This window comes from Sorex fumeus, unplaced genomic scaffold (assembly GCF_029834395.1).
Source record: "Sorex fumeus unplaced genomic scaffold, SorFum_2.1 ptg000010l, whole genome shotgun sequence".
NCBI classification, from domain to species: domain Eukaryota; kingdom Metazoa; phylum Chordata; class Mammalia; order Eulipotyphla; family Soricidae; genus Sorex; species Sorex fumeus.
Genome location: NW_026606067.1, coordinates 16,020,614 through 16,164,792, shown reverse-complemented (window position 1 = coordinate 16,164,792; position 144,179 = coordinate 16,020,614).

Sequence of the window (144,179 nt, the reverse complement as noted above, 5' to 3'; positions counted from 1 at the left end):
CTACTAATTTTAAAGGTTTGGAATAAGCCTGGTCATGAAATGTTAGGTTTCCAGTTTTGTCAATGTAGGATTTAGTACTATACTTAATATTTAGTACTATACTTAATATTTTGTTATACAGGATTTAGTACTATACTTAATATTTTGTTTATCCATTTTCAGTTTAGAATAAGTTTGTAAATATCCAGAAAACGATATGCTAGGACTTTGAAAGTGATTGCTTAGAAACCTAGAAAAAACTGACCTCTTGATAATGTTGCATCTTTTTTTTATCCATGAACATGGGCTATCTCTTCATTTATTTAGCTTTTAATTTTTTATCAGAATTGAAATTTTTTTCTCATAGAGATTTCATACATATTTTATTAATTCTTTGTTCACATATTTCATGGGGAGGGATAAGTTAATGTAAATGTTTTATAGTTTTTATGTAAAATTCACTTATTCATTATTGATACTAATAAATACCAATAATGACATACACGTGTTTTTAATGCTAACATAAAAATACAAACTCATTGATTATGACAAATGTATCGTATTAACATAAGATGTTAATAAATAAGTATGGGTACAAGATATCTAGAAACTGTACTACTGTAGCAATGATTCTGTAAAATTAAATTTGTGATAAAATTCAACATCTTTTTAAGTATCGCTCTTAAGTTATATAATATTTTAAAAAAATGTGGGTATTTTTACCTAAAATTTGCCATCAAAACAGCAGCCATTGTAATCTCCTTAATATAAGTGGACATGGGCTAGAAGTTTTAAATCTTCACAATTTTTTTGTTCATATATGCCTACATTTTTTTCTCTCTCAAGTCTATGTGACTATGTGAAAGAAATTTATTTCTCATACTTCACTAATTTTACATGTTAAGAGATTTTATTCAATTATTTTAAAACATTAAAATTATAGAAAAATATTAAAATTTTCTCTCTAGAGAAAAGAAAGCCCCCATCTTTTCAGTTATCTGTTATGGAATCAGTTCTGATATCATGTTTACACAACAAACAATAGGGCAAAATACTTATGATTCTTTTCTGAGTGGTCTTAGCCAAGTAGAAATTCAATCCATATGTTTTTCACAAATGGTTCATCAATTATTGATTAGGCTTAATGAATATGCTAATGGAAAGAACACAAGTGGCTCCTTTAGCCCTTCTGTGCTTTCCAGGTCCTCATCAATTTTTCAAATGGTAGCTACTGGAAATAGATTATGGATTGGTGCCATGAAGCCATAATACAGACCACATATGGTGCTCAAGGGCTGGTGTTTGTCCTTCAATTTTGTGTCAGAAATGTACTTTGTGTGACACTTGTTCTTAGCATAATCTATAAAGTATCTTCTTGCTACATATCTCTATTGATTCATAGTCACATGAGATGTTAAAATATAGATTTTTTCCCTAATTTTACAGGTTACATTTTAAGGGATCAAATTCAAGTACTATTGTTCTTATAGATATAGTAGCAGAGGCCTACCTGCCAAAATTTTGAGATGTACTTTACTCTGAGAAATTTTGTTATAATCGATGTCCTGAAAATCATTTCCTGAACCTGACACATTTACTCCCACTTTCTAAATGACATTTCATTTGCTAAGCTATCCTTTTTAGCATATAAATGCATTTTGATTATTATTTAATCAGAAAGAGAGAGTTAAAGTGTAATTGCTTTTTTGAACTAGTAAAGAGCAACACAGAATATGTGAGAGCATAATTTTAAAGTATAATTTTTGTTGAGACAATAAGCTACAAAATCATATTTACATATAACCAACCTTGAACAACATGATCTAGAAATAACATGAATGAAAAGGTATTAAGATTGTTTATTAGAAATAATTAGTTGAACTTTGCTTCAGATGTTTCAAATTAGCATCCTACTTCCAAGTTCTCTCTGAATGGGTATTATATGGGTAATTTATTGAAATTATTGCAAATACATAAAAAATTCTCACTCATCATTTAGAAGTATTATAATGTATTATAATTCCCTCTGTGTTTCAAAAAATGCTGAACTCTTCTTTATTACTGCAATTCTTTCTTAGGATTATTGCTCAAGAATGGCTCATGAGCAAAAAGCAATGCACAATGACATCTAACTGCAATGGTATTGTTTTCCAGAATATTAAACTCTTTAGTTATTCAGAGAAGGCATCATTACATGTATATCAGTCTGGAAATACCCTTAACAGCATACTTAAAGAATTTAATAACATTAAATCGATGCTATGGGGTACTGAAATAAATACGTCTGTTTTGTTGCTTCGCATTTTTTAAAGATTGTGATCTTTAATATTTCTTGTTTATTATACACCAAAATACTAATTTCTTTCAGATAATTTGGTATGAGAAATGTCTTTTTATTTTCATTTTGAAGTCTAAGAACTATTAAAAATTCTAACGATTTATTGAATCATGCTTCTAAATTTTTATTATTATTAATATGAGAATCACTATGAAAAAACAAAAACTTTAAGAAAAAAATATAGAGACACTCAAATGTTAGTAATGACCCAAGAACTATCCATTAGAATGATGAGTATAAAGTGGGTTAATTACTCAAATATTTCATAATAGAGGAATAAAAATAACGTATACAAACCACTGAAAGAAAGCACTTATCCAGGAATTTGTTCTCTTTGCCTATGCAGCTTAAACTATATAGGCTTTATTAAATTGTCTACTGATGTTATTTCTTTCATAGTATACTTTTGTTGAAAAAAATTAAAGAAGCTCCAAACTAATATTCTAACTCTTAAAAAATTATACCTACTAGGAAGCTACACTTCCTTGAATTGTTTTTTCTTTCTCATTAGTTCTCGAATTTAAATGTTTATTTAATATTAGGATAAGGGACCCCAGAAGAAATTTCTAGTGACATAAATAAAATTGTGACTGAAAGCTAGTAATCTCTTTAACTTCCAACAATCCTTGTGGTGCTATGACATTCTCTCCAGGTTGATTAACTTCTAGAAATTATCAATTTTAGTTTAAAGATCTTTTGCTTTAAAAAGCATTAATTCCTAGACCCTAAGAAAACTTGACTGAACACCATAAAAAATCATAGAAATAAATAGCAGGATCTTAATTTACATTTAACCTTTGTTTTAAATGATTAATGGATGCTATTTATGTAAACTATTTCTACAATGCAGCATGAAATGAAATTTAAATTGCAGATTTTACAGTGGTGTATTCTAACTACTGACCCTATCCCCAAGAAGAAAAATAAAAGAAAACCAATTACATTTGTAATAAAGATGCTAATGTATTTCTAGTTTTAAAGTTATTTAAGTTGTGATTGTGTAAGAAACTTTTATTTCTAATGAACTGGGGAGAGATGCTCCACTTTGTGGTACTTTAAATGAGGAAGATGACCTGATGTTTATTTCACTGTCAGCTGTAACAGATTCCCTCTGTGTACCAGCTGTTGCAGGGTTAGATGGGAATTGGTGCAGGCTACCTCCTGTCTTAGGAAGAGGTATGGGCTTTGGTATGTAGTCAGTGAGGAAGTTACACAGAATCTGTCTGCTCTGGTGTAGGGAGGATACCATAGGTAGCTCTGGGGAGGACTCAGTTAACAGAGAGCTATAGACCTTGCTGACAAAAGGTTGCATCAACCCTTTGAGTTATTTGATCGCTCACATCCCAGGCATACAAAGAAGAACTAAATAGATAGGCTATTTTCTGCTTACAAGTTATACAGAATAGGGGACACTACCTATTTCTGGTGATGTAATTAATAGGAGACTGAAAACTGGTCATCTGTTTCAAAGTAGATGCACAATAAGAAGTACTTTTCCTAGTATTAGTCAAAGGACACAACTTAATCTGCACTCACACATTCATCTAAGCATTATCCACAGTAAAGTATGAAAACAAACTAAGTGTGTCCATCAGTGAATGTATGTATGCATACATATATGCATACACAGATGTGCACACATACGCCATAAAATACTACTAGTTCTAAAAAATAAATAAGATGATGTGATTTGTGACATATATATATATATATATGTCTTGAGAGGATTATGCTAAGTGAACTAAGATTGGAAAAGACAAGTAATGTGTGGTTTTGTTCACATATTAAACAAAGGACAAAGGCACTTAGGTTCTGATAACAGAATGTTGTTACCAGAGAACAGTGGTTTCAGGAGGATAAAACAGGCAAAGTGAGTGAATTTTTGGTGAGAATAGAAACTAGACTTTCACTATTAATCATAGGGAAGGAAGGATGAAAGTTGGTAAATTGATTAATTGTACTGTGGTGTATAGAACCTAGAATTTTGGAAGAAATCATACTAAAGCATATATAGATACTGACATACAAAGCTATACACATGAAATCTATTACAGTAACTGTAGCACTGTAGCACTGTCCTCCCATTGTTCATCAATTTGCTCCAGTGGACCCAGTAACATCTCCATTGTGAGACTTGTTGTTACGTGTTTGGCATATCGAATACGTCATGGGGAGCTTGCCAGGCTTTGCCATGCAGGCAAGATACTCTCAGCAGCTTGCTGGGCTCTCCGAGAGGGGTGGAGGAATCGAACTCGGGTCGGCCATGTTGACTGCGTGCAAGGCAAACGCCCTACCCGCTCTGCTATCACTCCAGCCCATATACATATATATCACTGTGAAATAGAACCATACAAAGCTGTTCATGATTAGATTTAGTCATATAGAATTACAATACCCATCCCTCCACCAGTGTACATTTGCCAGTACCAGTGTCCCCAGATTTCTCCCGTCACCTCCCCACTACCCCCTACCTGCCTCTATGGAAGGAGTTTTTATTCTCTCTCTCTCTCTCTCTGTCTGTCTCTCTCTCTCCTCCTTCCTCTTTTGGGCATTGGGCATTGGTATTTGCAATATTGATACTGAAGAATACCCCTTTACCTACTTTTAATACTCAGATCTTGTCCAGCGTGATCCTTCACTTCTCTGTCTTACCTACCCCCAGTCCCACACATACTTGTGGTTAGTTCCAGCTATTGACCTGTCTTTCCCTGGTCATGGGTACTTGTCTTCTACGATATATATTTTTATATACCACAAGTGAATGCAGTGATTCTATATCTGTCCTCCTTTTGACTCATTTCACTCAGCATGATATTCTCCATGTCCATCCATTTATAGGCAAATTTCATGACTTCATTTTTAACAGCTGCATAGTATTCCATTGTGTAGATAGATGTGCCAAAGTTTCTTTATCCATTTGTCTGTTCTTGGGCACTCAGGATGTTTTCAGATTCTGGGTATGGTGAACAGTGCTGCAATGAACACAGGAGTGCAGATGTTGTTTCTGTTCTGTGTTTTTGGGCACCCAGAGTATATTTCCAGGAGTGATATTGCTGGCTAAAATGGGATGGATCTAAATTTTTTTAGAAACATCTACATGGTTTTCCAAAAGGGTTGAACCAGTTGATATTCCCACCAACAATGAAAAAGAGTCCCTTTCTCTCCCACATCCACACCAGCACTTGCTTTTGTTCTTTTGAACATGTGCCAGTCTCTGTGGTATGAAATGATATGTCATTGTTGTTTTGATCTGTATCTCCCTGATGAGTAGTGATGAAGAGCATATTTCACGTGCCCTTTGGCCATTCGAATTACTTCTTTGGGAAAATTTCTTCTTTGTTCATTTCAGCTCCCCATTTTCTGATGGGATTGGATTTTTTGTTGTTGTTGTTGGTAGAGTTCAACCAATGCTCTTTGTATATCTTTAATACTAATCTCTTATCAGAAGGGTAGCATTTTAGCACTGTCCTCCTGTTGTTCATTGGTTTGCTTGAGTGGGCCCAGTAATGTCTCCATTGTGAGACTTATTGTTACTGTGTTTGGTATATCTAATACGTCACAGGTAGCTTGCCAGGCATTACCATGCAGGCGAGATACTCTTGGTAGCTTGCTGAGCTCTCTGAGAGGGGTGAAGGAATCGAACCCGGGTTGGCCCAGTTGGCCGCATGCAAGACAAATGCCCTACCTGCTGTGTGATCTCTCCAGCCCCATCTGAAGGGTATTTGATGAATATTCTTTCCCATTCCTTGGGCTGCCTTTGTATCCTGATCACTGTTTCTTTTGAGGTGCATAAGCTTCTTAGTTTAAGATGGTCCCATTTGTTTATTTTTGGTCAGTGGCATTTATCTTTGAAGATACCTTTAGTTTCAATATCATGGAGGATTTTGCCAACCTTTTCTTCAATGTACTTTATGGATTCTGATCTGATGTTGAGGTCTTTAGTCCATTTTGATCTGACTTTTGTGCATAGTGTTAGGTAGAGGTCTGAGACCATTTCTTTCTTTCATTGTTCTTTTTTTTACATCTATCTGTCCAGTTTTTCCAACACCACTGGAAAAAAGAGGCTTTTCTTGCTCCACTTCATATTTCTTGCTACCTTAGCACTGATAGCACTGTCCTCCCGCTGTTCATTGTTGTTCATTGATTTGCTCGAGCAGGCCCAGTAATGTCTCCATTGTGAGACTTGTTGTCACTGTGTTTGGCATATTGAATACATCACGAGGAGCTTGCCAGGCTTTGCTTGCTGGGCTCTCCGAGAGGGGCAGAGGAATTGAACCCAGCTTGGCCCGGCCGGCTGCGAGCAAGGCAAACGCCCTACCACTGTGATAATTGCTCCAGCCCCTTATCAAAATTAAATAATTATATATTTGAGGGTGTGTGGAAGGATATTCAACCCTATTCCATTGGCCTGTGGATCTGTTTTTATTTATCTACGCTGCTTTAATTATTATCACTCTGTAGTACACTTTGAGGTTGGGGAAAGTGATGCCTCCCATCTTTTTCTCCCCAAGAATTGCTTTAGCTCTTTGTTCATATGAGGTGCATAAGCTTCTTAGTTTAAGAGTTAGTTAGTTAGTTAGTTAGTTTCTTCTTAGTTTTAGGAGTGCTTGATCAATTTCTTTGAAGAATGTAATGGGTAGCAAATTAAATGACTTTCTTTAAACTAAAATTTGTAACTTTTAGAAATTATTTGATCTGGAGAGAGTATCATAATATCACAAGCAGCATTTGAAGTTAAATGTTCAGTTAGTCATAAAAGCTATCAGTCATAATTAAAAAATAATTAAAAGCTACAGTAATAATTAAAAAATTATCTATTGATGATTTAATCAAGATTTAATCAAGAATCTATTCCAGGATCCTGCATCCCAATATTAAAATTGTATTAAAATTCTGTTAAAATGTTATCTTTCTGGTCAGTATAATTTTTGTAGAGTTAGAATGTTAGTTTGAAGATCTTTTAGGGTTTTTTTTTCTCAGCAAAAGGAATTTGTAAGAGGAATGTGCCTCAGTATAATTTCATAAAGTCTATATAGTTTAAACTGCCTGGGCAAAAAGACCCTTTTCATGGGTAACATTCACTGGTTCAGGAGTTTTGAAAAATATTTAAAATCTTTTAGAAGCTGAAGAGAAAGCAGGAGAGTTAACATGCTTGCTTTGACAATCAGAGATGCTGGTTCAAACTTCATGCTGCTTATGATCCCCTGAGCCCTGATGGGAGTGACTCTACAGCACAATGCCCGGAAGAAACACTGAGTACAGCCATGCATGATACATGCCCTCCCAGATTACGACTAAAATAAAGTCACTGTCACTGTCCTCCCGTTGTTCATCAATTTGCTCAAGAGGGCACCAGTAACATTTCACAACAAATTGTGAGACTTGTTGGTACTGTTTTTGGCATATTGGATATGTCATAGGTGGCTTCCTAGGCTTTGCTGTGTGGGTGATATACACTTGGTAGTTTGCTGGGCTCTTTAAGAGGGGCAGAGAAATCGAACCAGGATCGGTCTCATGCAAGGCAGACGCCTTACCCACTGTAATATTGCTCCAGCCCCAAATAAACTATAAAATTGTATTCATAGTTTGAAATTGAAGTCATATTCCTTTCATAAAAATTTATTATATATGTTTATATGCTATATGAGTTCACCAAAGCTGGCATTAACACACTCAATTAAACACCACATATAGTCTCCCATGCCTGCCAGGAGTGAGTCCTGAGCCGAGAGTCAGGAGTAAGCCTTGAGCACAGCTAGGTGTGGCCTCCAAACAAAGTATGCTAAATTAGATAAATTGTTTCTCTGAAAACTATCCTATATATCCATCCTTCAGGAGTTCTCTTCCCTAAATTAAGAGTTAAATAAATCCTGACTGTGCAACTTCCTGACTAGCATGCCTTGATAGAGTCCCCTTGATAAGTGAGATCATCCCCATTTTGGTTTCTTCAGACATTTTTATTACACAAGTCACTAAAACTGTTTTCTGGCTCTCCTATTTATGATTATCAAAGAAGGATATGACACAAAATAAAAATTTTTCAATTAATGTAAGTTGAATGCACGACTATTCCATAGAAGACTCTTTTCATTGTCTGGACTCAGTGATCGATCCATCTTACTATCAACATAATTAAAAAATACTCTTAGTGTCTTATTCACTGATTTTTAAATTTAAATATTCCTAGAGATAGTGTTCAAAGCATTCATTCAGTTTGACAGCCCAAGTAGTGACAGCAGTCTCTGCTACTCTCCTATTATTCGGGGATGCCAGAGCCTGAACTTCTTTCCATCCTATCATTGTTTCTGTGTTCAGAGGAAAAGCTGCTTAGTGACAAAGATTTATTTTAAATGAAAAAAGGGTTTTCTTTCATTTTCTCTTTTGGTTTGTTTTTATGTTGTCTTCCCTTCTGTTTACAGAGCTTTTTTCAAGTGGGAAAGTGCAGTTGTTTACAGAGTCTGAAAGCTGCACTGATTAGATGTGACTCAACTGAAGGAAAGACTTGTACAGATCTACAGAGCGGTTGTAGATAAAATTTCAGTAGACTGTGAGAAGGGTATCTTTCCTACTGCAAGGAATAAGCCTGTTCATTATAAGCATCATAAATTCCCTGGTGACAAACAACAAACAAACAAGCTTTCTCAACCCATGAACTCGGATGGGAGAATAAAGTTAGAAAATTGGACTTTCCTGTTCACCAAACCCAGGATCCGATTTTATGTAAAGAAACTGGACATAAACTTTAATAAAGAATGAAACTGGTGATAGATCAGAATTGGGACTTTTCTGAGCAGATAAAGAATTTGAAGAAACAGAATCCATTTTAACTTGCTTTTCAAATTACAGTTAAATTACATATAACATGAGCCTTGGGTTGAGAAATATACTATAACATAAAGAAGGCAATGATTCTTAGGTATTATAACATCCTATGGGAAAGAGAAGCTATGAAAGTACACTTTTAAATAAATAAACACAATAAAATTAGTTACCTAATTTTATTAGGTAACTGTGGGTGATCTTTTAATGTCACAGTGTATGTGCTGTCAATATTTGGCTTACTTTTAACCCATTGTTTTGTATTTTTTCTTCCTTTCATTAACTTTGGGGTCTCTTCTTATGAATGAATTCCCTTTCATCCACACAAATATTTAGACATGTATTCTATTTTACTTTGGTTAAGCACATTCTTCTCTCCCCAAATAAATCAGTACCTATTTTAGTAATGCCATTAACACATAAGTCACTAAAATGATTATAAGCAAATACTTTAGGTTTAATTTTACTTCTCACTTGAGCAATGGGCTATCATTTTACGTGTATGACTTAAAACTTCTGAAAGTAGATTCCAGGAGACTCAAGAAAATTTTCAATCCATACTTAAGATCATACCAGTAAATATATTAATTTGCTATTTGATATGTCTATTAATCTTTGTTTTAAATACTGGACATCCTTCTTTTCTCTTTGTGTTACAATATGTGATATTTTCGGACTCATTCTTTACTAATTCATATGACAGGCAAGATCATGTAGTGTTTATGATTTTCTAACAAGAGAGTTCCATGTCCAGTTAAAATATGTGAACAATTATACCTTAAATTAATTCTAAGTACTTTTTCTAAGATTTTGTAATACAGCAGATTTGTATCCAGAAATTCTTATGAATTGGGACTTGTGTTTTACTGTTGTAATGTCCTCAAACTATAAAATCATAAGCCTTTAACATTTTATGAAAGGGTATGTTCGTATTCAAGCCACTTAACCAAATATCAGCAAAATGCCCTAAAATTTCACATTGACTTTATTTTTAGAGGAACATAAAATGGAATATGCAAGGCAGTATGATGCGGCACTTTAAAGTGAACATAGACTACTTCTGCAAATTGTTTTTCCATTACAAGTTTGAAAGATTTTTAAAGAAATTCACTCCATTGCTTTAGTATAGCACTTGCTGACACAATTATGCACACATTGACTTAACTGAGTAGTTGGCATGATGGTTAAAATCTATTTCATATGCAGGTGCAATTTTACGATTCAAAGATTTAAATAAAGACTCTAAAAGTATTGTTCACAGAACAGAACTTAGTTTTACAATCTTCGCACACAGAATTTGTTAGTATAATCAATCATAGTATTGTATGTGAACGGATGAAGTTTGATGAACAGGATAACACTGATAAAATTTTTAAGTTAATATAATGATTTTTAGAAGGCATAGGTTGTTAAACTCATAGCACTCATTTTCTCTATCTCTTTACAATATGTTTGCAGTCTATATAAATTCATCTGGACCTTTGCAATATGCTTTCAGTTCGACACATTATTGGGTGGTGGGGGAGTCAAACCTGGTAATGCTTGGAGGACTGTGAGGTGTTGGGGATCGAACCTGGGACTTCACATGCAGAGCATGAGCTCCTGCCTATTAAACTATCTTCATGGCCAGCTAGATACACTTTTAATTTCTTTAGATTAGTGTATTCTATATTTATAATGTGATATCTATTTAGAAGATCAAGAAGTCAACGTTTTTGAGAAGACACATTTATGAGCAGATAATTCTCATACATATATATGCACTGTAGCACTGTAGCACTGTTCTCCCGTTGTTCATTGATTTACTTGAGTGGGCCCAGTAATGTTTCCATTTGATAGCACAGCGGGTAGGGCGTTTGCCTTGCACGTGGCCCACACGGCCAACCCGAGTTCAATTCCTCCGCCCCTCTTGGAGAGCCCAGCAAGCTACCAAGAGTATCTTGCCAACACGGCAAAGCCTGGCAAGCTACTCGTGACCTATTCGATATGCCAAACACAGTAACAACAAGTCTCAGGATGGAGACATTACTGGGTCCGCTCGAACAAATTATGAACAATGGAAGGACAGTCCTACATATAGATGCATATAAGAAAAGTAAAATTCTTTGATAAAAGGGAATCACATAAATCTTTGATAGCTTCTCTTTAACAAATATAGATTATTGGAACAACAAAAACTTGATTTAAAAACTTACTTAAAAGTCTATAGTGTCATATCATCATGTCATTTTCAAAATTCACACAAAGAGGCATAGTGATATAGACACAGAAATTCCACCTAATCTTTCAATAAGCTGCACTTGCATCTTTACATTGTCATTTGACTTGTATTCCATTTTATGAATCAAGTTTCTTTTTAAATTTATAAGGTGAGTATGAATCCTTATATGAGACATATGGGTAAATCATGCCTATTTAATCATACTTGTAATATTTGTTATATACATTTATACAACAGGTGAAATGCATATTCTATTTTTGTTTTATTTTGCCTTTGTTTTGTTTTTTTCTATAAAAATATTTTAATTACAGACAAGAAAGCAACTGAGTTCACCTTGAATAAATTGCCATGTTCTGGGTTGAAGTATGGTTTTATTTATAATCAGTTTTGTTATTTCCATGTGGCCAGATTACAACAGTGTTAAAGTTTATGGTATTGATGTGCAAACACTGTACCCACCCTCACCCCTATCCTCTGCCATTATCATTATGACACTTCTGGTCCAGTGTTCTTTGAGGAAAGAACACTTTTGAAATAGATATATCAGACATTAAAAAGAACTGGAAGTGAGCAAATTGGAAGTATAAGAGAGAATACTCGGAGATGATCAGACCTGAAATTTAAACCTTTAGAGCAGGAATAATTTGGGGTGGTAGTATAATCCAGAACATAGATTGAGGAAGAAGGAGAAAAATTTGGATTAAAATCTAGGAGCTACATTATTGCCTTAAAAATAGACAGAGATATAACTCGTACTAAGTGGTGGTTGAAGAAGTGGACTAGAGGCTAAATTATTATTTTATAATTGCAAATCTTTCACCAAATGTTTGCTGTGTAATAGTGATGTGAGGGAAAGAAAATCAATGCACACAACACTCAAAAAGGAATGTATTGCTTTGTTTTGTTAATGAATGAATATTTGGAGATATTTACAAAGAATTCTCTGGGATATTTAGTTTAGAATATTTTCCGACTAATATGCCTTGTTACAGATATTATTAACTAAAATATCCATGAACTGTAGTCTTTGTTTTAATGCTGGTGACAGCCAGAGACAAAGCATATGTCTGAAATTTAAATGTCATAAAGTAAACTATGAACACTGTAAGAGCTCTTTGGGTGCTTTTTCTGTCTGGAAGTCAAAGAAAATAGGTTGCGCTCTGGAAGCATGACTGGGACAGAGGTCTGTTGGGACACCCAGAAGCAAATGGGTTAGGACACCAACAGTTAGACAGAGAAGTTTCCTCTCTTTTTGGACCCCCACTTCACTTGTCCAACTTCACTACCTTCTCAGTGCCTTGAAAATTGCAGAGGAAATGAATGGGCAGGAGGGAGCACTATAATCTGGAGGTCATCTGCCAAGGCTTCCACTTTGAAAAATTTAGAGCAATGCATTCTCTTTTCTTTCTCTTTCTTTCTTTCTTTCTTTCTTTCTTTCTTTCTTTCTTTCTTTCTTTCTTTCTTTCTTTCTTTCTTTCTTTCTTTCTTTCTTTTTGTGTCACACTTGGTGGTGCCAGTGTTACTCCTGGCTCTAGAGTCAGGAGTTACTCCTGGCGGTGCTCAGGGGACCATATGGGATGCTGGGAATCAAACCTGGGTAGGATACATGCAAGGGAAACACCCTACCTGCTCTACTATTGCTCTAGATCCAGTACATTTTCAAAGGAAAAACAAAAGTCTTATTTCTTTCTGGCTTCCTACAATCCTCTTAATTTCAGTCTTCTCTCCTGGTGGTGGGAGATAGAGGGAGGGACAGAAGGGACAGTTCAGATCAAAACTTCTCTTTCATTAGGTCCCTACATGGTCACTGTCACTGTCCTCCTGTTGTTCATCGATTTTCTCTAGTGGGCCCAGTAACGTCTCCACTGTGAGACTTTGTTGTTACTGTGTTTGGCATATCGAATACGTCACGGGTAGCTTGCCAGCCTTTGGCTTTGCTGTGCAGACGAGATACTCTCGGTAGCTTACCAGGCTCTCCAAGAGGGGCGGAGAAATCGAACTCGGGTCGGCCATGTTGGCTGTGTGCAAGGCAAACGCCCTACACGCTGTGTTATTGCTCCAGCTCTCCCTACATGGTATCCATTCCTAAACATTCAAAAATCATATTTATGACAAAATAGAGACCTTGACTAGGAAAGCCAATTGCTCTATAGCCAGGACATAATTTTCCATAAAGATCACATAGAAAATAAAAACTCACAGCAATCTCTAAAACGATAACAAAGAGAACAGAATGAAGAAAGAAATTCACTCCCTAAGCTTGTTCTGCTATAATAGCTAAATGGGAAAAGATGATGAAGAAAGTCTGATGAGTTTCACAACATACTAGTGACTCAGCAATGTTAAATTCAGAGATCTTGTCTTTTTATATGTGACTATAAATGTGAGAAATAGTCTAGTCATGTGAATTTCCATAAAATTTAGAAATCTTCAACTAGCTGACAGATAAAGAACAGGCATGCTTCATTAATTAAAAATGACTCCAATAAAGTAAAACCAATTAAATTCAATATACAAATATTTGGATTAGGCTAATTTGTAAGAATATCAATGTAATAATTTTCATATCACAGCTCAAAAATTTTGCTTTTCAGAAACATCTTCATATGAGAGACTGAAGTAATGCTAAAGGGAAAGTGTACAATATCTAAGGATAAGACTTAATATCTTTGTTCACCTTGTCAATTTTTAGAAAGACAAGTTAAAAACTGTTTTAAGAAAGCATACTTTTAACCACCTGCAGTAATAAAACTTTTAGAGGTAGACTTATTACTACATTTCTCTATTTTTAAATCTTTGGGCTTACAACTACTAAAAATGCTTTTGTGTTGGGGCGGTGTAGGAACCTCTCACAATGCTTATCGACCTATTCCTGGCTCTGCTCTCAGGTATTGCTCCTGGCAGGGCTGGGGAGACCATCTGGGGTGCCAGGAAATGCATCAGGTTGGTTGCTTGCAAAGCAAGTGCCCTTTCTATTGTGCTATCAGGCCAGCACCCTAAGAGACAAAATTAGAAAGCATAGAACTATAGTTAATTAAAAAAAACAGGAATAAAAAGAGTAACACAAATAATTGGTGGAATTGGATCAACTTAGCTGTCTAAACTGTCTTAGCTATTGAGCATAAGCTAAGATAACACCTTGCTTGGATAACATTCTCTGCCTCCATGGTAGAGAATTTCCCCCATACTCTCTCTCTAGTTTTGGGCATTATGATATGCAATACAGATACTTAGAGGTTAACATGTTTGGTCCTTTATCTACTTTCAGCACACATCTCCCATCCCGACTGATTCCTCCAACCATCGTTGTCTTAGTGATCCATTCTTTATTCCAGCTGCCTTTTCCCCCAGTACATGAGGCAGGTTTCCAACTATGGGGCAATATTCCTGGCCTTGTGTCTACTGTCCTTGGGTGTCAGTTTCATATTGTTATTTTATATTCCACAAATGAATGCAGTCCTTCTATGCCTGAACCTCCCTTTCTGACTTATTTCTTTCAGCATGGTACTCTCTATGTCCATCCACTTATAAGCAAATTTTATGACTTCATCTCTCCTAACAGCTGCATAGTATTCCATTGTGTAGATGTACCAAAGTTTCTTTAACCAGTCATCTATTCTTGGGCATTCAGGTTGTTTTCAGATTCTGGTTATTGTGAACAATGCTGCAATGAATATATAGGTGCAGATGTCATTTCTGCTGTGCTTTTTTCACCCTCAAGATATTTTCCCAGAAGTGGTATTGCAGGGTCATATGGAAACTCAATTTATAGTTTTTGAAGGACTGTCCATATTGCTTTCCAGAAAGGCTGAACCAGAGGGTATTCTCACTGACAGTGAAAGAGCATCCTTTTCCCTTCATATTCATGTCAGCACTGGTTGCTTTTGTTCTTTTGAATGTGGGCCAGTCTCTGTGGTATGAGATGATATCTCATTGTTGTTTTGTTTTGCATCTCCCTGATTATTAGCGATGGCCTCACAGAATTCGAATGGTTCCCAGGAACTGGCAGTGATGTTACTCCTGGTTGTTCAGGTGAAGGGGGCATGGTAAGGGAGGTGCTCTAAAACTCAGAGAAAACCAGTGAGATCTTATTTCTTTGCCAGTAGACCCAACTGAGTCAGTATGCAGTTAATTTCAAGAACCCAGCAACATGTACAAAATTTCCAGTTACCTTAAAAATTCTTTTGTTCAAAGAAAAGATAAAAAGCATATGATCATATCAATAGATGCAGAGAAAGCATTTGATAAGATCCAGCACCCCTTTATGATGAAAACCCTAGCCAAAATGGGTATAGAGGGGACCTTCCTCAACATAATTAAAGCCATCTACCACAAGCCTACAGCAAGCATCATCCTCAATGGGGAAAAACTGAGAGCCTTCCCTCTAAGATCAGGGACCATACAGGGATGCCCACTCTCTCCACTGCTGTTCAATATAGTACTGGAAGTACTTGCAATAGCGATTAGGCAGGAAAAAGATATTAAGGGCATTCAGGTAGGAAAGGAAGAAATCAAGCTCTCACTATTCGCAGATGATATGATACTCTACTTAGAGAACCCAATAACTTCCACCAAAAAACTCTTAGAAACAATAGACTCGTATAGTAAAGTTGCAGGTTATAAAATCAATACCCAAAAGTCCATGGCTTTCCTATACGCAAACAGTGAGAGAGAAGAAAGCAACATGAAAAAAACAATCCCATTCACAATTGTGCCCCAGAAAATCAAGTACCTAGGAATCAGCTTAACTAAGGAAGTAAAGGACCTGTACAAAGAAAACTACAAAACGCTACTTCAGGAAATAAAAGAGGACATGAGGAAATGGAAAGATATCCCCTGCTCATGGGTCGGGAGACTTAACATTGTCAAAATGGCAATACTACCGAAAACATTGTATAAATTCAATGCAATCCCTATAAGGATACCCATGATATTCTTCAAAGAAATGGAGCAAACACTCTTGAAATTTATATGGAACAATAAGCCCCCACGAATAGCTAAAGCAATTCTTGGGAAAAAGAAAATGGGAGGAATCAACCTCCCGAACTTCAAACTGTACTACAAAGCAGTAATAATTAAAACAGCATGGTACTGGAACAAAGGCAGAACTGCAGACCAATGGAACAGGGTTGAATACACTGACATCTCTCCTCAATCATATGCTCATCTAATCTTTGATAAAGGTGCAAATAATGTGAAGTGGAGTAAGGAAAGCCTCTTTAATAAATTGTGTTGGCATCACTGGACGGCTACATGCAAAAAAATAGGCTCAGAACTCTGCCTAACACCATGTACAAAAGTAAGATCAAAATGGATTAAAGACCTCAACATCAGACCCGAAACCATAAGGTACATTGAAGATAAAGTTGGCAAAACCCTCCATGACATTGAAGCTAATGGTATCTTCAAAGATGCCACGCCACTGGCCGAGCAAGTGAAAACAGAGATAGATAAATGGGACTATCTTAAACTAAGAAGCTTCTGCACCTCCAAAGAAACAGTGACCAAAGTACAAAGACAGTCTACAGAATGGGAAAGGATATTCACCGAATACACATCTGACAAGGGGTTGATATCCAGGATATACAAAATACTGGTTAAACTCCACAAGAAGAAAACATCCAACCCCATCCAAAAATGGGGCAATGAAATGAACAGAAACTTTCTCAAAGAAGAAATCCGAATGGCAAAAAAGCACATGAGAAAATGCTCTACATCATTAATCATCAGAGAGATGCAGATCAAAACCACAATGAGATACCATCTCACACCTCAGAGACTGGCCCACATTCAAAAGAACAAAAGCAACCGATGCTGGCGTGGATGTGGCGAGAAAGGGACACTCCTTCACTGTTGGTGGGAATGTCCACTGGTTTAGCCCTTCTGGAAAACAGTATGGACGATTCTCAAAAAATTAGAAATTGAGCTCCCATTTGACCCAGCAATACCACTCCTGGGAATATATCCCAGAGAGGCAAAAATGTATAGTCGAAGTGACATCTGCACTTGTTTGTTCATTGCAGCCCTCTTTACAATAGCCAGAAACTGGAAGAAACCTGAATGCCCAAGAACAGATGACTGGTTAAAGAAACTTTGGTACATCTACACAATGGAGTACTATGTAGCTCTTAGAAAAGATGAAGTCATGAAATTTACATACAAGTGGTACAATATGGAAAGTATCATGCTAAGCGAAATGAGTCAGAAAGAGAGGGATAGACATAGAAGGATTGCATTCATCTGGGGGATATAAAGTAACAAAGTATGAGATTAATACCCAAGAATAGCTGAGATCAGCACCAGGAGGATTACTCCATAACTTAGAGGCCAGCCGGGTATCCTAGAGGAAAGGGCTATTCAGATAGAGAAGGGAGCACCAAATAAAGGATGTTTGGAGGATCCTCCCAGGAGGGGAGATGCGTGTCGAAAGTAGACTATGGACTGAACATGTTTGCCACTCAATGCCTCTTTTGCAGACCACAACACCCAAAAGGAGAGAGAGAACACAGGGGATTGCCCTGCCACAGAGACGGGGGGATGGGGGGATGGGGGTGGGAAGGATATTATCCATGGTGGTGGAAAATGGGCACTGGTGGAGGGATGGGTATCTGATCATTGTATAATTGAAACCAAAGCACAAAAAATTGTAAATCTACAACTTTAAAAAAAATAAAATAAAATAAAGGGGGAAAAAAAAATTCTTTTGTTCACATTGGGTGACATTAGAAAACTATCAGACATATTAGGAATATCACAACTAAAGGAAACAATAAGTGAATAAGCAAAAGCAGTGTTGTAAAAATAACTTTATTCTATAGAAGAAAGCAGTGTATTTTTTCCTCCCCTTTGGTAGGTCTGTCTTTTTATTTTGTGGTTGAATTCTTTTGCCATTAGAAACATCCTGGTTTCATGTAGTCCTTCAGAACACCTTTCAAACTGTCACGTGAGAAATCTACCTATTTTTCTAAACTGTTGCAGAAAATGGAAAACAATGGAACAAAACCCCTTGAACTGCTGAGCAGCAGATTTTTCTGTTTCTAACAACCTTTTTAATTTCTTAGTTATGGTGACCAATTCGAAGGGAACCAAGTGAATGATGGGGAAGCAATTACTGACTGGACACCAAGTGTGGTAGGCAGACTGGCCAGAACTGAACAATGAGGCTTTTGAGACTAAAGTTTGCTATGATGCTCAGCTGTAGTGGTATTTTTTAATATGATAATAATATAAAAATGAATTGTGTATTTAATTAAAATAATATAATTATATTGGAAAAGCAAAAGAGATGTTGAGATCAAACTCCTTTACAGTTATAAGAACTCAGTACCTAGAAACTAAAGAGTTAAAATATACTGTAGCGATTATTTATAAATATAGAAGAAACAATTAAAACAACAAGAAATAGTTCAAATAGCTTTGTATGATTAATTTTGAGGATAAAGATTGTGGGAAAGAGGAGAGGTATTGGTTAGGAAATGTTTTGGTCTTTATAGTAAACTTTTTTGTATTATTTAAAATTCTATAAGTATACTATCTTGGCAGTGGAAAATTTTAATTTTGGGGGTATCTTTACAAGGCCTTTGCTCATCTTTTTAAAAGATTTACAAGGTCCAAACAGTCAAACCTTCACCCAACTATCCTTTTAATTAAAGATGCAAATTAAATGTTTACATAGTAAGTTTAATGTTAATTGCTACTATACATTAGCTTCAGGAAAAGTAATACTGAAAGGTTTTTCTCTACATACCTTCAAGATTTTGTTACTGGTATCCTTGTGCATGTGTATATATTCATTAAGGATCATTTCAGAGAAGTGATATATTGTTTAAAAATTTTAAATACACATAATTATTTACAAAATCATATACATGATAGCATATAATATTTTTTCTGTGTTACTGTGTAATACTTGTAACTCTTTTCTACTCCTCTTTCTACTATGACCCCTCCCCTACCCCGCCAAACTGTGAGCCCTCTTACTTATTCCTCCCACACTCAGGCTTTGGAAATCACACAAAATCTCTTGAATATCTGGGAACTTGTTATTTTGTTATCCTCTAATATACTAGACATATAAGAGAAATAAGGGGGCAACTCTAATTTATTCTATTTAGCAAATGTTCTTGAGGTCCATTCATATTGTTGCAAATAGTGTTTCATCATTTTTATGACTAAATAGTATTTCTATGTGTGTATATAGCTAAATCATAATTTTCATATCCACTTATTCATTTATGGGCACTGAGGATGTTTTCATAGCTTGCCTATTTGTAGATAACATTGCAATGCAAATAAGTGTGGAGCATGCACATTTTTTGAGTTAGTGTTTTCATTTTCTTTGGACAAACCCCAAAAAGTGAAGTTGTAAAGAATAGAATTTATCCTAAGATGATTAATGTTTCAAAGAGAATAGAGAACTACTTAACAAGAACAAGCATGCTTCGGAATGTTTTCTTTCAAAAGAAAGTGGGAGTTAAAGGTTAGGTTCTGATTTTGTTGGAGGCATGGTCTCTGAAGTATTGCTCAGGGGGGACTCAGGGTTAATTTTTCTGGCTGGCAATTCAGTGTGAGAACCTAAGGATGTGGTCAAACCATGACCACATGTGGTCAATCCCGTGATAATGGGATTGCCTAGGACAACCTGGAAGTGCGAGGGTGCCTGCAGAGCTGCACCCAGTGATGCCTGGGGTACCGATGATTGAATGGGGGGTGGCCAGAAGCAAGGCATGTGTCTTAGTCCCTGTATTATCTCTTAAGTTACTTCTTATAAATTACATTCTGTTTGCTAGTATTTTGTTGAGGATTTTTGCATTTGTGTTAATAAGGGATATTGGTCTATATTTTTATTTTTTTTGTGGTGTCTCTGTCTGCTTTGGGAAGCACTGTAGCACTGTCTTCCTGTTGTTCATTGATTTGCTCAACTGGGCACCAGTAACATCTCCATTATGAGACTTGTTACTGTTTTTGGCATATCGAATATGTACAGGTAGCCTGCCAGGCTTTGCCCTGCAGGCACGATACTCTCAGTAGTTTGCTGGGCTCTCTGAGAGGGGCGGAGGAATCGAACCCAGTTTGGCCGCATGCAAGGCAAACATTCTACCCGCTGTGCTATCGCTACATTTACTTTATAGAAAGTGTTTAGGAGTGTTTTTGTTTCTTCAGTTTCCTGGATTAGTTTGAAAAGGATTGGCAGTGGGTTCACATAAAGGTTTGAAAGAATTAACTAGTGAATCCATGTGGGCTGGGGCTTTGTTTAAAAAGAACTTTTGATTACCATTTAATTTCCTCAGTAGTGATAGGTCTCTTCGGGTATTTCAAATATTCTTTATTCAGCTTTAGTTGGTTATAGAAATCCAGGAATTTATCCATTTCTTCAAGGTTCTTGTGTTTTGTGCCAAAAAGATTTACAAAGTAGTCTTTGATAATTATTCTATGAATTTCTATAGTTTCTGTTGTAATATCTCCCTTCGTATTTCTGATTTGGATTATGAGACTTCTTTCCTCTGTGAGTATTGCTAGTGTTTATTGATGTGTTTATTTTCTCAGAGAACCAACTCTTGGTTTTGTTGAACTTTTGAACTGTTTTCTTTGAATTCCAGCTCATTGATTTCTGCTCTAAGTTTTATTATTTCCTTCCTTCTGCCTTGTTTGGACTCCTTTTGTTATTTGTTTCCCAAGAGTTTAAGCTGTGCAATTAAGTTATTTATGTGGACCCTTTCTTCCTTCTTGATGAATGCTTGCAGAGCTATAAACTTTCCTCTTAACACTGCTTTTGCTGTATCCCGCAAGTTCTGGTAGCTCATGTCCTCATTCTCATTTGTTTCTGGGAATATTTCTATTTCCTCTTTGATTTCCTCTCTAATCCACTGGTTTTTCAGTAGTGATTTGCTTAATTTTCAGGTGCTTGATTTGATTATCCATTTTCATTTGTGATTAACTTCTATTTTTTAGTGAATCATAGTCTGAAAGAATAGTTGATAAAATTTCTATGTTCTCGATTTTATTGAGGATGTTTTGTGTTCCAGCATATAGTCTATGTTGGAGAATGTTTCATGTGCACTGGAGAAGAATGTGCATTCAGTTTTCTGGGGATTAAAAGTCCTGTATATATCTATTAATCCCCTCCCTTCCACTTTTTCCCTCAAATAAAGTGAATAAAGTGTTTCATTGCTGAGCTTTAGTCTGCTTGATCTATAGAGAGGTGACAAAGTGGTATTAAAATCTCCAACTACTATTGTGTTGCTATTAATGTCTTTCTTCAAGTCTATTAGCAGTTGTTTTAGGTATTTTGCTTATCCCTCATTAGGTGCATATATATTAAAAGTGTGAATTCTTCCTGATATACTGCTCCCTTGATCATTAAGAAGTTATCTTCACTGCCAATTAACTGTCATTTAACTCCACTGTTATTGTACTATACTATAACCTTCTTCAGCCTGAAGTCTATGTGGTCTGATACTAGTATGGCCACCCCAGTCTTTCAAAGAGGGTTAATTGATTGCAGAATTGTTTTCAAGCCTTTTACTTAGAGCCTGTGTTTGCTGTTTAGATATTTTTCTTGCAGGTAGCAGAATGTGTTGGGTTCAATTTTCTAAGTCAACCTATTACTCTGCACCTCAATTGGTGCATTTAGTTCATTGACATTGAGAGAAATTATTGTGATGGGGATTTGTGCCACATTTATGTAGTTTAGTGTACTTGTGGGGATTGTCTTGTCTTAAAGTATTCTTGATGAAGTGTTCATTTCATTGAATTTGTTCTGTATATCCTATCACTGTCTTACAGCCCAGAGAGTTTCATCTAATGAGTCTGCTGTGAATTTTAGGGATGTTCCTTTATAAGCAATTTCCTTCTTCAATCTTACTGCTTTCAGTATTATATCCCTATGTATGTTTTTTTGTCATTCTGGTTAGAATGTATTTTGAGGTATTTTTATTTTAATTTTTTTTAGTTGGTACCTTTTAGGCCTCCTAAATTTGGTTGCATGCACTCTACAGCTCAAGGAACTTCTCAACAATGATAGCTTTGATGATTGCTTCTTCATCAGGGTTTTCTTATGATCCTCTATATTCACCAAGAATACTTTGCCCAGCCAGACTCTTATTCATATTTGAAGGAACAATACACAACTTCATAGTTAAAGAATAACTCAGGAACTTCATAGACTCAAGACCATTGTTACAAGAACAAAGTGGACTACTCTAAGACATGACAAGACAAACCCCACAAATACACCAAACTCCTAAATAAAAATGGCACAAATACCTATCACAATAATCTCTCTCAATGTTAATGTACTAAATTAACAAAACTGAGGCACAGAGTGGTAAGATGGATTAGAAAACTGAACCCTATATTCTGCTGCCTGTAAGAAAAACATCTGAACAATCAAAGCAAACACAGGCTCAGAGTCAAAGACTGGAAAACAGTTCTCCAATGATTCTTATGTTATTCCTCTTGGCTTAATCCCGATTTTCTCTTGTCATCTGTTGGTTTATTTTGAGGATTTTTTCCCTTCCTCTGCTGTAGTCTGGAGCAGAAGTACCTCATTTTGGAGTTCATTGATTCTGTCCTCAGCAGCTGTTCTTTGCTGCTGTGACCTTCTAGTGAGTTTTTCATTTCACCGACCAGGTTTTTCAAATCAATCATCTCTGCTTGTATTTTTGTATGCATCTGCCTCATTTCTGCTCTTATATCCTCTTGTATTTTATTTTCAGTGTGTTCCATTGTTTTATTGAACTCCTTATGCATCCTTAATAGTTTTATTCTAAATTCACTATCAGAGAAGTTATGTAGTTCTATATTGCTCGTTGGGTCATGTGGGCTAACTTCTTCATTCACTAAGACTGGTGGGTTTCTGAGTTGTTTTACCATTGTCAATTTTGCAGTTTGGATTCTTCTGCTCACAGTTGCTTTGGTGTTTTAGAAGGAACATAGATTGGTGTAGGGGTTAGTGGACTATTGGCCTAATATTGTTGGGTGGTTCAGCTGCCCTAATGGTTTCTGAAGCAGAGGTTAATCTGTGGTTCTAATGGAATAGTATGGGGGAAACTAGCTTATACAGGAGACCAAGCACCCCAGACTTCTAACCTGGGAAGTCTGGGAGTCACAGCCCCCTCAAATTTCTTTTAACCCAAGTTTCCAGAAATCACTTTTCAGTGAGGACTCATCACACAGAAATATCAGAGTCTTTTTTTCCAAACTTCTCTTTCAGTCAATGGAACTGCTATTCCAATTGCTCAGCATTGATATTTATCACACTTCACATTCAGTTATCAAATCCAGTTGGCGGATCTTCTATTAGAACAGATTTTAAAAATGGTGGGGGCCCTCCCAAGTGATGCTCAGGAGTCCTGGGCTCCCCTCTGACAATTCTTGGCCACCCCAGCCAGCGATTTAAAGCAAGAGACTGAGAATGTGGCACTGTGGGAGTTCTTCAAGTTCTGGAAATTCCCCAGTACACCCCAGCAATGCCAGGGGACCTCAGAGCGACACCTGGTGATGCTCAGGGAACCTTGAGGTATCAGGAATGGAACTTCAGTAGGGCTCAGGGTTAATGTACTGGACTACCTCTTGCCCCTTTAGTCGTTTTGTTGATGGGGATTGGACTGAGGGCCTCATACAAGCAAGGCAGAGGTTTTCCCACTGAGTCACATTCCTGGTAATACTTTGGATTCCTTACAACGAGTTCTGGTCTTGCCAAGGAAGATTTGCCTTTATAAGGCTAAAAATTAGCATTTTACCTGTTGCTCACATGGAAAATCCCTTTAAGCCTTTGTGGGAGAAATTAATGTGAAGGAGCCTTTCACATGGCTGAGAACTTGCAATTCTCCCAAGGTATCATTTCCCCTTTTCTATTTGTGGGTACATCTGTGAGGAGGGTTTTAAGGCAAGTTAACCTTTGAGAGGTTTCTACATGACCTTTTTTTCTGTTGATCTTACATTGGAACAATATTTTTCAAACTTCATATGATTTCAAAAGGAAGAATCCAGAAGTAGTGTCCTCTGGTCCCTCAGTCTTTGTAATGATAACGGGATGATTCTTATCTGTTTCCCAGATGATTCTGTTCTGCTTCCCAGAACTGGAGCTTTTGGAGAGATGAGACAAGTAGTCACAGAGATATTTGGAATATTGGCATCTGACAGCTACTACTGTCCTCTTTTTTTTTTGGTGGTGGTATGTGTGAGGCCATACTTGGCTCTGCTTAGGACTTATTCCTGTCTTTCCACTCAGGGATTACTTCTGCAGACTTTATGGGGTCCTATAAGGTCCCAAGGATTGAACCTGGATTGAATGAGTGGAAGGCAGGTGCCTTATTCGATGTTCTGTCACTCTGGTCCATACTATAATCCACTTTCTACCTTGGATCCTTTTCTCCCTGTCATTAAACCATATTCATTCATTCCTCCATTCCTCACACAACAAGAACTCATTGTCACTTGAACCCTGGCTTTGGACCCCACTTATAGGGGACATATATCCATGGCCCTTATTTTGAAGGAGCACTTGGTTATAGAAGATGCTGGTGTCACTCTTTCCTTCTCCAGGTAGAATTTCCACTCTGCCCTCAGGAAGCCAGAATGATCTGTCCCTTGATCTAAGATATAATAATAAGTTCTCTGTTTTTGTTTTGTTTTGGGGCCACACCTAGTGATGCTCAAGCTTTACTCCTGGCTCTGTGCTCATAGATTACTTCTGACAGGGTTTGCAGGATCCAAGTTCTCCAGAGCTTATAAGATTCTTTCTGGCCTAAGCCTTGTAGAGAAACTACCTCTCTACTGGGCTTTCATTAAGTGTTCGGGCCTCTCTTTCTGATCTCTTCGGTTGTCTAAGAACCATGGGACACTTTCTCTTATGCAGGTCTCTGTATCCTTGACTGGAAAGACTCTTTCATCATAGAGTCAAAAGGCTCGGCTTCTTACTTCCTTGGAGGCTCGTTCAAGTGACTCCTGTCTAAGGTGCACATTATTTCTCTCCCTTCTTTATGTTTCCAATAACACTGCTGTATACCCCCAATAGTACAGATGCCTCTTCTTGCTAGAACACAAACTCCATACAGCCAGGGACTTTGTTTTATTCATGACTGTATCCTCCCCAGCAACTAGAACAGAGCTCAGCACAGAAAGGGGATTATTTTAGATAAGAGAATTAAAAAAATATTGAAAGACAAAATTTGCAGACTTGAATTAATAATAGATTGATTGCAAACAGTTCATAACATCAAAGGACACACAGCATGTAAAAATAATGTGGGTAAAACCATGTGATGTAATGCATTACAAAGAAAAGCTGGGACTAAAATGCCAACATTACAAAAGATATAATTTCAAGTAGATCTGATAAGGACATAGAGCCTCCACAATTGAAAAGAAGTACAATTCTCAGTAGTGACATTATTCTCAGGAAATCTCATGAATATTTTGTGCTAGATGTAGTCTTGATTCAAATATATATGTAAAGGTAAAGCTGTAGGAAATTAAATGAAAACTACATTTTCACACCAGAAATGTTGGGGAGGGGATACCTGTTTTTTCTACCATCAGTTTCTCTCTAGTTTCCTAGCAACTGATTTTTCTCATAAATAAATCTCATAAATATATAACGTTAAGTGGAGATTTTCTCAGGCAGAATGATTTAGAAATAAATCTCCTCAGAATTTCAGAAAATATGCAACCTATGTGTCCTATTGTCCAACAGTATCCATGATGTCTCCTGTGATAAATGTATTTGGGGTTAGGGAAAGTTTACTTACCTGAGAAATATGACTTCTGCTGCATCCACTCTCCCTGCTGGTCAGCCAAGTTCTATGTCTTATACATATACATGTATTTTCTAGGCATCGCACATCCAATTTGAAGAAAATTATGAATTCTGTCATTTTCCTTTACTGTTATTCTTCTCAAATGATACAGGGATAAAATTGGATATAAAAAAAACATAAAAGGCCCTCCCGTTGATCATCGATTTGCTTAAGCGGGCCCAGTAACGTCTCCATTGGAGACTTTGTTTTTACTGTGTCTGGCATATCGAATACGTCACAGGGAGCTTGCCAGGCTCTGCCGTGTGGGTGAGATACTCTCGGTAGCTTGCCGGGCTCTCCAAGAGGGGCGGAGGAATCGAACTCGGGTCGGCCATGTTGGCTGCGTGCAAGGCAAACGCCCTACCCGCTGTGCTGTCACTCCAGCCCAAAATTAAATATAGAGTGATTTTTTTTATATCTTAAATAGATACAGAAACTTCTCACTTAATTTTTGTAGCTGACTTAAAATATAAATTGCATGTTTTACTTTATCGATGCACTTTCTCCTTTCTTGTCTCTCAAACTCATATGTGATAAAACTATTATTGGGCACCACGGGGCTGAAATACTGTTCTTTCTTTTCTCAAGGCTAATTTATAATCATGTTTCCTTATGAGAAACCATCTTTCTTTTTAATCAGCAGCAACTTGTCCTTATATTTTTGTTATGTAATTTGACAACATTTGATATAGTGTTGTAATTATTTTAATACTAAGACCACATTATTGTATGGCAATTGTCTCAGAAAATACCTTATGAGATGAAATTTGCTAACTCCAGTATTATAATTAAGGACTTCAGGGGAAAAGGTTTAGAAATGCAATTAACAAGCTTTAAGCACAGAGAAAAATCTCTGTAGTTAAAAAGAAATTTTGGGATGACTTTATTTTCCTTTCCTTCTAATCATTTCATAAATAACCTCGAGGCATACCTTTTTTCATTAGAAATGTTAGCTTTATGTCTCTACTGCATATTTTGTCACACCACCTTGGTTTTACGCTCCTTTAGAATTTTAACTGTTCTTAAAAATCAATTCCTGGTATCCATTCATAGAACAGAAAGCAAGTTTAAACCCAAATAATTGTGTTGCTAATAAACTTCAATATGTCATACTATGAAGAGAGTAGGTCATTTAAGAAACCAATTCAAATTTCCAGTTTAATGCAAAGAACTACTTTTCCTTAAGCCAATGTTATCTAAAATCTAGGAGAGCCATGATATGTCTTAAATTATTATATACACCATATCCCCTAGCTTGACTTATTCTGATCAATCTATATTATTTTAGCCTCTTTCTCTGGATCTCTGTCCCTCTGCAACTTTATTCAAATAAATATCCATATGTACTGTTCTAATTGTATCATTTTAACTTCCTTTACAGTCAAGCTATGACTAGCAATGGGGCTTTATTTTGTAAGCAAATTGTTTCTGAGAAACAAGTTGTCTTCACTGTGTACTAAGTGGAAGAAGTTTCCAGGGTTTGTCCAGGCTGAGTATGAAAGGGAACCAAGATCAACTAGTGATGTCTACTTCAGATGAGGGAGGGAATGAGGAGCAATGTACTTTATGGGAAATCTTTTCTCTGTGCCCCCCACACCACACACACACACCACACACACACACAAATGAGCATCACCATGTGCTAAAGGTGATTGTAGTCAGGGCTTTTATGTATCATTGTGGCAATATTATCTGAATAACATTATCAGCCCACCTTCAGATCCATAACTCTGTCCCCCTAATAATAACTCCATTCACTCAAGAGTGCTTCCTCTGTGTGTGTTGTCAACAGTGCCACCAATGCCACTACTGGCACTGCAGACCTCAGTCCTGATAGACCACTGATAAACACTATTTCAGCATGGTCTTCCCCTTATGTCTCGCCATTGCTGATACTCTAGAACTTTCTGTACATTATGGAATGCAGCTCCTCAGTTAGAGTGAGCTTGACCTCTGTTAAGTGGCCTGTACCTGATTTGTCATTCTGATATTTCTCTTGTACTTATTTTTAGAATAGAACTCTAGCTCTGGAGTCCTGCCTGGCAAACCTATACCTCCTGAACTTCTTTCTTGACATTTCCTCTTTAAGAATTTATCCATCCTTTTATCAGGATCATGACTATATAGATTCAATTACCTATTCACTGCAATTTTCATCTTATAAAATATATAAAGTACATCAGCATGACATACAGAGAAATCAATAAAACAAGGATTGTTAAAGACATCCATGGGAGGTTTTCCAACCTACTGTGACTATTTATTACTGAAAAAGAGGATAAAGATAGTGTGTTTATTCCTGAAGTCAAAATTGCATTTCTTCAACCCAATATTATGTCATCTAAGACAGGAATCATAATCAACTAATGCAAAACACTAATTTTCTGTAGGTCAGTGTTGGCAGGCCATGATATTCCTCAAATTATTACACATACCACATCCTCCCCTTGATTTATTCTGTTCATTCTATGTTATTTTAGCATCTTTCTCTGGATCTCTAATATAAGAGATTTTTTTAATATCAGAAACTACAGACATTGTAAGTGAATATGGCATAATATAAATTACTTAATAGGTATTGAGAAGGTTCCAGAAATTATAGGAATGTCATAAAAGTTCTGGCTTGCACCAACTATCAAGCAAACCCCAATGTTCCAGAACACCTTGCCTTCACCCTCATCTTCCATCATCCAGGTCCAAGAACAGGTGCAGTGGACAAGTGTGAGTTATCCCGGCTCTATTTTAATGCCAACCATTTCAGCCCCAATTATATGGTTTCCTCCTCAAATTTTTAGCTATAGCTCCAGTTCATTATTTGGGGTAAGAGGTGTGGACTTGGTGCTGCTTAGGCTTACTCTTGAATCTGTACTCAGAGATCACTACTGGTAGTGATCAGGGAACCATATGTAGTACCAGGAATTGAACTGGGGTTGGCCACATGCAAGGCAAGTGCTCCTTCCTCTCTTTACTCTCATAACTTTATTCGCTTGATTCTGCCCACAGGCTTCCCTAAATGTTGTCTTTCTTTAACTTGACCTCTGAGTGATGTAATGTTTTTGACTATTTATTATCTCTGTAAAATTCTTATATCTCCTCTTCTGTCCCCAGTTCTCTTCTTTTTTCTTGTTGAGGTCTTTTAAATATTATAGATCAATGGTTTTCATGAACTAAAATCTACTTCTCAATCTCTTTGACACCCTCCATGTTCAGGACCAGAAGGAGGAAAATAAGGACTGAGCAGGGGGCAGGGTGGTGAGAAAAATGCCACTACCTCACCTGACTTCAATGGCCCAGCCTACTGGTAATCTCTGTGAACATCTGAATTCCTTTTAATTTGCATTCTTCTTTATTCACATGGGAAAAAGTTCTGAACTGAAAAGAAGTTGAACAGATAAAATACAATCCAAGTAGTTTGGTTCAGGAGTTCAGGCTTATAGACGTACATAATTGTCACCCATTGTCTCTTTTGCAAACCACAACACCCAATAAGAGAGAGAGAACAAAAGGGAATGCCCTACCACAGAGACAGGGTAGGATGGGGGGAATGGGGGTGGGAGGGATACTGGGATCCGTGGTGGTGGGAAATGGGCACTGGTGGAGAGATGGGTATTTGATCATTGTATAATTGAAACCCAAGCACAAAAATTTGTAAGTCTGCAACTGTACCTCATGATGTCTCACTAATAAAAATTTAAAAAAAGAAAGCTGATCAATTATTTGCTTATTAAAAGACTTCAAAAGCAAAAACAAATTAAAAAAATAAAATAAAAACAGAAAGATCTTTCACTTCTAGCTAACAAGTGATATTTTCCTCTTTTTCAATGATATCAATAACACTGTTGAGAGATGGTACTATACCTTGTCTCCTGTGGTGACTTTGCTTTAGACACCATCCACTTTTCCTCTGATTTCTTTCTATGATCCTAAAAAAAAATTCTCCAATTCCTCCATGATGGGAGATATCTCACTGTTGTCCCTGCCAAGATTCTATAAGTGTAATCTATTTTCTACTTGTCATTTTAAATTCATTTTCTCCTCTCTTACTGCACCACAGAAAGATGGCTTCTCTCCAATACCACCTAACTTGAATTGTTCCAGAAACACCCCTTATATGGTAGCCAAAGTTGAGCACCACAAAGCAAGGTTTATTTCACTGTTCGTTCCTCAAGTTGGTTGTTACTTAACTCTATATGAAACCAATCTGTAGTTCTCCAAATCCATCCTATCTTTAGGCAGCCCTCCACATGCATTCTTTCATCCTCCCTAAATATTTTTATTTTCTCAGATTTGTCCTCCTTTTTCATTTTTAGTAAATATATTTATTTAAGATATAAGAGGAGGTATGGAGGGAAAAAGGAAGAGAGAAGAAAGTACTAGGAGAGAGTGAGGGAGAGCAAGAGTGAGAGTCAGAGAGAATAGAGAGAGAAAGAGAGAGAGACAGAGAAAGAATCATGGATAGTGTATGGCAGATGTGGGCAAAACAGAGAAGTGTCTGAAGAGCACCCTTATGTTCTCTTTCTCAAGACCAGTGACTCAGATTTTTATTGCATGCACATTTTTACATTACTGGTAGATCATTCTAAAATGCAGTCATGGATCTAGAAAATCAGACAGAATTGGCCTAGGATTCTGCTTTTTGTTCATGATCCTTGGTAAACCAAATGCTCTGCTCCAAGGACCACATTTACAGAGGAAGATGGGGTATTGTATACATAACAAGCATTGTTCACTCTCGATTCCTTCTCTAAACTACCTTAACATTTTCACTTTTATGTTTAATAAGCTTTATTGGGCTGGAGCGATAGCACAGCGGTAGGGCATTTGCCTTGCACGCAGCCAACATGGCCGACTCGAGTTTAATTCCTCCGCCCCTCTCGGAGAGCCCGGCAAGCTACCGAGAGTATCTTGCCCTCACGGCAGAGCCTGGCAAGCTACCCGTGACATACTCAATATGCCAAACACAGTAACAATAAGTCTCATGTTTGAGACGTTACTGGGCCCGCTCGAGCAAATCAATGAGCAACGGAAGGACCGTGATGCTTTATTAATTTCCTGATCTCATATCTTTGATTTTGGATTTTAAACAATACTATATGGTTTACTTGATGTTTAGAATTTTCACATGCTTTTATTTACATATTTATCTAACTTTTATAACCTACATCATTTATTTTTAAAAATATCATCTACTTATAAACATTTTCATTTAAATATATTTGTGCTCATTTATATGTGAAATAATTTACATTGTGAACATCAGCAGGCAAAATTTATGCCAACATCTTGAATATTAGTTTATAATTTTTCATATATTTAAACTTTGACAATTATTTATAGGCAGAATTTTATGTAATATTATTATAGTTATATACTTGTCTTCTTATTTAAACTAAATGAATTTCAACACAATTTCATGCAAATCTGTGAAGCTGTATCACAAAATGAACAATGTAACTCTAATGAATATGAATTTAAATTCTTATCACTTCAGTGCAACTGAATATATTAATATGAAATAAATCTTTCATTTCCAAAGTTCAGGTATAATTTTTTGATCACTTAAATATTGATTTGTATACAATTAGAAAGTTTGCCAGCATTGTACAAAAATATATATTCCTGAAAAAATTGCTCAGAGATATATACAAAATTGAAATATACTTGAGCAAAACAAACAAAAAAGTAAAGAATAAGTAGGTGGTTTTAAGTTTTCAAAGTGAGAACTGCAGAGAGATTTATTAGAGTGACATGTTTACACTTTTCTGTAGACTACTGATACTTATTTTTAGACTATAGTTAGGATAAGATCAGAATAAATGAAGCAAGCAGGCCATAGTTATTGATGGTCCATTGAGTACATGTGTTTACAGAGAATTTACCTTTTCAAAGGTTCCTCATAAATCAATATTGAAGTTTTTTTTTTATTGCCGCTAGGTAAACTTTATTTTGACAAACTGATAATCATTCCTCACTGAGAATTTTTAACTGCTCAAGTCGACACAAAAATACTCTTTTACTTTGTTCAACTAATATGATGATGGTAAGTATTTTCTGTATAAAAAAGAAAATATAAATATCCACATTTATTGACTTGATTTAAATGACATTCTTTGATGTCTTTCTATAAATATAGCTAAGTTTAGATACTTCTCAACTGTTTGCCAGAAAATATCTCCATTGAACACTCATACACTTTACTGAAATTACTGGAACTTCTGTCTCTCTCTCTGTCTCTCTCTTTCTCTCTTCCCTTCTCTCTTTCTTTCTCTCTCATTTTTGAACCACATTGGTGGTGCTCAAGGCTAATTCCTGACTTTGCACTCGGGGTCATTCCTGGTGGGCTTGGGACCATGCAGGGTTCTGGGGATAGAACCGGGGTCAGCTGTGTGAAAGGCAAACACCCTACCCACTGTATATCTTTCCATTCCCAAATACTGTCCTTTATGTTTCATTTCTTATAAAGAAAGTAGTGTAGTAAGTTTCCTCCAATTGCAGTCACTAAGCATGAATAATTTATCAAAATCATTAAACTCTTCCCTACATAAATATTTAAAAACAGTCTATGTAGTTATAGATAATAAAGAAATGAGATTAGAGATGAAATAAATTGTAAAGCTAAATCAATTTTTGCTTTCTATATTATAGTTTTGTCAAACCCTAGAACCCAATTTCTTTCCTTCTTTTAAAAATTTCTCAAAAGATTAACACCTTTTAACTAACGTGTGTTGCTTACTGTTTATTCATTAATTTATTTCAAAAATATCTGTTGTGTGCCCATTATATATCACATGTTGATTCTTGTTTTGGGGTCACACCTGGAGACACGACTTACTCAGGGCAATAACTGGCTCTACTCTCAGTGATCACACCTGGCAGTTCTTAGGGGACCATATGTGGTGGCAGAAATTAAACTCAGGTCAGTAATGTTTAAGGAAAGCAGTCTTTCACCGTGCTATTTCTCTGGCAAAGTGATTAATTTTTTAAATTTTATTTTTGAATCATCGTGAGAAACAGTTACAAAGTTTTCATGTTTGAGTTTCAGTTGTACAATGATGGAACACCCATCCCTCTATCAGGGCACATTTTCCACCATCAATGTCCCCAGTATCCCCCCTACCCCCATGCCCTACCCCTCCCTCTGCCTCCATGGAAGACAATTTCCCCAAACTCTCTCTCTACTTTTGGGAATTATGGTTTGTGATTAATTTTTTAAAAGGCATTGCATTATAGTTATATGTTTTAGGTATGAATCATTGAAAACAAGCATCTGTATGAATTATATTAATTTTTCAAATAAAGTCAAATTCTATCTTTAATTTCAGATGCCACAAAAAAGAATAAACTTGATTTTATGAATCTCATTATAAGAAGCTAAGGTGACCAACTTCTGGGGAGAGGTTTGGTCTATCACCACTGGTTACAGGCTTTTGATTTTGTACTCAAAAGCTACTCCCAGCAGTATACAGGGCACCATGCAGTGCTGAGATTAAAGCTTGGTTTTCTGCATGCAAAGTATGCTGCACATGTATCTAGCCCATTGAGCTATCTTTCTGGCATAGAAAAGTAATATTTAATATATAAGCTAAGGACTGGCTGGAGTGATAGCACAGAGGGCAGGGCATTTGTCTTGCATGCAGTGGACCCAGGTTCGATTCCTCTGTTCCTCTCAGAGAGCCTGGCATGCTACCGAGTGTATCCCACCCACATGGCAGACCCTGGCAAGTTCCCTGTGGTGTATTCTATATGCCAAAAACAGTAACAATTCATTCATTAATTTATTTCAAAAATATCTGTTGTGTGCCCATTATATGTCATATGCTAATTCTTGTTTTTGGGTCATACCTGGAGACACTTACGACTTACTCAGGGCCATAACTGGTATCTTCTCGAGCAAATCAATGAAGAATGGGACAACAGTGCAGTGCTAAGTTAAGGACATTATAATTTCGATGAATGAAGAATATTAAACATAGGAATAATTGCTGGTGTATGAATTTCTCCCAGTTAGTTCCATTCTAGGTTATGGGTCCCAATGTGGAGTTCTTGAGCGATCTCCTAGGTCCTATCTTGGCATTAAAATCACTGATAATGATTTTGAAGAAGGTGTGGTCTTCTTTATAAAACTTCTCCAGCTCCATGGAGAATTTCTCAATTTCTTCTTCATCATTGTTGGTGCGTAGACAACAAAGATAGAAACTGCCGCCAGTGAGCCACATATCACTGTGTAAGCGTCCAATTTGGGATGTTAGGCATTTGAATGCATCAATGTTGATGGCCAAGTTTGTGTTGACGAGGACATTGGCACCACCAACGCCTCTTTTGTCGGATGTTTCGAGGAGCAGTTCTTCTCCAGTGTTAAAAGTGGCGTGATGTGATTGATGCCTTCTCATCTCGGTCAGACAAATGATGTCGTACTTGATTTTCTACACTTGCATCATCAGGTCTTCGATGGCTGCTTCCGATACCAGCATACGTGCATTGAAAGTACAGACAGTCATTTTAGTCCTTCTTTATTTTGGCAGTCTAGTTAGACCCTGAGATTTTATCAGCCTCTTCTTGCTCATCCTTCTTAATGCTGCCGTATTGGGTGCTCTTTCAGGATCAGGAGAATGAGGCCCATTGTTTTTACGGTTTTTGGCATAACAAATATGCCACAGGTAGCTTGCCAGGCTCTCTGAGAGGGATGGAGGCTTTTAGGCAGCCTCTAATTGCACTGATAGGTGTTCCAATGGTTCACACCATATTTGAATCCCATTAAATATAGTGTGGTAATCTTGGAAGATGGGTATTAAGTATCTTATGATGTGTCTGGAAAGTGGCCTGGAGCACGGCCACGGCTGGGCAGTGGAGGTAGTAGAGGTATTGGAGGTTGGCCAATGAGGTATTTATCTTGCACCGGCAGGGTGGGCTTCTTGGTGTGATCCCTGTGTCACCAGAGATTGGTGGTAGCAGGCGGAAGATCTCTGTTTCCGGGTCCCATTAGGCCTAGAGTCCAAGGTCATTATGTCAACCAAAACCATCCAGGGTAACTCACAGTTCCAGAAGGCCAAATCTAAATTTTGGATATGAAAGTATCCTGGTGGATAGTTCCACAATGAAATTGACCATATCATATTCAATCCATGGTTTAGCCCTACTGATGTCGCTATTGTCCCAAAATTCCAAACGGGATTGGACCACTATCTCCTTGGTGCAAAATTCTACTTCACAGAGCAGAGAGAAAAGGTTGCAAAGTTTAAGAAGAGAACTCCCAGAATGATCACCAACTGGGAGCTCTTTGGCATTATTGCGGCAACATGGAAAGATGCCATCATTGACAACATTGACGAGCAATACAATTGAGTGGTTCAGCACCTCCACGATTGTGTGAAGAATGATGAGAGAGAGAAAGCCACAAAGAAACGCCTGTCTTTGGAAACTCTCGAGCTCATTCGCCAACATGGCTTGACACAAACCTCAGGCAACCACAAGCTAATGTCTGAGCTCGCAAAGCAGTGCAGAGAAGTGATAAAGGAAGAACTCAAAGAGAAGAGCAGCAGTGCTGGCAGATGTGGCAGAAGCCGGGAAAAGTATTTGCACACCTGTCTGTCCTTCGCCAACTACAAGATCAAGATGATTGCACTCTGACATCCTGATGGATCTATCACAGCTTACAGAAGAGCAATGGAGAAGATTATTCATAACTTCTACTCGGATCTCTTCGATAGCCATATCCAACTGCCCACATACCAAATTCTGCAGGATGGTTATGTCATTCCCAACGTTCTCCCTTCAGAAATTTAACATGCCATTTTGTTGGTAAAGATGTGAACAGCGCCTGGCCCAGACAAAGTCAGACCCAAACACCTGAAGAATCTGCTGTCAGTACTAGTCAACACACTGGCTTGGCTCTTCACACACTACCTACCTGAGTGCAAGGTTCCATCCCAATGGAAAACCAGCAGGAGCATTCTACTGTACAAGAAGGGAGACATCCATGACATTGGCAACTATTGCCTAATGTGCCTGTTGTTCATCGTCTACAAGCTGTTCACTCGAATCATTCTGAATAGGATTTGCAAAACACTAGATGAAGGACAATCATGCGAGCAAGCCAGGTTCTGAAAAGGAATCAGCATGATTGACCATATCCACACAGTAACCAAACTCATTGAGGTTTCTCGGGAGTTCAAGATGCCGCTCTGTCTAACATTTTTCGATTTAAAGAAGGCCTTTGATTCTATTGAGACTGAAGTGGTCATCAAAACCCTAGCCAAACAGGGTGTTCAAACTCAGTACATCAGGATCCTCCATGAGCTGTATTATGGATTCACCACCAGGATCTCTCCATTTTACAAGGAAGTGATCATCCATGTCAAGAGAGGGGTTTGGCAGAGGGATATCATTTCACCGAAACTCTTCAGTGTCACCCTCGAGAATGTCATGCGACAACTGTAATGGGAAGGAATGGGAGTGACGATAGATGGTCAGCAACTCTACCACCTCCGCTTAGCTGGTGACGTCATTCTAATAACACCAAACATTAGCCAAGCAGCACAAATGCTGGCCGACTTTGACCGTGAGTGTGGAAAGGTCGGACTGCAGCTAAATCTCATGAAGACAATGTTTATGAAAAACTGACTAGTTCCTGATGTTCCATTTGCTCTCAATGGAATTAACATCTCTGAATGCAGCAGTTATGTTTACCTAGGTTGAGAACTCAACATGATGAACGGCCTGGCATCTGAGTTGCGCAGGAAGAAGAGAGCAGAGTGGAACACCTTCAAGAGTGTCAAAGAAATAGCTAAGAGGACAAAGAACCTACAGCTCCGGGCATATCTCTTCAATTCCCCCATTCTCCCTGCACTAACATATGCCTCAGAGACCTGGGCCCTACGAAAACAGGATGAGAACATTATTCGGGTCTCTCAAAGAGGAATTGAAAGAGCTATTCTTGGAGTATCACGCTTCACTCAAATGAGAGAAAGAATCTGGAGTTCTGACCTTTGTCGACGGTCAAGAATCAGGGACGCTGTCTTGTTTGCCAAGGAGTTGAAAATCAGATGGGCTGCACATGTAATGTGATTTGAAGACAACCGCTGGACTAGAGCTGTTACCAATTGAATTCCATGTGACATCAAAAGAACGTGTGTCCACCCACATACGGGATGGTCAGACTTCTTCGTCAAGACCCTGAACAAACAGTTTGGTACTCGTGTTTTTGTAGCAAGCAGATGCCATTCCTCTATACTAGCACACGACAGGGACAAATGGAGACGTTATTGGCATCTGCTTGAGCAAATCGATGAGTAACGGGATATCAAGTAATCAAGTGATGTGAATTTCAACTTTGGGCTCCTGAAGATGATGTCTGTGATGACTTTATTATTTGATGAAAAGAGGAAGTGATGTTTTCTTTCCTGCAGAGGGAGTTCAATTGCAAAAGCATTATGGTTAGGTCTAAGTCCATGTAACTTATTGGGTGACAGGATGGAGTCTGGTAAATAAGAGAGGTCATAAGATGTGAGCTGAAATAAGAGGAAGAAGCTTGTATTTTGTTACTCATGGAAAAGTGGTGATTTTATTCCAATTACAATGAGAAAACAGTAGCATTTAAACTGAAAAAAATGTAATGTGATTTATATTTGTAAGATATCTCTTGCTAGCAGCTTGGATATTATTTTTGACAGTTAAAGTAAGAAATGAGAATGCTCTGTGTCAGAGTTGTTGCAATGATGATGTTGGATTATTGTTGGATGAACGTGCATGAATGAAAAACTGATGTGATTTTCTTGTTTACTGAACATAGAGTATGAGAGAGAGACACAACATGCCTATTTGCTCGAACATGATATATTGCCCTTAACTGAGGTAGAAAAGCTAAGGAAGAGAGTTATAATGTAAAGAAGAATTTGGAAACACACAGATTCAATTGAACTTGATCTTTTTGATGGCTCCATAAATGAATACTTACACTCATGTATAATTTTATTCATGATAAATACCATTTAAAATGCAATAATAGTCATTTAGGTGAAATCACTATTTGCTTCTTTTATTATTTAGGACACCCTGCTATTGATGTCTTAATTTCTCTCCTACCTTTTAAGGATGCTATTGCTTCTTAAAATTGGCCACTTTTCTTTCTTTAATGATTAACATCTTGTTACTCATTGATGTGCTTATTTGCCCATTTATTTCTTTGTTTCACAATTATTTCTTTGTTTGGTTAAGTTTCAGACATCAATTATTTTTGAAGTAACATTGCCAACAGAACATTTGATAAGTATTAGGAGTGCATCAGTGAAAATGAACAGATTGTAGCAAATTTTCCTCTTCAGAGTTGCCCACTTCTCAGCTAGTTCTTATTGATCCAACTGCAGCGATTGAGAAGAGTTCATTCTGTGTACAGCTAGTACGAGGATTTTCTTTAAGAGTCAATTGTCTCCACAAACTGTCTTAAGAAATCTGATGAAGGAGATGAGACCATATGAGACCTGTAGAGGCTTTGTTGGCAGCCAAACCTGGGTGGTTCAACTTAAAACAGGAGCAGGAGTTTTCCAGGAGATAAAGGAGGAAGAGAAAAGAAAGGGGATGAATGTTGAAGACACTGTAGAAAACCACTCATGCTACTGTATGGCCCTCTTATATTGTATTATCCTAAATATCATATAAACTCATAAAGCCAGAGAAACCGTAGCCTTTTATTTTGGATATGAGGTAGGTATGTGTGTGTGTGTGCGCACGTGCACGCATGCATATGCACGTGTGTGTTTGTGCATGTGTGTAAATTATGAAGAGGCTGGCAAGGCTGTAGAAACTTGCAGATACAGATCATCATTTCTTACAGAAATGAAAGAGCTTCTAATGGTGTGGGGAGGCCTAAGGTAATGAAAACTCCTGGAGACATAATTTTAATCAATTATAGACAGTTATTTTCAAGAGCAGGGACTGCCACATAAAAAAATAGCCATACACATATAGTGTGTGTATATATTCACATGCATCTACATAATAGTCACATTTTCTCCTTTTTCCTATATCTGTCTTTTTAAAGTTGTGTGTTCATCTGAATTTCTGAATGTGTTCATATTACTCTCTGAACGTTTTAAAATATTTTTAATTTCTGAAATGGAGTGCTTCTTTTTATTCTGAGTCTAGTAATTTTTTCCTCTAACTTTCCAACTGATATTTGCAAGGACCTATCAGTTTTATTAATATTTTACAAGTGTTTGATTTCTCTTGGTCTATTGTCTCCAAAAGTGAATGGAGAACACATTCTCACACCTTCCTTAGTGTACTTGATTCCTACTCACACTTTCTAAACTTGAATTTAAAATGAAATATTTGTTTAATATTGTTTCCTCTAGAATAAAGTATTTCCAAGTCAAGGATCTAAGAGCTGCCTTGTCTTATTCTCTATATTATTTCCCAACTAATATTTACTGTCTAGAAAGTGACACAGTTTAATAGTAGAAGTCTGTACAAGAGATTGCAAAAATTCTAAAGAGTGTGCTCCTACCCTCAGGGCCCGGAGAAGCTTGATGAATCATTTTGCACTAGAGCTCTTGCCAAGGCTTTCAGGAGAACAATATACTGGCATTTATGCAAGTGTTAAAAAACATCTGCCATCAGTTTCTTACAAAAATATCAATAAGCATCAAGCAAATTATTATGCAAGCATTTAAAAGATTATAATACTCTCAATATTCATAATTATGTCACCATGGAGAGAAATTAGTGCAGAATTGATAATAAGGTGAGGTGACTAGGGTCATTTTTCTATACTCATGCTGTGAAATGTGAGTTGGAAGTGATTTGAAAGTGAAGAATTATGGAATCATGTCAAGAAGAGGTCCTGGACTGATAGTACAGTGGGTAGGGTGCTTACTTTTCATGTGGCTGACCTGGGTTCTATCCTGGCACCCCAGATGGTCCCCTCATATCTCCCAGGAATTATCTCTAAGCACAGAGCCAAGAGTAAGCCTTGAGCTCAGCCATGTGTGACCCCCAAACAAACAAACAAACAAACAAAAAAGAATATGTAAACTTGTGCAAAAAGAGGGCTCAGAGGATTTCTGAGTTATAAGTAACACAATACTAGAAAATACTAGAAATTTACAGAATGTGTTCAGAGGTTAAGTCCTATTTTCCAGAAAATTCGGCAATAGTAACATTACAAGATGAACTATGAACACCTAAGTGAACTTACAAGAAATAAGGATTTGCTTGGAGTTGTAATTAAATTTAATTTTAAAATAATTTTGAATATCCTAATTTTTAAAACGTAATTTTAAGCACAATTAAAAATAAGCGTGATTATTGACATATTGAAATAATTCCTACCATAAAAATTATGTATGGAATACAGTATACAGAATGACAAATTACAAGTGGAAATCAAGCAAATTTAATTGGAAGAGAAGTTCTCGTTCACAGTAAAGGTGTGTGCACCACATTTACACATGACATCTCTGAAGCCCTGCTCTCCAGGTCTCACCATCCCCAGGACTTCTAGCATCTGTGTGATGGTGCGTGAGACACAATATTTGGTTAAGGACACATTGAAAACATACTTGGTTTCTCAAAGGCTTAGGAGTGTCTCCAGTGTGAAACCAAGAGATTATTTCACATAGAAGTTTGGTATATAAAGAGAGGGTAATAGTAGGAATTAGTCTTTCTTAACCTCTATTAGAATTTTCAGAAAGGAAAATGAGAGCAAAGACCCTTTGTCAGGCAGAACAAATGGGCTTGCCTCCACTATGTGCTCTTGGACATGTCTTTCTCTCTTTCTCTCTCTCTTTTTCAAAAAATTTTTTGACAGTATTGTTTTCATACAAAACCTCTGCTTGCTACTCACATTACACCTTTGGCCAGGGATCCACTCAGTTTGTTTTGTGTCCAAATGGAGAGTGATGGTGATGTGGGTTTTCTGCTAACTTTGTCTTAATGTGTAAATTGGAATCATAATGAACTTTTAGCCTCCTCCTACATTCTCCCTGAAAAGAAGTTTCCCTGGATGATAGAATGGATGATTCCGGAGCATATAAATTCCAACTGCAAAGGGATAAAGTATTCAACATTATATTTGTGTTACCAAATTTGTGATACAAAAATAAGTTTTAAAATAATAATAATACCAGTGATAAATTGAGTCATTTTAAAGCCATTTAAAATACTTTGAGCATATATATATATATATATATATATATATATATATATATATAAAAATCAGGGTCCCTTAGAGGGAGGCAGGTTGATTTTCCCTCCCTGCCCCAAGCAGAGCCCCAGCAGCCAAAAACCTCCGGAATCCAGCCACAGCCATGTTCAAGGTCACTCTCCACATGCTTGGAGGAGCTTCATGCATGAAGGAACCAGCAGAGAAACCAAGGTGTGTGGGACCTGGGGCTGAGATCTCCAAGCCTGCTCTGATTGGGACTGGGCCTCCTCCACCCAGATCCCCCATTTTTCAGTAGCTTGGCAGTCACACCCACAAACTGCCTGTGGCACCATGTAATCCCAGCAATGGCCAAGATCCAGAGACTATAAAACCAAGCTCCTGGAAGCAACCTCTTAAAGTCTAGTCCACTGATGTATCTAAAGCAGCACGCATGTGTTTGGTTTTAACATACTTGCTTGTGTTCTCTTTTATACATTCTCCATTCCTCTCAGAGAGCCAAGCAAACTACTGAGAATATCTTGCTCGCACAGCAGAGCCTGGAAAGCTCTCCATAGCGTATTTGATATGCCAAAAACAGTAACAATAACAGATCTCATTCCCCTGACCCTGAAAGAGCCTCCAATATGGCAGCGATGGGAAAGATGAGTAAGGAGAGGCTGCTAAAATCTCAGAGTTGGGACGAATGGAGAAGTTACTGGCTCCAGCTCAAGCAAATCGATGAATAGCCAGATGACAGTAATACAGTGATGTAAATATATTGTTAACTATTGATACTTTAAATTAAGTTTAAAAAAATTTGACTACATCCAGTATATCCACTTTATCCCCAGATTCTCTTTGGTATTTTACAATACTGAAAAATTCCAATACTAAATTTTTCAGTAGTTTAATATACCAAAGAGAATCTGGGAATAAAGTCGATATAATTCTTGATTATTATGATAAGTACAGTGACTTCAGTGAACTAGACCAGCTTTCTCAGATATACTAGAAGACCTTAAATATATATACACACCCAAGCCAAAACTATTGAATAACCAAAATGCATTGGATATAATCATATCCTGATTAGAATTGTTTAAAATGTTTTTTCTCTCCTGAAGTTATGGTTACAGTAACCCTAAGATCAGAGAGTAAAGTTTACATAGGTGCAACATCAGAACAACATCACGCATGTCAAGTCTTACCTAAAAGGGGAAGGGAAAACTCAGAACACTGAGATGTACAATGGAGGCATATGAGAAGGTACATTAATATTTGAGATTTTAAACATCCAAACATAACTAAAATGATCTTCTTTTGAAAAGAGATTCTAATTTTTTTCTAGTGGAACCAGATTTTATGTGATTTTTAAAATTTTTGTTATTTTCATTTTTTGAGGGTCACACTTGGCAGTGACCAGGGCATACTCCTAGCCTGAATTCAGTGATCACTCCTGGAGGGCTTGAGGGACTATATGGGGTTCTGGGGATTGAACCTGGGTTGGCCGTGTGCAAGGCAAACACCTTACCCACTGTACTATCTCTCCAGCCAGCCCCTAGATTTTATGTGATTAAAGTTAATGACTCATCTGGGCATTGATCCCAAGGTGATGAAAATTATTATTGATTCACAGAAATACATTGTTTACAGGATTTTATAAATGGAGTGGTGTGAAAACATCACTGAAATTAGAGAATTGCAAAAAAAGAAAAATAACTTGACACAATTTATCCATTTTTATACAGAGATACATAGAGATCTAGGCTGCTTTATCAGCCTAGATCTACCATTAAATATCAAAATTTATCTGATTATTTTAGAGATAAGGCTTGGATTTATTCAGTGATTTATAAGTCCAATAGCATCTCAAATCACAAATAGAAAGGTACTCTAAGAATTATATATAATTGAAGGTTTATATGGTGGGGAAGTTTGGGGACAAAGTCACTAATAAAAGAAAAGAATGATTATATCAGACAAGCCATTATCACTTAAGGAAATGTTGTGGGTGGGTGGGCGTTGGGGAGCACATTCCTCTGAAAATTACCTCTCAAGTGCTCATCTGGAAATCCCAAATTGACAGGTTTAAAATTCCACTTTTGGAGGAGGAAGTTGCAGTTTGATTAGGTATTGCTTTAGTGAGACTTGGCATAAATAATTCCCATTGTGAACCTGTTGCTTCTTTTTCAACACATTTACCCCAAACAGGTATTAAATATGTTGACTCAAGAATCTGGCAGTGGCATTATAAGTCGTATTCAATGGTATTGCATGGATACATTTGGGAAGCTTAGGAGATAGGTTGTTGAAATGGACCTAGATTATAGATACTGCTCAGCATGACCTACCCAAACTCCCCAGTTATGGTCCAAAGAAATCCCTGTTCACAAAAGCACAAGAACTGCATTGATAAAGTGAACCAATTTACCTCATTAAAGCCAATCTGAAGGCCCATTTGGTTCCTGCCCCCCAGGGACCAAAGAATGAGACAGAGAGATGCTTTGGGTTGTCCAGGTTGTAAGCTGCCTTGATAGTTCTCAACAAGGAATAGATTGGGCATTTATTGAATATGGTTTCTGCCCCCCTCGATGGCCTCTTGTCTTCAGATTTCTGAGCCTTTGTTTGTTAACAAGTACATAAAAACCAGTTAGCAGAGACATTAAGAGCAAAGGCTAAGATATTTACATAACTGTGATCATAGTGTAATAAAGAATCAGCAAGTACCTTTAATGTATAGCATTCTAGCAAGAATTTTTCTGCCTGGGAGCACATTTACAACCCTCATTATCTAAATTAAACTAACTATAAAAATCACAATAACTACTTATTCTATTCTTGCCTGTACCTTTTGCAGCCCTCATTGTCTAAAAAGTACACTAAACTTGCTTTACCCAGGGGACTATTTGACGTTGAGTTTATTATCAAGGGGACTATTTCCCACAGCAAAAGGAGTATCAATGTTCTTTAAAACACTCTAACACTCTTTGGAGAGACAGAGAGAGAGAAGAAAAGAATCTGCCATAGAGGCAGGTGGGACAGGGGGTTGATGTGGGAGGGGGGAATCTGGGACCATTGGTTGTGGAAAATGTACACTGGTGAAGGGAAGGGTGTTGGAACATTATATGACTAAAATCCAATCGTGATCAACTTTGTAGCTTTGCTTATCACTGATTCCATTAAAAATTTAAAAAATGAAAGCAGTCTCTGGTGGTGGTCTCTGATCCAGATGACTGCTATGGACCAAATTGTGTCTTAATTAAATGCATATCTCGAAAATCTAATCTACTTGAATGGGCCTGCCCTTGGCAATACTAGGTGGAAATTAAGGGGGTGGCAGAATCTAGTTAATCTGACTGATTCATTTGAAATGTTGCTCACACATGCGGGACAGTCAGAGAACAGAAATACCTAAGGGCAAGGAGAAGTAAGAGTGATAGTAAGGACATAGGAGCTCTCACACCCATGGAGACAGAGGACAAGAGAAAAGCACTGGGACAGTGAGGGCCAAGGCTAGTGACACAGCAGCAGACCTCAGATCAGACAGTGTGGACCTGGGCAGTGTGGAGAGTGGCCAAAAGGAGCAGTCACTGGGAAGCTATTCCAGATGTGGAAGTCTCTGTTTCTATGGCTGCTGTAGCCTACAAAAGTCCACCTGTGTAAGCTGTTAAATAAAGAGCTGAAATATAAAGGAACTGCAATGTCGAAGATTGGTGTTCATTATGCCAAGCCCACACAGACCCAGAAGTTAGCCAAGCATCCACTATAAACAAAATAAGATCTTTAGATACAAAGTTAAGTAAAAAGGAGACTATGAGGATGGACCCTGATTCAATCTGATTGCTTTTTTTTGAAGTAATGGTGATTAGAACCCCAAAAGAGACTCCTGGATTATCTGTACACAGAGATGCAACTAGATGAGCACAGAGTGCAAGCAGCCAGCCTCGGAAGGAGAGAGCCCCCCCCCCCCCCCCCCAGACAGCAATGCTGCCTGTGCTGTGGTCTTCAGATTCCCAGCCTCTATAACTCTCTCTGTTTGTAAGTCTTCCCATCCATGTTAGTGTGTTATAGCAGCTTTGGCAAACACAATAGCAATGGAAAAATGACACTGAGGATTTTGATGCTTTTGTTCTGCAAGAACAATGGGTCCTTGAGCGGCATTGGTCAAGCAGCAGCAAAGACCTCTGGAGACAAGAAGGCCACAGTGACCCTGATAAACTGCAGGGACAAAGCTGTAATCAGTGTTCTGGACCAAAGCCTCTGTGATGGTGGCAAATTGACTATGGTCAATTTGGAATAAAACAGTCGGCACATAAGATGGTGCTTGATCTATACAAGTTGTAAAATTCTGGGTCAGCTTGGTGGAAACTTGATTCATGCTATTACTAGCTCAGGGATTTACAGCCCCTTATCCAGTGCCTAAAGCCTCTTGATTGACAGGCAGGGCAGGTCCTTCTCTGGAAGCACTCTGCAACACAGCTTCAAGTAAATCTCTAAGACATTAGTAGAAAGACTTGAAACAAGTTACCAAGGGGAAATGGAAATATTTAATTCCAGTATGGAGCAAACAAAAATATCACTGTGGCACCGAGGCCGAAGGCAGTTGCTTCTGAAAGTCAGGTAAGAGAGGGGTTTGTCGTAGTAATCACACAGTGAGGCCCAGAGGGCTGATCTCACCTCTGGCTTTTCCTCAAATTATCGTGGGAAGATTTTTAATTGTTATATATATTTTTACATATATATATATTTTCTACTTAGGTTGCACCGGTGATGCACAGGGGTTACTCCTGGCTTTGCACTCAGGAATTACTCCTGGTTGTGCTCGGGAGACCGTATGGGATGCTGGGAATCGAACCCAGGTTGGCCGCACACAAGGCAAATGCCCTACCCACTGTACTATTGCTCCAGCCCCGATTGTTGTATATTTTTAAATGAATGTCTTTTTCCCCTTTTTTTATTCAGAATAATAGTACTTGGGACTAAGTACATCAATGCTTTGGGGAATTAGAGCTATTTTTTAGAGGCCTAATAAGCCTCTAGAAATCTCCTTCCCCCATGTCCTGACCAAAATGCTAGCCCCAGAGCAATACCCTTTGCCCAGGAGAATGTCAGAAGTTAGTGCCACTGTCAGAAGCAGACAGGCAAAAGATTAAATACCAACCCCATCTCCAGGAATTCCATGTCTGAGCTGGCCTACACTAGTCTGGAAATCAGAGATGCTTCCAGAAATCAGTTCCTAATCAGAAGATGGAAGGAGAGAGGCCAGCCTGGAACCCTCTGCTCTCTGCAATACTTCATTTGCACTTTGTATGGGAGGGCAGTGACAGTGACGATGACCCAGAACAACCACCATCTTTGATGACAGTATACTGTGTGCAGGTTTGGGATTCTTCTACTGTTAATTAGATCCTGTCTGCTTTCATTAAAGGAAAGGAACTGCCTCAGGGAGGGGCAGCATAATCATGCTATCTTCTCTTCATTTTCACTGCTGTTATGAGTTTATTCATGTATTGTGCACCTCTAGCTATTCATAACAAGAAAATAAGGTTGGGAAATCAGCTCCATCCTGGTCTGATTAAGAAGTTTCTCCTGGATAAGTCCTTGAGCTATATATATATTTAGTCTGGTGTCTTATGTTGCCTTGTGAATATTTTCTTCATTAAAGTTAAGTTACAATGATGGAAAAACAAATTTAAAGAAACATATCACTCATACTTCACCATATTATTATATAATTTGATTTGTTTAAAAATCTTTGTAGTCAATCAGGTTTCAAAATGGATAATGGATATTTTTTCTTCAAAATTTCTGATTTGCACATAGCCATAGTTATTGTTTCCAGATCATTTCTTTCTTTTGTCACTGCCTGTCTCCCTCCCTAACCCCAGCCCATGCTCGGGACTTTCCTCACGCAAGGTTTGAACTCTGCTGCTTGAGTAACATCCCTGACTGAAGAATTGAATCTTAATATAAGAATCACTTGAACAAACTGTCTGGGCCTTTCAAGATTCTCATTACATCGTGCCAAATTGAGTTCCAGAAAATGTAAACCTAAATTTCTGAGTATCTAGCAGCATATTTCAAAGATGTATCACATTTCACCCTTTCTGGCATTTGAAATTATGTTTAACATGAAAAAAATTGAAGTTGAGAAATAAAAAAAACCCTCATTTTTCATTTTTTTTATGTAGGAGTATTCCTATTTATTCAGCTGTTGATTAGGCTGATTGAATTGGGCATGAACTCCACCGTACTGTTTTTTTTCCTTTTTTATAGTTTTATTTATTGAATCACCGTGAGAACAGTTACAAAGCTTTTGAGTTTAAGTCTCTGTCATATAATAAAACACTCATCCTTTCACCCGGGCCCATTTTCCACCACCAAAAACCCCAGTATACCTTCCATCCCACACTCTCCCCCTACCCGTGAGGCAGATGATTTCCACATTACTCTCTCTCTACTTTGATTACATTCAATATTTTGACACCAGACCCACCATTATTATTTGGGATTTTACCTCAGATCTGCCTAAAAGGCAACAGTAGACAATTTGTTTTCTATTACTGGTTATGAATAACATATGATGTCGCTTGGCCACAGTAGTGGCCTCTCGAGTTTGGAATTCTGAAATTTTAACAATTAAATCTGGAGGGATTTCTGCCAAAACCTGTTGGGTTCCAATATTTGTTCCCGAGTCTCTTGGATCACAGCCATTAAGCAGCTTGATCAGGAGTCAGAGAGGCTGTTCATGGGGGACGAATTAGGGTCTCGTTTGGGCGGGGAGGAAAGGACTGGCTCCACTCCTATCCCATGAGGCCCCACATGTCTCGTCACTGTGGGCACAAACCTGACTGTCCAATGGCCTCTGGAATATGGTGGCTACTGAACCGCCAAGGAGGAGCAGGTGGAGGGACAACACCCTTTCCCCTGTGAGGTGGTCCAGTGCTGGTAACCACGGGGACTGGAAGCATCTCTGCTAAAAGCCGCTGGGTTCTGAGATTTTTCTCTGAGTCTCTGGGATCATGGCCATTAAGCAGTTTAATCAGGAATCAGAGAGGCCTTGCCTCCAATTATATAGCTGAACCAGAGGTGTTTTGTGGGAGTGTTTCTCACATACCTAACTTTTGGCCATTTATTTTCTTGGTAAACTTGGCCCCAAGTTTTGGGGGTCTGGCCAAATGCACAGCAGCAATTTTGGGGTATCTGGAAGTCTAATGGTGCCATAAGGTTGCTGATGCACTCACCTCACAGGCACAGACTGACCTGCTGGCGGCACCATAAAAAGGTAAAGGTAAAGGCCCTCCCGTTGATCGTCGATTTGCTCGAGCGGGCCCAGTAACGTCTCCATTGGAGACTTTGTTGTTACTGTGTCTGGCATATCGAATACTCTCGGTAGCTTGCCGGGCTCTCCGAGAGGGGTGGAGGAATCGAACTCGGGTCGGCCATGTTGGCCGCTTGTAAGGCGAACGCCCTACCCGCTGTGCTATCGCTCCAGCCCGGCGGCACCATACCCCCTCATTTTTCATTCTTTTAATTACTGTGAACCTGACCAAGTTCAAAGTGCTGAGGTAGTTGAACAAGGCGGACAATGTGGTCCCTCCAATCCTCGTGGAGATGACTATCTGGGTGAGGTGGGGTTGGGAGCACAAGGCAAGCAGACAAGTTAATGATAGAACTTAGATGTGGCATTGCAATATGGAGAAAAAGAAAGGACAAAGAAAATGGAAAGAAGCTTCGTCCTCATTAAGCGCTCATTCCTTTAGGCTGCTAAGTAATCCTGGATGTGGTGCTCAGGGATTGTGGACCAATTCTGCCCAGGGAGCTCCGAGGCAATGTTGGTATCATTTCTAAGCAAAACATTTCACAGTCAGTGGGCCCACAGAAGAGACCTTGGTTTTCTTACTGCCTCGACTACAAAAGTCAGTTCTGCGCCATCTTAGGACTGGCCAGAAAATACTGGGAGTGCTAAACAGAACTCCTGCCTGATGTAACAAACAAACTAATTTCCAAGGCAAGGGAAAATGGACCAGGAGGATTTGTCAATGGTTGATCAATGGTGTGGGAGATGGACAGAAGATTCATTATGACAATATTATTTGGAAATGATCATTCTGGACAAGAACTGAGTGTTGAAAGCAGGTAAAGGGAGATACATGATAACCTTTTAGTATCTGTATCACAAACCATGATGCCTAAAATAAAAGAGAGAAAGAGAAAGAAAGAGAGAAGAGTGGTGTCTGTCATAGAGGAAAGCTGGGGTAAGGGGTGGCTGGAAGGGTGTGAGGGAAACTGGTGACACTGGTGCTGGAAAATTACACTGGTGAAGAGATGGGTGTTGGAACATTGTATGACTGAAATGCTGTTACTGTCACTGTCCTCCCGATGTTCATCAATTTGCTTGAGCGGGCCCACTAACAATGTGAGACTTGTTACTGTGTTTGGCATATCGAATACATCACAGGTAGCTTGCCAAGATTTGCCGTGAGGGCAAGATACTCTCAGTAGCTTGCCAGGCTCTCTGAGAGGGGCGGAGGAATCGAACTGGGGTCAGCCATGTTGGCTGCGTGCAAGGCAAATGCCCTACCCACTGTGCAATCACTCCAGCCCGACTGAAATGCAATCATTAAATAATTTTTAATGCTATATCTCATGGTGATTCAATAAAAAATCATCTTGGAATGATGATTGAAAGCTACTGGAATTTGGCGGTTACTTTTTTCATAAAAGCAATTCCATGCATTCTATTGCATTTAAAACATTGCATTTGGTAATTATTAGCTAGAATGAACTGTGTTTGTTATTGGTCATCAACCTGTATTTTCCAGAAAAGTCATGTCCTTTACTCATTATTTTCTAATGTGCATTAGCACTTTTCTTTTTGCTATGAAAGCAATTTACAGATCAATAGTTGCAAGTCTTTAAGGCCTAGGTTTAAACTACTTTTTAAGTTTATTCCTTTCTGTTAATATTATGGGACATGATTTATAATTAGTATTTTAATATTTCTGAAAATACTTGCTGGTAGTTACCCACTGACTTTTTTATTACACTTGTTGCCTAGCATAAGCTGTTTAAAGTGAGATATTGACAAGGAACCCACACAGGAAGTTGATGTGACATGAAGGTTTTGGTTCTAGTATGAACCAGAGAAAAGCACTCACTGATCAAAATGGGTACAGTGGAAATTACTCAGAGGACTGGAAATCCTCAAAGAAAATTTCCTGTCATTTGAAGGAGCCCAGATATTGTCTATTTCAAATATATGTCCTCTGAGATAAAGCTGCTACCATCATCAGCTCTGTTAAACATTTTTTTTAGTTGCTGCCCATTTAATCGCGCACTTTTCCAGGGATAACTACCCTTGGTATCCTACCATTTCTGAATTTCAGGGGAGAAATGCAATAAGAGTGCTTTTATTGCACGATTTCAACATAGTGCAGCAAAAATACATTTTTTTCTCTTTGCCTATAAAAAGAGTAAAAGGAAATAAAATCTATTCATTGGCATCGACATGTGTTCTAAATAAATATTAACTTGTCAGTGTGAAAACAAACTCAAAGTAATAACTAAAAATAAATATAAACACACTACAATTATGAACAAGGAAAATTACTATAACGTGGTTGTGGGTAGGTAATATCCAAAGGGGAGAACGCTGTTACTGACTGTAATTTTTAGTTTTTCTTATTTTTGTTTTCACAAAGTGAAGAATCAATTACTGATTTTTTGTACTCTCTAAATTCTATAGCTGCTTAAAATATCTAAGCGGCTCATCTCATTGTCCTAGGGCCCTTTGTCAGGGTTACCAATTACTGCTTCATACTGTACTTTTCTTAGTTTATATTCTGGAAAGAAAAGGAGTCATCAAACAGGTCATCTTCTCTGGGGAAGCAGGGTCTCTATCTGTAGTATGTGGGGCTATTGAATCTCTTTTTCACACTCAATCAAATCTAAGAGCTTCACACATTATAAATGGGGGCTCAATGCATATTCAATGAATGAATAAGAAACCATGGAAGGTGTAAAATTCAGTGTTGACAATTTTTTATAAAGGATAAGAAAGTCTCCAAATGTATTTTGTTTTTCACAATGATTAAATTCTATCCTGAATAAACATCAAAGTGAAAATATAATCAACCCACGAATTTAATTTACCAGTCAAGAATGAAGATTGTGTACAAGAAGTTATCCTATAAAGATTATGGTAGTTGGCACACAAAGAGACTCATTGACTCCTGATTAAAAAAGAAAGCAGAAAACCTTTGTATAGGTTAGCAGTTTCCTTCAGTGCTGGATGCCCAGCGCTCAGGACAGAATCCTTGCTATATAGTAGATATAGTAGCTGGAGCGATAGCACAGCGGTAGGGCATTCGCCTTACAAGCGGCCAACGTGGCCGACCCAAGTTCGATTCCTCCGCCCCTCTCGGAGAGCCCGGCAAGCTACCGAGAGTATTCGATATGCCAGACACAGTAACAACAAAGTCTCCAATGGAGACGTTACTGGGCCCGCTCGAGCAAATCGACGATCAACGGGAGGGCCTTTTATAGTAGATATTGGCCAACGGTTGATGGAGAAAGATGGAGAAAGAAAGGAAAGAAAGAATGAATGAGGACATTTAGTTATAAATTAATTCCATTTAGACTGCATTTGAGGGATGTGTGTGTGGGTGAGAGAAAGAGAGAGAAAGAGACTGACAGAGACAAAGACAGAGATGAAGGGAGATGAAGAGGAGAAGGAATGAGGAAGAAGGCAGGGAAAGAGAAGCACTGTAGCACTGTTCTCCCATTGTTCATCAATTTGCTTGAGCAGGAACCAGTAACATCTGCATTGTGAGACTTGTTGTTACTGTTTTTGGCATATGGAATACACCACAGGGAGCTTGCCAGGCTCTGCCGTGTGGGCAGGATACTCTCGGTAGCTTGTCAGGCTTTTCGAGAGGGGCAGAGGAATCAAACCCAGATCAGCTGCATGCAAGGCAAACACCCTACCCGCTGTGTTATCGCTACAGCTCTAGGGAAAGAGAAAAGAACAAATAAGATATACTACTAGGGGTACAAGCAGGGGTCGAGTTTCCCTCAATAGCATATGGAATTGTACATCTCTCATAACAATAACAAAATGTTTTCATCCTTTATAAAAAAAAGGAGATTTATTTATTTAGACACATTTTTCTCATTTTCTATTCTCTCGAATATTTTCACTGGAACAGGTTAGAGATATGTTCTTTTGAATCCTGATAGCCAAAATAATTGTTCCACATAAAGACTCTTCAGTAAGAAAACACATTTTTATAGAATATGCCTTCATGTGCACATGCTATGCTCTTTGAGAGTAACACAGATTTATACCACTAATAAGGTGGTGTATAAGATAATAATACACCTTATTTCTTATACACCTCCAATAATGAGGTGTATAAGAAAAAGAGATGCAAGTTAAAGAATATATAACACCAATTCTTATTTTCATAGACTATCCTCCTTCTTTTCTCCTATCCCTATTCATTATGAAATTTGATAATTTTTTCATCCTTTATTTGCTGGGAAAGAAAATAAACATGGACATATGTGGTCTTCTCAATGCGTGCTTATATTTTGTTTTAGCACTGTAGCACTGTCCTCCCGTTCTTCATTGATTTGCTCGAGTGGTCACCAGTCACGTCTCCATTGTGAGACTTCTTGTTACTGTTTTTGGCATATCGAATACGCCACGGGGAGCTTGCCAGGCTCTGCCATGTGGGCGGGATACTCTCGGTAGCTTGTTGGGCTCTCTGAGAGGGGCGGAGGAATCGAACCTGGGTCGGCCATGTGAAAGCAAAATGCCCTACCCTCTGTGCTAATATCTAAATCTTCAAAAGGCCCCAGTGTCTTCAGCCGCATAACATGGAATATCAGCAAATATTTAAAATAATTTTAGTTTTTTCCATCTGATATCTGCTAGAATAGTTCAATCTGTTCTGCTTGTTGTTTATAAAACTTCTTTGGGAATATGTGGTAGAAAACTAAATCCTGCTCTGAAAGATGTATGCACTTAGCTGTGTACATTGTTTAACACAAGAGGAGATGCTCACAGAAAATATTCCTATAAATTTTTGGAAACTCCTTTGTTCTCAGTTTCCACTTGTTACCTCAATTAGACTTTTTTAGTTTTTGTGTTTTTTTGAACATACTCACCTGTAATCAGGGTTTATTTCTGGTTCTGTGGTTGGGAAACACTTCTTGCAATGCTCAAGGAACAATGTGAGGTATTTGGAATCAAACCGGGGTTGGCCATGTGCAAGTCAGCTGTATAATCGTTCTGGCCCATATGGTCTTTAGAGCACCTTAAAAGGATTTCCTCTGATTTCTAAAAATCAACTTAGAAGTCTTCATTCACATGACTCGGTTAATGAAGGGATCACCTGGTTTTACGGTTTCAACCCTGTGATTCTACTGTGCATCTTTTCTGCTGCCTTTGACTTCTGCTTCCTCTCCTTCTGTTTGCTAACAGACAATGGTTTTGATTTTGTACATTTGTAGTAAGGAACTAATCTTATGTTGAATTGGACATTTCTATTTTGGTCACTATCAATTAAAAAGAAATGTCAGCAAATGGAAAACTGAAGGAGGAAAGAAAAAAAAAGGATGAGAAAGAGAAGAAAATCCCCAGAAGCGTATTCTTAAGTGACTTTTCTTATCTTCATAGGTACTGTATCCTTAAAGTTCGATACAAATGATTTCTAGAATTTTGTTGACTTTGAAACCACATTTTCTAAGAAGCAGACAATATCAGATATTTAAAAGTCTTATGCAAAAATCTTTAGGAAGTAAAATGGAAATAAAACCTTTCATTACTTATTTCAATTGATGAATTTTTTTGAGAGAAGCATAATTTTTACAATTCATTAGGAAAATAACAAGTGTAAGATAGCTCTGAGCATGGATTTCTACTATTAAGTATTTTAGAAGGAAAATTAGAAAGAGTAGTGGATGATACTTGCAGTCTCACTTTTCCCACTGATGCATTTCTAAGCTGTCCTCTAGCCTGATGGATGTATGTGACCTCGAGAATCCAAGCAGCCAATTAGAAAAGGTACTTCTGCTACTCCTGTTAGAAGTCCATAGTCTCTACAATAAAGTGGCATTTGGGTTACCCATTAAAAAGAGCTTTAAAAGCCGAAAAAATATTACCAGCAAATCTCTCTTAAGCTTCTCTACAGGCAACTTTCTAAGCTGGATCTTTTGGCCCAGAGTTAGGATGAAATTCTTTAGTTCTTTCTAACCTTTCTGACTGCTTGTCAATCAGGATATATTATTTCCCAAATTTAAAACACAAAATCCACAGTTTGGATTTTTGAAAATGTGGCTAATCACATTTCAAAGCACATAATATAAATTAAATAGTGGGGGAAAAAGGAGAATCGATTTGACTGCAGGACTGTGACTGTTTAGAAACACAAGCAGGTGAGTTATTTGAAATTTTGAGTATTTTCTTTTTGTCTTTTTTCATTAACTTATCATTAGCTCAGAGCATTACAGAATTTAACGCAGCTGTATGTGTTTAGGATTCTTTGCACACATATTCAATGTTAGGGTGCCATCTCAACACCAAAAGAATTGAGTTCTCTAACGTTTGGATGGGACTAATGAAATAACCAATGTGAACTGTGTAATCAGAAGTTTTAGATACTAATAGTGTCACTTCTTAGATGAATGGGAAAGAAAGTGAACTCTGTATAAACTTACCCAACTTTCTTCTAATATTTTGAGCCATGAAGGTAAAAATAATGAATGTCGTACCTTCCCCACCATTGCTCATATATATTATATATATACATATATATATATTGATAGATAGATAAAGAGAGAGATGCATATATGTAAGCATTTACTTGCATCTCTATATATGCACTTTCCCATTCTGTCCTGATGTCATTGCTTTTCCCATAGTGGAATTTCTGGGGGAACATGTATGAAGCCCTGACTCAGAGTTCAAGTTCAGTGTGCATCACAAGAGCTACTCCAAATTCATAGAAACGCAGGATCAGAAAACAAACCACAACAAATCGTTATTTATTTAAATGTTAGATTTTCTTTTGAAAGTTTGCATTCATGTTGATTTTTGTAAAATACTGCATCTTGATTGTGGGGCTTGGGTGCTTTCAGTTTTGCTCCTGAGGTGAGTGTCTTTCTCACCTTCCCCTAATCTCTGTCCCAATGAGTGAGAAAAGTCAGGCAAAATCAGTGTCTCTAGAAGAGTCTGAAGAAATAAGACTAAATGAAGGGGGCAGAAAAAACACCCAGGGCTAGCATGCCTGTCACTGAAGTTGGTCCAACAAGGCCGCTCCCCACTGGTGATTTAATCCAGAGAGAACAAGGTTCTGCCACCAGTTTGTTAATCAATCCCTAACTCTTCCATTTCTGCATTTAGCTTTCTGCAGCTAAAAGAAACTAGGCTGCAAAGAATGATTTCTCTACCATGCAATCCCACACTTAAATATTTTCTAAAGTAAACTGACAGCTGAGAATTTTCCATCTCATCCTTTATGGATCCCCATAATAAAGGATTCAATTTAATCTTGCCTTAAGGACAGAGGCTGTTTGTTTAACTTTCTTTTCTCGAGTGGTAGAAATTAAAGCTTTAATCTCAATGCAGAACCAAATTAGTAGGGATATACCCCCAAATTCTGACACATTCATTCTGGTAGCTTCCTGATCCTCTGGTCCCTTGTTCCCCAAGTCAGAGTCATCTCACTGTCCCCACTTGTATTGTGTATTCAAATAAACCAGCAAAGAGACGAAAGGGATGCTGATATCTTTTCCTCTGATAATGGATAATTGAGCTCAATATTATTTTAGCACCAGCCCCTGTGATTTTCAAATAGCCTTAACAGGTTGCACGGTATAAAATTGAGCTAGGGAATGATTCTTTTGAAAATTAGCATGTTCAATCAAAATCCAGCCAGCTTTTCTTTTTCAAAGCATCTGTTGTCATTTCAAATTCATGAACTACTTTAGCACTGTCTGTGACATCAATTGGCTTTTGAGCTATCAGTTCCTAGTATGTAGCAATGTGTGTTCTACTGAATGTTAGTAAAAAGACAATATCTGCCTTTGATGGCTTATCAAAGTGTTTTGATTAAGCTGCATTTCAGAATCATCTTTGTGGTTTGCTTGGGGGTTTAAGCTAGAATGATCCATTCATCTGAAAGTAATGGGAATTGCAGTTGAGCAGGTCCAAGAGGTACAGCTTTTGTTCTGTCTCCACAGAATATTTTTTTATCCTTTAGAGTTAAGGAGACAATGGGCTAGCAGTTCAGTCCTCTATCCAAAGTATTTGTATATACGCTTTTAAAAGATTCAAGTTCTGAGTTAAATCACATGAACAAAATTTCTTCATAGCAAAGTTAGTGAATAAATTAAATCTATAAATATAACAGATATATTGTGTGTGTTGGGGAACAACTTAGTTTATAAAACTTTTAAACCTAGAAAGTAGGAACTCCTCCTACAGCGTAAACCAGTGCATTTTATACATTCACCTGTGTAGCAATACCAGATCCTTCTTATACTCTCACCTGTGCAGATCCTTCTTAAAAACTCATCTATGTAGCAAATACCAGATCCTTTGTTCAATAAACAGATTTATGCTCAGGATATTGCTCAGTAATGGAGCACATACATTGCATGTATGACAGCTTAGGTTCAATCCTGACCACACCCCCCCAAAGCAAACAAACAAGCAAACAAGAAAGCAGCAGACTTCTCAGACTGACCCTTGTTGATTTTGAATCTCATTCCAGCGGACTTGAAGTCTGCGTTGGAATGTACATCTCTGCCAATCATAATTCAACTGTCAATGTCACTGTCCTACCGCTGTTCAGTGATTTTCTCCTGTGGGCTCAGTAACATCTCCATTGTGAGACTTGTTGTTACTGTGTTTGGCATATTGAATTCATCATGGGGAGCTTGCCAGGCTTTGCCATGCGGGCTAGATACTCTCAGTAGCTTGCCGCACTCTCCGAGAGGGGTGGAGGAATTGAACCTGGGTCGGTGGGGTTGGCCGTGTGCAAGGCAAACGCCCTATAGCTGTGCTATCGCTCCAGTCCATAATCCAACGAAGCCAAAGATCTCAAGCTCTCAACTGAGGTAAATTTATATGCAGTTTGGTGTATACTCATGCCTGAAATATATAAGGACTCAACAACTATTAGTTCATTTGGTAATACTTTTCAATTACAGACCCCAGTTTTGTTACCTTTAAGATAACATGGTAAAAGTAAAACTCCTCAGCTTTTGAGATGCAATTTTACATTAAAGTCATAAGATTCCTGAGAAAATAAAAACCCTTTTTTTAAATCAAAGGCTATTTTCCTACAGTAACATTTTTCCACTATTTTTCCACACAATTTTTACATTTATCATGAATTTCAAGAGAAAGTAACATGTGAGTATTATCAAAAAATCATTTCCACACCTTTTCTTCTAGAATGTATCTGTTTCTAGAGAATGTTATGTCTAGTAGAAAATCAATTTCTGTTCTTACAAAGATAACTATAAATTGGGTGATGTTCATAAAACCTTAGCCCGAAATAAGTTAAGCTCTAAAGGAACTGAGTTAGAATTAAAGAAGAATTTGATTTCAGCATTTTCAAAACATATTTGAAAACTGAGCTTTTAGGTTGGGGACGTACTTCACTGGAGAACATACCTCTGCTGTTTGAGGTCATGTTCTGTGCTTAAAACTTAAGAAGAAAATTACTTACTATTTTCTCCAATCAAGGGCTATTTAATAATGATTGCCCCACATATTTAAGCGATATAATTAAAATGATGAATTCTGATGGAAAGGATAACAAGATTTTCTTTTAAAATTTAAAATACATGCAAAATAACTCTTTTGCTGGTCTTAAAATATCTGTAGACACCACACATTGCTGATGTGTATAATGTTGATAGATCATCCAAACTTCTTCAGTAAATAATAAACCATGTTCTATGTTAGGAAGTGAGGCCTTCCCAAGAATGGATGTAAAAATATTCCCATGGATGTGGAGAGAAAGAGACTCTCCTTCACTGATGATGGGAATGCCAACTGGTTCAACCCTTTTGGAAAACAGTATGGACGCTTCTCAAAAAAATGAGAAATTGAGTTCCCATTTGACCCAGCAATGCCTCTTCTGGGACTATGTACCAAAGATGAAAAAAAATATAGTAGAAATGACATCTGCACTTGTATGTTCACTGCAGCACTGTTTACAGTAGCCAGAATCTGGAAAAAGTCCGAGTGCCCGAGAACAGATGACTGGTTCAAGAAATTTTGTATTCTATTATATAGTATTCTACACAATGGAATACTATGCAGCTGTTAGAAAGGATGAAGTCATGAAATTTGCATATAAGTGGATCAACATGGAGAATATCATGTTAAGTGAAATGATTCAGAAAGAGAGTTATAAAGTAACAAAATGGAAGACTTAGACCCAAGAATAGTAGAGATGAATACTAGGAGGATTATTCCTCGGCTTGGAAGCTGGTATCACATGCTGGGTTAAAAGGAAGCTCAAATAGAGATGGAAACACCAAGTATGGGCTGATTGTAGGGCCCGCTCTGAATGGGAGATGCATGCTGGAATTCGACTACAGACTGAATGATGGCCAGTCAATACCTCTATTGCAAACCACACCACCCATAAGGAGAGAGATAGAGCAGAAGGGAATGCCCTGCCTCAGAGGTGGAGTGGGGTGAGTAGGGATGGGTTGGGGGTGGTGGGAGGGATATCAGGATCATTGGTGGTGGAGAATGGGCACTGGTGAAGGGATGGTTACTTGATCATTGTATGACTGAAACGTAAGCACAAAAGTGTGAAGTCTGTAACTATATCTCACGGTGATTCATTAAAATAAAAATTAATAAAAAATGTTCCTGTGGAGTATTCATATATTGTTATATAGTCTGAAGCGGTACAGTAGTGGGAGCTTGAGGGGATGGATGGTTCCTTGCTGCCTGGAGTTGAATCATTAAATTTCTGCCAATACAAGTGCATCTTGTTCCTGGTTTAGGATGATTCCTAAGTTTTTGAAGTATATTAATAATGCCTTGAGGATCACAAAAATATATGATATATTTAAAGCATGCTTATAGATACTTAGTTCTGTTTGGGATCTATAGCTTTGAAATCCTGAGTTTAATTAGGAAGAGCATACTATGAATTCAGCTTAGGTAGAGTGCATTAAAAACAGAGTTAGTCACCTACAATTGTGAGATTTCAAAGTTAAAGTGAAATAAACCTTTCTACAAAAATGTAAACATCAGTCATTTAATTACTGAAATCTCTCCTCTCTCTCTGTGTCTCTCTGTCTCCGTCTCTGTCTCTCTCTGTCTCTTTATGTCACATACACACGCTATACAAAGAAAATATTTTTTACTTTATGAATATTATAATAGATATTAAATGATTAAAGTATTTTGATTTTTCTTTTTCCTGAAAGTAATTTTCTACAGGTTGAAAGTTAGGAAAGTATTGACACTGACTTAGGACCTCTCTCATAAGTGAGTGGTGTGTGTGTGTGTGTGTGTGTGTGTGTGTGTGTGTGTGTGTGTGTGTATTTGAGAGTGGCATCGGGGTGAGGATGGGGAAAACATGTAAAACTGGAAAAATTTTTCCCAAAAGAATGGACAATCTAAAGAATATTGCAGGCATGCAGCATTTTGTTACATAATGATTTATTGTAGCACTTGCACTGGTATCATATGAACTTTGAGTTTATTATAAAACTGTCATTTAGAAGCATCTTATCTAAAAAACATAATAATGTTTGCCAACAGACTCAGTTAACACCTGTCACTACTGTAGTGCAGAGAAATGACTTTAATAAAATAGTTCTGCAAGCAGAGGGGGAAGCAGCAGCTCATCTCTGTTCAGTGAGGGATCCGTCTCTGGGTGCTTGAGTCTCCATACAGCGTGCACTGTCTCCAAGGGAACAATAGGGCTTGCTCACTCACAGCTTCTTCCATCACTTGGGCATTTAAATGCTGGATATATGGCCGAAAATTTTTTGGTACCATTAATCATTTCCTATATCCATTTTTTCATTCTAGGACAATTGCTATATATCTTTCCTTCCACTTTCTAATAAAGTATATACCTATATGAAAAATGAAAATTATAATTTTAGATTCAGGTTCAGCACTGGGCCGGTGTTCCCTAGAGGCTTTGATATGAATATGGAGAAACGTTATTTCTGTTTAAGGCCTATCTACTCTGGCCACAGCATGAGGTTCATTTACTATGATTGCATGGTGTTTAGATTCTCTAAAATCTAACACTAAGTGAAATTCTGTATAGTGAGGTGGATCACAGCTTTCTGAAAAGAAGCTGGTGAAGAACTTACTGCATATAATTCATTTGACTATAAAAAACATAAAAATAAATCTATCAAATACCAATGATAGCTATATTAGAGATACAAATTATTGTAGCGATGAAGAGAGTTGAAGAGATAAAGCAGAAATGTCATATTAAATTGACATGAACAGATTGAAGAAAAATAAAGAACAATAGAATGTTGAGGACATCAGAGAAACCAAGAAAAGTATCCATTTTCTCCATTGCCCCTTTGTGAGCAGACAAAGAAAAGCAGCTAGAAAAAAAGTTACAGAAATTATAAAAGAATATGGTCTTGGAAGATATTTCTTCAAACTCTCACTGCCTCTAATCATTTACTCAATTTCATTTGAAATTCTCCTTCCAGACCTTAAAACTTCTAAATCATTGTTTTATTTTATTTTATATAAGTTCCTTAAAATAAAAGGATTAAAATAGTCTTCGTTGCTATCTTATGTCTCTTATTCTACTAAGATTCTAGATTGTATCTCAATGTTAAACCCTTACTAAGAAAGATACTTATGTAAGTCATGAAAATTCTGTTTGCAAATATTAATGATGTAAAATGGTCCATTTTATAATGGTACTGGAAGCATTTATATACTAATTGATGACAAAAATTCATGAGTTGGTGATTGAATTTTTTGTTTTAAATTATTAATTTTATTATAATAAAAGAATACTAGAAGAAACTATGATACTTAGTTCATATTTTTTTAGTTTTTTTGGCATTTTAAAAATTATAGTGACCTCATAGATTGAGGGCAAATTATGTAGAACTATTTTAACCTAATTTAATTTTTCTTATGGGCAACTGTGAATGTTTGGGGCAAAAGCACTCTATCTACACAGCTTCCCTTGGTGAATACTCGAAAGTACATTGAAATTTCTGGTAACACCATTGTTTGTTTCCTAATTTATTAATTTTTCAGCTAACCAATGCCTTAAAAATGATTTTTCTGCACAACTTCATTGTTTGATTTAAAGTTGTATTTATGTTATGAGTAACATTTCTTTATACTTTGAATTCGTCGATTGCCTCGAGCAGGCCTCAGTAACGTCTCCTTCGTCCTAGCCCTGAGGTTTTTTGAAAAAGTGCCATATTCACAGCTCTTTCAGAGTTAGAAGAATGAGACTCTTTATTGTTACTGGTATTTGTCATATTGGGTATGCCACGGGAAGTTTGCCAGACTCTGCCGTGTGGGCAGGTTACACTTGGTAGCCTGCCAGGTTGTCCAAAGTAGGAATGAGATGATAAGATGTTGCATGGCCGCAAATGCGGCTGCGCACTTCTGGGAGCTGGGTTTTATATTCTCTGAGTCTTGGCCGTTGATGGGATTACACGTCGCAGGGGGGCCAGTTGGTGGGTGTGACCCCAGCCTACTGGAATTTGGAGGATCTGGGTGGAGGATGATCAGCCCCAATCCGAGTAGGCTTGGAGATCTCAGCCCCGGGACCCATGTGGCTTTGTTCATCTGCCGGTACCTTCATGTGTGCGGAGAGTGGTCTCAGCATGGTGGTGGCTGGTTCTGGAGGTCTTTGGCTGCCGGAGCCCTGGTCGGGGCGGGGAGGAAAACTCAACCCACTCCTCTCCAAAGGGCCCTGGCGAGGACAGCCAGGCGTGGGGGCAGGAGATACCTGGCTCCATTTTAAATACTTTGAATATAAAATAAGTTTTATAGTTAAAAAATCCTAGATTTTATTTGCTGGATTTTTGTTAAAATTCTGAAATGGTATATACTAGGAAAGAAGGTCTCGTTGTTTACAGAGATGGACAATGGCAGGGGAGGTCAGTAGGTGAGAAGTTACTCAGATGGGGGAGTGACACAAAATAAATAGCATCTCCTTTCTTTTTCTTTTAAACTAAGTTTTAGCCTCATGACTGCAAAGAATTGTTTGGCCCTCTTAAAATGCTTTTAGGAACTTTTGGTTTCATTTTACCTAATTTTCTTTGAATTGTTCACAAAGTGGTAAAACAAAAACACTTATATAAAGTGACAGGAGCCAACGCAAAGCACAGAGCAGAGTGAAAACCAAGAGAGAGGTAGAAGGTTCACCCTACAAGGTCCCACGCACAGCATCTCAGACACAGAAGAAGCTGTTAATCCAAGCAGCTGGCCTCTCATAACAGGTAAAGTGCACTTGGTTTGTTTACTTTTATATCAATGGCTTTTGAAAGATTGTATAGTGTGTGTATGTGTAAGAGATTGGGGTGGGAGCAGGGAGGGATGCGGGGCGTGGGGGAAGATAAGTGGAAACGAATAGAAAGTTTTCTTTCTGTAGGGCACTTTCTGTGCAAAAGATTGGCTCTTAGTCTGTACTATTTTGGGGGATTCTGCTATGGGTGTTATTCACTCTAAAATGTTTTTTAGGTGGCATCCTAATAGGTCTCTGGTATTCTTGAACCATACAGAAGAGGTTTCAGGTAAAAATTTGCCCAAAGTGTTACATTTCATGTACCACCCCCAAATATATTTAATGCAGTGAGGTAGTACTTTGTGATGTTTAAAAATCCAGTTTTGAAAATGAAATACTGAGCTCAAATTCCTTTAGATCAATTCTTTCTGAACTTTAGCAAGTTACTTAAGACTTTGGTCAAGTGAAATACTATTTTTAAATGCAAATATTATTTTTATAGTACCTTATGGTAAAGGTAAAGGCCCTCCCGTTGGTCGTCAATTTTGCTTGAGTGGGCCCAGTAACGTCTCCATTGGAGACTTTGTTGTTACTGTGTTTGGCATATCGAATACGTCACGGGGAGCTTGCCAGGCTCTGCCGTGCAGGCGAGATACTCTCGGTAGCTTGCTGGGCTCTCCGAGAGGGGCGGAGGAATCGAACTCGGGTCGGCCATGTTGGCCGCTTGTAAGGCGAACGCCCTACCGCTGTGCTATTGCTATGATATATTTATAATTTTCAGTAAATTTATATTTTCAGTTTCACACCATGTGATTCTGAACTAATAATTTCAACCAAGTGATATTTGTCTTCTCTCCTTAATAAACTGAATATTTCTTAAAACTGTAATAATATAATTAAAGGGCTAAGAAATATAAAGCCATTTCCTCTGCAGAAAATATTCTTACTAGCCTAAAATATTGAAACTTGTTGTAATTGACCCATAGGGGTAATTAGATTTACTTTGGTCAAGCTTGGCAATCTGTTCTGGTCAAGTGTAAAGATTCTACTCAATATCCTTTTACCTTTAAATCTTTTCTCTCTTACACTTGCTCATATTGCCTGTGTACTTCAAGGGAGCTTGAAGTAGTTTGCTAGCTCTTTGAAGGTAAAATTTATATTTTTGTTTTATTTCGATGCTAGGTAACATGGAAGATATAGTGCATTCTTCCAAGAAGCACTTAATAGGTGCATCTTAAAGGGTGTTAGCAGAAACACGTAATTTACATGTTTAAATGTAAATTTTACATTTACATTTTTCTCTCCTTAAGTTTTTTCCTTTTATCACAATGGGATTGATTCAATACACTATGTTCCTTCCAAATCACATTGCATGTGTACTTTCCTAACCCCCAAAGTAGTGATACTTTGAAATGGGTACTAGTGAATTGATTAGGTCACAAAAGAAAGACAACAAGAATGTGATACATGCCTTCATTTTTTAAAAGAAGACAAAAGACCTTGCTTACTTAAAGAAGGCCCAAGAAAGCCCCATCCCCCAAATCAGGAAGAAGGTGCTTTCTATGAAGCGAAATATGAATCCTCACCAGACACTTGGTGCCTTGGCGCCTTGATTTTAAGCTATCCTGTCTCCTAAATTTGAATGAATTTCTATTATTTACAAGTTATTGTGACTATGATATTTTTGTTCTAGAAGCCTGAACAGGCCAAAACAAAACATACATTGGTATAGATGCAGCAAATCCTAATTGTGCTACCAAAAGCCTTCCTGAACTCTTGTCTTTGAACTCATTCTTCACGCTTCCAGGTTTTTGTTTTTTTTTTTTTCAGAAAACCCCAGGAAAGCACAGTAGTTAGGAATTTAAGTTATTGCTTTAAACCTTGGCAACAGAAATGAACTTGTGAAGGTTTTTTCAAGTTCTGGTATAAATAATTTGTAGGAAAGTCAACAAAATGTATGTTTGGTTCAGTGAGCAAAAGTTGTGCACAGATTTTAAAAATAGACAATGTGTCTTGTCTTTGTTAGAAGTGATAATTTCTAATTGTAAAGTGACTTTGTAGAACCACAGGAGAGAAAAATATATGACTTATTCATAGTACCACTAGAATACATTTTGGAATCAGTGTATAATTAACTTCTTCTATACAGAAAAGGTGAAATATGCTCATTCTATTATCTTATCGGCATGTTTTCTTACTGACTTTATGACATAGGGCGTTAGTTTCATATTTTTAAAAGAAAAATAAAACCTTTTGAAATGGGAGAAATTTTCAACAGCAGGTATGGTCATGTACTAATTCTCTCAGATGAGTAACTTTTTTACAGAAATCTACTAGTTCATGATATCTAATAAATATTATATATAATATAATTACCATTTTTACAAAGTGCTCATGATTAGGTTTCAGTCATAAATGTTAAATCACCCATCCCTTCACCAGTGTACATTTCCCACCACCAATGTCCTCAGTCTCCCTCCCCCTCCTCCAGCCTACCTCTATGGCAGGCACTTTTCTTTCTTCTTCTTCTTCTTCTTCTTCTTCTTCTTCTTCTTCTTCTTCTTCTTCTTCTTCTTCTTCTTCTTCTTCTTCTTCTTCTTCTTCTTCTTCTCCTTCTCCTTCTCCTTCTCCTTCTCCTTCTCCTTCTCCTCCTCCTCCTCCTTCTCCTCCTCCTCCTCCTCCTCCTCCTCCTCCTCCTCCTCCTCCTCCTCCTCCTCCTCCTCCTCCTCCTCCTCCTCCTCCTCCTCCTCCTTCTCCTCTTCTTTTGGACATTATGGTTTACAATATAGGTACTATTTGGTTTTCATGTTTGTTTCTTTACCTGCTTTCAGGTCTCACTTTGTGTCCAGAGTGATCATTTCCAACTATCTTTGGCATAGTGGTTCCTTCTCTCTCCTAGCTGCCCTCCCCACACCACCACTTGTGGAAAGCTTCCAATTATGGATCATTCCTCTTGCCCCTTGTTTCCACTGTTCTTGGGTATTAGTTTTATACTGTTATTTTATATCCCATTTTGGCTTTCTTTTTTAAATCCTTCCCTGCTTTGCTCCTTAGCCACGCTTTTCCCAAGCAGTATTCATGGGTACCCGTGGAAGCCCCAATGTCATGCCTTCAGCTAGTTGAGTGGCTAGCTGCCCACTCCAAAAGTAATTTTTTTAAATAGCCCAATCCTATTAGGAAAATCTTAAATTATTATTGTAGTTTTGGTAGCATGCTTATAATCTGTTAATGTTTACGGTTTAATGTATTGTCACTTCACCTCACTACCACCAAAGTACCCAAGACCTTCCATCAATGTCCTTAAGATACTTTCGGTCCTCCTCCTTATCCACCTTACTCACCTCATTCATTCCACTCCTCACATGGGATTTCAGTTCCATAATTCAGGGGAAAGGGTTTTTAATCATTTGATATTGTCCACTTAGTTGTATTATTTATTTTTTTCTGTGCCATAGATGAGTGAGATCATTTGGTATTTCTCCTTTACCCTCTAACTTAGTTCATTTAACAAGATACTCTCCCAGGGACTGAAGAGATACTACAGTGGGTAGGTTGCTTGCTTGTATGCAGCCACCCCAAGTTAATGCTCAATGTCCCTTATGGTTCTCCCAAGAACTGCTAGAAGTGATTCATGAGCACAGAGCCAAGAGTAACTCTTGAACATTGCTGGCTGGGATTCCTAAACTAAAACAAACAAAAAATTCAAATCCAAGATACATTTTCAGCTAAATCCAAGTTACAGGCAAATGCATGATTTTATCCATATGAATATTATTATATGCATATGTGTCCATAAATATTAAATGTTAAAGTAGAATGTACCGGCAGACCTCCACTACCTCCACTACCGAGCCGCCACCATGCTCCAGGATGCTTTCTGGATGCTCCGGTCAAGACTCACACACGACTGAAACCCCACAAGATAAGCAGAACTCTGAAACCTTGGACTCCAGGCTCAAAGGACCCAGGGACAGAGATTCTCTGCTTGCTCCCACCAACCACAGGTGACTAAGGGATTAAAATCAGGAGCCCCACCCTACCCAGCCCTGTCTGCTTCCACCAACTGCCAGAGACCAAGGGATTAGATTGCGCACAGAAGACCCACTCTACCCCTACTGGTAACAGAAAAATACCTCACCGGTAGACCTCCACTACCTCCACTACCTCTACTACCCAGCTGCTGCCATGCTCCAGGATGTTTCTGGACCACGCGGCCGCAAAACACTTAGTATCCATCTTCCAGAATTGCTGTAACTTATTTGATAGGGTTCAGATATGGAAACACCTATAAGGGCAATTAGAGGCTGCCCCAAAAGCCTCTATCCCTCTCGGAGAGCCTGGCAAGCTACCAAGACTATTCCACACCGCAGCAGAGCCTCGCAAGCTATCTGTTGTGTATTCCATATGCCAAAATCAGTAATTACAAAGGGTCTCATTCCCCTGACCCTGAAGGTGTCACCAATATGGCAGCATTGAGAAGAATGAGAAAGAAGCGGCTGAAAAATCTAAAGGCCGATCTGGGCTGCCAAAACGAAGAAAGACAAAAATGATCATCTGTACTTTCAATGCAAGTATGCTAGCATCAGATGCATCCATCGAGGACCTGATGGTACAAGCGCAAAAGATCAAGTAAGAAATCATTGGTCTGACTGAGACAAGAAGGCACCAATCAAATCACGCCATTTTCGACACTGAAGAATTGTTCTTCAGAACATGGGATAAAAGACACATCGGAGGCGTTGGTGTCCTTGTCAACAGGAACTTGGCCATGAGCATTGATTTATTCGAATGCTTAACAACCGAATCAGACGTTTACATTTGAATAGATGTGGCACACTGCTGGCAGTTTCTATCTTCATTGTCTACACACCAACATCCAATTATGATGAAGGAGAAATTGAGAAGTTCTACATAGAGCGGAGAAGTTCTATAAAGAAGACCACACCTTCTACAAGATCATTGTGGGTGATTTTAATGCTGATAGGACCGAGAAGATCAGCTGAAGAACTCCACATCGGGACCCATGGCCTAGAATGGAATGAACAGGGTGAGAGACTGAGTTCATCATGTTGACCAAGATCGTCCATGGCTTCTCACAGTTCCAGAAGGCCGAATCTAAACGTTGGACATGGGAGTCTCCCGGTGGACAGTTCCACAACAAAATAGACCACATCATATTCAATCGATGGTTTTGCCTGACCCATGTCACTGTTGTCCCAAAATTCCAAATGGGATCGGACCACCATCTCCTTCATGCAAAATTCTACTTCACAGAGCGGGGAGAAAGGGCTGCAAAGTTTAAGAAGAGAACTCCCAGAACGACCACCAACTGGGAGCTCTTTGACACTATTGCTGTAACATGGGAAGATGCTATTGTTGACAACATTGATGAGGAATGTGACCAACTGGTTCAGCACCTCCATGATTGTGCGAGGAATGCCAAGAGAGAGATAGCCACACACAAAAAAAAGCCTGTCTTTGAAAACTCTATCTTCGTTTTCTTGGCGAATAGCAGCTTATTCACCAACGTGGTTCGGCGCATGGCCCAGACAACCGCAAGCAAACTTTGGAGCTCACAAAGCAGTGCAGAGATGCAAACAAGGAATACTTCAAAGAGAGAAGAGCAGAAGTGCTGGTAGATGATGCAGAAGCTGGGAAAAGCATTCATAATACCCGCCTGTCCTTTGCCAACTACAAGACCAAGATGATTGCCCTCCGAAGTCCTAATGTATGTATCACATCTTCCAGAAGGGCAATGGAGAAGATTATCCATGACTTCTACTCATATCTCTTCGATAGCCATGTCCACCTGCCCACATACCAAATTCCACAGGATAGATATGTCATTCCCAATGTTCTCTCTTCTGAAATCTGACTCACCGTTTCATTGGTAAAGCAATGAACAGCACCCGGCCCAGACAAGGTAAGACCTGAACACCTGAAGAACCTGCCATCAGTACTCATCAATATGCTGGCTCAGCTCTTCACACACTACCTGTCTAAATGCAAGGTTCTGTCTCAATGGAAAACCAGCAGGACTGTACTACTGTACAAGAAAGGAGACTTTCACAACATTGGAAACTATTGCCCAATCTGCCTATTTTCTGTCATCTACAAGCTGTTCACTTGAGTCATTCTGAATAGGATTGGCAGAACACTAGATGAAGGACAACCATGCGAGCAAACTGGATTCTGCAAAGGATTCAGCACCATCGACCATATCCACACGATAACTAAGCTCATTGAGGTTTTTCAGGAGTTCAAGATGCCGCTCAGTCTAACGTTCATTGATTTAAAGAAGGCCTTTGTTTCTGTTGAGATGGAAGCGGTCATTGAAGCCCTAGTCAATCAGGGCATTCAAACTCAATACCTCAGGATCCTCTGTGAGCTCTATTACGGATTCACTATCAGAATCTCACCATTCTACAAAGAAGTAATCATCCATGTCAAGAGAGGGGTTCGGCAGGGTGATACCATTTCACCAAAACTCTTCAGTGCCACCCTCGAGAACATCATGCGATGACTGGAATGGAAAGAAATGGGAGTGAAGATAGATGGTCAGAAACTACACCACCTCCGCTTTGCTGATGACATTGTTCAAATAAAAACAATCATTAGCCAAGCAGCACAAATGCTGGCTGACTGCAACCGTGAGTGTGGAAAGGTCGGACTACAGCTGAATCTTACAAAGACAATGTTTATGAGAAACAGCCTCATTCCTGACACTCCATTCGCTCTCAACATCTCCATATGCAACAGTTATGTGTACCTAGGTCGAGAAGTCAACATGATGAATGACCTGGCACCTGATTTGTGCAGGAGGAAGAGAGCGGCTTGGAATTCCTTCAAGAACGTCGAAGAAATAGCTAAGTGGATGAAGACCCTCCGGCTCCAGGCATATCTCTTTGATTCCACTTTTCTTCCCGCATTAACATACGCCTCAGAGACCTGGGCCCTATGCAAACAGGATGAGAATGCTATTCGGGTCTCTCAAAGAGGAATTAAAAGAGCTATGCTTGGAGTATCACGTTTCACTCAAATGAGAGAAAGAATCTGGAGTTCCGACCTCTGTTGATGATCAAGAATCAGGGACTCTGTCTCGTTTGCCAAGGTGTCAAAAATCAGATGAGGTGGACACGTAACGAGATTTACAATGACCGCTGGACTAGAGTCATTACCGACTGGATTCCATGGGACGTCAAAAGACCGCGTGGCTGCCCACCTATGGTCAGATTTCTTCATCAAGCTCATGAGCTATCGATTTGAGGCTCTTCGTGTTCATAGAACAAACAGATGCCATTGGGCTACACTAGCACATGACAGGGACAAATGGAGACGTTACTGGTGCCTGCTCGAGCAAATTGATGATTAACAGGAAGTCAAGTGATCAAGTGATCAAAGTAGAATGTAAATATTAAATGCTAATTGTAAATATTAAATGCTAAAAATGTAAATATTAAATTTGCGTAAACATTGAATGTTATTGTCCTGAAAGCAGAATAGTGGATGTATTTTGGGTCCACTAATAATTCTACTGTACTCTTTTCCTAGACTACTGATGATTCAGTAGAAACAGAACCACATTTATTTATTCCTTGGTCAATTCATTATTTCATCTGAAATTAGATATTTCTAGAGTTTGAATTTGCTATGTTCATCATTTCAGTGCTTGCTGAATCTCCCTAATTTGAGGGCACTTGCCAGAAAATTGGTTCCAGCTCAAGGAAATTATCTCTAACTCATGAAATCCAGATAATTTGTGATTTGGTAGGGGCAAAACTTAGGAAAGGAGAAAGGTAGGAGTAAACAAACGTATTTGGCATTAGATGCCTTAGGTTCTATGTTTATTCTGAAATTTGAAGGAAGGGACTCCTGTGCCCACTTCCTAAGTTACCAGGCAGAATATCACAATTTCACCCGTCTTTTAACCTTTGTGGGAAGACACTGATATCCTAAAGTAGTTTTACAATTTTTTTTTTAATGCACAGTGACACTAATGTAGTAATAAGTAACAGAACTTTTGCTCTCTCATTTGTCAACACTTAACATCTTCTGGAAATAGTCAGATTCTTTTATTTTTGTGGCTGATAAAAAAGTTTTAAAAAATATTTGTGGTTAAATTACATTTTGGGATACATGGTTATTTTAAACTGGTTTTGTTCTCTTGACATTGTGACTCTCTGGTGTAATTATATTTTATCTTACAGCCCTCTTTCTGACATTTGTATAGGTGATTAGAAATTCTGAGTTCATCATAAAGCTCCCTGTCATTAGCATTAATTTAAGTGCCTTCTTTTTTCTTCCTCACTGGAATAATGTGTGATTATATTAGCATAACTTTTAGAGTCCTTAGGACTTCATTAGTTATCAATATTCTTTAAACTCTGAGCACATACGGTCATTGGAATATTTTTATGAAGAGTTTTATTGTTATAATACTATCTATTCATTATTATTAGCCAAATAACACATGTTTTAGGAACTCCTGGATATAAGTTAAATAGGCATATAATCAATAAACCCTTGGTAAATGTTTGAGAAACTAATTCTTTTGGGGGTAGGGAGTAGAAACACAGAGGCATAGACTTTTCAGTATTTCTCAGAGCAAACTCTCCCATTAGGGGCAATATCAAGCACCAGTCAGATTATCAGACGAAGAGTAGGGAAGAGGTGTTGTCAGTTGCTTCTGGGAAGCTGTGTGAGCTGACTCAAGGATGTCATTGCTTATATCAATACAATGACTTCCACACTTTGCTCCTCAGTCTCTGTAGGATTATAACACTGGATTGATTCACTGTTTCATCTGAAATTAGATATTTCTAGAGTTCAAATGTGCTATGTACTCTGTGTTCACTAACAAAAATGTTATTTATCGAGAAAATGTTGGATCACATTATAAGTATGTTCTAGGAGTACAGTACTACCTCACATTATTTTGCCACAGCTATTTGGACCCTTTCAGCCTGTCTCATCACAGACACATTTACACATGTGTACACATATATATACATATGTACACAAACTTATTGGCAGCCTCAGTTATGCTATCAGAGTGAAGAATTGATTTCACTGGACATTATTTGTTCCCTTCTATAGTTTATCTTTTCCCATATATAAGTGAGATCACCAGTATCAGTCTTTTTTCTTCTAACATTTTTTCTCAGGATGACACCCTCCAGTCCCATCCATTTTGGAACAAAAGGCAAGATTTAATATTTTCTTACAGCTGAGTAATATTTAATTGGGTACATAGACATATATATATGCATACATACCAAATACTTATCCACTTGTTGGACAATTGAATCACTATATATATTTTTAATGATTATTTTATCATTTTTTTGGTTTTGGGGGCCATATCTGACAGGCAGTGCTAAGGGGCCACACATGTTTCTGTGTTTCATCTGGAATTGGGGGTTGGGGTTTACTCCTGGTGGTCTTAGGGGACCATGTAGTGCCAAGTATTAATCCCTGTATTCTGCATGCAAATATGCACTCGGACCCTTTTCACTAACTTTAATTAAATTTTGCTTTTGACTTGCCTATTTATATTTGCCTATTACATGACTTGCTTATTATATATTGACTATCTATTAGTCAAAGGTGATTTATTTGTTTAACACTGCTTTTTCTTGCAATTTCCCCTTCCTTTCAGTTTTGTTGAGCATGAGTTTTGTTTAAATTAATATCAACTTTTATTTTACTTTGCTTATAAATATATACTACATAGAGATAGATTGAAGGGTACTATTACTTTTATTTACTACCATTTTTATTAAAGCTAATGATTTCCATAATTGCATATTTTTCTGTGTACATATTACAATCTTTCACATCTTCTAATAGCATTTCAGTGTTTGTCCAAAAATTAATGTGATCTAATAATTCTAAAGTTTCTCTGAAATTATTTCTTTCACAAATCTCTCTTACTATCTGAATTGTCACTTCCAAGTCAACGAAGCTACGAGAAAACTCCCATTTTTAGACTTAACTGGCTTCTATCCTGAACTCTTTGTTCTGGTTGGCTTTATCTATGTGCCCATTTGGTGGATTTTATGTATTTGTCATTCTTGGTTCTTTCTGTCATTGAAGCATGTTTCTTTTAGCTTCATCAAAATAAAAGGACATATGTGTGGTGAACATGGTATTGATTGCCTTAAAATTTATTTTATTTTATTTTTTAAAAAAATTATTAGTGAAACACCATGAGGTACAGTTGTAAACTTACAAATTTTTGTGCTTGGGTTTCAGTTATACAATGATCGAATATCCATCTCTCCACCAGTGCCCATTTTCCACCACCACCAGTCCCCAGTATCCCTCTCACCCCCCATCCCACCCTGCCTTTGTGGCAGGGCATTCTCTTTTGTTCTCTCTCTCCTTTTAGATGCTGTGGTTTGCAAAAGAGGCATTGAGTGAGATTGCCTTAAAATTTTACCATGATTAATATTGTTTCTCTTGCCTGGTGAAAATCATATTTTCAGGATTCCCTTTTAGGATCACCCAGAGGTTTACTTTCTTGCCAGAGTTTGTGCTCTTGTTTTCTTTTTAGTTAGTGTCTTATTTTATAATGGCATTTCCCTTTGAGGGGCATAGCTTTCAAAAATTTTTTCAATAAGGGGAGTAAATATTTTGAAATCATGAATATCTGAAAATGTCTTTATTCTATCTCCCAATTAATTGACATTTTTATTGGATATACAAGAGTCTATTCTGGAGGCTATTTTCCTTTTCTGCATTGGGGTTGGGGGGAGTTTCCAGTTGTAATTCTCCTGTTCTCTTTTACATAGAAATTTGAAGGCATTGACATTTCTTTCTTTTCTTATGATCATTCCTCTCTTTGCATACTTGTAGCACCCTCAAAGTACACCATTGCCATACATTTCTTCATTTCTTAGAGCTCATTTTTTCCCCTATGAATGATTCTTTAATATATCAATTTCTTTTTTCTTAGATGAAATATCTATTTCACTGAGGTTATTAATATACTTTTAAAGATTTCCCACTTCTTCATGGTGCCTATTCACTCCAAGATTCTTTATCTTTTTCATTTCTTTTGGTTTCTGTACCATATCTTGAGAGTTTTATCTCAAAAGTCCAGTAATCCTTGGATGTCTGCTCCTGTTAGAGTGAGGCACTAAACTCATCTGTAGAAGATAGAGAAAAAAAAGCAATGAACAAGCAAAGCAAATGAAAATCAAATCCTTATATTCTGACAAAGTGAAAAAAAAGCAAACATTTAGATTATGACAACAGAATGTTAGTTACCAGAATGGAGGAGAAAAGTGTGGAGAACAGTAAATAGGTAAAAACTAGGTCAATTGTTTACTTTTAGGCAGAAAGCTGACACTTAACTGGGTACACAGCATAGCAAGTACAGGTGATGAGTCATAGTTGGGTAAACCTGAATGCCACATAACGTTATAAACCGACATTACCTCAAACGATCCGTTTTTTGCTTAGTTATAGTTTTAAACAAGCAGATGGCAATTGCACACTCTAACATGTTAAAGGTAATAATGACCTGTATTTCAAGGTACTGCTCAGTTTACAGTTCTTTCCTTCTTAATAGAGGAGCTCCAGATTGGAACTATCATGGAGGAATATTGACTATTAATTACATTATATATATATATATATATATATATATATATATATATAACACCTCCTGTCCCTGCACCACGCTGTGTTCATCAGGGCCCCTCTGAGGGGTCAGGTGGAGTTTCCTCCCTGCCCCAAGCAGAGCACTGACAGCCAAAAACTTCCAAAACCCAGCCACAGCCATGCTCAAAGCCACTCACCACATACTTGGATGAGCCTCACCCATGAAGGAACCGTTAGAGGAACCCAGGTGTGCGAAACCTGTGGCTGAGATCTCCAAACCTACTCGGATTGGGACTGGGCCTCCTCCACCCAGATCCCCAGTTTTCCAGTAACTTGGCAGCCACACCTACAAACTGCCCCCGGTACAATCTAATCTCATCAACGGCCAAGATCCAGAGACTATCAAACAAAGCTCCTAGAAGAGAGAGATGCAGAATCTCCATCCCTCTTGGAGAGCTGGCAAGCTACTGAGAGTATACCGCCCATACGGCAGAGCCTGGCAAGCTACCTGTGGTGTACTTGATATGCCAAAAACAGTAAAAATAACGGGTTTCATTCCCCTGATCCTTGAAAGAGCCCCCACTATGCCATCGGGCTACACTAGCACGACAGGAATGAATGGAGATGTTACTGGTGCTCAACTTGAGCAAATCGATGAACAACAGGATGACAGTGATACAGTGATACAATGAATTATATATATTGCGTCTCCTCACTTTTGAGAGATCCATTGGCATGAAGGGATAAACTGAGCCAGACCTATCCAATTTAAATTACATCTTAAAGTCCCTTCCATACCAGTCATCTCTCATCTAGACTTATAAAATAAATTTGTACATTAAAACTTAAGCAAAAACATTTTTATAAGAATCTGGCTGGCCACTCAATGCCTCTTTTGCAAACCACAGCATTCAAAAGGAGAGAGAGAACTAAAGGGAATGCCCTGCCACAGAGGCAGGGTGGGGTGGGGTGGGGGGATGGTGGGTGGGAGTGATACTGGGATCAGTGGTCGTGAAAAATGGGCACTGCTGGAGGAATGGCTACGCAATCATTGTATAACTGAAACCCAAGCACAAAAATTTGTAAGTCTACAACTGTACCTTATGGTGCTTCACTAATAAAAATTTTTTAAAAAGAAGAAATTGAAATAAAAAAAAAAGTGATCTCTGAGACCACAGCCGGGAGTAAGCCCTGAGCATCACAGTGTGACCCAAATAAATAAACAAAAACTCACTCATTAATACCATGACCCATCTCAACAGAAAAATACTGAGACACTTTTTAATACATTAGCGATAGCACAGCGGGTAGGGCGTTCGCCTTACAAGCAGCCAACGTGGCCGACCCGAGTTCGATTCCTCCGCCCCTCTCGGAGAGCCCGGCAAGCTACCGAGAGTATTCAATATGCCAGACACAGTAACAACAAAGTCTCCAATGGAGACGTTACTGGGCCCGCTCGAGCAAATCGACGATCAACGGGAGGGCCTTTACCTTTACCTTTACCTACCTATTTCAAAATAAAAAAAAATCTGGCTGGCAACCTTAAGCCTCTATATAGTGCCTATAATGAGAGCCATCATTATGGGTAAATTTGTTGACTTATCTAGATAATTGTTTGGAGTTACTTTAAGGTAAATATGATTACATATTAATTCTTGAACCTTTAAGATTCCTGCTAACCAGAATCTTTGTATGCAGGGTAGGTAGAATAATCAACATTCTTGTAGCCCAAAGAGGAAAAGGTGAGTGAAGGGAGTGCAAGAGATTGAACTTCAGAGTCCAGTCTGTGTGTTTGCTGTATTTTTCTGCTCTGAAAGTGATTTCTCACAGTAAGTCATGGGGAGTCTTTCCTAACCTGAAGAGAACATTAGTACTAACCGCCCCAAAGAATGAAGTTTCTGTGCCTGCTGAGATGGGTACTTGGTCAGACAGTCAGGTGAGAAAGGATGCTGAGCATTTGCATCTTAGAGACTGCAGTCTTCCCAGGCCTTGCCTGCCGTCATATATTCCGAGTTTCTGAGCCACCTGGCAAATTCATGTGCATATTGAGTTGCTGCTAGACTTTTCCTATAGGTGACTTGAGGGTTTTGTGTGTTTGTGTATGTGTGTGTGTGGGGGGGGGGGGTTGTTGTTGTTGTTTGTTTGTTTGTTTTAGTTTAGTTTTGCTTTGTTTAGTTTGTCCTGCCTGGTCAGTTACAATGTGTACATCTATTTCCATTTTAGCACTGAAAAGTTTATTGCTGTTATCTCTTCTATATTCCCTCTATCCTTGTGGATTTCCAGCTAGTATTTTAAAAGTCTATTTGCTCTGACCTTACTGGGATTTGTGGATGAAACAGCTGCTATGTGTGATTAAATCTGCCACCTAAATTCTGAAGCCCTTTCTCTGAACTTTTTTGAAATCTGCCTTTCCAAAGCACAGAGCACATTTCTGGTGAGAGCCAGGCCTCCCACCTGATGATCACAGACCCGATGAGTGCATGTTCATTTCATCCCCAAGTTCCTGTCATTTCCACTTCACTGAGTCAGTTCTCTGCCTTTGCTTGTCAGTGTATCCATGGCGACGGTTCCCCTTGTTACTTACTCAAACTTCAAGGGATAAAATAAAAGAAGTCAGAGTGTCTGTGAAAAATAAAGTTCCTTCCCTAGACAAAGATTAGCTATGGAGCAAGATAGGAGGAATGAGGGAATGAATGAAACAGTGTAATTCGTGTGGACCACAAGAGTGTTAAGAAATCGCCAGCCCCAGCACCAATCTCAACCCTTGATATCCAGGATGGCAGAAGGCCTTCTCTGGAGATTAATCTCAAAATAGTTGTATCACATAGTGAAAATATATGGATTCACTGATCCAAATTATAGTGGAACCTAAATATGTTTCTAATTCTGAAGACATTGAAAGAGGTACAGACATTCTCTTCCATGCCTTAAGATGAACAAAATTCCCCCCCCCCCCCCCATTAAAATTTTTCTTTTTGGCATTTTTGGGTAACACCGGGTGATGCTCAAAGGTTACTCCTGGCTCTACATTCAGGAATTACTTTTGGTGGTTCTTTGAGGGAACCTTATGGGATACCAGGCTGTGTGCAAGGCAAATGCCCTACCTGTTGTAGTATCACTTCACCTCCCCCCATTTTTTTTAAATCCCAAAAAGCATTTAATCATTCCAATGTTTCTATATTCCATTAATGCTCAGTGAATGACCAGGAAAGAGAGCTATGGAGGCCCCATGAACCTTCTACTCAGTCCTGGACACAAAGACACCCCCTGCCTGCACAGCCTGTTTAACAACTGAGGGCCCCTTAAAATTTATACTTTTATTTTATTTTATCATTGAATTACTATGAGATAGAATATTATAGAGCTGTTAATGATTGGGTTTCAGCCATACAATGTTCCAACACCCATCTCTCCACTAGTGTAACTTCCCAGAATCAATGCCCCCAGTTTCCCTCCCACACCCTAAAACACTCTCCATCCCAACTTGCCTATATGGCAGTCACCTCTCCTCTCTCTCTCTTTCTCTCTCTCTCTCTCTCTCTCTCTCTCTCTCTCTTTCTCTCTCTCATTTTAGGCATTATGGTTTGTAATTAAGATTTACCCTTAACATGTCTATTCTTCCACAAGGAAATTATGAGTTTTGTTCCCTGTTGAGGTATTTTTGAATATATCTTTGGGATTTTTGTTTGTTTTTGTTGTTTGGTATAGAAAAGAAGAGAATGAAGCCTAGAATCTTCACATGTGGTCTTATCTGTATTGACTGCAATCTGAGAGAGGAATGACATGAGTGCTCAATGTTTTCAGTCTGACCATTGATGCTACTAGAACAGGGTGAACTGTTCCTTTCCAGACTCCTAATGTCTGGGTGTGTTCCGAGCGTTTCTAATTACTCCCTACTTACACCCTGAGCAACCTCACCTGCTCCCAGGTCTCAATACCAGGAGGAAAATTGGCACCCTCACCTTCTCCTATGGTGGCAGTTCCCTCTAGTCTCCAGCCCATTCTGGCTTTGCAGTGAGGGTTTAGCATTCCAGAGTTTGATCCTTAAAAGACCACGAAGACATTTATTAGCTGATGGACACAAAAGTTATCTAAGTTTTACCTAGTGTTTCCTATATTGGGGCTGAAGTGATAGCAGGGGTCTGGAGTGATAGCACAGAGGGTAGGGAGTTTGCCTTGTACACCACAAACCTGGGTTCTATTCCTCCACCCCCCTTGGAGAGCCCGGCAAGCTACCGAGAGTATCCTGTCCGCACAGCAGAGCCTGATAATCTCCCTGTGGTGTATTCGATATGCCAAAAACAGTAACAACAAGTCTCACAATAGAGACATTACTGGTGCCTGCTTGAGCAAATTGATGAACAACAGAAGGACAGTGCTACAGTGCTACTATGGAGTATTTAGGCTAAGGAAGCAAAGGGAAAACTACTGACTATGGGAATCAGCTTTTATTTCTTTTCAATAAGAGAAAAGTGACTTGTCCATGTCCTTGAATATGTTGCTTCCTAACCCCTGACACTCTGTTTTTCAGTCTATAAAGGAAGAATGATAATTTTCTTTGAAGAATATAGAAGAGGTTCTGAAAGGACTTAGAAAATTTTGGAGATTTAGTAATGGTATGGGCTGGAGCGATAGCACAGTGGTAGGGCGTTTGCCTTGCACGCGGTCAACATGGTCAACCTGAGTCCAATTCCTCCACCCCTCTCGGAGAGCCCAGCAAGCTACCGAGAGTATCTCGCCTGCACGGCAGACCCTGGCAAGCTACCCGTGATGTATTCGATATGCCAGACACAGTAACAACAAAGTCTCCAATGGAGATGTTACTGGGCCCGCTCGAGCAAATCAATGAACAATGGGAGGACAGAGAGTGACAGTGACAGTAATGGTATGTGTAAAACATGTAGTCTAGAGAACGTGAGTGGGCAATGAATAATAATATTTTGAATGATCATGTAATTTGAAAAATATAATACATATTTAAAAGAAAATAGCTTTTCAATTCCTTTAATAGATTTTTAATAAAATAATATTTTATCTCGTGTCTGATTGACAGTACGTTTTAGTATCTGTGACTAATGTGTGGGAATTTGAGTCTTGTGAAATATGAACATGATTTTGCAAGTTACATGTCAAAAAACACATTCATTATGTCTAATGGAGTTCAAACTAAGTCTTTTTAATGTTCAGGCTTGAAGCTTTTTCATTAAAAGATTTACTGTCTCATCAGTTGTAGAGTGAGTAGCTTTGCATTGTTTTTGAATAACTAATAATGATAAACATCTTAGACCAAAATTTAGACAACCTAATGTGCCTAATAATGAGAAAAGATAATATTAGCACTTAACTTTAAAATGACCTTTTATTCTGTCACTAGCAGTTCATCACACTTAAAATTCAATTCCTTTCTTACTTGGTCATCATGAAAATGTAACATCAAGACTGATAAAATGGAGAATCAGCGAAGAGGATTAAGGGCCAAAACCCCTAAAGGAGCATGTAGGTGTCCTAGAGCATTGTCCTGAATATTTTATTATGCTTTTTTCAAAGAGTTTAATAATTGAGGATGTTAAATAATCTCCAGAAGGAAAATCCTAAATAGATGAAATGCTTTGTCTCTCTCATTCACCAGGATAAAAACCAAAGACTCAGTCTTTATTCTCAAGAATTCACCTTTTGGGAAAACAAATGATTGCAACCCAGTGTGATTGGGACTGTAACAGAGGTGAATTCTGGGTACTTTAGAGGAATGAAAGAGTGAGTGGTTCAGGTAAGATGTTGGGAGAGGGATTCATAAAGATGCTGATGATTCTGGAAGGACAGCATTTAAAGAGGCAAACTGAATAAATGACCCTGCTAAGACTCCATGTTAAAAACGTGTTAGTGAAATTTATGTGTAAGAATGCTCCTTTGGAACTGCTTTGAAATGTAAGCAAACAACACTGCAGTAAAAGTATTTGGGTATAATAAAAATATACGCTTTTATTGATGCCATTAGGCTATTTCTTTCTAGAGGTATGTCAAACAAAAGCGTAGCTTCTATTTGAACTCATTGTTTAATCTCAGTCTCCTTGGTACTGCCAGCGGAGGTGGATGTGATGGCAAAGCAGATTGCTCTTGAAAGCCATTCATCATTCTAAACACTCTGCTCTTAAAGCACTGACTGTGATTCCATTCTGCATTTACAAACACTAACACAGCCCCTTCTCTGTTTCTGTCTCCTTAAGTATTTTTTTTCCTCTGCATCCTCTTTATTTGCAATGATGTCACCTATCATCTAATCTTGCCTTTCTCCCGAAAGAGGGGATGGTTAAAGAATTAAAGGCCACGTTGTGTCCTTCTGGTATAACCAACAAGGTCTTGACTCTACTGTTCCTCCAACTCCACAGTCCCAATTCGCTAGTGTTCCCATTAGGGAGCAGGACCGCTAAGAGAGCAATGAATACTACTACTGACATTGCAAAAGGTGTAGAGAAGAGATCTGATATTTGGTTTCTGCTATTTAGTCGGAGAAACAATTGACTTTGTGTCACCTCCCTCATTACACTTTAAAAATTTGCTTTCCTATTAGGATTATTGTAAAATATGTCCTTAATGACATTCAAAAGTAAGATCATGGCACCTTCACATATGATTCACTTTCGCAGTTCCATGGAACTGCGAAATCAAGTATGAGCTTCTTCTTGAGTCACTGATTTTTTTTTTAAATCACATATTCTTCTACCCATGGCTGAAAATTGCAGCTGTTTGTCATTCTGGTGTGGGCAGAAGAACTAAGAGCATCATTTCAATGAGTAAATTTGAAGGCTTCCAGAGGTGCCTTAGATGAACTCTAAATTCAGCCACCATTTCCAGAAATCAAATATTACATCTATCTATCTGGTTATAGGCTAGCCAGTTAAAAGGGAGATGCACAACACATACATAGTCTTGTCTCTGTTATTTTTTTCCCTATAATGTCTTGGTCTGTGAATACTCCTGATTTTTCTCCATTAATTCAGCATGCTAACTATATTTATTTTAACATATACTTTGCACAGAAGACATAACATATTTTGGGGGGGAATTACAACTATCCCACACAGTTTTTTAAAATGGTGTTCAGTCTATTTTGTACATAGTTTTCATTTACTGAAGGCAGGGGGTGCTATTTACAAAGAAATCATCCATATCAACTAGGTACCATTTCCTCAGACACCTGCACACATTTATAGTGCCATATTCTAGAGATGCTTTAAAAGTTATCATTTCTCTCAGATGTTGCCAAATGTATGATGATGCATATCCTTATGGAGATACACAGGCAGCAAATGTCACACACATATTCTTCTCATCAAAGAAGCAATGTGTTGTAACTAATAATGATTTCTTCAAATCACAGATTAATTGCCATGCAATTAATTTAGCATATTCTAAACTTATTCAAGTATCCGTCACCAGAGTTAATCTGTAGGAATAAGATATTTTCAAAGATAATATTGTGATAATGTCCAGGTAATAACCTAATGAATGCTCCAATCTTCCATTGACCAGGTAAATAAGAAGTTAAAGAACATAAGAACAACATAGCTTTTTGTTTTTCTTTCCAGATATCTGACATATTTTGAAACCTTTTCCCCAAATAGTTAAAAGTTTGAAATATCTCACTCATAACGTGGAAATAGATCAAAGAAAAAAATAAAGTACAATAGACATGATTCACATGAATTACAAGTACAAAAGGTAAAATGTAGTACAGAATATTATATAATATCAAAAGCTTTCTAAAAGAGTTAGAACTGCAAACTTTAAAAGGTCAGTTAATATTGGAGTGTTTTGCCATGTCATACTGATAAAGAGCCTCAAGGGCAGGCAATTTGACTTGTTTAAAAAGGTATTATTTCTCTAAAACATTCACTTTTGATATTTTTCCATATTATAGTTATCTTTGGGCTGGAGCGATAGCACAGCGGGTAGGGCGTTCGCCTTACAAGCGGCCAACATGGCCGACCCGAGTTCGATTCCTCCGCCCCTCTCGGAGAGCCCGGCAAGCTACCGAGAGTATTCGATATGCCAGACACAGTAACAACAAAGTCTCCAATGGAGACGTTACCGGGCCCGCTCGAGCAAATCGACGATCAACGGGAGGGCCTTTACTTTACTCGAGCAAATAGTTATCTTCAGATTATATTATAGAAGGTAGACAAATAAGACACCTCTAAAAAGCTTAATTTTTGGTGGGCAAATTCCAACCAAAAATGAATTATCTAAGAGGAAAAATTCATCTAAGAATTATCTAAGAGGAAGAATTCAAAGAGTACTCAAGTTCTCTCAGACAGTAAGAAGGTGCCAATGTTTGAATGTTTCGTGGGATAATTTCAATGAGAATGAATCTCTTAGGCTACCTAGTTGATATATATTCAGATCCCAGATACAACAATCTAAATATGGTGTTGGTGATGGTTGTGGTGTGTGTGTGTGTGTGTGTGTGTGTGTGTGTTTGCGTGTGTGTGTGTGTTACCAGGGGTCAATCAAACCCAGGACCTCAACTATGTGGTGTGGACGTGTGTGCTCTACTACTAAGCCCACTTTATCTACGACTTTATTCCTAGCCCCAATGATACAATTTTTTGTAAAAATCAAAACATCAAGAAATAAAATAACCAAAGTCATTGCATAACAAAAGGATGCAATGAACTGATATTGAGCCAGTGGTGAACAGTAGTTTGTTGTAAAAAACTTTAAAGGCGCCCACCCCCTCCCCCAGCGGCCTGCATTCCGGGTGGGCCCCAGCCACTCCCGCTGCCAGGGTGGCCCAGGCCCTGGGGCAGAGGAAGTGAAGAGGGCCAGGCCGTTTGATCTTAGTGGCAGTTTATTACAAGGAAGTTTAACCCATAGAAGAAATTTATGTTATGGAGGGCCTAGGTTCTCTCAAGCACATGTTCCCCTTGCCAGTCTCTTCCTGGTCCATCTTGCTGCCCTGCTTTCTCCTTTCTCCAGCTCTCTTGCCTCTTACTCCCTTGTAGTCTAGGCTGACACTCCACCCAGTCAGGTAGCCAAATCAACATAAGAAAGCCCTTCCTAAGGGCCCACCTAAAAGGTATTCTAAAGCCCTTCCTGACTGCCCAAGGGCAAAATACGAGTCTATGCCATCTCAGAGACCCCAGCAAGCTACCAAGAGTATCTTGCCTGGCAAGCTCCCCGTGACATATTCTATATGCCAAACACAGTAACAAGTCTCACAATGGAGATGTTACTGGGCCTGCTGGAGCAAATCAATGAACAATGGGAGGACAGTGCTACAGTGCCTCAGTCCAATAAACTATCAACTATCAACCATTCCTGAGGCTATGAAGGAAGGACAGAACAGTGCTATCCTACAGTTTGTGTTTATTTTATCACTTAAAAAAATTTTCAGCTTGGAGAATTTGATAATGTCCTTGTCCCAAATTTAGACTACTTGAATATCTGCTAATCAGGTCATTGAATTATTTACTTATGGAGGGATTTAATTTGATGAGTATAGCTACAAATCTGCTGATATAGTACTTTGAAAATGTTTAAAATATAATAAAAGAAAAGTAATATAACAATGGAATAATGCAGCAAGAGTAGCAAAAATCTAATATATTTTATTAGTCATGATCATATTACACAGAATGATAGAATGATGCTATGATTGCTATCGGTATTTATTTTTGAGGGAGTGTCAAAACAGAACAATAATTCTTATCAAGATTAATCAAGAAATAGCATATGTAAATATTTAAGGATAGATTCCTGATTTTCTCAGTAATACACACACACACACACACACACACACACAATTACATATATACTATAAAATGCATTTGTTGTGGGGAAGTAAATACTTCGATGAAATAATTAACCCCTTTGGGTTCACTTCCTTGTAAATGGGAAATGAAAAAAGTGGGTATGATATATTTCATGTCTATATATAGTGTGTTTGAGGAAATTCAAGAGTCAACCAAATAATACAACTGTATGACAGGGGTTAGAACAAAAAATCTGCGCAGGGACCAGATTGATGGTATAGCACGTGGAACGTTTGCCTTGCACGTGGCTGACCCGGTTTCAGTTCCCAGCATCCCATAAGGTCTCCCAATCACTGCCAGGAGTAATTCCTGAGTGCATAGCCAGGAGAAACCCATGAGCATTGCTGGGTGTGGCCCAAAAAACAAAAGCAAAAAAAAAATCTGCTCAGAAAAATTGGAATCAGAAGTTTCTAGATTCAAACACTGTCTTACTTTCTAACTAGCTCTGTAATCTTGATTTGTTCTCAGTCATTCTGAGCTGGCCTCATTAATAAAACATAAAACTATCTTTTCGTCGATGTGTCATTATTGACAGCATTACTGAAAACTTTATATTGAAGCATTTGACTTATATTTTTTGAGAAATGTTCCTGTTATTTTCCAAAAAGTCTGGATCTTATGGATCCGGGTACCTTATGGATTCGGGTCTGATGTTGAGGTCTTTAATCCATTTTGATCTGACTTTTTTTTTATTAAAATTTTTTTAATAGTGAGACATCATGAGGTACAGTTGCAGACTTACACATTTTTGTGCTTGGGTTTCAATTATACAATGATCAAATACCCATCCCTCCACCAGTGCCTATTTCCCACCACCACGGATCCCGGTATCCCTCCCACTCCCCATCCCCCCCATCCCACCCTGTCTCTGTGGCAGGGCATTCCCCTCTGTTCTCTCTCTCCTTTTGGGTGTTGTGGTTTGCAAAAGAGACATTGAGTGGCAATTGTGTTTGGTCTATAGTCTACTTTCAGCATGCTTCTCTCATCCTGGGAGGATCCTCCCAACACCTTTATTTGGTGTTCTCCTCTTTATCTGAGCTCCCTTTTCCCCTAGTATTTGTGGTTGGCCTCCAGGTCATGGAGTAAAATTCCTGGTACTAATCTCTGCCATTCTTGGGTGTTAGTTTCCTATTTTGTTACTTTATGTTCCCCAGATGAATGCAATCTTTCTATGTCTATCCCTTTCTTTCTGAGTCATTTCGCTTAACATGATACTTTCCATGTAGTACCACTTGTATGCAAATTTCATGACTTCGTCTTTACTAACAGCTACATAGTACTCCATTGTGTAAATGTACCAAAGTTTCTTTAACCAGTCATCTGTTCTCGGGCACTCAGGTTTTTTCCAGATTCTGCCTATTGTAAAGAGTACTGCAATAAACAGACAATTGCAGATGTCACTTCGGCTATACTTTCTTGCCTCTCTGGATTATATTCCCAGGAGTGGTATTGCTGGGTCAAATGGGAGCTCAATTTTTAATTTTTTGAGATTGATCTGACTTTTGCTCATGGCATTTGCATGTAGCTGTCCAGTTTTCCCAGCACCACTTGTTAAAGAGGCTTTCCTTGCTCCACTTTGCATTTCTTGCTCCCTCATCAAAGATTAAATGACAATCTATTTGAGGATGAATGTCCAGATATTCAACTCTATTCCATTGGTCTGTGAATCTGTCTTTATTCCAATACCATGCTGTTTTAACTACCACTTAGTACAATTTGAAGTTGGGGAAGTTGAAGCCCCCCATCTTCCTTTTTCCAAAGATTGCTCTAGTTATTCCTGGGAGTTTATTGTTCCGTATGAATTTCAGAAGAATTTGATTTGACCCAGAAATACCACTCTGGGAATACCTAAGGACCCCAAAAACACACATCAGAAACACTATCTGCAGTCCTATGTTCATTGAGGCACAATTCATAATAACAAGAATCTGGAAACAATCTGAGTGCCCAAGAACATACTAATGGATAAGGAAACTATGGCACACCTATACAATGAAATACTATGCAGTTGTTAGGAAAAATAAAGTCATAAAATTTTCCTATAAATGGATCGACCTGGAGAGTATTTTGCTGAGTGAAATGAGTCAGAATACGGAAAGATATAGAGTGACTGCATTCATTTGTGGCATATTAAGAAAATAGTATAAGACATATCCAAGGGCAGGGAAAACTGGGGCTAGGAAGAATGGTCAGATTGGAATTGATCAAAAGTGTGTGTGGGGTGGAGGGTAGGTAAAATAGAGAAGGGACCAGTATGACAATAATTGTAAGAAACGGTCATACAGAACAAGATATGAGTGTTAAAAGTAAGTATAGGGATATACGTGATAATCTTTCTGTACCTGTTTTGAAAGCCACAATGCCCAAAGGTGAGAGGGAGGGGAGAGGGAGGAAAGGGGGAAATATGACTGACATAGAGGCAGGTGATGGTGGGAGTAATAGGAGGGAAACTGGGGACACTGGTCGGTGCTAGAAAATGTACACTGGTGGAAGGATGGGTGTTGGAACACTGTAAAACTGAAACCTAATAATGAACAGTTTTGTAAGGATCTATCTCACAATTATTCAATAAAAAAATGACAAAAAAGATGCATTTGACTCAGTAAATACACAAAATTGGTGTTTCTCCCACAATCTGTGTCTATAGACAAGTGTCTTATTAAACTTCTACTCATGGGCTCCGAGGCAACAAAATGAAAGTAAGTTGATTTTCTTCCTCTTTCAGTCCTTAATACCTCCTAATGTGAGGCAGATCCTTGGGGCCAAGAGATAATACAGCAGAAAAGTCACGTAATTCTCTTGAGCATCTCAGAGCATAACCCTGGAGTGCCCCAAGCACTGTCAGGTATGACCCTGAAGTCTCCTGACAGTGAGGACCCCCTGGGCATCAACATCATCACAACAGCATCATGTCCTCTGGTCTTTATATTGAACCACCTGCCAGTTGGTTGAGAATCAGAGGGAGGGATTCTATTTTCTAAGCACCATTTGAGAGATCTCCCACCCCCACAAATAATTATAAATGCAGAAGTTAGCTAAATGGGTGAACAGAGAGGCACTTAATGGTCAGACAAGATACTGCTTAACTTCTAATTTTCCAGAACTACTTCTCTGGAAGAATATGGGTGGTACCACATGGCACAACTGGCATAAATGAGGAGCTCAGTTATAATAAATATGTCTTAAAATGAGGGATTAGATCAAAGAACACAATATTGAATTCTCAGAAGAATTAAATATCTTTGCTTAATTTACCCCAGATTGAAGATTAGAAGCCCATATAGGACTAAGCCTGCCAACTGAGCACAGTAGGAAATGAAGAGATCTTGGTAGCTGGGAACCAGGAAAGCTTGACACCTATTTGAATGAAAATTAGTTATTGAAACACATGCACCTATATAGATATATATATACATATTTATATAAACTCTTTATTTACTATTATAAGAGTGGGGAATATAGCTGTAAACAAAATAGCCCTGCACTCATGTAGCTTAGATTCTATATGCAGAACTTGCAGTCAAGACTTCAATACAGTAACTCTTGAAGAAGGGAATAATAATGGGAAGTAAGAGACAAACAGGAAAAGAAAGAGGTGTGTTACAGGGGAGGTAAAACCAGAGGGGTCATGGGAGTCTTCTGTGACAATAAACAGAGTAAAATACAAACAAATTAACGGAGATAATTGTGGAAATACCCAAGGAAGAGACTCTAAAGCAAATGCAGCTGTGGGGAAGAAACAAGCATGGTTTCTGTGTAAGGAGAAGCAAGGGCATCTGAATGATGGAGTAAAAAAAGTGAAAGGGATTTCAATAGGAAATGCAGTTAGAGAGGTAGAAGAACAGTGTTCTTGAAGGACATTAGAGCCATCTTGCTCTGGATATGACAGGGAATGGGGCATCAGTAGGCTCATCAGTTAGCTACTGTCACTAAAAAAAATCAGTGTAATAAATCATTGCTAAAATGAATAGCTAAAGTATCAACCATCTGTTCTTGCTCATGCATCTTTGGGTGACTAGTTGTCAGCTGACCTAAGTCTCAGATGAACCTCTTTTCCAAGATAAACATTGGGTTCATGTCTGTTCTGTGTATCTCTTATGTCCCTTGGAGTTAGGGGCCATCTAGAGCAAGTTCTCTTAATAGCGATGCTAGAGGTACATGACTGTCACTGTCACTGTCCTCCCATTGTTCATCAACTTGCTCGAGCAGGCACTAGTAATGACTCCATTGTGAGACTTGTTCTTACTGTTTTTGGCATATTTAATATGTTATGGGTAGCTTGCCAGGCTTTGCCGTGCAGGTGTAATACTCTTGGTAGTTTGCCGGGCTCTCCTAGAGGGGCAGAGGAATTGAACCTGAGTTGACCACATGCAAGGCAAATGCCCTACCCGCTATGTTATCGCTCGGCCTAGAGGAACATGATAGCAAGTTCAAATAAATAAAGCAAGTTCAAGTTTCTGCTTGTGTTACAACCACTAATATTTCTTTGACCAAAGCCTGCATCCAAAGTCAAGAGGCAGGGAGGGCCATTTACTCCACCTCTGGTGGAAGGAGTGTAATGTCATATAGCAAAGGATGTGGATATTAAGGTAGACTTCACAGTTATGATTCCTTGTTCAATCAAATACAGAGACTTGTGCAAACGCACACACACAAACACACTTACTGATGTAATCACTCTCTCATTTGTTAAAAATAGACTGAAGGTAGGAAAGACTTGGATCAAGATCATTCTAAAAATGGTTTAGAGTGACTCAGATCATGGGGATAGCAATGTAGAAGACAAGGGAAGCTCATATTCTGCATGTATTTGGAAAGCATCGTGTGGCATTTGTTAAAGAAAAATTGCAGTGAAGTCAGTGAAGAAAACTTTATTTAAGATAATAGGTGAAATAGATTGAATTCCATTTCATCAGTGAAGATGGGACACAGGGCTTAAATGATGGCATAAACTATGGGAAAACTCTCTAGGACTTGGCGGAAGAAGTTGGTCAAAGTGATTGACGATCTGTGTTTGTCACTGCTTTATCGAGTTAGGTTTTTACCTTCTGGGAAGACTGGGAGAGAGGGGCAGTAGGTCCTTTCATGACTAAATTTCAGAAGGAAGTTGGGTAGGTCCCTGATTTAAATGCTTGAATGGTAAAAGTGGTGTGAGGCTGGGACAAACATATGCATTTCAAGGGGACAAAAACTAAAATTACAGTAAGTCTTCTGATCATGTGAAAAGAGAGGATAGAGATCTAAATCAAGAAAGAAATCTTAAAATTTGGGTAGATTCAAAGGAAGCTGTAGACATCACAGTCCTGTGAAAGGCATTGACTGTGGCATTAGACTGCCCACTGAATCTGGCTCTCTGTGCCATGCTTGTGAGCTTAAAGCTCTAACTGAAATTCTTTGTGCATTGATTTCTTAAGAAGCATATGTCTACTCCTCTGTTCCATAGTAATGCTGAGTGACCACCACCATGGTTCTGCACTGATAGTCCTAGTTAATGTGGATGTACAAAATTTAGATCAATTCCTGATACTCTGCTGGTGCTTGCTGTTATTATTACTGCAGTCAACCCAACAGATTCTCCAAAGATAACAGAGACCTAGTATGAAACAAAAGGAAGTCTGGGTTTGAGCTGCTGCTAAAGTGGAGTTGCCATTTACAGAGGTCAGGGGTGTGAGTGCAGATTCTATTAGGTAGTGGAAATGGCAAGGCCAGTGAAAAAGTTCAAGCTATGAGCATTCAGAAATAGGAATAAATTAGATAGTGTAATGTCCCTTCTTTCCTCACTAAAATATCTACAACACAGTGTACTTTTACAGTCCTCAGTAAAATATTAGGGGACCTTTAATTTTTCCTTCTATGTTCCATATCAGATGTCCACAGTTAAAGGGAAAGTCATATTTCACAAGGATATTGGATATTATAAGTTTGAATTTTAAAAAATGTTCTGAAATCTATGAAAAAAACCTTAGCATGTATTTATTTGTTCCATGAATTTGGGAAGCAAAGTTTTTATTTGCTTGAACAAATGTTGTACCTACAAAAGCCATATCTTGTTTACCACCATGTCTCCTTTTCCCAAAGCACTTCCTGCGACACAGGGTGTGCTCAATAAATATTTATGGAATGAATGAAATCACAGACAGACACTTTATGTTTAGAGTAGTTGTGTACACATGAACACTGCTTTGTAGTTCTGTGAATTATTTGCTGGGTAGCTCGTGCAATTCTGCTAACCTGCAATTTGCCTACTGATAGATCAATATATTAAAATTCTAAACTTGAGATTTGCATTAGCATTTTGTAGATAAAGAAAATGGCCAGCAGGGTTTCATCCAAGCTCTTCATAGGATTACGACACAGTAATTGCACTATTAATGAATACATTAAAGACAATTACAAAATAGCAGTTGGGACTTTCCTTCATTTAGATCAAAGTTTACATAACGTTCTGGCTCGGTTTTTCTTCTGACTAACAATAAGGACTACTATATTGCATAAAACTGTCTTTCCTCTGTCCTTCCCTTTATCCTTCCCTCCTTTAGACCCTCTTCCCTTGCTTCCTTACTTCTTTTCTTTTAATTTTTTTCAAAGCAAAATTTAGAATCAGATAGAGTTGGAAATAGAGGAATTTTTTTCCTTTCAGATTCATAGTCTGTTTTATTATGAATAACATTATTTGTCTAGTTTATTATCACTCTAATTTATAAATTATCAGAACAAACTTATTTAAAAGTTTTTCAAAAAGGTAAAAAGAACCAAACTGTATCTGTAGGAGTCTGTTGCTAATGTGTTATCATCTTAAGTACTGGGAAACAGCATTAAAATGAAAAACATTAATTCTCTGGGAATTTGTTAGGATGATAGAAATTCCTTTGTTCCTCTGAGAAAAGAAATAATTTAGAGAATAAGAATATATAAAAACAAAATAGAAACACAGAAGCAATTACAATTATTTTAGCATTTTACTTGCCTGATAGATAATTCGAGGGACTTAAAGTCTCTCAAAAATGTATATGCACATTTAATCATCAAGAGACACATTTCATGAAGAGATATATTTCAAAACCCCCGTTTATTTGACTTAATTTTCAATTACATTGTATTTTGGAGGATAGGTTGGTCGGAGAGACACACCCAGTGTTTTTAGAGATTCTTCCTGGCTCTATGCTCAGAAGTAACCTCTAGAGGTACTCAGGTGCTGGGGATTTGAACCAAGCTGGTTTGACCTGTGGTTCTGAAGATTTTGTTCCCAAAGGGAATGGATTTATTTATTATTTTTATTAGCACTGTAGCACTGTCCTCCTGTTGTTCATCGATTTGCTCGAGAAGGCACCAGTAATGCTTCACAACAAATTGTGAGACTTTTTACTGTTTTTGGCATACTGTTACTGTTGTTACTGTGTCTGGCATATCGAATACTCTCGGTAGCTTGCCAGGCTCTCCGAGAGGGGCGGAGGAATCGAACTCGGGTCGGCCATGTTGGCCACTTGTAAGGCGAATGCCCTACCCACTGTGCTATCGCTCCAGCCCTATTGAATACATCACGGTAGCTTGTCAGGCTTTGCTGTGTGGGCGAGATACTCTCGGTAGCTTGCCAGGCTCTCCAAGACGGGCATTTTAAAAAATATGTGTTTGTCCTTGATAAGAACAACACTGTGTACATAATGTAATATGATTTTATTATAATGGTCCAATATTATTGATTCTGTTCATCTTAGCATGAGATTTTTACACCAAGATTTCTGTATTTTGTAACATAGGAAAAACATTTTAAACATCAAAAAATGTAAATCTAAAAATTTCTCTCTTAAATTTGACATTTTTCCCTCTGATTGTCAGAGATGATTTATGTAATTTCTCAATCATCCTGTTTTGGAGTGACTAGAAAGCTATTGCTGTGTAACAAGAGAGAGCACTGCAGGAGGAGTGTGGTGTGATTATTCCAGAAAGTCTAAAGGGCTGTGTGGATGGACCCATTCTTTTTATTAATTTTAATTAAAAACACTGTGATTTATAAAGTTGTTAATTATACACTTGTTTCAAGCATATAGTGTTCCAACATCAGTGTGACCTTCCTTCCACCAACATCCCGTTTCTCTCCCAAACCCAACCTGACCCCTTAGGTAGGCACATAATAGATTTACTTTCTATTGTTTATTCCAACAAAACTTTAGAAACCGCTAATAGAATGATCAGAAAATAAATCAATAAAAGAACCAATTTGTGATCACTATGTGGTTTTTACTCATGTAAATAAGAAAATTAAAATTATTTAATGCAATATGGTATAATGTTTCATTCACATATTAGACTCCAGAGGTGCTGCAGATTTGAACCAAGATCACGGCCAGCGCAGTTGCAGGCAAAGCAAGTGCCTTATCTTCTGTATTACCTCTCTGGCCACAACAGATGTATTTTTAAAGAAACAAAAAACAGAGTTAATATCTTATCCATAAAATACTGGTATAGCTTGTGTTTGTTTCTCAAAAAAATGTTGTATCATTAGTGTCTCTGTCAGGACTATTTTGTGTTCTTTTCTAATACTTCCTGGGTAGCACTATATATTCAGTGTTAAGTCTTAAAGCCCTTAGGCCTCTTTGTTAAGTGGTTAATGATTTGTAAAAAAAAATTAAGAGCCAATTAAGGAAAGGTAAAATCCTTGTGAGAAGTTATTCCCTGGTTATTACCAATTTTTGTAAATTGTTTTCTGAACAAGGTCCAAGAACTGATAATATTTCATACAGCAAACATCTGTGCAACAACTTCCAAGATCCTACAAAAAAAAACCTGTTTTAATCTATTTTGATTGAGTTCTGAGGACTTCATTCACAAGATTCATCAATTTGGTTACAAATTCTTATAAAATCATCTTTATTACTTTATGCTGGTACACTTGAGTTGAAGTCTGATACTAGTAAGCCAAAAAAAAAATAATAGACATCTGAAGAGATAGTTGAATGACCGATGCATGCTACATGGGCAAGAGAACTGGATTGGATCCAGGACCTACCTAGCAAAATGGAGCAGATCCTGATAACCACTATTTGTGACCCAAAACAATACAGGAAAACAAAGCAGACTCTATATATGTATGTATGTATTATCTTAATATTTCTGAATTTTAAGAGGTTTAATAATTATACCTTGTTGAGCAAGAAAATAATTTCTTTAAACTATATTTAAATATAAACTTCCTTATATTTATTTTAATAATTTTTAACTTCCTGAATACATCACAAAACTATAAGGATATTTTTAATTTTATTGTGTCTTCAATAATATTCCATTTACTGCTTATTTATAACGAATTTCTTATGTATAATGAATACCCAGACATTTTTTGAGAGATTTTTTTTCCTTTTTTGAGAGCAGAGACTTTTTTTCTTTTCCAAATAACAGTTTGTTTATTTTGATTCTCTAGCCCATTTTTTGAACATCTTGTTGCAAACTAGGTGTAGGTTAAAATATTTCAAATTTTTATTTTATATTATTATCTATAAATGTTATTTTATAGATGTAATCAAACATGAATATATAATTTTGTTTTTTTTTGCTTTTTGGGTGACACCTGGCGATGCTCAGGGGTCCCTCCTGGCTCTGCACTCAGGAATTACTCCTGGCAATGTGCACCGGAAAACATGGGATTCTGGGAATTGAACCCTGGTCAGTCGCATGCAAGGCAAACACCCTACCCACTGTGCTATAATTCCAGCCCCCAGACATGCATATATAATTTGTTTCATCTTTCTTCCTTATTATTTATTGAATATTCTCTGATATGTGAGCTATTGTCTAGTTTACATTGGAGTTAACTATATCCTTCAATATGTTAGTGAACACTTGATTATTCTTAAAAGTTACCAAGTTGGTGCATGGTATCACATAGTAAGCGTTTAAATATTGTAAGTCAATAAATTACTGTATTACAGGAAACATCCATTTCTTTTATCCTTCTTAATTAATTTTATAAAAGGATTTGGTGGGAGTTAAAAGGTACAGTACTGGGAAGTTGATAGTGTTTATTTTATTTTATTATTGTTCTTAAAGTTAACATTCAGCTCCTTAAATTTTTGTAGATTTTATGTCTTTTAAAATTTGATTTGAAAAATGGAAAAAAATTAATCTGTGTGTATAACTGTATCTAGATATTTATCTAATGAGTACATTAAGATACTTACCAGAATAAAGAGTTGCACTGTTTATAATGTAGTTGCATTTTTAGGGAAAAAAGCAAGATTAGAATATCTTGCCAAACAAATTCTATTGTTTATGTCTAGTGTAGCAGTATTACAGTGAATTCAGTGGGTTTAAAGGCATCAGGGAGAGTGTATACAAGTATCATTAAATTATCACTAAACAAAAGCTGGTCTTACATGGAGAAAATGTGTATTTCTGTTATGAAGATAATATAAAGGGAACCTGGTGCCTAGATTCATTGATGACCCAGGAGATGTATGCACAAATAATCAAATCTTACACTTAAAATTCAATTTCATAATTGTCAGTTGCATTGATTCTGAAGAATTAAATGAATTGCATCAAAATGTAGATATCTTTCATTATGTTTTCATTAATTAGTTTTCTTTATAAATTCAAGCCATCCCTTCCTTAATTTTTTGGTTGAAGAAAGAGATAGGATTATGTTACTAATGCATACCTTATGTGGTACTCTTGGTGTTTTTTTTTTTCAATGTGATATGATCAATATGTAAGATATCTAAAACTTGATCTTTATTAATACAAATATTCTCAGAGCAGGGGGATGGATATACCAACCAATCGCCCAAAAAGTAAACCTATAGGGTTTTAGGTTTTGTGATACAAATATACTTTATTGAAAGAAAAATATAAAGAGGCTGTTTTTTTGAACTTTCAAGGTCTCAGATCTCAAGAGTGGCATCCCAAGGCCCATAATCTGTTTTGAAAGGATTAGGAATAGGAGTTTGGGCTGGAGTGGTAGCACAGTGGATAAGGCGTTTGCCTTGCATGCGGCTGACATGGCTGATCCAGGTTCGATTCTTCCGCCCCTCTTGGAGAGTCTGGCAAGCTACCGAGAGTATCTCGCCCATACAGCAAAGCCTGGCAAGCTCCCTATGATGTCTTCGATATGCCAAACACAGTCACAACAAGTCTCACACTTTGTTGTGAGACGTTAATGGTGCCTGCTCGAGCAAATCAATGAACAACGGGAGGACAGTGCTACAGTGCTAGGAGTAGGAGTTTACTCGTCCAGGCCACCCTCTTTTCCTCAGATGCTGTACCTAGTTCCAGGTTCAGAGCCCTAGTTGAAATTGGTGTCTTGCATGCAGATTCATAAACAAGCTGGTGCCACAGCCTAGCTTTCAGAGGCAACCTCACTGAGCAAGACTGTGTGCATGAGGGAGGAAGCATGAGGCAGATGTGCCAGGTAGCCATGCCGATGGGTTGGTGTCTACCCTTGAGAGGGTTGATTGGAACAGATATACATGCAGTGACCAAAATGCCAGCAAGCAGGCGAAGCTGTAGTGAAGTAAGCTCTTCTAAACAGTTTTCTAGTTCCAGGTGGTCAGATTGGGGATCCTCATTAGACTTCTATGAAAAGAACAGTTATGCATAATGATAGACTATTTACGTATCAATTTAAAACATTAAAACAGTTATGTGTACCTAGGTCAAGAAGTCAACATGATGAATGACCTGACTCCTGAGTTGTGCAGAAGGAAGAGAGTGGGTTGAAACGCCTTCAAGAGTGTCGAAGAAATAGCTAAGAAGACGAAGAACCTCCGGGTCTGGGCACATCTCTCAATTCCACTGTTCTTCCTGCATTAACATATGCCTCAGAGACCTGGGTCCTACAAAAACAGGATGAGAACACTATTTGGGTCTCCCAAAGAGGAATAGAAAGAGCTATGCTTGAAGTATTATGCGTCACTCAAATCAGAGAAAGAATCCGGAGTTCTTTACCGATGAAATGGTGTGTTGGATTTTGGAAGGGAGAACGTTGTGAACGACACATCCATCCTGTGGAATTTGGTATGTGGACAGGTGAATGTGGCTATCAAAGAGATCCGAGTAGAAGTCATAGATAATCTCTATTGCCCTTCTAGAAGATGTGATAGATCCATCAGGAAGTCAGAGGGCAGTCATCTTGGTCTTGTAGTTGGCGAAGGACAGGCGGGCATTGTGAATGCTTTTCCCAGCTTCTCCACATCTGCCAGCACTGCTGCTCTTCTCTCTTTGAGGTCTTCCTTTATCACTTCTCTGCACTGTTTTGCGAGCTCCAAAGTTCGCTTGCGGTTGCCTGAGGCTTGAGGCAAGCCATGTTGGTGAATGAGCTCAATAGTTTTCAAAGATAGACATCTTTTTGCAGCTATCTCTCTCTTGGCATTCCTTGCACAATCATGAAGGTGCTGAACCAGTTCATCATATTCTTCGTCAATGTTGTCAATGATGGCATCTTTCCATGTTGCCACATTAGTGACGAAGAGCTCCCAGTTGGTGATTGTTCTGGGAGTTCTCTTCTTAAACTTTGCAGCCCTTTCTTCGTGATCCTGAAGTAGAATTTTGCATGAAGGAGATGGTGGTCCGATCCTGTTTGGAATTTTGGGACAACAGCGACATTGGTCAGGCAAAACTGTTGATTGAATATGATGTGGTTAAATTTCGATGTGGAACTGTCCACTAGGAGACTCCCATGTCCAATGTTTAGATTCGGCCTTCTGGACATGGATGGTCTTGGTCGACATTATGAACTCAGATAGTCTTTCACCCTGTTCATTTCATTCTAGTCCATGGTCCCAATGTGGAGTTCTTCGGCTGATCTTCTCGGTCCTATCTTGGCATTAAAATCACTGAACCCAGAAGCCCCACTCTACCCTGCCCTGTCTGCTTCCACTAATCTCAGATGACCCAGGGATTATAAACAGAAGACCCACCCTACTGGTACCAGATAAATACCTCATCAGCAGACCTCCACTACCTCCACTACCCAGCCGCCGCCTCGCTCCACGACACTTTCCTGATACTCAGGCCGAGACTCACGCATGAGTGAAGCCTCACAGACACAGGTAAGCAGAACTCTGTGACCTTGGACTCCAGGCACAAATGAACCCGGGAACAGAGATCCTCTGCCTGTTCACACCAATCTCCCGTGACCCAGGGGTTAAACCCTGAAGCCCCATCCTACCCTGCCCTGTCTGCTTCCATCAATCTCTAGCGACTCAGGGATTACACACAGAAGACCCACCCTACTGGTACCAGATAAATATCTCACCAGCAGACCTCCACTACCTCCACTACCCAGCCGCCGCCTCGCTCCACGACACTTTCCTGATACTCAGGCCGAGACTCACGCATGAGTGAAGCCTCACAGACACAGGTAAGCAGAACTCTGTGACCTTGGACTCCAGGCACAAATGGACCCGGGAACAGAGATCCTCTGCCTGTTCGCACCAATCTCCCGTGACCCAGGGGTTAAACCCTGAAGCCCCATCCTACCCTGCCCTGTCTGCTTCCATCAATCTCTAGCAACTCAGGGATTACACACAGAAGACCCACCCTACTGGTACCAGATAAATATCTCACCAGCAGACCTCCACTACCTCCACTACCCAGCCGCTGTCATGCTCAGGGCTGCATTCCGGACTGACACATCATAAGACACTTAATACCAATCTTCCAAGATTACAGCGCCATATTTGATGAGGCTCAATATGGTTTGAACTATGGGAACAACTTTGGCTAATATCTTGACTAAATACTTCTTGTTTTGGCAAGTCCAGTGAGTGCTTTTATTCAGCAGAATTAATAATTAATTATCTATTTATTTAACTCGGCTTTTAATTTAGCTGTAATAGAAATAAGCATTTCTGATTGTCAGTGTAGCAGAATAATCTTGCACATTAATGGCAATTTAACACATTGCACATTTTTGCACCACACTGTTTATATTTATTTCCATGTCCTCCCTAAGCCTGAAGAGGAGGTAAACTTAAATCAAATACTATCAGGATGTGGGCAATTGTCGACAAAAGTACACAACAAATTCTTCTGAAACAAGCAATTACTATTAGATAAATAGAATGGATTCTTTTAAGCTCATGAGAGGTAGGGAATGAACAAGAGCAAGGATTTTGTTTAAAAAATCACACATTAAAGGAATGTAAACTTTTTTTCAAAGGTATGATTTGGGGAAAAAAGTTATGTATCCAAAAGACCATAAGGAAAACAAAGAAATCAGTTAAAAAATTGGAATGATAGAAATTCCTTCTGTAAAGGTACACATTGCAACTGCAATATAACTTTAATGTTATTTACTAAATAATATTGAAAGTGAACATTCCAGTGTTGGCAGATTGAATTCCATATGTTCTTGGTATTTTATTTATAACTGTAAAGGGAAGCATAAGTGTACAATTCAAATGATAAGTTATAAAAAGAATAATTTTATTTTTCAGCAAACTAAAAATGTGCAAGTGTTGTTTCATAAATATATATATATATTACTGTCGTACTGTCCTCCCATTGTTCATCGATTTGCTTGAGCAGGCACCAGTAATGTCTCCATTGTGAGATTTGTTACTGTTTTTGGCATATTGAATATACCACGGGTAGTTTGCCAGGCTCTGCAGTGTGGGTGGGATACTCTCGGTAGCTTGATGGGCTCTCTCAGAGAGACAGAGGAATCGAACCTGGGTCTGCTATGTGCAAGTCAAATGCCCTACCCGCTGTGCCGTAAATATATATGGCATATATAGCTCAAAATGACCAGAGAAATTAATAATCTCATGTTATATTTCTTGAAAATCAATAGGAGTGATGACAAAGTGCAAAAGCATTAATGACACGATTTCATCGTGACTAAATTGAAAAGTTGTAATTGGTAGTAAGAAAATCCTAGGTTAGCCCCTGTACACGTCTTAGGTATTCTTCAAATGAAGAAAATAATTTTCAATTTTTCCATGAGATTAGACATGGGTGGGAATTAGGAACCATTGTCAAATAAAGGGATTGATAGATGAAATATGGAAGAAGCACCCAGCACTTTAGGAACACCTGTATGTGCAGGAGAAATGTAGTGCCCCTGTGTATCCTGGGTGGCACTGTGGGAGTCAGGAAGGAGCTTTCTGTAGACCGGGTTTACCTGTAAGAGAACACATCAATGGAGGTTGTTCATAGTGCTTGTGCTCAAGATAGAGATATATGCATTTATGTGCATTCATTCACCTATATTTTCTTCTTTCACAGTGATGCAAGGAATTAGCAAACAGAGATCAGAAATTTTATCCCAGATTGGCGCATTTGCCAGACGATTCAACATCTCTTACCCTCTCAACCCCAAAGTCCAGTCCATCCCCAAACAGTACTCCTATCCTCGTCTCAGCCCAAATTCTACCTCATAGTAAAAGTGAATTGATTCTTACATCAATATATTCTAAAAAATAAAAAAGACGTGCAATAATCCCATAAATAGATATGATCCTAATGTGATATTTTCTAACTTTATTTTTGTGTTGAACATTTTGGTTGATTAGTACTTACTCCAGAAAGATAGGTAGTTAAAGATGACCTCATAAATTTCACTTTTCCTCCTTTTTTTATAATTATCTCTGTTATTCCCTTGGTAGTTAGTTGAAGGAACATTTTAGAAAAATACAATGGATGCAATCATTCATCAGGATCCACAACCTTAAAACAATGCAGGACGTGGCAGTGTACAGCATTGTTCAATGCTTGAAGCTGTTTTAAGCAACATACTGAGGTCCTATTAGCTACTACTGTCAATTCTACTTGGACTCCGAGATGAAGACTGGCAGGAAGCTTATGGTACCTCCAGCTGCAGATAATTCTTGATTTTCTAAGAATTCCTTTCTTTCCTGCTTAACACTAATCTCCCTAAGTCAGTTAAATTGCTTCAAAGGCAAAAAGAAAAAAGGTGCAAACATTTTCTGAAAACAGTTCCTTGAGCAGAAAAACACATCTATTTTCATGACTGATAGCATCAAAGTCAACCCTATATTCATGGGCTCTCAAGATTGTGTCTCCCTTTTTGCTGAAATGAACATTCATCTTTTGGCATATGCGTTTTCTAGATAATTATAAAAACATATTCTCCTTTTCAAAAAATCTAATTTATCTCCTCTCTTAGTTTGAAATAACTGTCTTTTCAGATAAATTTTAAATGTCAACATTTTATATTTCAATTAAAGCTCAAATATTTGGTGTACTAGTAATTATACAAATAATAAAAATCGATACATGTCAGAAATTTATGTCTGAATTTTTATCTGATAAGCCTGTTGTAAATGTCATTATGAAAATAATAAAAACTACTATGAAAAACAAACTTTCATTTAAAGTATCATAAGTAATTCAATTCTCTCTCTCTCCAATACACAGACATATGAGTTTGGGGAGAAGGGAGACGCTTCAGCCCCTTCCATAAACATTGTGCTGATAAGACTCTTTGATAGGCTGAGTGACTATCATCTATAATTAATAGATATTGAGCAATAAAATAAGTGTTACTTATATCAGGTAAATGTAAGTTCAGGTAAAGGAATGTGGTAAAGAAACTTAGGGCAATTTCTATTGCCCACAGAGATGAAAATAGGATACAGATAACCCATTTTACAATCATTTGCTAAAATGTTTGTGTAACTTTTGCTTTAGCTTTTCCAAGAAAGTGTGCTTTACCTGAAAAATGATGCCTGCCTTTAATTTTAGTGACATGCCACACTGATGCAGTATGCCATGATTGAGCATTTATCACTCCAATTATGCTGCAACAGTTCAGGTGCTGCATAAAAAAACCGAGCTCACTTCCAAACCCACTGCTTCCTTATTTAGATTCTTGGCATAATGTTTCTGTTGCCAAAGCAAAATATATTGTGCTGTCTGGTGAATGGTTTCTTTCCGCCATCCTTCCTTTGTGACTAGGGTCACTCCAAAATAACATTTCAATGTTGTGACTGTTGCTTCATATCCTAATGGTTAAGAAAGAAAAATAAAAATGTCTTTACTCCAGCTTTGAAAAAACATTCCCCTTTTGTCAGTTTTTTATGCAAATAGGACAATGCTCCTGTGTTTTTATTTGTGATTTTCTCATTTTAAGACACTTCTAATAAAAAGATAATACTACTATTACTATGATCTTTAAGAACCATTTTTTTTTCTGTAAAATTCTATAAAACTATTTGCACAGTCCCTTGGTAGTCTACTGCATTTTTATATGCCTAGCCTATCGATTTGGCCTAAGCAGCAGCATCCTCAAGACCCCATCTTACTTCCTAAGGATGGCTACATTTGATGAAATGTAAAAAGACCTTAAACTCTCTCAAACTAAATGAAGTTTCCAGTGAAGTGAAATACATTTTTCCTTTGGAGTTCCAAATGGGAATCATACCCACATATAAAAGTTTTCTGGAATTCCTCCACTGCTCTAAAATGGCCATCACTGAGGTGAAAATACTCATGTCATAGCCTATTCTAATGGTAGGAGGCATTTGAAATGACTTAAAAGATATATGTATACCAAACACTCGCTAAGGGGCTCCTCAACTCAATCTTCCATTTAATTGAACTAACTCTGGAATTTAACTTATGTATGTACTGGGGCATGTTAAGATGTTGGTGGGGGAGTAAGAAGAAAACTGGGATTACGTGTGACCTTACTGAGACATAAGACAGGAATGAGGGTCAGATGCAAGCCTTGGAAAAGCCCATCCCAGCAAGTCCAGGGTCTGCACCAATGCTGTGAGCTCATGTATGAGGTAACTGCTTAGCAGGGCTTAGAGGGGAAAACTGGTTAGGGGAGTGTAGTGACAAAGAATCTAGACAAAGGGAATATGAACTCTCAGGTCTGATGATGGGAAGTTAAAATCTGTGATTTAGAAGGTATTAAAAGGGCATATAAAAAGCTGAACATAATATTAGTGACCCCAATTAAACTATCTGATGTCCGGAATGGGCTTAAATAATTAGAAATTAGAAGGCAGGTGTGGGGGGAGGTAAAGAAATAGAAAATATGGTGGGAGGGAATTCAAGAGAAGAATATTATTCCCGAATGTATCTATTTATTCTGATTGTAAAAACACCATATCTTCCCTCAGAATATTATGATTCTGCTAGGTTCTGTTCATTCAAAACATTGAACTAATAAGAGCAGAATTATAATCGAAGGAAGAAGTTTTAAAATAGCTTTGAAAGCAGGAGAATTTTAGGCTGTTAATAAAGGTCATGGAATTATGCTTCCATTGAAACACTGATTGAAATATTAACACTACTCAGAAAAGGGGATTGCTAAAACTCGGGAGGCCGAATTTGTTTCTATAATGTCAAAAATGTATTTAAATTAAGAATAGAAATTGATTCAAAGAAAAGGCTTTGAGTTTATAATAATTATAATAATTAACACTTTTTTCCCCTGAAAATAGATTCTTGAGTATAAATTCATTTTGGTGGGGCACTTCCTGTATAAAACTGTAGAGGAAAAGTCATTTTGAGGGGAGGGGGGCAGAATTACTTTCTTTATGTTGATCCTGAAGGTACAAGTTAATTTGAAATTGCAATTTTATCTTCACACCAAATATATAGAAAAGAAGCTTTATTTTTTTATTTTTTTATTTTTTAGTTAAAAGTTTAAACAGGTGAAATTAGCCTAAGTGTCATTAAAAATTTTCTTTTTTATTAAGTAAATATTGATCAGGAACTTGGCTTTCTGAAGTTAAAATATTTTTGAGACAACTATAGCGGAAACAACTGAATTTAATGAAAAATTATATAACCAGTGGAAATATTTTAAAGTTTTATTTGTATAGAGTTACATAAAATGATATGCATGAAACTAATAGATTTAAAACATACTTTTTCATGAGTTTGTACATAAGTACACAACAACAATCCAAACACCACATTCAGTTGTTCAATTTATTTTTATCCATCATCTCCATAAAGTACCTCACAATCTATAGTGGCTTAGGAATTGTTTCTATATTTTCACATTTTAGCGGCACTGTAGCACTGTCCTCCCATTGTTCATCAATTTTCTCAAGCCGTGACCAGTAACATCTTCATTTAAACCCTTTTTCCTTTTAACATGTAATTTTCAATGAAATAAATTATTCTACAACTTTGAATATCACTGTCACTGTCCTCCTGTTTTTCATTGATTTGCTCTAGCCGGCCCAGTAACATCGTGAGACTTTTTGTTACTGTGTTTGGTATATCTTATAGATCATGGGTAGTTTGCCAGGCTTTGCCATGCGGGGGAGATACTTTCAGTAGCTTGTCGGGCTCTTCTAGAAGGGCGGAGGAATTGAAGGCAGAGGGTCGGCTGGGTCAGCCGGTGCAAGGCAAACGCCCTGCCTACTGTGCTATTGCTCCAGCCCTCTACAACATTAATCTTAGGTAATTTTTTTTCCATCATAACTATATCTGTAGGAAGAGTAAAATGTTTGGGGGCTCTATTATGTGATAATGTCTTACATATGTTGTCTGTTAACTAATACAAACTGAAGCTCAGAGAAGTTAACTGATTTATTCAGCTCACAGGTATACTAAATGAATTTCTAGAAATCATCTGTATTTAGACTGGTGAGATTCCACATGTGAGCTCTTGATCTCCTGCCCTTTTGAGAATAACTTAATCTCTTTGATAGCTCCTGCTGGCCTGGTTCACCAGGTCTGCCTGCATACTGGTCCAAGGCTACCTGCAGGTTGGCCTCATGACTACTCACCCAGAATTATGAGCCAGTAGCAGATGAAGACTACAGCAAGGTTGCCATGAGCATAGTTCTAGAAAGGACAGGGAATCCCTGAGGTCAACAGCACAATGACTTGGTCTGCTTAATGGCATGCTAGTCAGCAAAGGCAGCTCATGATGCGTCAACCAAGACTGTTTTTCTCTCCACATTCAACCTGGACACTGAAAATAGAAACCACAGAGCAAAAGCATGACTTTGCCATTTTACTGTCTTCATTAGCATCATTTTACCCTTCAGGGACCCCTCTGCCCAGACAAATGGTTTGATTGTTCATTATAGTCACTTCTCAAAAGACCCATCTACTCCTCAGTGGAAAATATTAATAGACATCAAAGCATCAAAGGTCAATTTTCTGCAAAATTACTTTCATTACATTTTCCCTAAAGATAAAAGACAGGCTAATTTAAGATTGCAATTTGAGTTGGAGCCTGAGGATTCTTTGAACACCTCACCAGTTCTGAATGTTTGCTTCTTACCTGCTCTTAATCAAGCCCCCTCTTTGAAAACACTGGCTTCTCTATCCAGTTTTCACTAATTTCTTACCTTCCCTTGTCCTCTCTGATATGTTTCCAATGTTTTCTCTGTCTTATATAGAAACCTTTGCTTAGTCTGTTCAACAGGTAGTTGGTGATGACGTGGGAGGCCAAGTGTTGGCAGTTTCAGATATATATTATTCACCTATTATTTGAGGTGAATTTATTATCATTTGATAAGAGTTCTTTCTTCCCTATGTACTGCTCAGAGATCCCAGTGGAATTGCATATTGTAAACTCAGAACCAGTGAGAACCAGTCAATGCTGCTCACTAACCATACAGAGCAAAAACTGACCCAGTCTGCTATATCTAGTTATGTTGTGTTGTTTTTTGAGTGACATATTAAGGGGAGACATTTGAAAAGAAAAATTTATAAGGCAAAGAAAAATTATGTGCAGAAATGTTTGATGAAGGAGAATCAGGAAGAGTGGGATATATTATATGAATCCTAACACCCAGTAAGGTGGGAAGCAGTAAACACAATCAGGATGGTATTGGATGTGGACACTCCACTCTCTAGTCTTAAAGAAAAACTTTCCACACTTCCTTCTCTTACAGACCAAATGAGGTGACACACTGTATGGAGTAACAGACTAGGGTTAAGTCATGTAGCAAAGGGAGAGAATATACTTAAGCATACTATGAAGGCAGAGGCATGGATAAATGCTATTAGAATAAATTCCTGCATGGTCTAAAGGTCTAACACTTTTAGCTAAGAGACAGAACATACCCTTAATTCTAAGTTAAAAAGATCTCTAGCTTTGGATACTTGATTGAGAAGTAGAAAGAATGCAAATGTGTGGACATCCAGCTACAATTTTTAGAGAAACTTGGTTTCCAGGAAACACCCAAGATACCTGAGAAATATTCGTGCACTTGTTGATTCATATCAAATAAAAAATTCTGCCAGAAATAGTATGGTGAAGTCAAATAAATGCCTGATTTCCCTGGAAATAGGGGAAAAGGGGAGGATGAGTTTCCCAGTGCAAAGAATCTGGGCATTGGGATATTGATGGAGGAAGTCATTCAACCATCTTGGCAGGCAAACCATGTCCCAGAAGTATTATATCTCTGTGTATATTGCTTCAATTTCTTCTATAATTTTGACAATGGTTATCCTGTTTTAGTTATACTGTGTGTGTTGCATTGGTTATATGTATTATTCAGTCATGGGCCTGGAGAACATTGCTGTACTTGAGTAGAGAGGATGCATGCCATCTAAGAAAACCCAAGATTGGAAAGCAATATGCCAACTGGACAAGACTGCAGTGACTCTCTGTAGAAAAAAAGAAAGGATATATTGTTTATAATTATGATACAGATTGGAGTGATAGCACAGCGGGTAGGGCGTTTGCCTTGCACGCAGCCAATATGGCCACCCGAGTTCGATTCCTCTGCCCCTCTTGGACAGCCAGGCAAGCTACCAAGAGTATCTCACCCGAATGGCAAAGCCTGGCAAGCTACCTGTGATGTATTCGATATGCCAAACACAGTAACAAGTCTCACAATGAGATGTTACTGGGCCCACTCGAGCAAATCTATAAACAACAGGAGGACAGTGACAGTGACAACTATGATACATGCTCATAGAAGGCAGCCACTAATGACTTTTTTCTGTCACTAACACTTTTCTTCAGAAAGTGCTTTAGTACTAATTCATATGCTTCAGATTGAGGCTGCTAATTAGTGTAAATTTGTTATTTTCAGACATACATGTTCTCTTCAAGGGAGCAAAATTTACATTAGAGGTAAGTATTGTCTCAAATAATAAGACTGTGATTACAAAAGGTGGTGAAAAATCTGAATAGAGCTTGTCATGGTCTTTGCCATTACTGATCAGTAAATAAAAGTAATTGTGGGTCTAGGGGTGAACCTAGCAAGGACTGTCAGAGCAATGCCTTTGATGCTTTCTATGTAATTGTGGGTCTAGGGGTGAACCTAGCAAGGACTGTCAGAGCAATGCCTTTGATGCTTTCTATGTAATTGTCTCCATCCACATCGCCTCAAAGAATCCCTGCCTGGAGTTTCTTCTGAATGGTCAATGGATTACTTTACTCAACAGCTAAGTCAAACAACAGCAGCTCTGCTTATGGATATAGAGATTAAGTAATGTGATGTGAAATTTGGGCTGTGCACATATAAATGTTTCATTTAGTAATCAGATCCACTATTGATAGACCATATACAACAGTTATAAATCCTTGATCTGAATGGTCTGATAACTGTTGACAACACAATCTACCATTCGCCTCCTAAGTGTGTTGGAGAAAAGATTTTTCTTCCTCAAAAAAAAAATTACTTTCATCTATTAGAAAAACTGTCATAAAATAACTCATTTAAGAAGTAAATATTTGGGGGGCAGAGAAACAATAGTGAGTAAAGCACTTGACTTGAAAATGACCTCCCTTGATCTCTTTCACCACATAGGGTCCACTGAGCTCCATCAAGAGAAAACCCTGAGCACCACTGAACTTGATCCCCTAAAAACAATTGTAGCACTGTAGCACTGTACTCCCATTATTCATCGATTTGCTCGAGATGGCACCAGTAAAGTCTCCATTGTGAGACTTGTTGTTACTGTTTTTGGCATATGGAATACATCACAGGGAGCATGCCAGGTTCTGCCATGCGGGTGGGATACTCTTGGTATCTTGCTTGGCTTTCCGAGAGGGACAGAGGAATCCAACCCAGGTTGGCCACGTGTAAGGCAAACACCCTACTCGCTGTACTATTGCTCCAGCCCATTAAAAATGTATCTACTATATATTTACTATGGTGCTTATGCAACACACAACATATCTATGAAATGCACAACATATCTATGGCTATACATACATATCTATGTATAGTTCATAGATTTTACAACTACATACTATTGCATTGATTGTAACAGCATGACAATATGGAGCCATACAGATTCAGGTAACCAATCTCATTAAAACCAGGATCTGGGTCATGTTAGCTAGGTTGGTGCAACAGAGTAAAATTATAAAGGCTTTAAAAATCCTCTTTTTTGATAACTGAGATAACAGTGTTCAAGACCTTGAGTTATAATTCAAAGTTTGAAATTTACACAGCACACAGTGATAATTCACTAGAAAATTTTTGTTTCTTTGTTTTGGGGTTACAAACCAAGTAAAGTTCAGGTCTTATTATAATGCTATGGTCAGTGATCAGTCCTGGTGGAGTTTGGGGGGCAATATGTATAGCTGAGGGTTGAACATGGTTGACCATGTGCAAGAAAAGAACCATTCCCACTGTACTATCTCTCTAGTCCCTCAGCTACAAATGTTTCAAATGATAAATCAGATAATGAGAGCTTTCATTTGAAGCAGCAGGCATTTCTAATGAAAGCAGGAAATCTAGAATCAGTGCCTATTGCATAGGATCCAGAGAGTTGGGGGTGTTGATGTCAGTGTGGAAACACCCACCATTGTTGCTGGTCTTAATATCACAAGGAGTGTTAAGTAACATCAATCTTGTCTGGAATTTTAATCCTTGGTTCTCTACCAGAACAGATAGAAAATTTTAGAGAAAATTTAGAGAACAATATGGTGGTCACTTTATGTATCTACTGAGTTTATACATTTTAAAACAAAATTTATGAAAAAGAGTAGAAGATTTGTGAAAATAACAGTCATATATAATTATAAGAAGAAAGGGAAAAACCCAACTTAAATGTCAACTCTGACATTGACATACAATGAGCTATTGTAGTAGAAAATTTGGAAGGAAAGGAAAACAGTGATAATGGAATTTTCAAGTCAGATATCTGATCAAGTATCTGTCTTGACTCAGTGATTACAGTCATGAGGGAGCATAGCAGAATCTGGAATGCCAAGGCAACTTACCAGGTTCTCCTTCGTCACATTGCTCTTGTTGGCTGGACTCAGAGGAGATAAAGTCTGAGGGTGTAATTCATTAAGTTTCTCTTACAGTAGAGAACCTTTCAACTCTGCTGCTTCGTAGCTCAGAGATGCCTAGCTTAGATGATATTCTCCTGGGAGCTTTTCATCATTGGCCCCAGAGCTTTACTTATTCAGGTGATCCATAGCTGGAGATATTTTTCAAAGGACTTTTCAAAGAGAGAGAAGCATAACTAGTCGGTTAGTCCATTCATTTATCATTGGATGTTTGACTTTTGTAAATATGGGATAGCATATATCTTTCCAAATTAATTTTTTGGTGTTCTTGTGGTGGTAGACGCCAAGAAGTGTAATCATTGCGTCATATGGATGATCTAGTCTTACTGTTTTTGAGAAATCTCTGTGCTGTTTTCCATAGGCCTGAACTGTAGATCATTGTGTGAAGTGAAATAAGCCAGAATGAGAAGGACAAATGCTAGATGATCTCACTCAACTTTCATATATAAAGGAAGCAAGAGACTAGACAATACTGAATGATGATAAATCCTTCACTCTTAACTGTACAGCAGAGTTTATGTAGCAGGATAAGGCAGGGTGTCTGGGAGAAGAGACAAGGAAGACAGGCTAAAAGTGACAGAAGGATATGTAGAGTGGCAGTGAAGGTACAATGAACTTGTACTTCAAAATATTAAATATTAGTACTATTGCAAACATAGTATTAAGATACATTAAAATAAAGCACATAATAATAATAATGGGGGTTGGAGAAATAGTATGTGACTTTAGGCGTGTGCCTCATATGTAGGTGAGCCTGTTTCAATCCCAAGTATCACATGTTACCTGAGCATCACTGGCTGTGGTCCTGGAGGTCCAGAGTACCATGGATGTGACCCAGGTAATCAAAGCACTGCAGGGCTAAGTAGAACCATTTTCGTGCATCCTTGAACTCTCGTATACTAGCTGCAAGTGTAGTTGACATATAATAGTGGGAGTGGCCTCTAGGTCCCCCGAGCACCACTTGGAGCCCCCCCCCCCAGCTTAAAAAATAAACGCAACGAATCTTCCTCCCTGAAAATCTCATGAGTATCTTACTTGAGAAATCCCAGTTGACTAGGAAATAATACCCCCCTTGCCCCCTTTCTTAGTATCGCTCTACCTTTCCCTGGGAATATGAATATCATGATAGCCTATTGCTTGAATGCAAGTCTCCCTATATGAATACAGAAGCATTCTAAATTAAAAAAAATCTTTCTTAAATGTGCTCTAACGTTTTTCTTTTTTTCTTTTTGGGTCACATCCAGTATTACTCAGAGGTTAATCCTGGCTCTGCACTCAGGAATTACTCCTGGTAATGCAGGGGGTGGGTAGGGTGTTTGCCTTGCATGTGCCCGACCCCTCCCACCCGGGTTTGATTCCTCCGCCCATCTCAGAGAGTCTGGCAAGCTACCGAGAGTATCTCGCCCGGCACAGCAAAGCCTGGCAAGCCACCCGTGATGTATTCGATATGCAAAACACAGTAACACCAAGTCTCACAACGGAGACGTTACTAAGTCCACTCGAACAAATTGATGAACAATGGGACGATAGTGACAGATGCAGGGGGACTATATGGGATTCTGGGGATGGAACCCAGCTCTGTTGCGTTCAAGGCAAATGCCTACCCACTGTAATATCCCTTCGGCTCCACTCTTACATCTTTCTTTTTGTTGTTTTTCTTTGGGGGTGGATAGCATAGTGGTAGGGCATTTGCCTTGCACACAGCCAACATGGCCGACCTGAGTTCGATTCCTCCGCCCCTCTCGGAGAGCCTGGAGAGCCCAGCAAGCTACCAAGAGTATCTCACCCGCAAGGCAGAGCCTGTCAAGCTCCCCGTGACATATTCGATATGCCAGACACAGTAACAACAAAGTCTCCAATGGAGACGTTACTGGGCCCGCTGGACCAAATCGATGATCAACGGGAGGGCCTTTACTTTGCTTTGCTTTGCTTTGGGGGTGGCACACCCAGCTCTGCTCAGAGATCACATCTGCCAGTGTCGGGGTGCCAGTGATCAAACCTGAATCAATTGTGTGCAAGGCAAGTGCCATACCCACTGTACTATCTCTCCAGCCTTGGAAACATTCCAAATAAATAGAGCAACATGAATTTTGTGAGCTACAATGCTACTACTGATATAGTCACCTGCTAGAAGGCAGGGAAGAAGTGAAAAATGAGGCGATCTGGGCAGTAGAATAACTCATAGGGTGAGATATAAGTCAAAAGAACTTATATCCAGTTTGGAGGAAAATGATTGAAGACAGGGAAGGAATTTGTCTTTTTGTCGGCTTTTCAGCATACTGACTGTAGCTTGATTGACTGTGTTTTAGATATTAGACAATTTTAGAATCATTACATAAATCAGTATGTCTCTCACATTTAAAAATGTTTTCTTTTAAATTGGTGAGTGCTGTCTTCCCTTTAAAGACAAAATTAAATATCCACACTCTGGGCAAACATATGGTACACTTTAAACTTGCTAGAAAATAACCTACATAATTGGACATCCCATTATCTTGATTATTATTATTACTTACCACAGATATAGCGTTTGACTAAAATGGTATTCACTCAAAGTAACTGACAAGCATTAATTACTTAATGTGTTCATGTTCTTTATGGATAAGTTAAATATAGTTGAATATATATGTATGTACATACGTACTTTCAGGATTAATATAGATTAAAATAACATATTTGTTCTTTGCTAAGAAATATATACTTATATATAACATCTACAAGTTTCTCAACAAATGTTAAGACAACTTCATTTCAGAAATTTATTTTCAGTAACATTTGTAATTATTTTACAATTTAATTTTAGAATGAAAATACTTGAGTCATGAAGGTCTTTATAGTTAAATTTTTTCTAATAATTTTTCAGCTACATTAATATAATTAACAACAAATTAAATAAATTTAATACAATTATATGAGATTATTAAAATTATTTTTAGAGAGAAAATTTAGGCTCACAAAAATATTAAAGGACATATTCATAAATATTCTATATAGATTTCTTTCCCCAATTCATGCATGATGTCTCCTATTACTGATACTCCACTGGGGTAGCATCTTTACCATTGATGAACTTCCATTGATATATCCATAGTTTACAGTTTACTTGATGTTTTATATTCAAAGGATTTGGAGTAAACCTAAAACCAAGTATTCATCATCCTGAGTATTTTCATTACCCCTGAAACCTTTGTGCTCTACCGAGCCATTTCTCTTCTTGTAACCACTGATATTTTTAGTATGTACGTTGTTTTTCTTTTTTGCTGCCTCTGGGATTTGAAGCAGGGACTCGCAAATACAAGATATGTGCTCCATCACTGAACCATGTACCCAGTCTACTTCCACAGTTCTACCTCTTCCAGTGTCATAGGGTCATTGGACTCAGAGTCTGTGGCCTTATCAGATTGGCTGCTTTATATCATCACCTACACTTTACACTCCTCCTGTGTCTTTTCATCATTTGTAATTCATTTACATTTAGAGCTGAATAAATGACACTGTCTGATGTGCCACTGTCCACTATCCATAGACTGTAGGATATATTTATTGCTTCCAAGTTTTGGCAATTATGAATAAACTGTTAGAAACATCTCTGTACAAGACATAAGATGCCATTATTTGGAGAACACAAGACTGGTTTATGGCTCATCTAATGAGAATGTTTAGTTTTGTATATTGTCATCCAAAGTGTCTCCTACCTTTCTTCTAATGTGACTATGCCATTTTCTATTTCTACCAGCAATAAATAAGATTTTTGTTGCTATTGCTCCCTGCTCCTGCTTTCTTGTAATGTTATCAACTGTTGTGTATTTTACTCATTTTAATGTTTGTATAAGTTGTTTTAATTTGTGTTTCTCTGATGCCATATGATGCACTTCATGTGACTGACTCTGGTTCAATATCCATCACCACATATAGTTCTCTTAGCACCACCAGGAGTAATATCTGAGTACAGAAGCAAGCCTCAAGCACAGTAGGGTGTGGCCCCCAAACCAAAATTATAATATATAGGAATGGAAAAACAAGAAGGAAAAGAGAAGAAAGAGGGAAGAGAGTTGGTTAGCATAAAGATAATTAGGGAAACGGTGAGAAAATAACAATTTAATCTGTGGTCATTCTGTGGATAATCTTAAGCTCACAATGAGAACTATGTAATTACTCATAAGTTTTGGAAATTCTACAAACATTTCTAAGTGGAAAGTAGAATCGCATTTTTAGGAAGATAGTGCTAGCAGAGCAAAATAAAACTGAGAAAAATATTGTGATTGAGAAGGAAAATATTTGAAAATTTTTGGATGTTGATTTAAACAATTTTGGCAGAGGTGATGAGTTAGAGAGACTAATAGATTAATATCAGTGGAAATGAATGTCATAAAAGCAGCACATGTCTGCATAAAAGTTCTCTAGCAATTTCCTTAATTTAAATGAATTTATTATCAATTCACTTTGTTTAACTTATTTTTGTCACAGTTTTAGCAATTTTGTTCATTTATTGACATCTACTTGTGCATAAATGATATCATCACTGTTCTTCCATTTTAAAAGTGGGTCAAATTAAGTTTCTTTATCTTCTGAAATAATTTTAAGGTGGAATCAGTCAGTGTCATCAGATAACATACTGAAAAAGAAAATTAATGATTGTTAAGTACGTTTAATTGTGCAGACAAAGAATGTTACTGCAAGGCTCCATTTGAGACACGCCACTTAATTGTCAATTGCCAATTTTGTAATTAAGCTAATTCTTTAAGCCTTACTAGGACAGACAAGTTTGTCTAATTTGTTGTCATTTTCCCAGTGTCTGTCACTCACTAGACATTTAAATTTCACAAACAGAATGACCAAAGAATGAATGAAAATATGCAGGTTTTTTGTAGAATTAATACAAAGGTACTTGAAACCACTCATTTTCACATTGTGAAATATTTTGTATACTATACTACTATATTTTAAATTTTTGTTTAAATAATTACTCATACTTAATAATATGGATTCTATGAATAAATATGATTATATAAGACAAAATTATAATATGAGCATGTTTCAATAGAAAATGACCCAGAACTCTTCAAAGTAAATGTCCATACCATGCTATGCAAAGGTCCACACCTTTTCCAAAACACATACCTGGTCAGTCTAAATTACTTTGCCATTCAGACAATGGATGAGTCATTTTTATCACACCTGTATATTCTTCCTGACTATAAAGAGGGACAAATGCAAAATTAGAATGGTAGAAAACATTAGAAATGCACATCTACTTTTATCATATATTTTTATTTCTTCTTTTTCCACTCAACTGAAAATAAAACTGATGCTTAAAGTATGAATTCATGGGCCAGAGTGATAATACAGCGGGCAAGGTGTTTGCCTTGCATGCAGCTGAAATGGGTTCAATCCCCGGCATCCCATATGGTCCCCCGAGCACCGCCAGGAGTAATTTCTGAGTGCAGAGCCAGGAGTAACCCCTGAGCATTGCTGGGTGTGACCCCAAAAGCAAAAATAAAAAAAAATAAAGTATGCATTCAATGCTTAAAATAAAAGAATGCTGCAAAGATTTTAAAACTCTTAAATAATTTTCAAAAATTGAATGTAATTTGATTTTGTCAGAAATAATGCAGACACATTTTTTTAAATAATAAACAATTATAATCAGTGCCTTTTTTTAAAATGAAGAGTCTGTATCAGGGACTAAAGAAATTTCCTATAATTTTGGCTAGCTAGGATTTGATTGCAAAGAGCTTATCAGAAATTCTGATTAGTAGTTGTTGATGTGTTTGATTAATTAAACTGATGAAATCATCATTAGTTAATAAATGCCATTTGTTTGCTTGAAAAGTTCTCATCTGATGACAAGATTCAAAGGGAATAAGTCTCTCTGTCTTTTAGGTGGCAACATACTTGGGCCCAGTGAGCTCAATCTGGTTAAAGAAATTAGTAATTCTTCGAAAGGAAGTGCTCTGAGGTAATTAATTTGCTTTTCCTTCAAGGTTTTTAAATACCCAGCTTGATCTTTTGTCCACCTGATTAACCAGTTAATTAAATTTTTATGTAAGTCTGCTGACCTAGTTAATTTGCTAGGAGCATACATTAATGGGGAGTAACAGATGAGTTTCTTTCTGACCCCACTGTATAAATTGCTGCACTTCATCTACTTCTACCCTAAATAAATAAATGAATAAATAAATCAAAGTCCCTTCCTTTACTAGCAGTGAGCTATGGTAGAAGCAAAGAAGATAATAACAAAAACAACTTCAATTCTCCCCACTCCCTAAAATGACACCTCAGAAAAATCAAACTCTAAATTTGGAAGATTTTTAGATTCTGAAGTTCTGCAGTAAAAGTGAAGACATTGAAAACAGACAGAACATGATGCCTAAACTAAATTGTACAGGGCCTTTCAAGAGGAGACACATTAAAGAGAATTTTTTTTCTCAAATAATTGAAATGGATGAATAAACAGCTACTGGCTGTACCAACTTACAGTGATACTATCTTCTTAATCCAAGAAAATATCAACATATTTTTTTTAAAATTGACACTCTTGGGAGTGTCAGAAAGAAGAAGGAAAAACTCAGGATGATCTCCCTTATATGTGGTATTTAGAATAACTGGAGGGAATGCAATGTTTTAAAGGAGGGGATACCTAAATTACTCTGAGTCTTGGTGTATAGAGACAATGACAGAGATGGAAAGAAATGGAGGGGGGAAGAAGAGACAGACAGGTAGCGGCATGGGGTGGAGTTACTTCTGCTCAAGGTGACTCAGGTGCATTGGTGGTGTGCAGTTTGGGTACAACTAAACATCCAAACCACAGGGTCAACAAAACTGAGAATCTCAGATACAAAATTTAACAACCAAACTTAAAAATGTGCCTATCAAGGGGTGGGGTGGGTGAATGGGAGGGAACCTGGGACCTGGGTGGAGAGAAGTAGACACTACTGTTGGGATTGGTGCTCAAATATTGCATGTTTAAAACTCAAATATGATTAACTTTGTAAATCATGGTGCTTTGATAAAACGGGTGAAAAACTTTAAAGGCTGGAGGGCATGCTTGCATGAGCAAGACTCTGAGTTTGATTCTCCATAGGCCAGTGCTCCTTGAGCACTGAACTGTGAGCCTTGCACTGATGGAGCAGTGTAAGGAACGGCCACTGTGACTCCATTTGCAGCTGGATGGTAGCCCCTCCCTCAAGCTGCAACAATGTCTCTCCTTTTGTTGTTTTTATGGGTCAGAACTAGTTGTGCTGAGGGCCTATTCTCAGCCTGGTGCTTGGAAATTACCCACATAGTGCTCAGGGGATCAGACAATGCATACAATTCTGGGAACTGAACCCAGACCTCCAGCATATAAAGTATGTGCTCCAGCCCTTGGAGCTACCAACGTAGAAAATAGAAATATGGGGCAGGGAGGTAGCTTAAGGTTTGAGCTCAAACTTTGCACGTCAAAGATCTGGATTTGGTCCTCAGAGCAACATGGTCCCCTAGCCCTGTCAAGTGTCAAGTCAGAAGTAATCTCTTGACACCATGGGGTGTGGCATGAAGGCAAAAGCAAACAAAAGAGAAAAAAGAAATAAAAGGAAGTACATTAAGTGTTTGTTCAGCTGAGGTCAACACAACCAACATAGCTCTTTCCTCCACCACTTTCTCTATCTCCTCGTCCTCCCATCAGACTCTCTTCTCTTTTTGCTCCCTTTGCTTTAAAATATCTGAGAGTTAAATATAGTTCGGGGACTTCAGATCCTATTCATAACCTAGCAAGTCCTAACAGCTGTATTTTGTTCAAGGCAGTGTTATAATACTGATGAGAACAAAAGTTCATGGAGCCCCCATGTGAAGAAAATTAACCAGGGGGTAACATGAGATCACTGGTGGGTCTTAATCTGATGTGTGATATGCTACCAGAGATGAAGGTGCTGTTACAGGTACACCAGAAAAGTGAATGACTAAATGGATACAAATAATTGCTTCACATTATGTGTTTAGGACCTTTGTTTGGAAGTTTGATGATGTTTTTGCAACTAGAAATATGACATAGGAATTTAACTTTTACTTATCTAAATTAGCTATAGGAAAACAGCACAGCTATACTTTAATTCACATAAAAGTCTCAGTTTCCAAGAAACTTAGTGAGGACTTTAAGTTTCTTTGGAAAATGTTGCTTAGTTACAAGTTTTATTTATTTTTGCAACAACCACAGCAAAATTTTTAGGTTAGGCATTGCTTATATTTCATAGATCAGTGGATTGTTTATCTGTTTTACTGTTTTTTCTCATTAAACTAAAAATCAAGATGTCTAGCAAATTCCTTTTGCTTACTGCCCCATTGAAGATTGTATTCTCAAATACCTGTGAAGAAAATTAACGAGCTTTTGCAGAGTCCTAACACTGTGCATATCCTTGGAAACTAATGTTGTATTTAGCTTCAGGCATGATAGATTGATCTAGTGCACTGTTCTACTTGGTGGTTTCAGAAAAATGATTTATATGAAGAAAAACAAGCATCATTTTGTTTATGATTTATGGGCCCTGATCTTTAATCCTGAATTTTTATATCATTAGTCCTGGAAACGGGATATTATAAGACAGATGCAATGAGATTTCAAATATTTCCATACGTATAAATCAGTTTATTATCCATACTTTGGTCCTGGGTTCTATGATAGAACCATTATTATGATGGAGCATACAATCCTTAACTCTAGCATAATTTCTTGGATACAGATATTTGCCAAATTGCATAGCCATATGTATATTCATATTGATATGAAAACATAAATATATAAAAATAAATTTAAGTACAAGTGAGGATTGAAAAAAGAAGTTTATTAAAATAAATTTGATTGAATACAAAATCCATGTAGAAGATAAATTTCATTTTAATATATAAGGTCACCTATGTTTTATAAAATGGAAAGATTTTCAAGGATTTATTGATCTAAGTTCAAGAGAATTGCCTTTTGCCTTGCCAGGAATCAAATAAATGAATAGGATTTTTTTTTATAAATGAGTGAGTAGAAGTCCAGAACTCTATAGAGACATTGATATGAACAATTTTTCAGAAAAAGTTCCCCTTTTTTCCTACTCAAGATAACATTGAAAAATTAGTACACATTACCTGGGCTATTTTTCCCAGTCTCCTAGTGTTCTTTATCCTTGAACGGTTTCAAAAATTTCAGTGAAGCTTGAAGCTTTGTTTACAGAAGGCAGAATGCTGCTTGTCTTGTGTCCAGCATCCCACCTGCTCACAGCTTCTTGTCCTGGGGTGAGCAGCCTTCTCTTCTCCAATCAAGATGATGCAGTTGTTGGAAGTTCAACTTGAGATGCAGGACTAGTAGGAAATATATACATATATATACATAAATATAGAGATAATTTATATATATAAAGATTTTTGGAAGACCTGTGATAAGTGTTTGTGAAAGTTGAATAGGTAAATTTGAAGTCTACAGGTCTACAGAGCAGGTAGGTCCTACTGAGCACAGGCTGCAGCTGTGTGCACCCATGAAACTTCTTCATCAGGGAAATCTTTGAAATGATAGGAACACTTTCACCTGATCAAATTGGGCCCACTCCTATTTTCCTAAGCTAATTGCTTAATAAGTATGATCAAATAATGTTTGGCTTTTACACATCATAAACAAATAAGAAATGATCTAGGATAATCTTTCTGACTTAATGTTAATTCTTTATGAACTTTAGCCACAGCTCCAAAATACCCTCACAGCAGCAGCTGGATTAGCATTTGATTGAAACTGCAGAGTAGCTTAGCCATTTGGACACAACCAAATACCAGCACATCACTATGATGTTCTACAATGATACCTTTTCCTTTTTCATTGGGAGCACTCAAAAGCAAATGCTCTTACAAGCAGACTAGAATATTTTCAGGTGTGTTTGACAGACAACAAGTAATTTACCATATCATATTTATATGAATTGGACAGAGTTTAAGTTGGCCACTGTTTTCACCATATATGCTATTATACTATGATTTAGTCTGAAATATAAAGAGGTAATCGACCAACATATAAAATATTTTTTGTGTGTGGGTATTTCACAAAGAGCACCTGGCCCAGACAAGATCAGACCTGAACACCTGAAGAACTTACCATCAGTACTCATCAATACACTGGCTCGCTCTTCACATGCTACCTGTCTGAATGCAAAGTTCCATCCCAATGGAAAACCAGCAGGACTGTACTACTATATAAGAAGGGAGACATCCACGACATTGGCAACTATCGCCCAATCTGCCTATTGTCTGTCATCTACAAACCGTTCACTCGAGTCATCCTGAATAGGATTAGCAGAACACTAGATGAAGGACAACCATGTGAACAAGCCGGATTCCGAAAAGGATTCAGTACCATCGACCATATCCACACGATTGCTAAGCTCATTGAGGTTTCTCGGGAGTTCAAGATACTGTTCTGTCTAACGTTCATTGATTTAAAGAAGGCCTTTGATTCTGTTGAGACGGAAGCGGTCATGGAAGCCCTAGCCAATCAAGGCGTACAAACTCAATACATCAGGATCCTTCGTGAGCTCTATTGCGGATTCACTACCATGATCTCACCATTCTACAAAGAAGTAATCATCCATATCAAGAGAGGGGTTCGGCAGGGTGATACCATTTCACCAAAACTCTTCAGTGCCACCCTCGAGAACATCATGCGACGACTGGAATTGGAAAGCATGGGAGTGAAGATAGATGGTTGGCAACTACACCACCTCCGCTTTGCTGATGACATCGTTCTAATAACACCAAACATCAGCCAAGCGGCACAAATGCTGAACGACTTTGACCGTGAATGTGGAAAAGTCGGACTACAGCTGAATCTTACGAAGACAATGTTTATGAGAAACAGTCTTGTTCCTGATGCTCCATTCGCTCTCAACGGAACCACCATCTCCGAATGCAACAGTTATATATACCTAGGTCGAGAAATCAACATGATGAATGACCTGGCACCTGAGTTGCACAGGAGGAAGAGAGCGGCTTGGAATGCCTTCAAGAGCGTTGAAGAAATAACTAAAAGGACAAAGAACCTCCAGCTATGAGCACATCTCTTTGATTCCACTGTTCTTCCTGCATTAACATATGCCTCAGAGACCTGGACCCTACGCAAACAGGATGAGAACACTATTCGGGTCTCTCAAAGAGGAATCAAAAGAGCTATGCTTGGAATATCACGATTCACTCAAATGAGAGATAGAATCCGGAGTTCTGATTTCGTCAATGCTCAAGAATCAGGGACTCTGTCTCATTTGCCAAGACATCAAAAATCAGATGTGCTGGACACGTAATGAGGTTTACAGACAACCGCTGGACTAGAGCCATTACTGATTGGATTCCACGGGACATCAAAAGATCACGTGGACGCCCACCTACAAGATGGTCAGACTTCTTCATCAAGACCCTGAATGATCGGTTTGAGGCTCTGCATGTTCCTAGAACAAACAGATACCATTGGGCTAAGCTAGCACGCAACCGGGATGAATGGAGATGTTACTGGCACCCGCTCGAGTAAATCGATGAATAACGGGGATTAAGTGATTAGGTGATTAAGTGGGTATTTCACTTAGATTGAATTTAGGCAGAGAAATCAAAAGAAAAATCATTTTACAGAGGAAACTTCCATCATAGGTGTAAGTCTTTTTATGTCTTAAGATGCTTATCCTTAAGTTACTTGAAACAAAAGTCAGTTCACTAAAGTCAATACCTAGAAATGAAAAATGTAGAACCTAAGTTGGTACTCAAAAGTCACATCGTTTTAGTCAGAGAAATTGTATTAAAAATAATAGATTTAGGGGTTGGGAAGAGTCTACAGCATGTAAAGAACATGCCTTGTGGACAGTTCACCTGGGTTCAATTTTTAGCCTTTCTGAGCATGGCCAGGCATGATGCCTGAGTGAAAGGACAGGAATAAAACCTAAGCACTGCCCTGATGTGTCTCCAAACCTACCAATCAAACAAACAAAAGGTTTCTTGAGAAACAGCTTTGCTTACTCCATTTTAAGCCAGATTCAGTCCTATTTATTTGTTGTATGGCAACGTTTATTATTTAGCAACTTTGTCCATATATCTGAACTAATCTGAATTAAAGAGCATAGCAGTTTTGTCTTTTTTTTTCTTCTAAATTCACAGATTGTCTACATCCTCAGACAAGTAATTGAAATTTTACATTAGTTTCCTATGGGGGATTAATTGGATCTTGTCTTTTCCTATTATTTTAGAGCAGAGGGGGAGCATGCACACACCTAATAACTGTTTTGTAAATATTTGTTGATTGATGACAGAGGCTGGCTAGAAGAGTTTTAATGAATCATTAGTACATTAGATTAATAAATCATGACAACAATATTAATGTTGGCTTAGCTATTTCTAGACTCTGCTCTCATGTGCATAAATTGTCCATTGGTGGCTTTCAGTTCATTGCTTTACATCTATTACTGAATAAAATATTCTAAATTAATTAGAATTCACAAAATTCCCCTAATAAATATTTCAATGTTTCAATGCTCTCTATATATTCCTGTATACTCATCAAAATATGACACCAGTCCAGGACAAATTGAAATGTTCTCTTTGTCTACTGGCCCACAACATACACCCTTGATTCTAATTAAATTTTCCCCTCCTAAGCACCACTTCTCCTATAACCAAGGCAAACAATTTATCACAACAAAGGAAGGTGTCAGAAGAGGTGTTTTTCTTTGGCAGGAGCTGATTGTTTCCTAATTGACCTGCAAGTTTGCTTCCCTAGCACTTCCCAACCATACCTGAAATTCCTTTCCCATTGTGGAGGCAGTGATTAACAACTAACTCTGAGAAAGTATCTTAATGCTTTTATTATATTGTCTGTGTATATTCGAAAAGATATATAATTTTTATGAGTTGTCTCATTTCTCCTCTTATAAAACCAAAAATCGCTCAGTAATGATCCAGCAGTGTTCCAGTAATTGCTGAGGACCAGTTCTGAAGTGGAACTTCACTTGGCTGTGGGCCCCTTCCTGGGAACGGTGATATATACCCTGCCAAAGAATCATCTCCCTGGCCCCTTCACATGGTTGTTCTGCTGGTTCAGAGAAATACACACAGAGGAAAACTGAGTGGATCCCAAGGAAGTGAATGCACACCAACAGATTTTCAAATCTTTTTTTTTTTAATAGTGAAACACCATGAGGTAGGTACAGTTGTAGACTTACACATTTTTGTGTTTGGGTTTCAGTTATACAATGATCAAGTACCCATCCCTCCACCATTCTCCACCACCAATGAACTCAGTAGCCCTTCCACTCGCCCATTCCCCCACCTCTATGGCAGGGCATTCCCTTTTGCTCTTTCTTTCCTTTAGGGTGTTATGGTTTGCAATAGAGGTATTGAGAGACCATCATGTTCGGTCTATAGTCTACTATCTGCGCGTGTCTTGCATCCCGAGCAAGTCCTCCAAACACCCTTTACTTGGTGTTCCCTTCTCTATCTGAGCTGTATTTTCCCCCAGCATGTGCTGCTGGCTTCCAAGCCGTGGAGCAGACCTCCTGGTACTTATGTCAAGTATTCTTGGGTTTTCGTCTCCCATTCTGTTACTGTATATTCCCCAGATGAATGCAGTCTTTCTATGTCTGTCCCTCTCTTTCTGCATCATTTCACTTATCATGATACTTTCCATGATACTTTCCACTTGTTTGCAAATCTCATGACTTCATCCTTTCTAACTGCTGCATAGTATTCCATTGTGTATATGTACCAAAGTTTCTTTAACCAGTTATCTGTTCTCGGGCACTCGGTTTTCTTCCAGATTTTGACTATTGTAAACACTGCATCAATGAACATACAAGTGCAGATGTCATTCTGACTATACTTTCTTGACTCTCTGGGATATAATCCCAGGACTGGTATTGATGGGTCAAATGGGAGTTCAATTACTAATTTTTTGAGAATTGTCTATACTGATTTCCAAAAGGGCTGAACCAGTCAGCATTCCCACCAACAATGAAGGAGGGTCCCTATCTCACCACATCCGCGCCAACACTTGTTGCTTTTTCGATGTGGGCCATCTCATACTATGGTGTGAGACGATACCTCATTGTTGTTTTGGTCTGCATCTCCCTGATGATTAGTGATGTAGAGCATTTTCTCATGTGCCTTTTAGCCATTCGGATTTCTTCTTTGAGAAAGTTTCTGTTCATTTCATCACCCCATTTTTTGATGGGGTTGGATGTTTTTTACTTGTGGAGTTCAACCAGTACTTTGTATATCCTTGATATCAACCCTTTATTGGATAGGTATTGGGTGGATTTCCTTTCCCATTCTTTATATTGTCTTTGTATTTTGGTCACTGTACCTTTTACGGTATAGAAGCTTTTGAGTTTAATATAGTCCCATTTGGTTAACTCTGTTTCCACTTGGTTGGTCAGTGCCATGTCATTTTTGAAGAAACCATTAGCCTAAATATTGTGGAGGGTTTTGCCAACCTTGTCTTCAATGTACCTTATGGATTCTTGGTCTGATGTTGAGGTCTTTAATCCATTTTGATCTGGCTTTTGTGCATGGTGTTAAGTCGAGATCTAAGCCCATTTTTTTTTTGCATGTGGTTGTCTAGTTATGCCAGCACCATTTGTTAAAGAGGCTTTCCTTGCTACACTTCACATTTCTTGCTCCCTTTTCAAAGATTAAATGTTCATACATTTTGAGTTGTGTGTATGGACATTCCACCCTTTTCCATTGGTCTGCGCCTCTGCCTTTGTTGCAGTACCATGCTGTTTTAATTGTTACCGCTTTGTAGTAGAGTTTGAGGTTGGAGAGGGTGATGCCTCCCATAGTCTTTTTCCCAAGAATTGCTTTAGCTATTTGTGAGCATTTCTTGTCAGATCTTTATTTTGTATCTTTATTGTGCTCCTTTTTGTGTGTGGTTAGGAAAAGGATGAATCCTTGAAAATTGCAATCTGTGACACAACAGACAGATGTTGGATGTGTTGTTGAAAGAAGACAAAAGAGCTAGAGAATGATTGAGGTAGATTCAGTGATGGGAGAGTGGAAAAGAAAGAGAAGCAACTATGATTGAATCCTAAGAAATGCCACTGTGTAGAATAATATGAGTCTGTGAAGGCAAAATAAAATAGCAGTGAAAGTGCAGGAAAACATGAAAGTACAATTAGGCATTAACAAAGGAAAATGATGACTTGAAAGAAGAAAGTTGACTCCTTTACCCAATATTACTAAAAGATCAAGAGAAAAAATCAGAATGTGTCACCAGGTCATTCTCTAAATGACTGCTACTCTATTTTTTTTTTTATATTATTTCTTTTCCTTTTCTCTTTTCTGGCTTTTTGTGCCACACCCCTGTGTTCAGAGTTTACTCTTGGCTCTGCACTCAGGGACTGTTCCTGGCAGTGCTTGTGGGACAAATGGGGTCCAGGGATTAATCCTCTCTCAACCACGTACAAGACAAGTGCCCTACCTGCTTTACTATCTCTCTGGCCCACTCCAATTTTATTAATGTTGGGCAGGCCACTGATTGATCTCTAGCATAAAGATAAGAAGTCATAGTTTTTCTTTTGTTAGGGTACCAACCATGACCTAAATGCTATGTAAATTAATTTTCTGTGTCTGAAACCCCTGTGGGTGGGTGAACTGGCAATTTAGCAATTTCCCTCTGACTTATTCCTGCTCCTACAGTAAGGGAAAATTTGCTAACTCAGGCTCCTAGTAGAATTGCCTACAATCATTCTCTAACTATTCTATGCCAGAAACTTCAACATTTCAAAAGTTCCTGCTCTTGCCCTCGATATGGATGGCTTTGCTCAAGGTTTCTTGGAGAGCCTTCAGTTTCAGTTACTGGTCCAGCATTATTTCATCTACCAGCCATATTCTAATGACTGTTAGTGTTGTTTTTGCCAGGAATCTAATTGGGATTATCCTGAAACATAATCTGATATGGCATATCTTTTTTTTCTTCTTTTTGGGTCATACCTGGCAATGTACAGGGGTTAACTCCTGGCTCTGCACTCAGTAATTACTCCTGATGGTGCTTAGGGGACCATATGGGATGCTGGGAATTGAACCTTGGTTAGCCGTGCGCAAGGCAAATGCAGTACCCGCTGTGCTATCGCTCCAACCGCACTATGGCACATCTTTGAGCCAAAGTGGATTCTTTTAAATTTATGCCTGCCAACAGGTTTATTAAGCTTGCTTGTATTTATTATATTATATTTATTTTCTTGATTGTTTATATTGTTCCTTCTTAAGATCTCAGAAGACATTTATCTTCACATTCATCTTCATACACGGCAAAAAAATGTAGGGTATTGTGGAGAGTTAAATCCACCCCAATCTTGCTTTGATATAGACAAAACCTAAACACCCATGGCATACCCTGAGTTGAAACCTTAGATGTTATGTCTTTTACTCTAACAATCCAAACCACATTCTAATATTATGATAGATCAACTTAGTAAACCAGCATTTTTTAAGTGAAATAAAAATCAGTGAGAAAATACAGACTAAAGGGAAGATATGAATCACAGAAAACAGGAGTGTGTATGTCATTAATTAATATTTCTTTTCTTCTTAGGTGATGGGCTACCACCCAAGCAGTTCTCAGAAGTATGAGGATAACTCCTGGCAATACTCTGTCGTGGTGCAAAACTGGAATTTTTAATGCTAGGCCTGGCCATGTGGTACTGTAGTCTGTTAAAACTAACAGCAGCGATCAGTAACCACCATAATTTAAACCATATTGGCAATAGGAATCAAATATAGGGTCTCTTAGGTGAAAAGCATGTATTCAAAACTTTTTCACGAAAAATTGTGAGAAATAATAACAAATTTAACAACACATCTTGTGCACTTTTGCTACATCTTGATTGTATTGCTGTGGTATTGGAGGATGACAAATTAAAATTAAATTTTTTTTCACTTGGTGGCAAAAACCCACAAAGAATGCCTAATGGAAGCTCAGGAGCTCCAAAACACAGAACTTGGTGGGTGGTAGTGACTACCATGGGCTAAAATCACAGTTTGTTTTTCTACTACTGTCATTGTCCGCCTGTCATTCATCATTTTTCTTGCCCAGTAACGTCTCCATTGTGAGACTTTGTTGTTACTGTGTTTGGCATATCGAATATGTCATGGGTAGCTTGCCAGGCTTTGCTGTGCAGGCGAGATACTCTCGGTAGCTTGCGGGCTCTCTGAGAGGGCCGGAGGAATTGAACTTGGGTACATACGAAAGAAAGCTGACATTTAGGGAGACTTATGGTAGCAGGTGCTTTGGCTATATAAGATAATGGGCTTTTGTTGTTGTTTAGCATTTGTGGATCAGAGGTTATAGAAATTTGGTTTTGGAAGGCTACTGGCTATATTAACATTTTACAATATCTAAAGGGTTATAGCAATTAAGTTGGCACAGTGAATAAAGGCTACTTCTGCAAATGTTTAGAGATCAGTATATTTAAATCATCTTTTTTTAATCAATTATTTCTCTCTTTATTGCATATTTATAAACAATCCACAAGATGTAGGTTCTGAAAGGCTCTGCTGGCCTTGATTCAAACAGCCACTCTCTTGTTGGAAAGACATTGATCAAATGAGTGTGAGGAGTTTAAGTTTCAGAAAAGTTAACTTCGAAACTGAGAAGCCAGGCCTGTCTTAGGCTTCACAAGGATACCTGATCATTGGGTTCTTTAATGTCGAACACTTTCACAAAGCTCTCTGGAGCCCTCAACGTCAGGCAGTCTCCAACATCTAAATGTTCTAATCAATTCATAGATGAACTCCTAAAGAAAACGAATGTTCCCAAATTCCATAAAGATTGACGATGCTGCTGAAAGGATGACATATATTTTGCGACAGAGCAAGATTTCTTATCTGTCCTGGGAGCCATTGACTGCAGTCACATTGCTATTCAAGTCGTGGTAGTTAATGATTTAATCTTTATTAATAGGAGAAAAGATTCCATTTGTTTAATATGCAGGTTATTTGTGATGCTAAATGCAATGTAATTGATGTAATTTAAAAGTTCCAGGGATAATGTCATGATTAATTCATCTGTAAACAATCTGGCATCTTTCATTTTATTGAGGCAGGCAAAAATTTTAACTAGCTGAAATGTGGGTAGGAACATTTATGACAACAATTATCATTTAAAAATATAATGCACTATGAAAGATGAATGTCCTACAGGGCATTTTGCATTTGCTGTAAGGTCTTAAGCACTGTAATTCGGTATGATTCATTGTCTCTGTATGAAAGAAACACGAGGACAGCATAACTAGCTATGTGTCTTTGGGCTGAAAGAGGTTTTAGAATTTTATGAAAGAGGTTACTGAGAATATTTCAAGGGTCATTTTCTTGAGAGTTTTGTTGCCCTATACAACTAGTCATTCCTTGAGTCATTTATTTATCCATTCAGTGAATATCGTGGAGGTCCTTTTAAAGGACAAATTATTTGAAAGAGATAGACACATGCATATATTTTATTGTTTCTGCCAGCAAAGAACATCTAGTGTTAAGAAGAGAGTTTAAGTAAAATACAATGAATATACCATGGCATACATAAAATGAATGTCTTGTGACCATGACTGTGCTCATTTATATTTTTAATTTTTATTCGTGAAACACCATGAGGTACAGTTGTAGACCTACAAATTTTTGTACTTGGGTTTCGATTATATAATGATCAAACACCCATCCCTCCACCAGTGCCCATTTTCCACCACCATGGATTCCAGTATTCCTCCCATCCCCATACCCCACATCCCACCCTGCCTCTGTGGCGGGGCATTTCCTTTTGTTCTCTCTCTCCTTTTGGGTGTTGTGCTCATTTTACCCAGACAGAGGAAGAGGAAGAGGAATTAACACGTGTCCTACTTCAATTTAGAACTGCATTTTAAAGGATCAAAATAATGTCTGGGCATAGTGACTGCAGGCAAAAAGAGATGTTAAAGTATGAGTTTTAAAAACAAAACAAGACAGCTGGGTTATTAGCAAGTAAATGCAGACTTGTTAGTAGCGAGCAATATGCAAGACAAGGGATGGTATGAAGTAAGAGTGATTCTTCCTGTTTAAATGCTTGCACTATGCAGAGTAAGTGGATTTCAGGCACAGCTTGAAGCTACCTTGTGTTGGGATGCTGGTATCCATGCCAACCAAGTTCTGGCAAACTTTACCAGTCTAATCCATGCCAGACATTTTCTTGGGTGACAAAGGGGGTTCAGCAGAGAGGTGGTAGCACTGATTCACTGAGACTACTGCCCTTGCTTCTCAGGCTTCTCACTTCATCTCTCTCATAACACTGTAGCACTGTTCTCCTGTTTTTCATTGATTTGCTCGAGCGGGCACCAGAAATGTCTCCATTATGAGACTTATTGCTACTATTTTTGCATATCTAATACACCACGGGGAGCTTGCCAGGCTCTGCTGTGCGGGCGGGATACTTTTGGTAGTTTGCGGGGCTCTCTGAGAGGGATGAAGGAATAGAACCTGGGTCAGCAGAATGCAAGGCACACACCCTACCCACTATGCTATCGCTCCAGCCCTCTTATATAGTGGTAAAAAACTTTACTGGATTTTTATGGCCCCCTGCAAAGATTTCTCCCTTTGTTTCAACTAGTGAGAATAAAGGAAGGTCAGCTTACGTGACCTCTGAGTAAACTCTAGCTTATTCTAAGCTCATTATAGTACTTATCAAAATAGCGCCCGCCATCAAAGGTGTAAGCAGTGGCACCACAGTGATAGTTTTATTGTTATCATGGCAACTCAGGGACATGGTCAAATACAAGAAAGGCCTTAAAATATAATCTATCTCTACCCATCTGGGAAAGAGAACGGGAAGGAAATGGGAAAGGTGGGAAGTCTAGAAGTATGAAGAGAGATGAAAACAATGCAGCTAAAGGGGTTTCCCCTTAGTCCCCATTTCCTGCCCCTGTGGGGACATCTCTGTTACTTTATCTTCTCCTTGAATACTTGCTTCATTTCAATCCCAGTATGAGGTTTTCTTCCTTCACCTTGTTAAATTACTGCTGGCTTTAAGCATGTCATGATCTCCATGGAACTGTGTTTGGAAAAGAACAAAAATTATGACCAGGACTACATATGCCCTTTGCTTTGATTCCAAGGATGTATGTGAAAATGTCCCTATGTAGTGACATCAGTAATATTTAAAGTGCTACATTTATTCAGCATTTTAGGAATACAGTAATCACTTAGTTATGAAATAATGAGCTCACATCAAGTAACTAGTTGTATACCCACTATATAGCATTTAATATAATATATAGGTGCGATTATACTGATTTACATATCCTTTACTTATCTAGTCTTTAATTGTTGAATTTATAAGATGGATCATTCCTAAAAGAAGATAAAATCATGTGATTTGCTCCTACATGGATGGATCTAGAGAGTATAACACAAAGTAATATCTCTCATATGTGTGATATAAAGAAACATAGAGAACAATCCATGCTCAAAGGCAAAAGAACTGAGCACTGGTCTTCAGTAGGAAGCTTACCATGTGGGGGAGATGGGGGACTTTCAGCAAAGGCCTCTTGGACCATGTACCAGGAAAGAAATGGACACTGGTGGAGGGCATGGTGCTGGGATATATTATACATAAAATGCTACCATGACTGGTCTTGTAAATCAAGGTGCCAAAAAAGAAAAAAAATTTAAATTAATCTCTTTCAAAAATGAGAAAACCAAGAATTGGAGAGAATGTGAATGTTTTGGAATGGGCATTAAGGGAAAAATTAGACAATAAGACTGGGGGAACTGAACTGAGAGTAATCAGCTACAAAATCTGGACTGACTCTAAATAGCATATACTGGATGCAAACCAACAAGCTTGGCTTTATCACTCGACTTTCACTAGCAACTGTATAAAGAGTAGGAAGGTAGGAGTGGTGTGTGTGTGTGTGTGTGTGTGTGTGTGTGTGTGTGTGTGTGTGTAATTAGATGATCCTGTCTGTTTAGGGTTATTGAAAGGAAAATCAGTCAGGCAGATGGGAGAGGGAGCAGTTGGAATTTTAGGGATATATATTTACATAGTTTTGTACAGTTCAGTAATAATCCAGATAAATTGCCTGAGCCAGATGGTTGGCTTATCCAGCCATGCTGTGTGCCTTTTTTGTATGCAAATGAAATGTCTACATATCAAGAGAGCTTTGGGAAGAGTCCAGCGTAAAGCAGCCAATTCAACCTAAAAGGTAATAAATTTAAGACCCTGTGAAGAGAATATTGGCGGTTGGCAATCTTGCTTCCTAATACATCTTTGTGATTCAATTTTAATAAATGAATGTGAAACTCATTGGTCACCTAACTGTTCTCTAACAGTCTTTTGCATAAGTATGTTGCATAAGAGGCCAATAAAGTGAAACCTTTCCTTCATTTTTCAGTTTATTCATGTCATGTTAATTTTAATTTCCACAAAACTAATCACTGTGAGAAAAACAAGAAGGCCTGAAATGGGTTAGAAACTGCAGACTCTTAGAATAATCAAATGGCAATGCCTATGGGCTAAAAAACTGGAGCGGAAACATAATTGCCAGAGGGAAGAGGCCTACAGTCATGATGAAGCTGGCTAAGGGCATTGACTCAATCTGCACGGATGATGGAGGTAGATGGATGGACTGCCAGTGCTTGGCAATACAGTTATAGCTGGTCATTTTCTTTGAAACTAAGGTACCATGAGTTTACAAAGTTCTTCATAGTTGAGTTTCTGTCATTGCATATTCTAGCACCAGTCACCACCAGAGTCAAGCTTCCTCCATCAGTATCCTCAGGTTCCCGAAGTCTCCCTCTCTAATAGGTACATTTATATGTTCAATTGTAGTAGTTTGAGTCTCATGCTTTCAACAATTAATCGTGCTAAATCCTACCTACTTGAGGGGTAGCCAGTTAGATAGACAATGGAGGTGGCTCAAGGGCCGGAAGGAGAACAGTCAGCAGGGGATGCCCAGGTTATCCTCCCTTTGACCTGGATGAACTACAGCAGCACTCTGATCCCTCACTAATGCCTGGAGAGATGGCAGGGATAGCTGCAGTTCTCTTCTACCTCCAAGTGGCTGGAGAATGAAGGAAAAAAATCCAGAGTAATACAGAGTAATGAGCGACAGCAAGGAGAGGCTGACTGAAAAATCAGTGAGGGACTAGCATGAACAGCAAGGGGCAGCCCAGGAGAAGACACAGGACAGAACTGTGCACATAACCAGTGAGGAAGTAGAGGCCTGGACACAGGACATCAAAAGATGACAATTACCTTTTTAAAGCTATAAACGAAATAACTTGGACCATGTGTGATTTTGTGTGGTAATTTTACTTCCAATAATCAAGGACTCAGACAGAAGCTAGATTAGGTTTGCCTTAACACTGCCACAAATTGCTACCACTAGCAACTGTTCTTGATCAAGTTTTTCTCACTTCTTGGACTGGGGTAGGTGGGTAGAATGTCCTGTAGTTTTATCAATACTGATCTCAGACCAGAGGAGTTGGGACATCAGATACTGATCCTAATAATTAAAAATGTGAATGGTTACTACTTATTTATCTACATTTATCTAAACTAGACATTTAACAAAAGAAAAGCCATACAATATAATATATGCAGTTAACAAAAGATTCTTTCTGAGAGAGTCAAACCTAGAATAGAAATTCCAGGAATGAGGGACCAAGAAGTACCTGAGACAGACAGAAGCTACTTTTGTGGAACTGGTTCAGTTGTCTACATATTTTGGTAAATTTTTTGATAGCCTTCCTCTTGACTCTTAACAAACTCTGAAATAAGTCACAGAAATAAGCATATGACCTAAACTAGCCAATAATATATTTTTTATCTACCTGGACAAAATGATTGAAACAATGTTTAGGCATGTGACCTTTCAAATAGCGTTTATCAGATTTTTGGGGGGGATTCTGTTCTGAGAATTGATGAAGAGAATTATTTGTTAATGGGAGTTGCTGTGTTGAGATAATCTTATGTAGCCACTATGGAACAGGAAAAAAAATAGATGAAGAAAATATGGAGAGAGATCTCCATTTCTATCTCTGGTCTCAATTTTGTTAACCAAGCTTAAAATTTAAAAATTTTGTTAACTTGTTTTGATTTGGTTACTGAAATCTTGCAGATTTTAGCTTGCAATCCTCTTCTGGTCTAAACAAAATTACTCACCTAAAAATAGGCATTTTTGTACCTGTCTCTAACTGAGTCATCCAAGAGTGTATTTGTTATAAGAAAAACATCGGTTTGAACGATCGGTTTGAGGCTCTTCATGTTCCCAGAGCGAACAGATGCCATTGGGCTATACTAGCATGCGACAGGGACAAATGGAGACGTTACTGGCGCCCGCTCGAGCAAATCGACGACTAATGGGAAGTTAAGTGATTAAGTGATTAAGTGATAAAAAGGATTTTTGTCTGCTTTGCTATTCTGGGTGACAGAAATATTTATGAAGTTTCAAGGAGATTCCATTGGGAATGGAGTTTGCAGAAATAAGGAACATATGTCCATGGAGACTTTAACTTGTGAGGACTGCAACACTTAGTGAGATGATCATTTGGTGGTCATCACTTTAAATTTCTACAGGGACCATTGGGGTGTTCCAGGACCAAAATTGAAGTTATGCATAAAGAAATAGGATCTCCAAATTAAAATTACTCCCCACAAGGTGAGTACACAATATATTTTTTATGTAACTAATTTAAATCTACTTTCAGCTATTTAATTGCTTCGTAATCTTTTTTTTAAAAAATTTATTTATTTATTTATTGAATCACCATGGGAAAGGTTACAAAGCTTTCAGGTTTAGGTCTCAGTCATGCAAATATCAAGCACATTTCCCTTTACCAAAACTTATTTTTTACCATGAAGAACCCCAATAAAACCCCACCCCCCACCCCTCCCAGTCCCTGTGGGGCAGATGAATTCTAGTTAACACTCTATCTGCTTTGATTAGATTCATTGTTTCAATAAAAGATTCACCACTATTATTTAGAGTTTACCGCCCCCCCCCCCCCCCCCCCCCCGAATCAGACATGCTGACAAAGCATTGTGAAGTGATTTGCTTTCTACAGCTGGGTTCAAGAATATATGTTGGTTTTGGATTTCTGCTATTTTACTTATTGACCCTGGAAGTATTTCTACTGAAAGTCAGATAGTTAAGAAACTGGTTTCTGTGCTCTGGAGCCGTGGCCGTGCTGGAGAGCCGCTAGTGGGGGGCAACTAGTGGCCTCGGTAGGGCGTGAAGGGCGGACCGAAACACCCCCCTTCCCATGAGGTTTTAGTCGCCCCCAGTCCCCCGGCTCATACCTGCTGTCCACAAGGCTCCCATGCAGCCGCCATCTTTCTTTCCAGAGAGGAGAAGGTGACTGGGGCAACACCCTTTCCCCTCCGGACAGACCTGATGGCCTGGATTAACGCATAGTCCGTTCACTTTTCTGCTCCAAGCTGCCAGGTTCTGCATTAAGTCCTTGTGCTTCTGGGGCCGTGGCTGTGCTGGAGAGCCGCTCGCGGGGGGCAACTGGTGACCTCGGTATGGCGTGAAGGACGGACCAGAACGCCCCCCTTCCCATGAGGTTTTAGTCGCCCCCACATCCCCGGCTCATACCTGCTGTCCACAAGGCTCCCATGCAGCCGCCATCTGTCTTTCCAGAGAGGAGAAGGCGACTGGGGCAACACCCTTTCCCCTCCGGACAGACCTGATGGCCTGGATTAACGCATAGTCCGTTCACTTTTCTGCTCCAAGCTGCCGGGTTCTGCATTAAGTCCTTGTGCTTCTGCGGCCGTGGCCGTGCATACACACACACACACACTCACACACATACATTTATGAATCTGTGTCTAGGACCATCTTTTTACTAAAACTTCTGCCCAATCTAAGTGCTCTGACTTGGGTTCACTCAGATAAAGGCATTTTTAAATATCGATTGCTCAAATTATAACATATTTATAAAATTTACTTCGATGTTCATTGGTTGGGCTGGAGCAATAGCACAGCGGGTAGGGTGTTTGCCTTGCACACGGCCGACCCTGATGCCCCAGATTTGATTCCTCTGCCCCTCTTGTAGAGCCGGCAAGCTACCGAGAGTATCTTGCCCACACAGCAAAGCCTGGCAAGCTACCCGTGCGTTTCCAATATGCCAAAAAACAGTTACAAGTGTCACAATGGAGACGTTACTGGGAATGCTCGAGCAAATTGATGAACAACGGGAGGACAGTGACAGTTCATTGGCTAATGATTAACCAATGTCTCTCATACTTCAATAATTTATGAAGGATTAAAACAACACAAAATGAGTATCCAGTCCTCTGTATTTACTCTTGTATCACACTGGTGTGTTTCTGGCCCAATGTCATTGGTTTTTGACTAATATCTATTGGCAAACAGTAGTTTCTATATGTGTTTTGAGTAAATGCATAAACCAAATACTTTATTTCTGTATTTATATATTTAGTAGTCAGTCATAGAAGCAAAACTAGCCTTTTCTCTTTCTCTGGAAAACACGAATGAAAATGCTTCAGAAAGAAAACAAAATAGGAAAAAAGCAGTAACCAAGATATACCTCTAAATGATTAAAAACAGAATTTAGTTAGTAAGGAACTGAACTAACTAGTTTCCAAACAAGGTATAGATAGGAACACACTGAATCTTCTGGGTGAAATAATACAACTAAACTTCTCCCCTCTGCATTACAAGTTCCATTTGCATTTCAATGCTACTATCTTCAAAGAATATGTTTCACTAAGTTAGATAAGCTACACGTGCTGTTTCAAATCATATGGTAATAAAAGTGATCTAGTTCTTTAATAGATTTGCTTAGTTCTCTAACTGGACTACCACTGATTCCCCTTAAGACATGTATACCGTACCTCTGAAAAATAGAATTTTTCAAATGCACACTTCCTTTGTGATTGTGTTATTATTTCATAAGAAAATAATTTCTAGCTGTTTTCTAGCTGTTCCCAGGAGTTTTTCCAGGTCCTTATCTATCTATCCTGGAAGCTTCAATTTTCTCAAGCGCCTTAAGATAATTTATGCATTTCTTCTCATTTTAACTTGTTAGGCTTGACCTAGTTTTCTGTTCTGCTCATATTTTACCTTTTCACCATTTTTTTTATTTTTCCACAACACACTTCCTCAAATAAGTGATATTTTCAAGTCATCCTCCATATCTTATTTTTTACCCACCAAAGTTTTTCCACAAGTCTTTGGAGGGAAATTATAGAAAGATGGAAAGTATTATTTTTCTCTAGGACACAGAATTTCTAATAAAAATAAATTCTTGTCATAAGTAATGACGGATTTGTTACACTTTAAGTGATATTTTAAATAAGAGCAGAGATTATGATTGCAATCCCTGAAAGGTACCTGTTCCAGTTCAAGCTGTCAGATTCCCTCTCTCATCCTCTCCTACCACTGCCCCTCCCCCAACCCCCTCCTGCACCACAGCCTGCTGCCTTCTTTTGACTGATACAGCAATAGCACATCTTTTTACGGTACGGCATTTGCCTTGCATGTGGCTGACCCGGGTTCGATTCCTCCATTCCTCTCAGAGATTCCGGCAAGCATTTTTTTATTTTTGCTTTTTTGGGTCACACCCGGTGATTCTCAGGTGTTATTCCTTGCTCTGCACTCAGGAATTACTCCTGGCTGTGCTCGGGGGACCATATGGGATGCTGGGAATCGAACCCGGGTCGGCTGCGTGCAAGGAAAACACCCTACCTGCTGTGCTATCGCTCCAGCCCCTCTAGCAAGCTATTGAGAGTATTCCACCCACATGGCAGAGCCTGGCAAGCTCCCTGTGGCATATTAGATGTGCCAGAAGCAATGACAACAAGTCTCACAATGAAGACGTTACTGTTGCCCACTTGAGCAAATTGATGAACAACGGGGAGGATAGTGCTACAGTGCTTATTAAAGTTTGGGTCTCATGATTTCAGTTGACTCTGAAATATATTTAGCTCTATTTTTCCTTAACACCACCAATGTACATGAATCTCCTTGACCCCTGTCCCTGCTGCTTCTCATCTGTGACCTTTCTCCTTCACTTTATTTCTTTTTTCCGCTCTGTGGAGCAGGGCAATGGGCATTGGAGCAGGAAAAACCTGACCTTACAAAACAGCGCTGCAGTGAAACCTCCAAGAGGGACTACTAGGCAAAGTTAGCTAAACAGGGCGCCTGCATCGTGTGTCTGGCGTTAAACCTCACTTGAGTCCCTAGTAATATACACCTCAAATGCAGAACAATCACTAACGCCTTAAGCAAGTCATTCTAACTGCAACATATCTTTGAAGGGAATTGAAAGGGGGTCAATGCAGAGAGGAAAAAGTGATAGGCCAAGAGTGCTAAGTTCTTTGTGGTTGGACCTCCTATATATTCTCTCCATACAAATGTGTGTATTTGGCAGTAAAAAGAGCTGTGATCAATGGCTTCTGGAAGGGTTTCTCCATGTGCTCATCCTCCTTTGCCCCGCAGCCAGGACCTGGTGTGCAATGAGTCTGGGCACGCTGTGGATAGATAACTATTCCCAATACTCCTCCCTATACTCTGGGGTCATGGGTAGTCTAGATATTTAAACCATTGCATTTCCTCATTTAGTAGGAGAGTGACCCCTCCCTTTCTTTCAAGGGTCCTTTTATACTTTAAAATCATAAGGGGCTTACCTGACCATCTTGTGCCCCTCCCTGGTGAACTTTTCCTTGATTGGTGTTTATCTCCACTGGTTTCATGCAGGGGTAATTCTGCTTTTTTTTTTTTTTTGGCTGACCCCTATAAATGGATGGGAGTAGTTCTGCCTTTTCAACCTATCCCAGTAAATGGGTAGGAGTAGTTCTGCTTTTTTGGCTGATTCCCATAAATGGGTGTTATCTGGTTCAACTGACAGTTACCAGCAAAATCTGTGCTTTTCCAGAATGGCTCTGCTGATGCTAAGCAAGACTAGGTATTGTAGGAGAGGAGTAAGCCTTCACAATATCATCCTGCATTTGTTCTTTTTCTGGCTTACTTCATTTAAGATGATGTCTTCCAGTTCCATCCACGTTGCAGCAAATTGCATGATTTTACCATTTCTTTCAACTCCAAGTTTTTTCTTTATTGTTTCTATTTTGTTTTGTTTTGCTTTGAGGGCATACCCAGCTGTGCCAGGGCTTACTCCTGGCTCTGAGCTCAGTGATCACATCTGCTGGGTCTCAGGGGACCATATGGCATGCCAGGGATTGAATCTTGGTTGCAAGTGCCTTACCTGCTATACTATCACTCTGCTCTCAACTGCTTCTTCTTTAATGGAGATTTTACCCTTGCCATTGACACAGACCAGACTTTCAGACTGAGGAGCTGTTCTCAGGAATGAGGAAGAAGGAGCAAAAGGAACACCGCAGGGTGGGCTATGCAATCCTACAGTTGAACTTCCTTTTACTAGAGCTCCAAGAAGGAAGTCGGAGTCATGGAGGAGTCAGAAGTGTGCAAAGGAGCTACATTGTCAGCGACTGGGCACGAGTTAGAGAAAATCAGAGGTGGCCACCCACATCAGGCCACATGGCTGACATGTATGTCCTCAAGAGAATGAAGGATTGAGCCAGGAATAAAGGTGTGAGCAAGTGATGTGAGGTTTCCTGTCAGACCCTACTCCGCATGCTCAAGGACAACCAACTCCAGGGACAAAGCGGGTAACAGAAAGAAGACTACAGAAATCTGAAAAGAGAGCCAACTCCTTCTTAAAGATACTGAAACAAACTTAATAGTTCAAACAAGCATTTAAACCTAATAAATCCATTTTTTTCCTGTGTCTTGAGAGATAGTAAAGGGGCTCTGGGTCTGCCTTGCATACAACTAATGCCACTCTATCATCAACACTATATATATGTTCTATAAGATCCACCAAGAGTGACCCTTAGAACCAGAAGTAAACTCTGAACACTGCTCGGTTTGGCCCACCTCCTCATTCCTCCCCAAAAATTTTAAACAAGAACATGTTTTTCTCAAGCTAAACTATTTTGGGGGTAATGTGAAGAACCCTTCTTGGGATATTCCCAAAATATTTGGCATTATGTATGTTGTAACAAAAACAAGAGCAACTAAATTGTATTAATTTCATTTTTACTTTCATATCTAGATAGTTACATGAAATTCTGTTACACAAAATTGTGTCAAAGAGAACAAATCATTTTAATACAGTGCACACTCATTTACCTTTTTATTTGTGGAAGAAAATGGGCCCCAGCATTCTAAAAGTCTTTTCCAACTGTGAGAGTCTATGAAGTTGTATATGTTCTCATACAGAGGACACCAAAGACCTGTTTTTTCAATCTTTTTATGAGAGAGTTAAACTGATGCATTGATCTGGTTTCTTTCAGCCAGGCTTTTGACCAGGGTCATCAATTTTGAGGACAGCTAACCAAATCAAGGAATGCAGGTTACAGCTGTAAAGCAGAACATTGATGCTGCGTTCATAGAAATGAAACTTGTCACTCTGTGCTGATTAGTTCAGTGCTCCAGCGAAGAGTAAATAAATATTTCGTAGGATCAGGTTCCAGACCTGCTCATCTCCTCACCTCGTGTGCAATGTTCCACATAGCTCCAGCTGGGCAAAGAACAATTTTGTTTCCAGAAAGTGCCATTTTGCTGTTTAAATCCTTATCTTTCATATGTCTCAGATACTTTACTTTTTTAATTTTTAAAATTCCCCCCGATTGCATTTTCCTTTGTCTAGTGTTTGATAATTTGACAAATTTCTAATTTTCCATTCAATGTTTGCATAGAAGGAAGCTTCTTTGTAAGCCAGAAGAAGAAAGACAAACTCCGAATGATCTCACTTATCAGTGGTATATAGAATACTGGATGTGGAAATGCACTGTTGTAAAGCGGTGATACCTAGATCACCCTTAATCTCAGTGTTTAGAGAGGAAAAGGATAGAGAAGGAAAGAAACCAAAGGGGGAAGAAGAGTATAGGACGCTCTGATGCCTATTCTTCAGTTATATTGGTGATACGGGTGAGTGGTATAGCCATATATCCAAAAACAGACTTAACACTGGAAACATGAGATCTAAGTTACAACCAGGGAAACTTTGTAATGTGCTTGCCAAGTTGATGGTCAGGTATGGGGTGGGAGGTAGGGGAGGGATTATGGGAACACTGGTCAAGGGAAGTTGACACTGTTAGTAGGGTTGGTGTTGAAATATTATATGCCTAAAACTCAACTATCAAGAACTTTGTAGATAAATGTTCTTTAGTAAAAGTTTTTAATTCAAAAATAAATATATATAGCAACATAACAGCAAAAAACATGAGTTTCTCTGTGACATTTCTCCACTCCCTTGGATGGGCTATCTCCATGGCTTAGATTTCTTCACCTGCTGACCCATTCATTCTGGGTTCTGTTTCTACAGAAGCATCATCTGTTCAAGAATAATATGGGCCTGCCCTCTGTTATGAACTCTCGAAATATATGTCAAATTGCATTCAATTAAGCTAGCATCAGCTTCAAGTTTTCCCCCCAATTTGATAACAAATTAAGTTTGTACTTCAGTGAGCTCTCTGAGGTCAGAAATGGCTCTAGAGTTAATCCTCATGGGTAAAGGAAAACACTCAACCCACACCTAGAACTCCTGGCCTTGTTCTGTTGACTAGTTTTCATTTACAACTCTTTTGTATTTTGTTTAATTTCAGACACTCTTGCAATTCCAGCTCTTCACTACCAGTCAAAACCTTTTCATTGATTAAAAAGGGATTCTCAGATGGTGTTTCAGTATGGTCATAAATACGCACGGATACTTTCTAAAAGTCAGATATGTGAGTGAAGTTTACATTTTAAATTATTGTGTGACCAAACTTTTAAAAGAATGCCCTGATAAATACTACTTTCAGAGTAGCAAAACAATGATATTACATTGCTCAAGCCTCTGGCATACTTTAATTTTACATTTTAAATATGAAAAGGGGGCCAAGGTTCACCAATATCAAATGTGTAAAATTTTCCTTCCATAACCAAACCAGAGAAGACCATAACTCAATTTTATTCTTCACCTGGGAAAGCTAATATTGCTTCCTTTGTATCTACTTTTGTTATATTCAGTCGAATAAATAATAAGGAAGTGACTCTATTTGTAAAGGAGAATGGTCCAGAAAACCTTGAATAGAAATTTCAAATAACATGGTAGTTACAAGCTGAGTGACTTATTTGTCATGGAATCAATAAAGCTATATGTGAGAGGTGATGGCAGAAAACTAGACAAAAATTGTATAATGCAGCAATAGAAATACACCTGGAAATGCTAAGAAATGAATTTGAAACCTATTTCATTGCTTGAATGGAGTCTGTGTTCTGAATGATAAGAGAAAGCGCCTTGTGTGTTTTCTATCTGAATGATCTTTTGTAATTTAAACCGCAAAAAATACCAGGGGAAACTGCCCAACAGAACTTATGCTGTGCAGCATTTGTACCTGAACAGTTCAGGGCCTTGGCATTAATGAAGTCATTGATAAATAGGGAGCTTCCCCATGACACATAATTTAATTTTCCAATGTTGACAGAGAAAGCCCACCTGTCTCAGAAGTGTGCTGTTCTTGCAGTGGGCATTCCTTTCTGCAGCATGGTGGAATTGCATATTGAGCTGTGGCTCTTTCTCTTCAAATTAAATAACTTCCTAAGTGGTGTTGTTTTCTGACAAAGCCACTTTGAGCAAGCATTGTCAAGCATTTTGCTGCCGAAAATCCTGGAGACAGTCGATTTCCTGCTCAATTTATTTAGAGCCAAAATTTTTGTATTATTTATATTTTGTATTATTTCACCCTTTGGGTGAAATCTAGGTTTATACATGCGAAGATCCAACAAGTTTGTAATGAGTAAAGACACCAGAAACTTATAACAAGTCACAGAGGGACAGAGGTCATTGGTTCATGTTTCACTTTCTTAACTAACTTCTTTGTTGTCAAATGCGAATAGTAAAACATCTACATTGTCTTTTTATGTTATACAGGAATAAGAACACTGACAATAAATAGTTTCAACCTATTTTTCAGGAAAAAGACTTGAAGAAAGCTATCTTTAGTGGAAGCAGAATTGCATAATTTGAATAAACAGTTATATGCATATGATATGCAAATAGGCGTGTGCACCATGCATATATGCATACACTCACGTTATTTTCAAAATTCTCTAATCTTCAGTCATTTTTTGAGAATTGAAAAAGAACCACAGAAGTTAAAATCTGTACTTCAGAAAAAAATCACAAATATGAATTTAAAAGACATTGCTCTATGTTCTATTTCTTTATAGGCATACTAGAAGTGAGTTCTGTTAATTCAGTGTGATAACATATCCGGTGAGAGATCATGACAAATAAGCACTTGGTTGATTGCCACTATGCTATCTGAAATCAAACTTTATTGTGATAATAAAATGTGGTTTTATAAGCAAGTTTTTATATCAAATTATAGTCTAATCATCAGGGAAGCATTGTGGAAAGGAAAAATCATATTATAGGTATCTCTATTAAGGCTGCTAGTTTAAATAAGGAAGCTGATAATGAATGTACCACAAATGAATGTACCAGTCACCCATGAGTGTGTAGGCTTGATGATAGAGATTTGAGTAAACTCAGTTTTGATAAATGTTTTCGATGCATTTACCCATTCCTCTAAATAAAAATATATAAAAACAATCCTCCAACACCTCCTCCAAACGAGAGATTTGGTAAATTTGAATATTTATTAATTTTTATTTATTTAAAATATTGCTGTTGGACCAGAGAGATAGAACAGAGGGTCAGACTTTTGCTTTGCACACAGCCAACCTGGGTTCAATCCCTAGCACCGCAATATGGGCCTCCAAGTTCCTGCAGGAGTAAATCCTGATCCCTGATCTCAGGGCTAGGAGTAAGCCCTAAGCACTACCAGGTGTCCCCTCCCCCGCTCCCCCAAAAAAGATAAAAGCAACTGAAGACAAGAAAGACATTTTCTGAATTTACTGAATTTAACAAAGCAGTAGTTGGAGCATTCTTCTCTTCAGGGATACATTCTGCCAAACCACTCCTGGGCACCCCACTTGTCTGTCCTTCAGCTCTGGCTGCTCCTAGTGATCTCCTTCATAATCTTTACTTTAGACTTTTTTGTCGTCCCCTCTTCGTTTTTCTCACTACTGTTCTTTCTCATGTCTTCTCACATCAGTGTTTTGGTAACCCATCCAAATTGCAAAGTTTATTTGGCCTTCCCATATAAAAGTTGATAGCTTTTCAGCATCTATTGAGGACACATTTCTTTTCTGAACATGACATACTGAATCTTTCCTGTGTTTTGGTCCAGTATGTCTCTTTATTCATATGAATGGATGAAGCAGTCTCACTTTATTACAACCTTAGGATCCACATGGATAAATTCTTTTGGATATCTGACTTGGACTTATCTAGCGACAAACTCTGTTTTACTCTACTTATTCTATCATGTTCCTGAGTTCCAGCTCTAAGATTTATAGGTTGAATTCCTAATTCTGGAGTGAAATCACTAATATTTCACAATTCTACCTTCTACTTGAGTTCATGCATTTTTGTGTAGATGGCTTGTCATCTTAATAATCATATGAAAAGATAGGCATTAAAAATTACCTGCATTCAAGAGTGCAAATATGAAAGAAGCATTACGACAAACATATAGTAAAAAAAACTATCATTAATATAGACTGCATTATTGAAAATGTATAGAAGATTTATTTCAATGAAATCCTTTGAAATATATACAATTGTAAATAGCCAAAGTGTAATAGAATTAAAAAAATAAAATGTAAGAGAAAAATTAGTGAAGAAAATCTTGTATGTGGCTAGAACTCAGAAAGAACATTAATGACAGTTTTTTTGTTTGTTTCTTATCTCAGGTGCATTTTTTGTTGTTATTATGTAATGCCTTCAACATGAAAGAAATTTTTCTAAAATCACAAGGTTTATGTTTTTATATCTACTTTTTAAGACCAAACTTAGAGAAAGAGATTAACAGATGATCTTTGCTACATTAACAACAACAAAAAGCCAGACTGATAGCTCTGACTATCTCTGACTGAGCACACAGGAGGCCTGGGTTTCTTCCTCAGCACCACTGGTGATAACCCGAGTACCAACAGGAGCAACCCTTGGTACAAATCTTGGAGTAGTCTCAGAGCACTCCCAGGTATGTCACCTGCCCCAAAACAATTAAAACAGGAAACCAACCATCACAAAACTTTGTAAAGGCAATGATCAAAATATTGGCTACAATAAAATATCAATACTTCCATATATTATAAAGATTCTAGACACAATTTTATGTCGATCAAAAACTGAAGAAAAAGAATATAAATTATATTTAATTCAGATAGAAGTTATTTGAATTTAAAACAAAGGTGCTATGACTACAGCCAATGTTACTCTTGGAAAAAAATAGGAACATAAAAAGGAATACTCTAAATAACAAATAAAAGAATACTGAAAATTAAAAAAGGGTCTTTAAAAATTCTTTAAGAATTATTAGCACGAGAATAAAAACTATAGCATTTGCTTTTGAACGTAGAGATGGCAAACCGAACATGGCTTAGATCTCTGAGCATTGTTTTTATTGCTGCCAAGGTCATAGGTGATATTTTAGCACAAGAGAGAGGCACACATAGCTCTTCTCTGGATACTCTGGCAGGTGGTATTTTAGCTCAGGAGAGAGGCAGATGTAGCTCTTTTTTGACTACTCTGGCTCGTGGCTTATGTATTTTATCAGTGCTCATGAAGTACAGGTCAAAACATGGTGCTAATGGAAGTCAGCAATCCCAGAGAGCCACACTAGTCCAGGGCACGTCTCATGGCCATTGAATTGAGTGAGAACATATCTAGATCCCTGCCAACCTTCCCATTCTCCAAAATAGTTTCCAGAAGAGAAACAATTACATCACCCAAAGAGATTGCTTATAGTAAGGAGAATCACAGTAGCTTTCTATCTGACCTCAAGCCACCTGTTCTCTTCTTGGTTCCATTCACTCCAAGAACTAACTAGTTTATGGCTCCTTTAGCCTAAGTTGTTCTAGTGATTTCCCATTCAACCTTTTTATAATGATTTTATGATTTTAAAATCCAATTCAGTATTCTAACAAATTTCTTTAAAATTGCAAGACCTTGAATTCTCTTCACCTTGTAAAATTTAGTTAGAAATTAGGTGTATTTGCTTCTTAGGAATGCATTATAGGAAGTACTTCTTCAAAGAAAATGGCATATTCAAATTTTTTATGAAAAGGAAAGCCAATTTACAGATAAAATGTTAGACATTTCCCTGGTGTATAAAATCTTTATTGATATTCATGTCTAATTGCCATATGTTAAAGGTACAGTAAGAGAAACTCAGGGTGAGAAAATTCAGTATTTCTATCTTATTGTCATTGCATAGATACGATCAATTTTCTTTCTAAATCAATATCATCAAGATCTTTGGATAACAGTACATTGCTTAGTTTAGAAGTATTCCCTTAAAGAAGTTCTTTAATAAAATTTCACTTTAGTTCTTTATTCTTCTTGAACAACTTGGTTATGTACATTTAATTGGACATTTTTTTATATTTTCCTGAGATGAATGCATGCTTGGGAAAATTTTTTCTCTAGTTAAGCTTTATTTATTCATTGTATTGATTATCTTTTAAAATCATTTTCATGCTTGATTTTGAAAACTATCAATACACTCTGGCTGGAATATTCAGTTTCTAAATGCTAAATCAAAAATGCTGACATAATTGAATTACTGTCCATGTAGTAGCAGACCATTAATAAATTG